We start from the raw sequence: 115,348 nt of genomic DNA, 5'->3' as shown, positions 1-115,348 counted from the left end.
ACCAAGCTAAGGTCAAATCCAGCCATGTGTTAAACGAATTTTGACCAGATGAAGAATGTCTACTTACTGAAACATCAGAAAACAGGAAGTCAAGACAAGTCACTGACTGGGGATAAGATATTGCTTGATCATATACCAAGAAATAATTCATACCATAACATGACAAGAGCACCTCTGGATTAAAAAAGTATAGGTAAACTTTCAGATATGGTTTTCATGTTATTTTATACACAAGACGCTTCACAATTTTAAAAGGTCACACAGGGTTTATTGTAACTGCAAAAAATTATTCAACATTAAACATCTGTCAACATAAGTTGCTGCATTTAAGGGACAAAGGGTGGAAAAACATCTCCTCAAGATAGAATTTGATGAAATACCTATTTTTGTATGAAAATCCTTAACAAATAAGAAATGGAAGACATTTCCTTAACTAGCAGAAGCATGCAATAAATATTATACTTAATAACAGCAATGAAAGCACTGGAAGAATTTCTAAGAAGTAAGGAATAAGACAAAGATGTCAGCTGTCACTGCATTGATCTGAAGGTTCTTAGTCAATGCAATAAGATAAGAAAAATAAATGAAGGGGATATAGATCGGGAACAGACAGCATTGTCATTTTGCACCTAATATGATTGACTGCTAGACTATCCAATAAACTGAACAGCTATTAGAAATAAAAATTTCCAGGGGCGCCTGGGTGGCGCAGTCGGTTAAGCGTCCGACTTCAGCCAGGTCACGATCTCGCGGTCCGTGAGTTCGAGCCCCGCGTCAGGCTCTGGGCTGATGGCTCAGAGCCTGGAGCCTGTTTCCGATTCTGTGTCTCCCTCTCTCTCTGCCCCTCCCCCGTTCATGCTCTGTCTCTCTCTGTCCCAAAAATAACGTTGAAAAAAGAAAAAAAAAAGAAATAAAAATTTCTATAAGGTTATCAATATTCGAAGATCAATAGCTGTTTTTGTACACCAGCACAATCAATGAGAAAATGTAACACAGGTAAGGATACTGAGAGTCTAGCTCAAGGTCAAAATGTGTGCCTCCTGCTGAATGACAACGAGACACTGAATCCCAAAGGACCCCCCACATGCTCCTCTCCCATATCACTGTCACCTGCCACTTGTCATGAGTCCTGGCCATCACAACATGTCTTTGGTCGCTGAAACATCTGGCAGTCAAAGTGTTTTCCTTCTTCTGCAAAGATGATAAACAGGTTGCCCCTCCTGGAAATCTGGACATGTGCTGCCCCTTGCCAGCCCTCGTCACTGTCTGGGTCCAGCCAGGATGGTTGTGGTGACGAGAAGCAGGAAGGTGGTCCGTATTCCTCTCCAACAGCCTTCTACCTCATTCAGCCTCCAGAACCTTCCATCCCTGCCACCTCTTGTGACATCACTGGCTGTCCCTGCCTCCCCACCCCACCCCCACTCCTGGAGGAGACTGCTGCTGGGGCAGGAGGATTGCTGTTCTCGTTTCACTCACTCATTGGTTTCGTGCGTGCACTATGTGCAGGTACCTCATTTCTGCAGTGGAATTTGTGGAATTGCTACAAAGCTACAAAGCCCAGCACTTACACTGTGCATCGTGTTAGATGCTGGGGGACACAAAGAGGACCAAAACCAGATGAAATCTGTTCAGGAAGACAGTTGGAAAACTAGAATGTGCAAATGAATGCAAACTTAACAATAATGCAGAGGACCCACAGAGTGCCAAGTGGTTTTGATGAGGAACCTGACATGGGGAGGTCAGGAGAGGTTCCCCAATGGAGACAGAAAGGATCCCGCCACTTTCTATTACAATGCCCTACATTATGGATCTTCAGTCAGCCTCCCCTTCTCTATGTCCGTTTCATCATTGCTGCTTCCCTGGGAGGGCACAGAGTAGCTGCTCAATACATAAAGATTTATCAACCAAATATCTGCCCTGCTGAGAAGAAGGGACAGGAGGCTTCCATTGTCTCCGGAGCCTTCTGGGTGGTTCAGGTCTGCAGCTGACCAGTGTTCACAGAGTACTGGGGCAGCTGTGGCTGGGAGAGCCAATGCCCACCAATATCCACTAGGCTGCTTCTTCTCCAGACCCCTGACCTAAAGGCTGTGTTTCCCAAGACCCTTGATGCATGTGGTCATCTGACTAAATCTTGACCCGTGGTATGTGGACAGAAGTGATGGAGGCCACTTTGGGGTCATGCCTTTAACGGACGGGACATGGCATTCATGGATAGGCAAGTTCGCAGGGACAGAAAGTAGAACAGAGGTTGCAAGGGGCTGGGGACAGGGGGGATGGGGAGTGACTGCTGATGGATAGAGTCTACCCTTGCAGTGATGGGAATGTCTTAGAACTGGCAGTGGTGGCTGCATAACATTGTGAATATACTAAATGCCACTGGGTTGTCCACTTTAAGCTGGTTAATGGCTCATCTCATGTGAATTTTTCCTCAATTAAAACTTTTTTAATGTTTATTTTTGAGAGAGAGAGAGCACAAGTTGGGGAGGAGCAGAGAGAGAGGGGGGGAGACACGGGATCCGAGGCAGGCTAGAACCCACGCGGAGCTCGGACCCACGAACCGTGAGATCATGACCTGAGCCAGTCAGACACTTAACCGACTGAGCCACCCAGGTGCCCCCCTCAATTAAAATTTTTTTTTAATTTTCTTTAACGTTTATTTATTTTTGAGACAGAGAGAGACAGAGCATGAACGGGGGAGGGTCACAGAGAGAGGGGGACACAGAATCCGAAACAGGCTCCAGGCTCCGAGCTGTCAGCACAGAGCCCGACGCGGGGCTCAAACCCACGGACCGTGAGATCATGACCTGAGCCGAAGTCGGACGCTTAACCGACCGAGCCACCCAGGCACCCCAAAATTTTTTTAATAAATAGGTTATTCTGACCCTGTGGCATGATTTATACTCAGAATGCACCCCATTAGAGCCACGAAAGGTCAGAGAGGCCAAGCCACTTGGCTGAGGTCACACAGGAAGCAAGTGGCAGGGGGACGCCAGTCCTGCCCAGCCCCGTAACTCTGCTCTGTCCCAGCTCTTCACAGAACATCTGGACTCTCAGAGAGTCTTTGAGTTGTGGTCCCCAGACCTGAGCAGCGCTTCCTTAATACGGCCTAGTAGCTGCACTGTGGTAGAACTGTCCCTGACTTTACTGATGGGAAATCAGAGAGGCTAAGTAATTTGCCCAGGGGCACACAGCCGGTCAGAGGCCAGGGCGTTTGAGGAATGCCAGTTCCAGACCCACATCACTTCTCTGAGCTTCGCTCTGTCCTGGCCGACATGGAAATTCTTCCTACGGGGTGTCTGGGCTCTCCTTCTGTCTGTGTCCTCCAGACAATTAGCAAGGACCTGACCCTGCACGTGCACAGCTCACAACCCTCTAGTCCTGGCCCTGTCGGATCCTGTCTGTATTGAAAACGTTGGCGGTTTGTTCATCGTGGATTTGGGGCATTCGCGTCGTTCTTTAACCTACTGTATTAAAGTGCTGTTCATCTTGGTGGCTGGTTGTTTGAGTGTTGCCTTGGTTTTGGTTTTGGTTTTGTTCTGGCTTCTCCTCAAGTTTTCTCCCCTCACCCCAGCCCTGCATCCTATTTATTAACCCAGTTCATGTCTGTGACTGGTTGTTCTGGGAGCTGAAGTGGACCTTAACCTCTCTTAATATGATGATGGTAGCAGACCGTACAGCCATTTCCAGCCCCAGAAAGGGTGGAAAAGCAAATCCCCTTTCCCAGACTCCTCCACAGCGGCAAGTGCTGCGTGACCATCTTGACCAATAAAACACAAGGGCAAGTCAGTCTCTGCCAACACATCTGCTTTAAAGGACAAGCAGGAGGGGCGCCTGGGTGGCTCAGTCGGTTAAGGTGTCCGACCTCGGCTCAGGTCATGACTTCACGGTTCATGGGTTGGAGCCCCGCGTGGGGCTCTGTGCTGAACTCTTGCTCAGAGCCTGGAGCCTGCTTCCGATTCTGTGTCTCCTCTCTCTGCCCCTCCTTGCTTGTGCTCTGTCTCACTCTGTCTCTCAAAAATAAATACATGTAAAAGAAAAAAAATTTTTTTAAGGACAAGCAGGAAAGGAAAGATCACTGAGGTTTCTCCCGCCATCTTTTCTTCTGGAACAGAGATGTACTGTATGGAGCCATGGCAGCCATTTTGCAATCATGAAGCGACAGTTAAGGGGCACAAGAAAGAAGCCAGCAGCTTAAGACATTAAGGTCCTGGGACCTTGATGGCAACAGTGAGTAGCTGAATCAATGCCAGCATCCATTTACATGTCGATTTCCCCTCTGGTGAGAAAAAAGTAACTCCAGTTTTTTAAAGGTTTTATTTTTAAATAATCCCAATGCCCAATGTGGGGTTTGAACTCATAACCCTGAGACCAAGAGTGGCGCAGGTGCCCCAAGCCCCTATTTTAAAACCTGCTTCGGGGCGCCTGGGTGGCGCAGTCGGTTAAGCGTCCGACTTCAGCCAGGTCACGATCTCGCGGTGCGTGAGTTCGAGCCCCGCGTCAGGCTCTGGGCTGATGGCTCAGAGCCTGGAGCCTGTTTCCGATTCTGTGTCTCCCTCTCTCTCTGCCCCTCCCCCATTCATGCTCTGTCTCTCTCTGTCCCAAAAATAAATAAACGTTGAAAAAAAAATTAAAAAAAAAAAAAACCTGCTTCGGTTAGATTTTCTTTTAGATGCAGGTCAAATGCTAACTGCTGTAATCTTCAAATGAGAGTTCTGGGCTGACTAGAAGTTAGCAGTTTATGATGGGCGTAAGTTATCTAGCTAAGTAATTAGCCCCAGTTTCTCAAGACAAAAGTCTGAACCTCATTCGTGAGGCCCACATACTGTTGGTAGCAATGCATCAGTACAACTCTGTTGAAGAAAAACTTGACTGTGTTTGTCAAAAATTGAAAACATATATCCTTTTCCCCCTGTCCCTGTATTGAGTCAATTTAGTATTGGGTGGGGGTGGGGGGGCTAACCCGTTACTTTTTTATATTTAAATTAATTCCTAGAGGCACCTGGGTGGCTCAGTCGGTTAAGCATCCGACTTCGTCTCAGGTCATGATCTCACAGTTCGTGAGTTCGAGCCCCGCGACGGGCTCCGTGCTGACAGCTCAGAGCCTGGAGTCTGCTTCGGATTCTGTGTCTCCCTCTCTCTGCCCCTCTCCCTCACACACACATTCTCTGTTTCTTTCTCTCTCTCGATCAAAATAAACAAATATATATTTAAAAAAAAAAAGGAAGTTGCTAAGAGAACAGATCTTAAAAGTTCTCACCCCAAGAAAAAAATTCTAAGTACCTACAATGATGGTAACAGGATTTGTGATCACTTTGCAATATATGCAGATAGAATTGTGTTGTACATCTGAAACTAATGTTATATGTCATTTATATCTCAATTTAAAAAAAAAACAGGATAAAATAACAAGGCAAAACAGAAACAAAGCCCGCAGGTAGAGGGCCGGATTTGGCCCACCGCGTGGCGGTTTGGCGTTCCCTGCTGTAGACCAGCCTTGGTGATTTTCAGTTTTACTTTTTCCAGACAAAAGTCGTTGCGTTTTGTCACAGCTCCCCCTGGTGGGAGCTTCCACATCTCTCTCTACCTTCCAGGCAGCCGAGACGGACTGTCCAGACGGGACTCCCCGCCGTGGTGGTTTTAATTTATACATTGTTTCCCTGTTGTTCCAGTATCAAAAAGATGAGAAAGGTTTATCCCGGAGTAACAGCCCCTTGTGCTGTCTCTGCTACTCAAATCCCTCCACTAGCAACCAACCCTTTTCAACACTGACTCTTTCCCCTGGTATTAACCTTACTTTCAGACATTGTCTTTTTGACTTCCTCTTACGGCCTTGCTCTCTGACGATTTCCTACGCGCTTTAATATTTTTTCCATTATGTTTGCCTTAGGCCTACCGGTAGGTTTGTTTTGTTTTGTCTTTTCGTTTTGCCGTGTGCTTGAACACACAGGACAAAGATTGGCAAACTGCGACCATTAGGCCAAGTCCGGCCTTCTGCCTGTTCTCATAAATCAAGTTTTATTGACACATAGTCATGCCTGTTCGTGTACTTCTTGTCTCTGGCTACTTTTCGTGCTGTAACAACAAAGATGCGTAGTTGCGACAGAGACCATAGGACCCCCAAAGCCAAAAATGTTGTTATCTGGCCCCGAGAGAAAAAGTTTGCCAACCCCTGATATCGGGCAATACATCAGTTCTTTCTTTTCCCTCCTGGGAATCTTGGACTCTGAGCCCACTCTCCACTCAGTTTCATTCTTCCTGTCTGTTCTTATGTGGGATGAGGTCATGCTGGATTTGGGTGAGTCCTAAATTCAATGACTAGTGTCCTTATGGGAGAGACGCACAAGGAGCCGGAGGGGGGCTCCCAGTAGAGACATCTCCCGGCAAAGGCCCCAGTCCCCATATAATGTCACTTTTCATAATTTGTGAATGGCTTGTAAAATAATTCCTATCACCTATCAACTATAATTTTACCTGTGGCACAACTTACAAAAGTTGTTTGTCATTTCTTTTTTTTTTTTTTTTTTTACTGTTTATTTATTTTGAGAGACAGCAAGAGAGGGTGAGAGGGGGAGGGGGAAGTGCAGAGAGAGAGAGAGAGAGAGAGAGAGAGAGAGAGAATCCCAAGCCCCAAGACGTGGGGCTCGATCCCGCAACCCTGGGATCATGACCTGAGCCTATATGATGAGTTGGACGCTTTAGCGACTGAGCCACCCAGGCGCCCCTGTTTGTCATTTCTTATCAACTGTGTTTGCATACAAAGTTTCTTGCCAGTTGTGCGTATCAAGAATTGGAGGACAGGGCACCTGGGTGGCTCATTTGGTTGGGCATCAGACTCCTGATTTCAGTTCAGGTCATGATCTCATGGGTCATGAGTTCGAGCTCTGCATCGGGCTCTGCACCGACAGTGTGGAGCCTGCTTTGGGATTCTCTTTCTCTCCTCTCTCTCTGCCCCTCCCCTGTTCTCTCTTTCTTTCTCTCTCAAATAAATAGATTCATTTAAGAAAAAAGAGTTGGAGGAAATTGGGACCCATCCAAATGCCCATCAACAGGGGAGTAGATAGCTAAATCCTGGTGTATTCATACAATGCAATACTACTCACCAGTAGTTTTTAGGGTGAATAAATGATGACTCAACAATAGGGGTGAATCTCACAGACATAATTTTACACAAAGAATCGGGCACAAGAGAGTCCATTCTGTGTACTCCCGTCACCGTGAAGTCAAGAGTAAGCAAAAGCCGTGTGGCGGCACAAGTCAGAATCGTGGGCGCAGAGGGTTTTACTGGGAAAGGACGTGAGGGAACCATCTAGAGGGCTGGGAGTGTTCCGGGGACAAAGGTCCACACACATGTAAAAGTTACACATAGGTAAAAAAATGAACAACTGTTCGCTTTGAGGTACATAAGTTATAGCCCAGGAAAAAAGAAAAGTGTAAAATGCTTTTTTTTTTTTTTTAATTTCGTAACATTCTCAAACAATTTGAAAAGACCATTAGCAAAATGTATCCATCGGAAACGGGAGTTAGTGATTACAAGCATGGAAGTTAATTTAAAAAGTTATTCACCCAAGGGGCACCTGGGTGGCTCAGTCGGACTCCTTGGATTCTGTCTCCCCCCCCACCCCCCGCCCCTCCCAGCTTGCGCACGCTCTCCTCAAAATAAATAAATAAATGTTTTTTAAAAAAGAATTTTGGGGGCACCTGGGTGGCTCAGTCGGTTGAGCATCCGACTTCGGCTCAGGTCATGATCTCACTCACAGTTTGTGAGTTCGAGCCCCGCATCGGGCTCTGTACTGACAGCTCGGAGCCTGGAGCCTGCTTCCGATTCTGTGTCTCCCTCTCTCTCTCTGCCCCTCCCCCACTCATACTCTCTCTGTGTCTCTCTCTCTCTCTCTCAAGATTAAATAAACATTTGGGGTGCCTGGGGGCTCAGTCGGTTGGGCGTCCGACTTCGGCTCAGGTCATGACCTCACTCACAGTTTGTGAGTTCGAGCCCCACATTGGGCTCTGTGCTGACAGCTCAGAGTCTGGAGCCTGCGTTGGATTCTCTGTCTCCCTCTCTGTCTGCCCCTCCCTCTCTCTCTCTCTCTCTCTCTCTCTCTCTCTCTGTCTCAAAAATAAATAAGCATTAAAAAATAAAAGTAAACCAAATGAAGAATTTTTGACAGCTTTTGTCACCGAATTGTTTCTCTTGCCCGCTTTCTAAAACCCTTCCGTGCCTCTTTTTATCTCTCTCCTCCCCTTTGCCCTGTCATTCTCAGGCAATATGGAACGTTGCACGGCCATTCTGTTCCCCTGCTTCCTGGTCTGCCTAGAAGTGGTTAAGACTGAAAAAAATGGGATTTAAGGGGAAAAAAATGTGCTTGACGTGGATTCAGCCAGCCCTTGCGAAGGCTGTCCGAGGTCACAGCAGTTTGCTATGGAAATGATTCAGTATCGCGGAGAAATGTGGCAGCCAGTGGCCAGAAAGCCATGAGAAAAATAAGGATCTTGGTGGCACACAGGTGTTTTCCACACAAAATCCACTATTCAGAAGCTGCATCATTATGGAAATTGTCCTTTTGTGCCACCCTTGAAAGGATCAGATGCTCAGGTCTGTGCCAAAAAAGTGGCCTTTAAAACCTTCCCCCCACCAATTCATAAATGGTCTTTAAAGTCCTAATAGCACTGGTTAATTAACAGCCATTAGTTAAATAAAAACAGTCAATTAGGAAGAAGCCCTTCTGGGAGGGAAAAAAAAAAAAAAGTTTTAACAACCACCGAGGGGAAATCCTTTCAAGGAGATTTGGAAAGCTCCCAGAGGGATGTATTTCATACCATTCTTGGACTCAAAACTCATTTTTGGTGGTCCTGTGGTTTTACTGGTTAATTCTTTTCTTGTAAACATGTGGTGAAACTTTTTTTAAACTTAATTTTTATTTGATCTTTCAGCCAAAGCTATCTTTTCATTTTATTCTGCTTTCAGGTTTGTTTTTTTTTTACACCCTCCCCCCTCCTCCCCCGCCAAAAAAACCCAAATCTGATTGGAATAGTAATGTTTGTGCTTGGAAATACAGACACACAGACATGCAGACAGCCTCAACAGTACGAAAGATCTATGGAGAAAAGCTCAGCCTTTCTCCTCGTGTGTATGTTCCCTGATTATGCTCACTCTCCTTCCAGGAATGTTCTCTCCATAAGCAAGCAGGCTGCAGAAGGGCCACGAGACGTCCTGAGTAGAGGCCGAGCACATGGGTACCCCCCCACCGGGCTCTGTGGTTTATTAGCTCCGTGAGCTTTCTCCAAGGAGCCTCTGGTGGCAGTCACCAAGGCCAGGGCTCAGCAAAGGGGAGCAGGGACTCGCTCTCAATATCAATCTGTTTGCAACCCGATTCCTGAGTTACGGCACCTGGAGTGTTCCCGGGGACCTGGACCTTTCAGGGTTTTAAAAAAAAAAAAAACATTTAAAAAATCATTGCTCAGATATAATCCACATAACTAAACGCCATCGTATTAAAGTGTGCAGCTGGTGGTTTTAGCATATTTGAAGTGTCACGTGCTCATTCCCATCGCTTAATTCCAGAACATTTTCACTACCCCGGAAGGAAACCCCCAACATCTGACCCCGTTACACAGGCCCTCAATTCCCCCTCTCCGGGTCCCTGCCAGCCGCTAATCCGATGTCTCCCGGGCACGGAATCCCACATCTCGTGGCCTCTTGTGTCTGGTTTCTCTCACTGAGCGTCGTGTGTCCCGTGTTCATCTACGTTGTGTCTACGCTTCATCGCCGCGTGTCACCGCTTCACTCGTTCTGGCTGTATACTAGTCCACCGTGTAACTACACCCCGTTTTGTTCATCCATTCAGCCGCCGGTGGCCATCTGGGTCCTTGCCACGTTTTGGTCTTGTGCGTAATCTGCCACAGACATTCGTGGACCAGTTTTGGTGTGGACGAATGTTCCCCATCCCTTTGGGCATTTACCTAGTAGGGTTGCTGGGTCATAGGAGAACTCGGTTGAGGTTTTCCGTTTAAACAGCGGGAAAGCCCCAGGGAAGCCAGGATGTGTTGGCCACAGCCTGTGAATGATGCCTCCTCGATGTCATTGGCCCTGGACCTTTCGTTGAGAGGACAAAGCAAGCAGGAATGTGTCCCATTCCCTCCACCGCCACCAGCTTTTCTGGTCCTGTGGCTTCCCATTCTGCAGACTCTGGTTCTGCCATTTTCCCTTTAAAACCGTGCCCTGCGTGGTCCTCGGGAGACCAGGTGTGGTCCGAGTGGCTTCTCTAAGCCGGCAACACTTTCTCTCGGGAACCGACTCTCCTCCATGGCTGTCCCCGATGCCCCGTGAGAGCAGGGACCTGGCGCTCCTTTGGTAAGGGATCACTTGGGCCTGCATAGGGATCCTGGGAAGCAAGGAGTGACGGAACAGAAGGTTAAGTCCTGAGCTGAAGTTGCCTGCAGGAAGTTCACACGTGCCCCCTGCCCGGACGCGATCCGTAACCACCGCTTGGGCCGCCACGGGTGGATCTGGGAGCAACTCCTGTGTGTGTTTCCCGGGTTGGAGTCAGAGGGTTCAAACCCTTCCCATCAGCACAGAATTGCATTCTCTTCCTCTGACGTTACGGCTCGTGGGAGAACCGCTTCACAGTCTCCGCCCATCTCACCTTAACAGATTCGAGCAACAAAAGAATGGAAAGCAGGGTCTCTGGAGAGGTTGGCGACCCCCGCTTCCTCAGCAGCTTGTTCACAGTAGCCAAGAAGTGGGGCGACCTGTGTGTCCATCCGTGGACGAAGGATGAAGGCAATGTGGTCTGTCCACACACTGGAATATGGTTCCGCCTCAGGCCATCCTGAAACCTGCTGCATCATAGACGGACCCTGAAGACATTACACTCAGAGAGAGAAGGCAGACACAGAAGGACACAAACCTGTGTGACCCCGCGCACAGCGGGTCCCTAGAGGAGTCGCGTCCACAAAGACAGAGAGTAGGTGGTGGGGCGGGGGTGGGGAGTCCGTGTTTCGGGGCGGAGTCTCAGGTTGGGGAGATGGCAAGTTCTGGAGACCGATGGTGGGGGTGGCTGCACGACAGTGTGAGTGTCCCGGATGCCACTGGAGCGTACATGAAAAACGGTTAAACTGGTAAATTTCATGTGTTTTTATCTCAAGTTTTAAAAACTCTTTAAAAACAAAGATTTGGACCAGATTCCTGCACATGTGCCGTCCTACCACCCGTTTATTCAGCAGCGATTTAGTAAAGGAACAGCTGTGCTCCGGGTTCGATTCTAGAGCAGGGCTCCTGAGCCTCAGCACTTGACATTGGTGCCGGATCATTCTCTGGACCGGGACCATCCCATGTGTGCCGGGTGTGGAGTGGCGTCCCCACCGTCGACCCGTCAGATGCTCGTAGCCTCCTCTTCCCCCTTCATGACCACGCCAGCTCTGCAGGGACACGGAGCAGGGGACTTAGCCATGCCGGGGAGGGTGCCCAGGGGGGCATCACACACACCAGCTCCCACCACGTGCCTGGCTGGCTGCGTCCAGTTCCGCACCGGGGCCCTGGCCCTGGGGAGTCTTACCACCTGGGAGAAGGCCTCCCCTCTGCCCCCCACCCCCACCCCCCGTGCTGTAGAGAGCAGCCAGGGCTGGAGTGATGTCACGAAAGAGAGGACCTGGGATGTGTGCTGGGACCTCACATTCATGGATTTCATGTCCGAACACATTTCAAGGCTTTAAGCAGGAAGATCGTTATGTTTTATTTTTTTATTTGGTTTTCTTTTAATGTTTATTTTTGACAGAGAAAGAGAGAGAGCGGGGGAGGGGCAGAGAGAGAGGGAGACACAGAATCCGAAGCAGGCTCCAGGCTCCGAGCTGTCAGCGCAGAGCCCGATGTGGGGCTCGAACCCGTGAACCGTGAGATCGTGGCCTGAGCCGAAGTCGGACGCTTAACCGACTGAGCCACCCAGGCGCCCCTCATTCCTATGTCTTTGCCCCTCCCCCACTTGCACTGTCTCTCAAAAATAAAACGTTAAAAAAAGAAATTAATTTCATTTTTTAAAATGTTTATTCACTTTTTGAGAGACAGAGCATGAGTGGGGGAGGGGCAGAGAGAAAGGGAGACACAGAATCCGAAGCAGGTTCCAGGCTCTGAGCTGTCAGCAGAGAGCCCGACGTGGGGCTTGAACTCACAGACTGTGAGATCATGACCTGAGCCAAAGTCAGAGGCTTAACGAGTGAGCCACCCAGGCTCCCCAAGAAATTTCATTTTCAGACTGTTCATTGCTAGTGTATAGAAAAACAATTGAGTTTTGTATATTGACCTTGTATTCTGCAACCTTGCTGAACTCATTGATTAGTTCTCAAAGAATGTTAGAATGGCCTCACAGAGTATTCTTTACTCTTCTGACTTTAATAATAGTCTGGGAAGGATTGACATTAATCTTTATTTTTTTAAGTTTATTCATTTATTTGAGAGAGAGAGTGCATGTGCTCGAGCAGAGGAGGGGCAGAGAGCAGGAGAGAGAGAATCCCAAGCAGCCTCCGCACCGTCAGCATGGAGACCATGTGGGGCTCGAACTCACAAACCTTGAGGTCACGACCTGAGCCAAAACCAAGAGCCAGATGCCCAACCAACTGAGCCGCCCCTAATTTTCCTTTAAATAGTTGGTAGAATTCACCAGAGACACCATTGGTCCTAGGCTTTTCTTTGTGGGAGGTTTTTGATTACTCATGCGATTTCTCTATTTGTCATAGGTCCACTCAGATTTTCTATTTCTTCTTGAGTCACTTTCTAGGAATTTGCCCATTGCATCTGGGATATCTAATTCGGTGGCATAGAGTCGTTGACAGTATTGCCTTACCATCTTTTCTGTTTACATAAAGTTTGTGGTGACGTCCCTCTTTGACTCCTGATGTGAGTAATTTGAGTCGTCTCTTTTTTTACCCTGATCTGTCGAGTTCAAGATTTGTCAGCTTTGGTGATCTCTCCAAAGGACTAACTTGTGATCTTTTTAATTCTCTGATTTTCGAATCTCTGTTCCATTCATTCCTACTCTAATCTTTATTATCTCCTTCCTTCCGCCAGCTTTGGGTTTAGTTTCCTTGTATTTGCCATCTTAAGGTGGAAGATTTGAAGTCTTTCTCTTTTTTGACACGTGACTATATTTATAAATAGTCCTGTACTTTAGCTGAATCCACAAATTTTGGTATGTTGTGTCATTTTCATTCATCTTGAAGTATTACCTAATTACTCTAGTTTCTAATTTTCTAATTCCTAATATTTCTGATTCCAAAGTACTTGCTAGTTTCTCCTCATTTTCTTTGAGATAGCTGAGTCTTACATGTGTCAAATGGTTAAGGGGCGCCTGGGTGGCTCGGGGTTAAGCGTCTGACTTCGGCTCAGGTCACGATCTCTCGGTCCGTGAGTTCGAGCCCGCGTCGGGCTCTGGGCTGATGGCTCAGAGCCTGGAGCCTGCTTCCAATTTTGTGTCTCCCTCTCTCTCTGCCCCTCCCCCCTTCATGCTCTGTCTCTCTCTGTCTCAAAAATAAATAAATGTTAAAAAAAATTTTTTAAAAAACGGTTAAGAAAAACATACACATTATTGTAAATACAGCATCAAGTTGGGACAAACTTGAATTTTCAAAACACAAGTTATATCGGAATGGGCTGTGCAACGTGGCTTATAAGACACCTCCCATCACGCCCTGAAACTTTACCACTCAGCTCCTCACATCCGGTCCATCAGATGTTCTCCAAAATGTACCTCCACACCGTCTATTATCTCCGTCTTCACTACCAGGTGCCTAATCCAAGCCACCATACTCATCAGTCCAGGAGAACTGTAACAGTCTCCTGAGAGCTCTTGCTCTGTCTTCTTGTGTCCTTCAATCTGCCCCCATGTGGTGAGCTTTTAAAATCACAGACCACAAATCTGGTTACATCTCCCTCCTGCTTAAAGCCCTCCCATGGCTTCCCGATCTGATGAGGAGCCCTTCCTATGGCCTGGCAGACCTTAAGTGAAATGACTCCCTCCAACCCTGACTCACCACCCCCCACCCACTTATGCCCTCCCCATTCCTTCAGCTCCAACCATACCCAGTGATCTGTTGTTTATTTAAAACGAGTTTCCACACCAGGGATTTTGAATTCTTGATAATTTCCTTTCCCTCTTCCTCATTATTCCAACATTGGCCCAAACATCACCCTCTCAGAGAGACCTAGGGTGACCAGCTCTTCCTGTGGGTCCAGGAACTTCCTCTATTTAGCACTGAAAATCTCACGTCCCGGGAAACCCCATAATCTCAAACCATCCAGGATGGTTGGTCACTCTTGAGAGGCCGTCCCTGGCTACTCTATCCAAAATAAGCCCCACCCACTCACCCCCAAGTTACTATCATATCCCTTTTCCTGTAAGCCTGGGAATTGTGTCCCTAGCACCTAGAATGGTGTCTGGCAAATAGTAGGCAAACAGTACATTTTGACTAAATTAATAATTGAAGGAAAGGAACTGATTCCTGCAGTCCTAAGCTTAAGGCCCCAATACAGGTTATTTGCAAGAAGAAACCCATTAGAAAGTGGCCAAATCAATTCAGCAGGTCACCATCAAGCATTTTCATTAAATGAAAAGAATAGAAAAGATCAAGCATTGCCTCAAGTATCATGCTTTGAAAATTTTGTTTAGTTATGATGTGTTTGTGTGGACTGGGCCTTTGAGTCAAATGTATTCCTGCTGTGATTCTGTGGTCAAAAACATTTGAAAACCACCCATCTAGTGGTCAAATGCATGGACTTTGGTACCAGACTGCTGGGATTTGAAGCCTTACAAGCTGTTTGGCATTGGGCAAATTCACTCATACTTTCCAGACCTCAGTTCCCTGATCTGTAATATGGGGGTAAATGCATATCACATTTCTTGGGAAATGAATGTGAGATTCAACCGAGTTAGCATACAAAAAATGTTTAGATCAGTTTCTGGCACCTAAGAACAATTTAATCAGCGCTCACTAATATGATTATTTGTTGAGTGAATGGATGAATGGATGAATGAACGGGGCTGAGGTCTAATACTTCCTTTAATTGCCCTGCTTGTTTCTTCCCCAACAAGTTTTCTCTCTTGGTTTCCAGCCCCTTCCCCCGAATAACTATATATGTTTACTTATTTAGTTTATTGTCAGCGTTCCCCCATTAGACCAAAGCTCTAGGAGAGGTGGATTGTTTGTGCAATGTGTAGTTGGATTTACGATCTAGGGATGAGGGGGGGATGTGAGAAGGGAAGGGGGTTGGCAAACATTTTCTTGTGAATGGCTGGGTGGTAAATATTCTAGGCTCTGCTTATGCCATTCCATTTTTGTGCAACGAATAAACTTTTCACTATGTAACTCTGTCCAGTAGTGTGAAAACAGCCTTCCACAGTTTCTTAAAGGATGGGCCTGGCTGTGTTCCAATAAAACTTATTTACAAACACAGAGACACAGTTTGCCAAAGACCACAGTTTGCCAACTCTTAAAGATCTTGAAATACTGGATTCAGTAACACAAGAGTTTCATATAGATAACACAAAATTCTTCCTTTGACTGTTTTAAACCACTTAAAAAATATTCTAAAACTCTCGGCTTGTGGTCCATGAAAAACAGGCGGCGCGTAGGATTTGGGCCGCAGGTCGGAGTTTGCTGATCCCAGACTCAGACTGTGTTCGCAGGTCCGGTAATCATTTGTGGAAGAAACTAAGGCCCCCATTAAAGTCACCGAAACTTAGCCTTCCCGGAGCAGCGCCACCACCGGGGGGCCACGAGCGCTTCCCGCTCGCCAACCCTCCGAGCGGTGCGCGCCTCCTGCCAAGCCCCGCCCCCCTCCGCGGCAATTGGTCGAGCCTCGCCCTCATCCTCTCCAGGGAACGCCCTCCTGACAGGCACTGTGGGCAGCCAATGGGTTGCCGGAGGGCCTTACGCCCCGCCCCCTCGTGCCCTTTGGAGGCGGGCGTGGGCGGGCGTTGAGGGGTGGGGCGTGGAGCCTGGTAACCGTTGCCGGTAACAACGCCCCGCCCCGTCGCGGCGGGCGGGCAGGCGGGCAGGCGCGCGAGGCTGGCGGGCGGGCGGCGAGAGCGGGAGGAGGAGCGGCTGCCGCCGCCACCGCCGCCGCCATAGAGACTGTAGCCGTGGAGACTGTTACTTACCAACGGGGACCAACACGCAGCAGCCGCTGCTGCCGCCGCGGGAGCTGCTGCCCGAACTCCCGGCCCGAACTCCAGGTGACCGATGCGACCGCCCCAGGCCCGGCCGGGCCGGGGGAGTGCGGGGGGCGGCGGGGGTCCGGCTTGGGGTGGGGGGGCGGCAGGCGGGCGGCGCGGCCCCCAGCCGCTCACCCCAAACGTCCGGGACGGCGCGCCCGCGGGACCCGCCTCCTTTGCCCAGTTCCCCAGGCGCGGCCGAGTTTGGGGGCGCCCGGGACCCCCCCCCCCCTTCTTTTAGCCAAACTCGGGGGCAAGTGGGAGCCCATCGCTTCGCTGTTCAAAAAACTTCCCGAGTCGCGGGCCCCCGAGACCCCACTCTCAACACTTACCCTCGAAGGCCACGAATTGGGTGCGCCCGAGGCCCCTCAAACTTTTACCTTCAAATTCCCAGAATTGGGGCTTCTGGGAACCTCCTGTTACTTTTATTCCCCAGATCCTTAAATTGAGGGCGCCCGGGCACCCCTCTCTCACTTTCTCTCAACTTCTTGAAACCATCTCAAGCCCTTACCTTAAACTCTCTGAATTGGGGGCTCCTGGGGACCCCTCTTCTCTTTTAGTCCCCAAATATCCGAAATTGGCGTTCCCGGGGCCCCCCTCTCTCACTACTCGCCCCAGACTCCTGAATCGGGGAGGGGGCCTGGAAGATTCGTTTTCACCTTTGCCCCAATTTCCTGGGTGTGGGGTGTCCCGGGGACTGGCTGTTCGTTAGCGAGTTTGAGGGCTCCCTTGGAATCCTTCTCAGCCTTTAGCCAGAAGTCGATGCGCTCGTCTTGGGGGAAACACCCCCCCTCACGTTTTCGCCCCAAACTCGCCGATAATCGGACTTCCCGGGGACCTGTTTCTCACTTCTTGAGGTCTTGAGCAAAGATCCTCGCGGCTAAGGCTCCTCGGACACTCCTCCCCTCTCTCCCTTTGAACCCCCATTCCTGAGTTTGGGCGGGGGGGGGGTCCTCCAGTGCTTCCACGCCCCTCGGGAAGCCCCTTCGCACACCCGCAGCTCCCCCATTTGGACTGATCTCCAAGCGAGAGAAGAGTTTCACCAAAAGTTTGTTGTTTTTTTTTTTAACGTATCAATTTATGATTTTGTTTTAAAGAGCCCAACTCGTGGCCCAAACTGCTCAGTGACACTTTCTCTTGAGATTGTGCGAGTGCGTGTGCGTTTGTGAATTTAAACCCCACCCCTGAACACCCCCTCCCAAACGCGCACTTGCACGCGCGCGCGCGCGCGCACACACACACACACACACACACACACACACCCACACCCAAACGCTCTAGTCCTCTCCCGGCCCCCTGGGACGAGCCACGGCGCTCCCTCCCGCTCAGTCCCCGCTGGCTGTTCTCGGCTGCTGCACCGGCAAAGTTGGGTTTCCCGATCCCAGTGGCTATTTCAGGGGCCCCTGAGGCCGAAGTTCCCCTGCCATTCCGGCGGAGGCGGGGATGGTTCATCATCCTAATTTTAACCTCCCGCTTGCCCCGCAGGAATGAGGGAGGGCGTCCAGGTCCGCTTCTGGATGCTTTCCTTACGCGGCCCCCCAACGCACAGAGCACGCACGCACGCACAACTACACAACTACCGTCTTGCTGGGCGCCGCGAACTGTCAGTGCAGAGCACCCCCCCCCCCCCCCCCCCAGCGGTTTCCCCTCCCGGCCTTGCCTCCGCCAATCCAAAATATCAACCTTATACAAGACTCTCGGTTTCCACTGAGATTCCACTAAATCATTCATTACGGTAATGGTAATAATGACGCAGAACAGCAACAACGAAAACTTTTTTTTCCTTGCACATATTGTCAGCATGTTCTTATCATTTGGCTACCTGTTGTTTCTCTCCCTCAAGTTTAAAAATAACCTTAGAGTTGGTTCCTCACCTGCTCTTGCCAGAGAAGTGAGGAGGAGAGTGTATGGTAAGCGCCTTCCCCTCTCCTCCCCCCCCCCCCCCACGTCTCAGCCTGGCCCAGCACCCCTGCCACTCCACCAGGAATCTGATTTCCTTAATCACTGATCACTGCTAATTTGGACCCGGACAGGCTTGATGAAGTATCAGAGGGGATTCGGTAGCTTTAAAAAAAAAAAAAAAAGACTTCCTACAACACGATGGACAAACGTAACTGCTCCTGTGGTCCTGTGATATTCCGGCTGATTTTGGCTGGGAATGAGCTCAGAAACCGTTGGCCTCCGCAGTAAAAGCGAAACTGAATTATTTAGCCCCTTAGGTACATTCCTCTCTTGTGCCAGATAAGCTGCAGAGACGCTCCAAAGGGGCATCTGGGAACAGGGCGGCAGAGTTATGAATTACACCGGGCAACAGAACAAGTCCTTTGAAACTCAGCTGATATTTGCATTCTGGGTGAAGGGCACGCATTGCCTCAATGTCCACCTTTTAGCCATGCTTACTTACCACCCAAGTGCTGCCGGGAGGGAGCCATTCTCCAGAGATACAGATCCTGGGAAATTGTTTATCTGGATCTCATTCCTTGGAGCTAATTTGTAGTTTCAGACTCGAGTTAAAATTAAGTTCATATTAAGGCAATATTTAATTAATTGAACTTTAACTAATGTTGTAACTGAGTCAAAGTTTTGAAGGTACTGGTGGGATTTTTTTAAATAATCACTCGCGATTGTTTTGCTCGTAAAATTCCAGGGCCCGTAGGAACCATATCTTACAATATATTTGGCCCTTTTTAATTACTTGCGAGTTGACCACTTATTTAAATAATGTACCTCCCCCACCCACCGCCCCACCCCAGACACCCTACTTACTTGTAAAATGTGGACTATTTAAAAGGCAAGGGAAGTTCACAGAGACATCATCTGGCTAGTTGGGACCCTCACTGAACTTGGGGACAGGAAAGTACAAGTCCTGATCCAGTGTCCGAAACCCCTGGCCCAATATGCAGGCAGCAAACACATCCATATTGTTTGAGTATTCCAACAAAATGGGTAGATAAGGACCATAAACAACCTCAAGCCAGTTCGGGTTAGAGTCTGCCAAATTTACCAAAAAACTTCCAGATTTCAGAGCTTTTTGGCTATCAGCACTGTTATAAGGGATTGTGGACTGGGGCGCCTGGGTGGCTCAGTCGGTTGAGCGTCCGACTTCGGCTCAGGTCACGATCTTGCGGTCCGTGAGTTCGAGCCCCGCGTCAGCCCAGAGCCTGGAGCCTGCTTCCGATTCATGTCTCCCTCTCTCTCTGCCCCTCCCCTGTTCATGCTCTGTCTCTCTCTGTCTCAAAATAAATAAATGTTAAAAAAAATTTAAAAAAAAATAAGGGATTGTGGACTTACATATTTAAAAAGACGTTTCCACTCCCTTTCTAGAATTTAAATGGTGAGCAGCTCTGCCACAGGTCATGTTCTCTAGACGAGTGCCTGGCACACTTAATTTGCCGAATGAGGGAGTGAGTGAATACGCACCGAAAATTAGAGAGAAAGCTGAGAACCACCTAGGTGCTTCTTGGAAGCCACAAGAGCCGCAAAGGAATTCTTACGGGGGGGGGGGCGGGGGGGGGGGGAGAAGAGGGAAGACTTTAGGAGAGGAAGACCCAGAATCAAGTGTGTGTGGGACAAGGAGTAGGTGAAGGAGGCTGGGAAGAAGAACCAGGGATCTGTGCCTGGGAAGCATGGTCTGCCTAAGGTGATGAGTGGGGGCACCGGACCCTCAGGCCTTCCGAGCAGAGAATCTGTCCAGCTACTCGCCGCGCACATCCAGGTGGATTCTGACAGGCAGCTTACACACAAGGTGGCCAACGGAGCTCCGAAAGGCCCCACAGTCTCCCCCAGGCTCCACGCCCGCTGGCTTCTTCCGCTGGCTTCTCCTGGTTGATTTGGAGTCGCCCCGTATTCTTTTTCTCGTAAGCCATCAGCAAATGCTCCGGCTCCACTGTCAATGGGGACCTAGAATCTGAGCACGCCTCACCACCCCCGCCGCCAGCCCCCGCTCCGGGCCACCAGCGCCTCTGGCCCAGATGATTCCAGCCCGCTAACCTGGCGGGGGCACGTTCCCTCCTGTTGCGTATCCCTCAACTCCAGACCCTCCCACGGCTCCCATCTCACTAGGAGCTGAGGCCAGCCTCCTCCCACCCTGGGCCTCTCCAACCCAGGACTCTTTGGCCTCATCGCTGACAGTGATGCCGTTCCTCAGGCCACTTCACCCCTGCAGGCCTCTTGGAAGCCCCTCGAGCCTTCTGTCTGGAAAGCTCTTCACGCATGGAATTGGGGGGTGGTGCTCTCCCACCTCCTCCAGGCCTTCTCTCAGACGTCACCCTCCCAGCCCACCCCTCCAAAGTGACACACTCTCAGCCCCCTTCCCTTTCTCGTTCCTTAGCATTTATCGCTCACGTGCCAGACATAATGCGCATTTATTTTCTTATCACCATTTCGTCAGAAGGTCAGCTCCTTAAGGGGAGGAAGCTGTGTGTTTAATTCACTTCTCTTTCCTCCGAGCTGAGCACAATTCTGGCACCGAGTAGGCACTCACGCACGTTTGTTAAATGAATCGTTTCCTGCATACCTACAGGGGGAGCCTATGTGGAAACTGAGAGTCGCTGCTCAACTGCCATATGTCGCCGCCCGTGTCTGTCCTTGCAACAGCTTGGGTGGGACGCGTGGGGGGCAGAGGGAAGAATCAAGGGGAAACCGTAGACCCGGGCCGGGACTCAGCAGAGAAGTGCTCGCGTGTGGTGTCTCCGCCGCTTAGCTCGGGGGCTCCAAGCAGGGTGTGGAATCCGTGAACATGACGATGGTGCTACGGTCACCATATTAGAAAGATTATCGCTATTTAGCACAGGGCCTGGCCCAGAGCAGGTGCTGCCCGGAGACTAGCTGTGAACTATTCTATCACAATGGTATTATTACGATTAGGGAGCGAAACGAGCAGCAGCGGCCTGGGATCACGTTCTTAGTTGGGTTTTTCCGACCAGTACAAGCGCAAGGAGGCCTTCGGGACGTGGGTTTCGCCCGATGGAGTGGATGAGCCTGCGCTGTCTGTCTGCGGGGCGGGAAGGCCCTCCGGTGAGTGTAGAGGCAGGCTGGTACAAATACATCATCCCGCAGCGTTAAGTGCGCGGCCAAAACACAAGCAACCAAAGCGACAGGAGCTCTTCCATTTTGGTTGTGGCGTGGGCCCGTCTCCGCTTAGTGCCCACACGTCATCGTCTCGGTGAGCTCTGGCAAGTGGCCAGCTCTGCACACGGACGTTTTAAAAGCCGGTTTCCCTTCTCTGTTACCGCTGGCCCTTGGGCGCCGTCCTGGCCGGAGTCCGGAAATCAGCCGCTCGGAGTGAGAAGCGGCCCGCCTTCGTGCCAGGACTCGAGTTAGGCCCTCAGGAGCAGACAGCCTGGCCTGGCTCCTTGCTGTGTTTCCTTCTCTTTTCCCGAAACGCATTCCTGCCTTATGATACACAGGGCTCGTGTGCCTGAAACACTGTTGGTATGCCCTGGCAGCTCCCAATTCTCATTTTAAACGTTCTGGAGTCTGTGGCTTCCTGGGAAATACAGTTGACCTCCCAAAGCTGTAAGTGGCACATACAGCAAGAGGGTATCAGACGCTGTGAGTCAGACCACACCTGCCGTAGTCTGCTTTAGGAAGGAAGGAAGGAAGGAAGGAAGGAAGGAAGGAAGGAAGGGAGAGAGAAAGAAAAAGAAAAGAAAGAAAGAAAGAAAGAAAGAAAGAAAGAAAGAAAGAAAGAAAGAAAGAGAGAGAAAGAGAAAGAAAGAAAAGGAAAAATCATACAGCCAATTAAAAATAGGTTGTCGTACTTAACGGAAGGCCCGAGACAGTGATCTTTGTCATGCACTCTGTAATGAAGCCAGACGTGCTATATGCAGTAAGCCTATTTCTACTAAGATCTCCACGGTTATTTTGAGCCTGTGTGTGTGTGTGTGTGTGTGTGTGTGTGTGTGTGTGTGTAAGAACTGGGCCACTGGGTCCCGGGGAGCTCTTCAGGAGGTGGACAGTTGAGCTGAGACTGAAATGCTGAAGGGGAGCAGCCCTGTGGAGTTCAGAGGAAAGAGCCTTTCCAGGCATGGGGTGGACTGTGGGGGTCAGGTGCAAAGGGCCCTGTGGTTGGAGGGACACAGCTGGGCCTGGGCAAGACAGAGAAAGGCAGCCATGTGGTTGATGCCAGGACATCTCTGTGGGGCAGGCATTTGGGTGGGGACAGTCCTGGCATGACCGTGTTTTCAGGAACCTGCGAGCAGCCCTGAGCAGCCGAGTACAGGGTACAAGGGAGATGACATTAGAGAGAGGAGCAGGTTGTCGGCAAACGACAGCCCTCAGGCCCATTCCAGCCTGCAGCCTGTTTTTGTGAGTGAGGTTTTATTGGAACGCAGCTACGCTCATCTACGTACTGTCTCTAGCTGCTTCTGCGAGGCAACGGCAGAGAGTCCAGTTTTTGCAAAAGAAGCAGAATGTGACCAGCAACACTGGAATATTTACCCCCTGGGCCTTTAGAGGAAAAGCGTGCCGAGCCCTGGCTGGACATGTGGGTCTTGTCTCTGGCGCTGGGCTGAGAGCCGCTTGTGGGGAAGCAGCTTTGTGGTCACGTGTGATTTTGGAGGGTGCGTTCGGAAGGCTTCGAGTCTGGAGGTAGGCAGGGGAGAGGAGGTTGTTGCCACGGTCCGCGCGTAAGGCGACAGGGGCCTGCCCGACAGCACCGGCCAGGGGGCTCTGGGGAAGGCTGAGCGGCCAGGTTCTCAGAGGCTCGGGGACTTCTGGACCTCTCTGGGCCGAGGCGCGGGGAGGGCGATTCTCAGCTGTCTGACGTTGGGGGGTTCTGGTAGAACGTGTCACTGCAGTGAGTCAGGGGCCACGGGAGAAGCTGGTGTTGGGCAGGGGAAGTAATGAGTGCCGTCGTGAGCGCGGCCAGCTTGAGGTGTCTTTGGGACATCCTGCTGGGGACGGCTTTGCAGCAGGCAGCCGATTGCAGGGTCTGGAGCCGACGGGGGTGGTCCAGGCCAGGGGTTAGCATGTAGAGCTGTCGGCACACAAATGGTCACTTCAGTCACGAGAACGCATGGGACCATGCAAGGAGAGGGTGCAGAGTGAGAACAGAAGGCCAGAGCCGTCAACATCCAAGAAGCAGGAGCCAAGAGTCAGCAGAGGAAAGTGGTTTTTTAAATTGTGGCAAAGTACATGGACCACATAAAATTCACCATCGTACCCATTGTTAAGTGTGCAATTCAGCGGTATTGAGTGCATTCGCAGTGGTGTGCAGCCATCCCCACTGTTTCCAAAACTTTTTTGTCACCCCAAATGGAAGCTCTATTCCTGGTAGCAGAAACTTTCAGTTCCTTTTCTTTCTTTCTTTCTTTCTTTCTTTCTTTCTTCTTCTTTCTTTCTTTCTTTCTTTCAAGTTTATCCGTCTGTTTTGAGAGAGAGAGAGAGAGAGATGTGGGAGGGGCAGAGAAAGAGGGAGAGACAAGCGAATCCCACGCAGGCTCCACACTGTCAGTTCAGAGCCCAGTGTGGGGCTCAGACTCACGAACCACAAGATCATGACCTGAGCCAAAACCAAGAGTCAGAAGCTTACCCGACAGAGCCACCCAGCCTCCCCTTTTAGTTCCCTTTCTACCCTCCCAGGCCCTTGGCAATCTTTAATCTACTTTCCGTCCCTATGAACTTACCCATCCTAGATGTTTTGCGGAAGTGGGATCACATAACAAACGTGTTCCTTTTGGTGTCTGGCTTATTGCACTAAGCACGGCGTCCTCCAGGTGCATCCACACAGTGGCAGGTGTCAGAATGGCCTTCCTTCCTGCGGCTGCCTGATACTGCAGCCGTGTGGGTGGGCCAGTCTGTGCCTACCACTCATCCGTCAGTGGACACTTGGGCCGTCGCCACCCTCTGGCTACGGTGGCTAAGGCCGGGCGGAGGAGAGTTTGAAGGGATCCTAGGTGGAAAGGGAGGCTGGGAAAGGACGCTGAAGGCCAAGGAGACGCAAGCCAGGGGCCGAGCCCCAGGCAGAGCGAGGCCCCGGTAGAGACAGGCGGATGAGACCTGGGCAGCCCGAGGAGGAGAAAAAGGAAAAGGGCCAGTCCCCACCGACAGAAGGCCCTGCTCGCATGGCCTGTCTCCGTGGAACACTGCTGAAACCATACTCGTGATACAGAAGTCCATTCCTAAGGTTGCAGCGACACTTAATACACTTACCCCTTTAAAATGCAAACTGTTTATCTTTTAGAACAGTGCTGTGTCCAGGATGCGTTTCTGTCTGAAAGGTGATCTGTGGGGTGAGGCCTTGGAAGCCGAGGCCCCCACCCCCAAATTACCAGCCCACAAATATGTGTTCTTGCTCCACCCCAGCCAGTGAGAACCCAAAGAAACCACCAGACAGCACTCTCCCACCTCTCCTGTCCTCAGAATACAGACAGACAGATGTAGCCTGCCTTGAGAAAAAAAATATATTTGGAATCCCAGACTCGCAGAAAATAGCTTGAAGGATGTGCTTCTGATTTTTTAAAATTCTTCATATTCTAGAAGAATCCACCTTCGTGGGGACGTCTTTGTGTGAGTTGCTCTCTGGGGTCTCTGTCCACTCGGCAAATATGCGTGGGCCCCAGACAGCAAGCATCTGAGGCGTTCATACTTGGCCGAGCACGTTCGTGTGTTAACATACCCTCCCGGGGGAAGTTGAGACCAGAGAAGGGGCTACAGCAATTTGGAATTGTCCGTGGCCATTGGCTGCTGCGCTGAGGTTAGAGCACGAAGGGGACATACTTCAGGAGCTCATCAGTGTGTGGTTATACTGGCAACTCTTCAAATGCCAGACAGGAGTGCATAGAAAGTATTTCTGGAAGCCCCGGTGGACCCAGTCCCTTGCAGTCTTACTTTGCAGCCGGGCGTCCCATCTGTCGGCTGGACGGTGGCCTTTGGGGAGCCTTGGTGGGGAAAAGACACTGTTCCTCAGTTGGGGGTTAAGGGAAATTGCAGGCGGTGGGGTTAGAAGGGCCGCGGGGCCGCGCCGTGGTGCCCCCGCCTCATTTCGGGCCGCGCATCCCCACCCTTCCTCCCAGCTGGGGGGTCCGCACGAGCCCAGCTTCCGTCCTCATTCTGGCTGCAGGGGCCACCACAGTCCTTTGGTCCCCTTGCGGCAGACAGCCCAGCCCTGCTCCCCTGCTCTGGAAGCAATATTGCCCCAGCGCCCAGGAGCGCAACTCCGCGGTCACCTCCGTTGCCCTTGCACAGGGCTGGTTCCTTCCCCTGGCACTCTGGTCTTGCCTCCCACCCACCTTGCTCGGCCCTTCTGGCTGTTTCGGGAGGGCCGACGGGCACATCCCCCGCCTACTGGCCGACCTGGTGGACTGGCCCCTGGCCTTTGGCGCAACCACATGGTGCTTACCTCAGCGTTCGAGGCTGTTTTCCGGCCTTGAAATGAAAAGGCTCCTTTCCATCACCTTGTCCCTTGGTCCCTGGAATGGACTTGCCATGCCTCACACATGCCTTCTGTCTGCCCTCCTCCCTGAAATGTCATTTCTGCTGATGGAAATCTTACTTTTCCCTCAGACCCGTGTCCGGGGCTCTCTTACCTGGGAACCTTGAGATGTGGCTTAGTGAGCGAGTGGGAAGATATTCAGACTCGAGCCAGATGTCTCCCTCTCGCCGCTGTCGCCTTTGCGCCTCGTAGGGCTCTGAGTCTCCACTGGCCTCCATCTGCCAGTAGCACTGCCCCCTGTCCCCCGGGTCGTGACAACAACCGTGTCTTCAGGTGTGTCTGAATGTCACCCCCTACTTAGGGACCGGTGGATTAATTGGCCAGAAGTGGCACTACTCCTGAACTGCCACGGCACAAGGCTCCTTGGACATGTGGTGTGATTTACGTGTCTTGTTTCCTGTTCTGGGTTGTAAGCTCCTGGAGGACAGGGGCAGCCGTGCCCGCCACACTTCCCCCAGGCTTCATAGTTAGCGTGTGAGTGAGCCAAACGCCGGAGCCCAAAGCGTTCTTCAGGGGCAAGGCCTCCATCAGGTAACGGCGGCCTTTGGTTTTAGCGAGAAGCAAAAGTCCTGAAACCCTTGCCTGAGATCCGATAGCCCTAAAGGTGCCCTGTTTTTGATTCAGTCTAGATTAACATTCCAGTCGTTTCGACGCGTGGTTTGCCTTTACCAAATCCCCCAAAGAAATTTGAATCAAAGGCCCCTTCCATTCGTGATGCCCCTTTTTGCTCAGCAAAGAGATTGCGCGTCAGGCAAGTCGGGTGCTTTTCCGGGAAGCGTGGGGTCTTCCTGGAGAAACGGGGCCTCAGAAGCCAGTGGCTGTACACAGTGGAGGGTACTAAATGCCTCGTTCTGCATCCAGGCCACTTGCCGTGTCTTGATTCGTATTTGGAACTTTTCAAAGATTGGACTTTGTTAAAAAGCTGGTTTGGAGCAAACCCAGTCACTGTGCCTGTTGGAACTGTTTCATCCACAAAACGTAGCGCCCAAAATTTGTTGAATGGATGCATTCTTCTTTTTGCACCTTGTCAGTACTTAGACCCTTAGCTCCTGTGTGGCTCTGGCACTTTGTGAGGGTTTGAAGCCTGCCGTGCTGTGCTGGAGGAAGGCGTCACAGAGGACCAACAGAACTGTGTAGAGTCGACTCACTTTGTAGGTAAATACTTCTAACCCTGGCTCCCTTCCTGAAAGATCCGTTTTCCCCCAGCTCAGGAGCGGTTCCCATAAGGAGACGCTGGTTCAAGGTCATGGCCCCTTGAGGTGGTGGACTTGGTGGACGTGTGTGGGGTGAGTGCCCAGGGAAGCTCATCTCACCGAAGGCACTTCCTCTCCTGCAGCCCCTTCCCCTGTCCTCTGTGAAAGTGTGAACGTTAGTCCCCGTAACCGCCGCAATGCCCAGGCTGGGGAGGGCCCCACGTCCGACGTTCCACCGCAAAGCTCCCAATTCTAGTTAGATCGTCATGATTCTTACTGGGAATAAGAATAACTGTGAATGCCACTCAAAATGGAAACCAGTTGGACAGGCTGAGATGCACTTCATGGAAACCAAAGCCCCGTATTGTTTGCCAGTAGAGACCCTGAGATATCTATCTGTACGGTCCCTTGTCCTGTTACCAAAGCTTGTAGCTAACATGACACGTGCCGGCATTTAGTGCGCCATTTTCCACCTTCTCAGGGCATATGAGACCTTCCAGTGCTGGAGGGATTCTTGTCCAAGGGAACTGGAGACATTTGGATGCAGGAACCTGTTCTCAAACGACCGTGATCCATGGGCTCCCGTGAAACATGCTCACGTGGATCCTGAGAGTTTCAGGCGGAGAGACTGCCTTTCTGCGGCCAGGGAGGGGACGGGCCCCGGCAGCCCAGCACTTCTGACAAGCGCTTGTTGAGTGGCCAGGCTCCCCCTTGTGCTTTAGACCAAGGAAAAGAAGGTTTTCGAGGAAAGGCAGAGAGTGGCAGATGGGGCGGGGAATAAAGAGCAGCTCTCAGGAGGGGGCAGCCACTTTAAAAGTCGTGACCGCGGGGGGCGCCTGGGTGGCGCAGTCGGTTAAGCGTCCGACTTCAGCCAGGTCACGATCTCGCGGTCGTGAGTTCGAGCCCCGCGTCAGGCTCTGGGCTGATTGGCTCGGAGCCTGGAGCCTGTTTCTGATTCTGTGTCTCCCTCTCTCTCTGCCCCTCCCCCGTTCATGCTCTGTCTCTCTCTGTCCCAAAAATAAATAAACGTTGAAAAAAAAAATTAAAAAAAATAAAATAAAAAAAAAAATAAAAGTCGTGACCGCGGGATCCCAAGGTTATGTTTTGAAAGTAAAGGGGTTGCCGTGACCTCACACCCTGAGCACCTACCATATGCCTGGTGCTTTACACACACGCCTTCTGACCCTGGTGCAGCCCTGCTGGGGTCAGTAGGGCCAGCAGGCCCCGACAGAGCTAGAAACGCCTCCTGTGCTTCCTGGTCCCTTGGGCAGGTAGCGGAGAAATCCTTCCTCCTGCAAAACCCAGCTCGACTTGCCTTTCGGCCGCAGCGTGAGCTCAGTCTAGACTCCTCTCTAGTTTTAGAGAGGACTGGGCCCAGGGCCAGGGAGGACGGCAAGGCGGTAAGTGAAGGAGAAATTATTATCCTGATGCCACAGTCTCGGTGGCCAGCCTTGAACGCTGGGCCCCGTGCCCCCCGCCTTCTTCCCCTGTCCTTCACCCCACTACCGCTGCCCACACGTCTCCATCCTGTCCATTCTGCTCCTGCTGTTCCAGTTCAGATGCTCTAGTGGAAGACTGCAGACTGCCCTTGCGAGGGCCGTGGCGCAGACCCACTGGTTCCGCCTTCTCCTTCCATGCTCAGCCGTGGCCTTAAGCTGCTGGCGGTGGCGGGATGGTGCCTGACGTGTTTGCGGGACACCGTGGAATATCAACGCCCTAATTCAAATCACGTGCACTCACAATGTTCTTATTAGCAAAACATGATTAAATTATAAAATACGATGCTGGTGCGCAAACGGCCGCTCGGAGCAAATGTCCTTTAAAACTCCTGCCGTCGAGTCAGACACAACGGGCTGACCCAGCATCTCCCAGTAACGCTGTACGTGTAGGGAGTTGGTTGCATTGCTTACTGCTGGTCACTAGCAGATGAGAGGAGACCTGTACCAGGGGTTTAAGAAATATCTAGGGCAAATTGTCCTTTAATTTGAGAAATATATCCCTTACGTATATTTCTGCAAAATCAGCAAAAGTACCATTACTTTATCTGAGCACATAAAGCCCGTAGAATCTTTTGGTATTCCAAGAAAGTGGAGGAGTCAGCAACCATTCTCTATAAAGGACCAGACAGGAAATATTTAGGCTTTGTGGGCCAGGACGGGGCTCTGCTGTTGACAACATGTAAATGAATGGGTGTGGCCATGTGCCAATAAAACTTTATTTATGGGCACTGAAATGTGGATTTCATGTAATTTTCATATGCCACAAAATATTTTGGCTCTGATTTTTTTTATAACCCTTTATGAATATAAGACCATTTTAGCTTACGGGCTATATACACACCAGGCGGTAGAGTGGGCGGGACTTGGCTGGGGCGTTGGGCAGGGTTTGCTGACCTCTGCCCTGTAGGATGGAGTCGGGCGGGGGGGGGGGGGGGGCGGCTCCACCTGGCATTCACAGCCTTTCTCCCGGGGTGGCCGAGCCTGTGCCCTCTGCTCCAACCAGCTCCAACCCATCACAGCCCCTGCTGTGCCCAGCTTCCCATCTTGAACTAGTCCCTCCTTCCTGTTTGCCCGACCCCCATAGGTCCTGCCCCTCCCTCGGGGTCCGGATGGGACCGTCCCAGATTCCCAGCTGGAGTCTGCACCTGTCCCCTTTGCCGCATAAGAGTTATTTGTGACTCTCCTTTTCTCTCTCCTGAGATGAGAGAATGGAGACCATGTCTCAATGCCTCTGTGGGACACCAAATAATTACACCAAGTAATCACTTGTTGAATTGACTCGAGTTCTTACCAGGTCAAAATCTTACCTAGCTCTAGCAGTCATTTTGCTTACTTTCTAGGAAAATAGGACCTCGTAAGGTATTTGCAAATTCACAGTTTTTTGACTTACTCTAGGATTGTTCTAGATCACAGTTGTCTAACAAACACAATGTGAGCTGCGTGTGCAATTTAAAATTTTCTAGTAGCCTCAGTTAAAAAGTAAACACAGACAGGTGAAGTTAATTTGAATAATGTGTTTCACTTACTCCAATATATCCAGAACATTGTTGTTTTAACATGGGGTCTGTATGAACACATCTTTGGTAGATGTTTCACGTTCTTCCTGTGTGCCGAGTCTTTGGAATCCAGTGTGCACTTTACACGCACAGCACATCTCGGTTTGGACCGGCCGCATTCCAGGTGCACCGTGACCACAGATGGCCTGCGGTGTCAAAATGAAAACAGGCACACCTCCTTGGTCACTGCCATTCTTTCTAAAAGGTGACCATTGTCTGAGCTACAAACCGGCGTTCAGATAGTTCACGGCCAGTTCAGTTTTAGGTCACTCACAAGGTGTGAGTAGCACCGGCCCACCTGACTCAAATGTTTTCCATTTCTCAAGTGGTCGTGGTTGGGCTTTGCGCACCAGTGTCCCTTCTGGGCCACTGAACAGTTTGATCCCAGAATTCCGTGGTGACCGGAATTCACGACTTGGGGACCCTTCTGGGCAGTTCCCAATACCTCTTGTTTCCTTCCTCTTTACGTCAGGGGAATCTTTTCATGGTGAAGCCTCCAGATAATACCCAAAAATACAAAGGGGGAAGAAGAGCCCCTGGCTTCCTCCGCCTCTCTTCCTCTGCCCGTCCCACTGCTAATAAAGTTTGGTGTGGATTCTTTCCGATATTTTGTATGCATATAAAAGACACATGCCATACGGTGTTATTTGAATTGAAATACATTCATATGCCATAAAACTCCCTCTTTGATGTAAGTGTATAGCGTATAATAGTTTGGTGGGTTTTTTGTATATTCACCAGGTTGTATAACCATCACCACTGTGTAGTTCCAGAACATTCCGTCACCCTATAAAGAAACCCTGTGCCCATCAGTAGTCCTCCTCCACCCCGCCTCCTCCCCGCTGGCCCCCACGAGCCCCCTTCCTGTCTGTGGATGAGCCTGTTCCGGACGTTTCGCACACATGGAATCACACACCGTGTGGCCCTTTGTATCTGGTTCCCTCTCTGAGCGTCATGTGTTCAGGGTCTGTCCACGGGGTAATGTGTGTTGGCGCCTTGCTCCTTTTATGGCTAGTCTAGTATTTTTTCTTTTTACAGAAAAAGGATCATATCATGCCCACTTTTCTGCACCTTCTCCCTCACCTAGTACTTTCCTCATCACTGTTTGCCTGTCATCTTCATTCTTTCTCCAAAACCGCGTGACTTTCCACAGTACCCGTGTGCCCTGAGGTACTTAACTAGCCCTTTATTGAGGGGTGTTTTGTTGATCATTTTTCACTTCACCAACAGTGCTGCGGTAAACATCCTTGTCCAAATGTATTTGTGCACAAGTGCGGGATGTGTGAAAATTCCCGGAAGGGGACTTGCTGGGTGGGAGGGACTTCCTTCCCCTTTGCATTAGATCTCTTTCACCCATGTTCATGCTGCAGCCCTGCAGAGATGGTTACTTTCCGCTGTGTCCTTGCCTGCACGACACCATCCACAGCACGTCCGCTCTGCCACGCCCTCCGCTCCCGCCCACGCCACGGGCACCCTGACAATATGCCCGTCCTTCCCTCCACTCCCCATCCCGTCCAGAGAACAGTGGGTCACAGGACTTTTGGCAATCCGGTGAAAACGTCCCCCCCACCCCCAATCACCTCTCTCCGGGCCAGCCCCTACTTCCGAAACTTGTTCCCTGTTGATTCTGCTCTGCCTAGTTTCCAGCCCACGGGGGCTGACTCAGCCCCGGTCCTGTCACCACGAGCTGCACCCATGCCCGCGTGTGCCTCTGGGGGAGGCCCAGCCACCCGGCCGGTTTGTGCCCACACAAGTTCACGCTTGTTGCCCTGGCTCTGAGCTGCCTCTCCCACAGCAACGGCATCTTCCCAGCCCTTTGAATTCCCTGCCGACACGTGGTTCCAACTCCTTGCCTCCTTGACACTCCAGCAAAGCGTTCATCCTGCTGCACCCCCAGCAGACCGGTCCCAGCAGGCCAGCAGGCCACCTCCGGGCCACCTCTGTTCATGACCCGTGCATGGGGTCCGAGCCCCGCTGCAGTGCCTGCTCTCGAACCTCTGTCTTTCCGCTGTAGTGTAGACTCTTTCTCGTTAACGCCACACAGTTTGAAACCAGAAATCCGACGCCCTGGTCACGGATAAGCCTATCCAGCCTTCGTCTGAGCTTTCTGCCCACCTTAAATTCGATGGATCTTATTTTTCTTCTTAACCTCCTTTAAGACTTCTGAGACACTAACCTATCTGGCTTTTCTTTGTTAGTGCTTCGTGAGCGTAGAGTCTTCCAGAAACTATCCGCTCTTTCTCCAGTGGTAATGTTCACGTAGGCCTTGGCCAGAAGGTCTATAATTCAACTCCAGAATTGAGCCCTATTCTCGTGTCGAGTCCTGATGGTGAAATGCCTGCCTGTCGCCTCTCATTTTTCGCTCGTTACCCACCGTTGGTTCTGTGTACACATTGAACAAATGTTTTGGCATTTCTAAAAGAGGCTTCCTTACACCTTTCACCAGTACCCACCCCCTCCCACCCCCACTGCTGCACCTGTCCCTGGGGGTCTTCAAACAGAGAGTCTCTCAGGGATTGTGTGCAAGGGCTGTTCTGCTTGTTAACGAAGTTTGTTTCTGAAATGTTAGGAAGGGTTTCGACCCGAGGCGCCTGGCTGGCTCAGTCTTGGTCCCAGGGTTGTGAGTTCAAGCTCCACATTGGGCGTAGAGATTACTTAAAAATAAAATCTTAAACAACAACAACAACAACAACAACAACAACAAAAGATTTGAACCTTCTTTGATTTGAACCCAGGCCTCACTTTCTTGTTGTTTCAAGCTGTATCATCTTGCTTCTCAAGTAGAGAATATAGGCACAATTTGGTTTATATGTTGTCGGTTCTCTTCTTGTCTGGCCTTTGCCAACACATTTGCTGGGTCACCTTTCTCTAAAAATTGAGATAAAATTCGCGTAACGTAAAATTGACCATTTTAAAGGGCAATTCGGTGGTTTTTAGGCTATCCGAAATGTTATGTGACCACTGCCATGCCACCATCTAATTCTAGAATGTTTCCAGCACTTCAAAAGAAGCCGCATTCCATTAAGAAGTCACTCCCCCACGCCCCCACACCCCGGCAGCCATGAGCCCCCTTCCTGTGTGCGGATTGTGCCTGTTGCAGACGTTCCACGTAAATAGAACCACGCGCCGTGTGGCCCTCTGTATCTGCTCCCTCACCGAGCGTCGTGTGTTCAGGGCAGCCGGCGTCGACGCCTCGCTCCTTTTCATGACCTAAATACATTCTGCCGTGTGAATGGACCACAGTCCTCTGCCGATGGACGTTCGGGTGGCTTCTGCTTTTTGGCTGTTACCAGAAATGCTGCTGTGAACATGTGTGGACGAGCTTTTGTGTGAACATGGGCTTTCATTTCCCTTGGGCAGACACGCTGGAGGGGGGCTGCTGGGTCACACGCTCACCCCGTATCCGACTCCTTGGGAAACTGCCAGGGTGTGGCACGGCGCTGTGCCGTTTTACGTTCCACCAGCCCCGCAGGAGAGCTCCGCTTCCTCCCGCCAACACGCTGCCTTCCCTTGTTCTTGTTATGGCCAACCTGGCAGGGCGTGTGGTGGTTTCGACCTTCGTTTCCACGTGACCAATGACATTGAGCATCTCGTCATGTGCTTACTGGCCATGCGTGTAGCTTCTTTGGAGAACTGTGTGTTCAAGAGCGTCACCTCTCACAATTTTCTCGCATCCACAAATTTCTCTTCTGTGAAATGCCCAAAGACCCTGAATCGTGAAGGGGTAGGGTAGACGCCGGAACTAGAGCGGGCAGGGGCGCCTGGGTGGCTTAGTCGGCTGAGCATCTGTTGATTTCAGCTCAGGTCCTGATCCCAGGTTTGTGGGATTGAGCCCTATGTCAGGCTCCGTGCTGAGCCTGGAGCCTCCTTAAAATGCTCGCTCTCTCTTTCTCTCTATTTCTTTCTCTCTCCCCCTTTCTCTGCCCCTCTCCTCCGCTTGTGCGCTCTCTCTCTCTCTCTCTTAAATAAAATAAATAGGGGCGCCTGGGGGCTCAGCCGGTTGGGCATCCAACTTCGGCTCAGGTCATGATCTCATGGTTCATGAGTTTGAGCCCCACATCGGGCTCTGTGCTGACAGCTCAGAGCCTGGAGCCTGCTTTCGGATTCTGTGTCTCTCTCTCTCTCTCTCTCTGCCCCTCCCCCGCTCATGCTCTGTCTTTCTCTCTCTCTCTCAGAAAGAATAAACATTAAAAAATTTTTTAATAAAATAAAATATAAAAATACTTAAAAAAAAAACCACAGCAGGCGGTTAGAGGCAAGAGAGGGTCAGAATCAGCAGGACATGAAGGCTGTCCTCTCTCTCCCTTGTGACACAGCTCCAGCTCCGGCCTGTGGGCGTGCCCATTTCAGAGACTTCCCACAATCCTACATCGTCATGCTTTAGGAGGAGGACGTGACAGATGTCGGCCTTTACCCTCAGAGGGTCCTTGACTGTCTGGGCACTGAGCTATCTGGAATGTTATTTGTAAATTACACTTGATCTTAGCCAAAAGGCCGAGAAGCGATGTTATTTGTAAATTAAATGTGCTATCTGATTCCTGTCCATTTGTCCAGAATTATTTAAGTCTCTCTTTTAGAGACACGAGTCCAAACATTGGAGTCTAGTACAGATTCAAAAAACCACCTCATGGGCTGACTCCAACCCACATCCGATTTGGGATGGACGAGAGCTAATAATGACTTTTTATGTTTCATGGTTGAAAAATAAACAGAAGAATAATATTTGGGAACACGTGAAGTTACATGAAATTCACATTTCAGTGCCCATAAATGAAGTTTGATGGGCAGGTGGCCATGCTCATTAGTGCACATATTGTTGCTGGTGGCCTTCGCCCTACAGTGGAGGGGTTGAGCAAGTCCCACCAGGGGCCGTTTGACCTGCAAAGCCTAAAATATTTGCTATGGGCCCTTCACAGAAAAGTTTGCTGACAGCTGGTCTAACAAAGAGTCCTGGTTACATCTGACTTGTAGTATAGCATAACATCACGCGTATATGGATATGATGTTGGTTTGGAGGTACATGAACGTCTTAGACTTTTTTTTTTATGTCAATGAGACTGTGCCTTTTTTCTTTCTCTCTTTCTTTTTTTAATTCCACAGCACCCTGGCCTTTCTCTCCGTGGCGTTCCTCCTTGTCTCCCAGGCCGCGGAGAGCCCGGGTCAGGTTCAGACTATCACCCCAGGGCGGTAAGGCGCTCTGCAGTTGGGAAGCATGCGTTTCTCTCCTTTCTGGTCTCCAGCTCTCCAACACTCAGCCTGCGTGGCTGTCACTTGAGGACTGCCACTCCCTTTTGGCAGGTGGCACCAGCTCTGGTATTTGGTGTGCAAATCCTGGCATCCAGGAGTGATTCTGGACACAAGTTACTGCTGCAGACCAGGGCCCAAGGAGGCAGGCTCCCGTGTGGGAGAAGCCGACGTCTGTGACCACATACCTTCGTACTGGAATATGCCGTTAACAGTGACTCCTAAGAAGTAAAAATGTGTGATGGCTAATCACTAAGGAAAAAAATCAGCGTTCAGAGATCAAAAAGCCATTTCCACATTTCAGCCATCTTATATTGCACTAAAATCCCACCTGAAATGAATTCTGCGCGACCTTGTAATCTTTCGTTGTGGCCGTGTTTTTTAGAATTAAGACGTTCTAGGGATCGCTGCTCGAAGCAGAACGGGTGTGGGCCTCTCTGGGGTAAGAGCAAGTGGGGCCTCGCCTTAACCTCCTTGCTGCAGGGCCGGTCAGTGTTGGCTACCAAAGATGGCAAATCAGTTATGTTTCCTCAGGTCGGCTGCTCCCTTCTCCTCTCAGTGCCCCGCTGGCAGAGGCTTCTCTCTCAAGTTTCAAATCCGTGGCACGCGTGGGCTTGGTGGCCTGTGGGTTGCTTATTGCCGAGGTGCTCATTGAAGGTGTAGCTACTTATCAGCACAATCCCTTCCTGGACTCTTTGAATTCCTAACTGTGGGCTGGTAGGAAAGGAGACCAGATGCCTTCACACTGTGGCTTCCTGCTAGAGATGGGGCGTGCGTCTCACCGTACTCCCGTGACAGTCACCTGGCCCCATGTCTCTGCCATATGTGATTGGGACCCACGGCCACCTTTACGACCTTCGTCCAAGAAGTGAATTGTGTGTCTTTCTTCTAAAGACCGCTGACCTGCCTGGATTATACAACAAGGCCCGTTTAAATTGGAGTCCTTGAATTTATAAACTTAACTTTAAAAAAAAGACAAACCCACATATCACGATAGCCCAGTGGTTCTTAACCCTTCTTCAGGCTGGACCTTTTTAGTAGTCTGCTGAAAGTTGGGAATTTCTCCCCAGAAATTACTCCCCAGGTGTAAGCACACATGCCCCCACTTAAATTTCACATTCAAGCTCAAGTTCATGGACTCCCTGAAGTGTGACCCTTGTGAATCTATTGACCCAAGGTATAGAATCCTGCTGTAGCTATTTGAGGGGGCATATTACAGAATTTAAGCCACTTCCAAATATTCTGTAGAAATTTTTAATGTTTACTTATTATTTTGAGGGAGAGACAGAGCATGAACAGGGGATGGTCAGAGAGAGGGGGAGACACAGAATCCGAAGCAGGTTCCAGGCTCCGAGCTGTCAGCACAGAGCCCGACGTGGGGCGCGAACTCACAAACCGAGAGATCATGACTCCCCTGAGCTGAAGTCGGCCACTTAACCGACTGAGCCACCCAGGCACCCCTAGATTTTTTTAATAAGAGGGCTGAAATGAGGTGGAAATCTAACACTTCGGTAGGAACCAGAAAAAGCAGGTCCTCACGAGACGTTTGTATCTCTGTAGAGTTGTGCGGGTCAGCTACGCACAAGTTCCATTTGAAAATGATCATGAGAAAGTCACCATGGAAAACAGAAATGAGAGGTGTGCACGGACCTATCCATCACCATTGAAGGGGAAAAGTAGAATTCACCTCATTTATGCCAGCTTCTTTCACAAATTCATATTGAGGGCGCCCTCTTGGCAAGACTGGATCTTCACATGTCACTTTAATTACTTCTTTATAATATCTTACTCCAGCAAGGGTGCCAGGACCATTCAATGGGGGAAATGACAGTCTTTTCAACAAATGATGTTGGGAAACTAGATATCCACCTGCAAAAGAATGAAGTTGGATCCTTACCTCACACCATATACAAGACTAGCTCAAAATGGATCAAAGACCTAAATGTCAGGGCTAATAGTACAACAGTCTTAGAAGAAGGCACGGGGGGAAAGCTGCGTGAGATTGGATTCAGCAGTGATTCCTTTGCTGTGACACCAAAGGCAAGGTCACAAAAGGGAAAAAGTAGATAAATGGGGATTCATGAAACTTAAAAACTTTTCTGTACATCAGAGCATACTAGAAACAGAGTGAAAAGGCAACCCACAGAATGGGAAAAAATATTTGCAGATCATGTATCTTAGAAGGGGTTAATATTTAGAATATATAAAGACCTCCTACAATTTTACAGCAACAAAGAAACAACCCAATTAGAAAGTGGGCAAAGGACTTGAATAGACATTTCTCCAGAGAAGGTATGAAGATGGCCAATAATCACAGGAAAAGGTGCTCAACATCACTTAGCATTAGGGAAACACAAATCAAAACCACAATGAGGCCACTTTGCACCATTAGGGTGGCTATCCTTAAAAAAACACCCAAACAAACAGAAAAGTACGAAGATTGTTGGCAAAGATTTGGAGAAATGGAAACCATTGTGAACTGCTAGTGGGAAAGTAAATTGTGCAGCTGCTATGGAGAACAGTAAGGCAGCTCCTTGGGAAAAAGAAAATTAAACATAGAACTACCATATGGTCCAGCAACTCCACTTCTGGGCATACACCCGAAGGACTGAAAGCAGGGGCTTGAACAGATATTTGCACACCCACGTTCACAGCAGCACGTCTCACAGTAGCCAAGAGGTGGAAACAGCCCATCGACGGGTGAACAGATAAACACGGTGTGGTGCCACCAACAGTCTTCAGCTTTAAAAAGGAAGGAAATCTGACACCTGCTACACCACGGATGGACCTTGAGGGTGTTATGCTCAGTGAAATAAGCCAGTTCCAAAAGGACCAAACGCGCTATGGTTCTACCTCTGTGAGGTCCCTAGAGAAGCCAGATTCATGACGGAAAGTAGATGGTGGGAGCCAGGGGCACGGAGAGTTACAGTTAAGAGGGACAGAGTCTCCGATTTTGCAAGATGGATGGTGGCGACGGCTGCACCTAATGCCACACTTGAAAACCGTGCACCTGATAAATTTATATATTTTATATATATATATATATGTATGTTTGTAATATATAAATAATATATGTGCATATATATATAATGTATAAATAATATATATAATCATATATTTTACCACAATTAAAAATAAGAATAATAGGGGCGCCCGGGTGGCTCAGTCGGTTAAGCATCTGATTTCCGTTCAGGTCATGATCTCATGGTCTGTGAATTTGAGCTCCGCATCGACCTCTCTGCTGTCAGCACAGAGCTCACTTCAGATCCTCTGTTCCCCTCTGTCTCTGCCCCTCCATGGTCATTCTCTCTCCCTCTCTCTCCCTCTCTCTCTCTCTCTCTCTCTCTCTCTCTCTCTCAAAAAATAAATAAATAATAAAAAATACTTTAAAAACTAAGAATAATAGACACTCCAGTTATATTTTCTAGTATTATATTAAAGGAGGCATACTCTTTCATCGTTTCCAGTTTCATAGTTTATAGTCCTTGGGAGTCCCATCCCTCCTGCTGCATCATGGGAATGGAGCTTCAGTAGAGACCCTGGGAATTTATCTTGTGGTTGTGTACCAGCTGGATGGTGTGTAGCTCACTCACTGAACTTGCATACCCCCACTTAGGAAAATTACACTTCTTTAAAAAATAGTTTATCTGAGAGAGAGAGAGAGCGCGTGAGCAGGGAAGGGAGAGAGAGAGAGGAGAGAGAATCCCAAGCAGGCCCCTCGCTGTCAGCACGGAGCCCGAGGCGGGGCTCAATCTCACGAACTGTGAGCTCATGACCTGAGCTGAAACCGACTGAACCCCCCCGGAGCCCGGCGCGCGCCCTGGGAAAACTACACTTCTGAGTCAGTGGTCCTTACTGGAAAGGAAAGCACGAGGCAGATGGGGGACACGGTCTACAGATGGCTGGCGTTCTGGGTCTGTGTGCTGGTGCCTTTGGGGGACCTTTGGGTGAGAAGAGAATGACAAGTAACCCAAGCAGGAAGCTCAGAAAGGTGAAAAGAGCACTTTTGTTCAGAGTCATCTGAGTGCCAACTTGCTACAAGTTGCTTTTCCAAGAATACAAGGAGGAACCAGACCTGCTTCACAAACGGCCACCCAAAACAGAGGTCAGCCAGCTACGCGCTGGGGGGCCACACGGGGCACCCGCCTGTTTTTTTGTAAGTCCTACAAGCTGAGAATATCTCCTGCATTTTCAAACGGTTGAAAAAAAATCAAGAGAATAATATTTTGTGCCACATGAAAACTATATGAAAATCAAGTTTCAGTGTCTGTAAATAAAGTTTTATTGAAACAGGTCCAGGGCCAGAAAACCTCAGGTATCAAGATAAGTCACATTTCACTTATGTAGCATTTTAAAAATCGAAACATGCCACCACACACACAAAATCCATCGAGCAAAATGTCAACATTTTAAAGACAGGATCAGTATTGCTGATTTATGTCCTTTGCCGCAGGTTCTGGTAGGGCTCTGAATGCAACCATACCCATTCCTTATGTAAGGTCACTGGCAGCTTTCTGGAAACAGTGAGAGTTGAGTAGTTTTGACATAGACCCTATGGTCTGCAAAGCCAAAAACATACTCTGGCCCTTTACAGAAGAAGTTTGCCAACCCCTGATTGAACTCAATTTACTATATTAATCCCTACCAGTGAGTAACTGTAACCAAACTACAGGTTCAAGGCCTTGTTCATTTCCTCTGTCTACTTTTTTATGTCCCTTTTTAAAACAAATAAGTATGCTTGTAAATTATTTAATTTTGGGATAATGGCATGTATAAGTCAATACGGACAGTTAACACTGAATTAATAAGCAAGCTGATGCTTGTGGGCTGTGATGACTTACTAAGAGTGCAATTACCTGCATGAAAGTCGTAGAGGCTTTCATTTACTTTCGTGGTGACTAAATACTTAATTAGTTAACCTTTCATTTACTGGGATCAATGTTACTTGACTTCTTTATAAAATGACAGATTTGCTATCCAGCCTCCATATATAGGTGTTAATAAGCTCAGTTAGGGACTTAAAAAGCATTAATTATTATTAAAATCTTTAAACAGTGTATGCCATGGGAGCTTCCTCCCTGGTTTTCCTGCCTTCACTCTTTCTCCCAATAGTCTAAGAAGAATATAGTTTAACCAGAATGTGTTGTGGCCCTGCTTGGAGTTTCCCTCAGGAACTGGAATAAGATTCAGACCTCTGGCCATGCCCTCGGGGTCTCTGCTGTTGTCTCCAGCCCCCTGCCCTCCCTTGCCACAGGGCCTTTGCACCTCCTGTTCCCTGTGCTGGGAGTGCTTGCTCCCATCTCCCTATGTCTGGCCAGGTCTCATGTCAGCACCGTCCTCCACAACACCCTTCACTGGCCTGGTGACAGCTTGGGAGCCCCTTTTCCACCACCCCTCCCCACCGGCTCTGTCCCTCTGCCTTCTCCCTTTGTCACGGCCCAGATCTCTATGAAATAACCTTGTATATCTGGTGACTGGTTTCTCGTCTGACTCTGCTGCATGAGGATGTCCGCATCTGGCTTGTTCGCTTTTGAATCCTCTGAGCCTGCGCCTGCTTTTTGGTAAATTCACTTTGTTCCTTTCTGTTTATTTATAGTTTAAGTTTACATACAGTCATGTTTACATTTTGGGGTGAGTTTTCTCACACACGCATAGGTTCTGGTAACCACCACCCACCAAGTGGGCAGAGAGCAGTTCCAACACTGGGGTGCGTTCTCTTGAGCTGCCCCTCTGCAGCCAGACCCTCACTCCACCCTTGACCCCTGGCCACCCGCTCTGCTCCCCTCCCCGTCGCTTGGCGTAACGCCTTCGAGACTCATCGTGCCGTCACGCGCGTCGATGGCTTGTTCTTTTCATTGCTGAGTTGTACTCCACTGTACGAATGCTCCACAGTCGGTTTGTCCAGCAAATTTCCTCTTGGTGTTTGATATTGAATTAATATTAAAGCCTCTGGCCGTGTAAGTGGCAGCATACCGTAGACCAAGTGGGTCGAATAGCAGTGGTGTTGCCTGTACGCTCTGCATTCACGACAGAGCGTGAGTGGGGGAAGGGCAGAGAGAGAGGGAGACCCAGAATCAGAAGCAGGCTCCAGGCTCCGAGCTGTCGGCACAGAGCCCGACGCGGGACTCGAACCCACGGACCGTGAGATCGTGACCTGAGCCGAGGTCGGACGCCCAACCGACTGAGCCCCCAGGTGCCCCGTGCTTCATTCTTTTTGATGGTGTCATGGCATCACACTAGGGATGTACCGTAATTTATTGAACGATTTTACTACTGATGAACATTTAAGTTGTTTGCAGTTTTTTTGTGACTTCGAGTAACTCCGCCAGGGCACTGTAGATCTTGTTTTCACAGCTGTATTGAGATATATTTTACTTACCACAGAGTTGGCCCATTTAGAGTGTGTAATTCAGTGGGTCTTTGTGTATCCTTGGGGCTTATGTAACCATCACCACTGTCTAACTCCAGAACATTTCCATCACTCCCAAAAGAAGTCCTGTCCGATTAGCAGTCACCCCAATGCCACCCCCCCCCACCGACCCCGGCACCCACTAACACACTCTCCGTGGGTGCGCCTGTTCTGAACATTTCACATAAATGGCTTTTGTGTCTGAGCGTTGTGTGTTCAAGGTCCATTCACACTGTGGCGTGAGTTAGAGCTTCACTCCTTCTTACGGCCGAGTAACATTCTCTTGCGTGGATAGACCACATTTTGCTTAATCAGCTGATGGACACGTGAGTTGTTTCTGCTTGGGAGCTGTTATGAATCCTGCTGCTACGAACACCAGGGTACAGCACTTGGCCCTTTGCCTCTTCGGACATGTGTGTTTCCATAGGATCAGTTCCGAGGGAGAAAGGAAATCGTGCTTCCGGCTAGCTCTGCGTCCCTGACAAGTAGGTTCAGACACGTCCCAGGCCTTGAGGGATGCTCAAAGGTCGTTTTCTGCGGGGGGCCGACCCTGCTCTCGGGCAGGAGCCCCTCGCTTTGTTGCGGGGCTTTGCGTCAGCCTTCATCAGTTTAACAACACAAAGCCTGGAAACTTGTAGCAAAGAAGAAAAGGCCAAGAGGGTCTCCTTATGGGGAATTGAAGAGACCCACCAGCTCCCGCTCCGTCTCCGCCAGGAACGACAGCACTGGACACATCTGCATCAGGCACCACTTGTCAAGCGATGTAAGAGATGCTCGGCCGTGGAAAATGTACCGTCTACGCTCTGAGGTCCCACGGAAGGACAGGTTGCCTGAGAAGGGAAAAGGAGGCAATGATAAAATGTAATTTTTATGACAGTAAGGCAGCAGGGTTACGTTGGAAGTTTGGCTGGATGCTGCGAGAGGCGTGAGTATTAAGTATTGGCCAAAATGACGAACCCGACAAATATGCCCTGGGATGGACGCAGCACACAGCGTGAGCCATCCCCCGAGGCGTTTAGCATGCTTGTTTGCCTGTGAGATCCCAAATAGCAAAGCGTCTCCCTGCTTTCAGAGTTTCAGATCAATGAACAGGCAAAACCCGGCAGGAGCTCTTGGCTACCTCGTAGCGGAGGGGATTCCGACCAGGACTTTAATGGATATTTACGGAGCGCTTCCCATGTGCAGCGCTGGTAATTAAACTCCACGATTGTCAGCCTCACCTTGTTTAGCACGGTGGCCCCCGGGGGGCAGACAGAAGGTATTTGCTCCATTTACCGGTAGAGAAATGGAAGCTCTGAAGGCCTTAGGTCACTGGCTGAAGGTCACCAGCTAGAAGGTGGAGGACACGGGACTTGGACGCAGCGCCTCCTCTCAGGAAGCATGTTCTGTTTACACGGCGTCATCGCTCTGCTTGGGCCGTGTGTCGAGGGGAAGACACGGGCCCTGGGCGCTCTCCCCTGTCGCGCACTCAAGGGTAGGAGGATGCTGGTCGGGGAGGAGAGCAGGAGTGAGGGGAAACGCTCAGGGAGGGCACTGGCGCCCCCCTGCTCCTCTCAGCAGGTGCCCCTGCCCTGGGTGCCTCCTACCCTGCCCCCAGCTCCACAGCGGCCCCCACCTGGGCCCGTCAGCCCGCTTGGGGTGGGACTGCCCCATTCCATCTTCTGTCTTCTTGAGTGTTGACCTTGACTGGGACACTTCCCAGAGCCCCTGAGGCCTGCACAGGCCTGTCTAGCGGCTACAAGAAGTCCCCGTGTGGTTAGCCGCGGTCACACACAAGTAAGGACCAAATGCACACGTCCTGTCCGCCAGAGAGAGAAGAATCCGGCAGCTTTCTGCTGGTCTCCTGCACCCTCACAGATGTCCTCCTCATCAACACGCGCTGAGTAGTAGCCCGGGGAGATGCCTTAGATCCCCAGAGAGGGGCACCGAGCCCACACCACTGAGGTCAGCCATCCACGCTTAATCTCCTCTTAAGCATGAAATTCGGGTGGCGCCTGGATGGCTCAGTCGCTTGATCGCCAGACTTCGGCTCAGGTCATGATCTCAAGTTCGTGGGTTCAAGCCCCGCGTCAGGCTCTGTGCTGTCAGATCGGAGCCTGGAGCCTGCTTCGGATTCTGTGTCTCCCTCTCTCTCTGCCCCTGCCCCGCTCGCACTCTCTCGCTCTCTCTCAAAAATAAATAAATGTTAAAAAAAAAAATTTAAGCATGAAATTCAGGTCGCAAAACAGATTTGACTTCTGCAGAAGGCAATCGCGTCTTCATTATCCCAGGCAGTAGTAAGCTTTAGAGGGCTTTTTATTGATTCGACCCGACTTTTTTCTTTACTCCAACAGTTTCAAATTTCATTTGGACAGAAGTGTCTCAACTGTTTATCTTTTTAAAAATCCGGCTGAAGTAGTAGTAAATGCTTTTCAAGAGTAGTGATGGTCCAGATCGCCCAGCAGCTAGGCGACATCAGCCCCGAGACTTCCAGAAGCAAGGAGAATTGGAACCAATATGGGGCCTGGGAGGACAGGGGTGGGGGAGAGGCGGCCAGCGGAGGCCGCTCACTGTTACTTGTGTTACGTTTCAGAGGACTCCTCTCTGTCGCTCTTACCACCTTTCAAGCAGAGCTAGAACATTCTATTCCAGTTTTTTCCAAAATTATCTTGTGCTCTGCTTTGGGAGCTGACTTAATACGGAGCCGGGAATGGAGACACCAAAAACAGAAGCGCACAAAGCCAGGCATTTGTGCCCGACAGAGCGAGCTGCCCCCTGGTCTCACGCCCCACGGTCCCGCCCCGCTGCGCGCCAGCCCAGAGCGCCTGCTGAGAAAGACGAGGGCCCACCTCAAACCTTTATGAAATAGGAAACCATTTAAAATATTTTCAAGGTTTCATGGCACCTTCTTAATTAAAAAATTAAAATGTCCCCCCAGCCTTTTGATTAGAATGCCTTCTGAAAATGGAATCTGTTTCAGTGTATCGTCTTAGAATTAATTAGGGTTCGTTAAAAAAAAAAAAAAAAAAAACCTAACATATCTCCAAGACTTCTCTCTTTGGATTTAATTAGAAAAATGAGTTTAACACTTTTGTAAAAGGCTGTTTTGCTCCGTTCTGTCAGAGCACACTGAGGTTTGCACTGGGGTTGAAACTTTCGCGGGGACAGACACAGAATGTGCTTTTGTTCTCGTAGGATTGGATGGCGGGGCCAGAGATGAGGTGGGAGGTGACGGGTTGGATAAACATTTCCAATTTTGCCTTTTGTTGCTTCATTTTCATTTCCTCAGAGACCCCTGGGTCCTGCCGAAGGGATGTCAGACTAGATTCTTGGTCCCGGGCCCCTAGAGGCGCAGCTCCCAGGCCACTTGAAGCAACGAGAGGTCCTCCCAGCAGGGGACAGCGTGCCAGCCCAGTGCCGAGTGCATTGGTGGCCCCAGCCGGAGGACTCTGCGTTTGAAACTCCCACAGCAAGATTCCTGGCCGTACTTGTTTATCTTACGCTAAATTTCTTGGTAATCTTGCATACTTCCAGCATGACTTAGCAAGAAATACACTTTTGTTTTTCAACGTGATGCTGAGACTTTTTCTTACTTAAGCTTGCATGTTTGTACGTTGACATGGCAGAAAAAGGAGCCGTATTAGAACTAGTCTCTAGCAATCGTTGGACCTGGAAAGATCAGACGTTTTGGTGGATCTGGAAAGAGGTGCATAGTCATCATAAAGAAAGCAATGAAAAGAGCAAATCGCGTGTGGGGCGAAACACGAAGGATGGGTTCTGTGAGGCTGTTGAGGGGGACCCACAGGGTGGGGGGCAAGCGTGGGGTTGGCTCAGTCCATCGTAACAATACCACGGACTGGCCGGCTTCTAAACCACAGAAATCCAGTGTTCCCAGTTCTGAGTTCGGGTGCTGGCATGACCGGTGAGGGCCCTCTTAGGGGCAGCAGACTTCTCGCTGTGTCCTCACAGCCTGGAAGGGCTGAGGGAGCTCCCTGGGGCCTCTTTCATAAGGGCGTTCAACCCCCTCCCCAAGACCCCACCGCCCAACACCTTGAGCATTAGGTGTTGCCACGTATGAATTTGGGGGGGACGCAAACTTTCAGACTCCTGCATGGGCGGATGGAGCCCTGAAGCCTTGGGGCCCAGGGAGGCCATGTGGGGGCTCATCCCTAGCTCCAGCTCACCCTTCTCAGCCCGGGCTCTGCCAAAGACTCTGGCGTGAGATCTGCAGACCTGAGTCATCTTGTGCGATGCCCAGCTCCCACCCCACGCTTCAAGCCTTCCACCTTGCTGAGGTTGGAGGCCTCCCAGCAGCCTTGCAGGGGCCAGCGCTCTGGCTGTCGGGGGCTTGAGTAGACTTGGAAGGGCCCTGGAATCGTCACACAGGGACCCCACAGCTGAGGGATGGCACTGGGGACTGGGAGCTCCTGAAGAGACTTGCGGATTTGGGATAACCCATTTATGACTTGGTGGTACCCCACCTCTCCCTGCGTCTGGGTGGAGGCCCTGTCCTGGGCTGGTGGACCAATGGCCACGTGCAAGTTCTGGCCAGCCCCTCCTCTCTTCCGCGGGATGTCTCCATCCCGTCTCACCTGTGTAACGGCACTCCGCCAGCAGTTCTCTCCACTCCCGCCCGCTGGGTCCTGCCCGTCCCTTCTTCCATTTCAGAAGCCCTCTCCCAAGCGGACTTCCCATTTCCATGGCTACCCTCTTCCTCTCCTTTCCTTTCCAGCAGAGATGCCTCAAGGGCTGCCTGTGCCTGGGGTCTCCAGTTCCACGACTCTTGGTTTCTCTTGAATCCCCCAATCTCTGTGGACTTTGCCCACAGGGTTCCCCTGGAACTGCTCTGTCACGTCACCATAATCCAGCGATCAGTTCTCAGCCCCCAATTCAACTAATGCTCAGGACGCTACTCGGTTTGCTGGATTTCCTCCTCTTTAGGATCGCTAAATGGTGGAGAGCCAAAGAGCCCAACCCTGGGCCTCTTCTCCGCCCTCTTTTGATGAGCTCAGCCAGGCTCCTGGCCTTAAGTAGGCATCTATACACTGCTGGCTCCAGTCCTTGTCAGCGATACACTGCTGGCTCCAGTCCACATCCTTAGACGCTACGCACATCTGTACATCTGTATACTAAAACTCTGGCCCAGGGCATCTGGACACTGGTGACTCCAGCCTACCACTTGCCCCTCCGGCCCTCACTTATATATCTGTTGACCTTCTCAGCATTCCAGCTTGGGTGTCTAAGAGCCTCTCACCCACCTCACACCTTTAAAACTCAACTTCTGAGTGCTCCCCAGTCCTCGTGCTTCTCCCTCGGTTTTCCTGATCTCATCCTTTTCCCTGCCAAAAATCTTTGACACAGTCTTAACTCCCTTCTCTCACACCCCACATCCAGCCCATCAGTAGATCCTATCGACTCCACCTCCCTTTATCCAGAGTCTGACTGCTTTGCACCCCTCCACTGCCATCACCCAGGCTCAGCCACGTCACCGTCTCTCACCTGGACCATCACACCACCCTCTTAGCTGCTCTGTCTCCTTGCATCCTTTTCCTTGTTTGCCTGTTCTCAACCCAGTAGCCAGAGGCACCTGGTTAAAGCCAAGTCAGATCAGATCATTCCCTGGGCTAAAACCCTCTGATCACTTCTATTTCATCCTGAGCAGAAGCCGAAGCCTGTATGATTGTCTCTGTGGGCCTTTCCCCCTCTTCTTGTCTCCTGGTTTGCCCAGCTCAAGTCACCAGCCAGGCATGGCCTCATCTCAAGGCCTTTGCACGGGCTATTCCCTCCACAGGAATGCTCTTGCCCTAGATGGCTCAGCCCCTCACTTTCCTTGTTTCCTTAATGAGTCTTCTGGGGGAGGCATTCGGCAATCCTTTAAAAATTGCAACCCCATCTCACCCCACTGCTCCCTGCCTCCACTCCATTCCCACCCCCCACCTCTGGCATCTATCGCCATCTGACATATTGTAGATTTTCTTATTTTGTCTACTGTCTCTATCCTTCCCCACCCACCCCCACTACCTGGGGACAGAATATAAGTTCCAGAAGGGAAGGGAACTTTGTCTGTTTTGATTAGTGGGAAATGCCTGGCCCATGCCAGGCACTCAATAAATAGTTTGTATTGAGATCAATGAATAATGTACAGAGGACCCCCATGTCAATCCTCTTTCCAGAGATGGGGTTCGGGACCCTCACAGCTGTGTGTCAGAGCCTCCCTTCAGATGCAGAGCGCAGGCAGAATTGGCAGTGTCCCCTAGGCCTTGGGAGCAGTGACTCCCACACTTTCAGCTGCTGGTGGTCTCACTTCCAGGCTAGAGATCAGCGTTACTGCTTTGCCATGCGTTAACGGCCCAAATATCTGGCTTCAAACTTCCCATCTCCCTAGAACCCAGGTTCAGATTTTAACAGTGTGGAGTCTGCCTCCCCTTACTCTCAAGGAAACACTTTCATTCTGACTTGTTTATTCAAAGAGCGCCTCCTGTATGCTCTCTTAGGAAAAGAAGGTTGCTTTGCGTCAGTCATGTCTATCTCAAAGGCCAGGTTTCGCTTGGAGGCCAAACCTCAGCTGGGAGCTGAAAGTGTATACCTTAATCACGCACAAATCTATCAGTGCCGGGTGCCTTTATAACCTAAAATGTGGACCCACTGTGGCTACGGCCACATACTTCCTGTTCTGTCAGCATGTTTTAAGACTCTTGGCCATGCTCCCCCCCTTAGAATAAGACCATCCCCTTAGAACTGTGCCCTCCCCTTGTAAGATGGGGTGCCATCCCCTTCCCTTCCAAGTTCCAAAGCCCAAATTCCTCTGGACAGAGCCAAGGCTGGATTGGCTTTGAGGTTAGCTTGGGTTTTTTTTCTCGGTGGGTCAAGATTGGCCAAAGCTAGACACCTCCCTATCACTGCTCTCCGAGACTGTGTGTCCCTGTGCTTCCCAGGCCTGGCTTCCTCTTCCTCTTCGTCTTCCTCTTCCTGTTGCTGAGTGGGGCAGGAAGAGCAGGCACAGGGACACCAGATGCTGTCGGTTCCTTCCCGCAGAGTCCCAGGAGGCACTTCTAATGCTGAGTCAACAATTTGGTTTGCACTTATTTGTCTGTACATGACATTTTCAAAAGTCTTTTAAATTAGGTATCTACTCCTCTGTTCTTACATCTTTTTCAAATAGCTCAATCCCCAGTTAGTTTTAGTTTGTATAATCCCTGCCCAGAAAACCCATGTGCAGCTATGAATATCCCACATTGTTTGCTTGATGATAAATAAATTCTTTCCTCTTGGAGAAAAAGGCACTTTCTCCTCCCAGCACTGGGAAGGCTTGTAGACGTCTCTGCTCTGATGCTGACCGCGGGGAGATTGGTCCTTCTTGGGTTTTGTTATTTCAGAACAAATATGGTAAACTGTTTCCCCCTTGGTTACCATAGAGAAGAGATTATTTGCCTTTCTCTTAGGGCTTCTGAAAATAATAGATTACATATTTGGGAGGGTTTTTTTTTTAGATCTGGTTAATGTGAGATAGAGGGGATTGCTCCAGGGATGACATTGTTTGGTTTGGGAAGTATTCTTGCGGTTGCCCAGCAACAGGCTCTTAGAGACGGGAGTGGACTGCGTTGTCCCTGGCAACCGTTGTTACTCAGCAAACAATGAGGGCCAGCAAACAGCGCCAGGACTGCGGACTCCAGGTTTTAATTGAACATCTGCATATATTTTTCTCTGATGAAATTATGTTTGAGTTTGATTTGCCACAACAGGTAGACCTGGGTCCCCCTGGGGTCTCCGTGGAAGAAAACGTGCTCTCATTGTGACAGCTCATCCGAGGGGAAGAACCTTTAGCCATTTGAACATATCCTAGACTGCTCTCCACTGGAGACTTGTTTCAGTCCCGAGTGGAATTTCTTTTTTGATCTAATTCCCCGTGTTTGTAAAATTATTGCCTGGCCAACCTACTTTTCAAGTGCTTTCCAGCCTGATGTTTTCCTTGCGGCTGCTGGAGAATATCAGAAAAGCCGGGACCTGAACCCAGTGGGTCACATGTGACAACATTCACATATAAGATCGGCTGGTGACGGACACTGGACCCAGAGCCTTCTGGTTCTTTACTCTCCCTCGCTCTTCCCGTTGAGAAGTTGGATACTCGGGTGACCCTCAGGCGAACGCGTATATTGCGCATATTGGGGAAGCAGATGTGTTCCCTCTAACTGGAGCGGAAAACCCTCACCCCGTGGAGGGGCACTTTGCAGCCACCCCGTGGATTTTGATCAAAACAGTGTCACTCCCTACCTCCTCCTCAGTGAGCCAGAGATAGCGACTGTTTACCAGGGCTGGTTGCTTGGGTAAACATGCCCCTGCGCTTCATTCGCTTCATTCAAAGCCGGTGACACATTTCTTTCCCCCACTCTCGGCCCCGCCCTCCCCGCCCCGCCCCGCCCCGCCCACCAGCCAGGGCTATAAATTGGGAACTGTCAGTCAGCGCAGGCTCTTGGTGGGGGCTCGGTCCTGCCTTGTTCATCTCGAGCGCAGCCTGTCTAAGGCAGCAGCAACCGCAGAAGTGCAGCCTGTATCAGAGCACAGCGCCCGCGGTCAGTCAGACAGCTCCGTGGTGAGATTCGCTTTAGTTGTACGGATCGGTTGGTTTACGGGCAGCTCGCTCTGTAGCTGAATGCCCGGAGAAGTGTCCCTTGCACTTTTCCCCAGCACCCCGGCTAGTGTCTCGGGACAATGGGAAGTATGTGAACAAGCTTCCGACTTAGTCTTGCAGCCAAAACTTACAATGGGATGTCATTTGCGTTCTAGAACAAATAAAAGCAAGCTGTGAGTATCTATAAAAGGCAAGCTTGTTAGCCACCAGCCCTGTTAGATGCAATAATTAAGATTCCAGTGACAGCAAGCGTTACTGGAATCAAAATGAGTAAGTTCTGACTTACACTAAGATGCCCCAAAAGATTAATCAGAATACAAGATTCTTCCTGTAACCTGTTAACAGCAGGATCGCGGGAGAGGAGTTTGTGCTGAGGAGGTCAGTCCTTCCACAGAAATGCTACTATGCATTCCAGAAAATTGGCAAGTGCTTTTCAGGAATTGTCGCCTCGCTTAAAAACTTCCTATTAAATGGAGCATTTAAAAAACTTCCCCACGGAGATACCTCCCCCCACGTGAGGACTTGCAGCTTGGGCAAAGCGCTTAACATCTTCGCGCCCCTTCATCCTGCGGGCAGAGGAGCGGGGCTGGCTGATTCGTACGGGCCCCTCCAGTGCTGGCCTGTTACGGGGGAAGTTCCTGATGTTCAGCTCGGCCGTTTGTCTGCTTTCGAAACTCCGGAGTGAGGGGTGACTCCCGAGAGGAGTCGGGGTCACTTGGAAAGGTCCCGGGTGTGATGCTGGCAGCAGGAGAAAAGCCAGCCTCTCCTTTGCCTGAGTCAGTCGTGGAGGTACCGCCCGACGCTCGGGCCTATTGGCCATTTCCAGGAACAGGAAGTGCCCCTGTCACTGGGCAGCACCGTCCTGTGCGGGGTGGGGTCAGTCGGGCTAATGTCCTGGAGCAGGGAGCCCCCGGCCAGCCCCCGGTCGGCCTGCCTTGCTCCTCCTCTCCCAGGCTGTCGGGGGCGCTCTAAAAGCCTTGTTCTCTTGAGGACGGCCTCGTCCGGGAACCAAACATGCACAACTGGGAGACAGAAAGCAGAACCGAGGGCAGTGAGCATAGAGAATGGCTTGGTTGGTCTAGAAGTACCAGGTTCAGCGAGGCCGTGGCGTCAGACCAGTGGTTCTCAAAGGGGGCCGCGCTGACCTTCAGGGAACACCACCGGGTGGTGTCATTTGGGGTTGTGATGAGGAGGGGAGGCCCCTGGCATGGAGTGCGTGGGGCCGGGGATGCTGTCCCACCCCCCGCAGTGCCTGGGCTGCCCCACAGAGAACAACGTGGCCCCAAACGTCTGCAGTGGGGAGGGGGGAAATGGTGGTTCAGAGAAGCGCCCCTCAAACTTTCATGCATGTACAAATCTCCCGGGAATTGGGTTGAAATGCAGGTTATAGTTTATGAGCAGTTCCAGAAAAGGCAGAGCAGTGCCTCTCACCCCCTGCTGACTAGTCCCCTAGGGGACACTTGGTTTCCACGGCTGGGGGTGCTCCTGGTTTGGAGTGGGTGGCAGCCAGGGTGCTGCTCAGCCTACCCCCCTCCCCGCCCCCACACACAGGGCCCCGGACAGCCCCCCCCCCCCGCAGCCAAAACCGATCCAGCCCCAGTGGCCACGGCACCGAGGCCAGGGAGCCCTGCTCTAGACCGGGGTGGGGGGGGGAGGCGGGTGACGGACGGCGGGTGTTCATCGCTGTGCATGGTGCTGCTTGGGTCCGTTCGGAAGCTGCCGATGGCGGCTCCCTGTGACCCAGCAGTCCTGTTCTAGCGGTCACGGGTGGGTGGACTTTGAGGGCTGCGGCGCTCTCTAGCCTCAGCCCTGCTTTCCGGGGCCACATCAGTCCCATCCTGGCAGGTGTCATCGCCCCTGTCCTCACAATCGCTGTGCTGCTCACGGGGACGCCAGTCCCAGCCTCCAGTGGACCCTCACACCAGAATGGCCCCCACCCACCTCGTCCCTGCCAGTCGGGACCTCTGCAGCCACACTGGCCACCTGCAGAGCCGTATATTTGGTGGAGGCAGCACAGTGGCCCGCACCCGGGCCCACGGGCTCGGAACCTGGCACACTGAATGCCGTTGGGATTGAACTGGGGGTGCCGAGGGGTCGGGTAACCGTCCCATTCAGACCATAGAGGAGGCCTCGCTTTCTCCAGAGAGCGCCAGCCAAAGTGGGTACAAAGCAGAGGGCAGGACGGGGAGGGCTGCAGAAGACGAAGCCCAAGTGGATAGGCCGTAGCGTCCAGATGAACGAACCCGTGAGGCTGGGAGAGGGCCGAGGGGGGCGCGGAAAACAAGGTGGCAGCGGGGCCACGGGGCATGGGATGTGCCCAGCTGGGCAGGGGCCCCCGGCGTGCTCCCCACTACGATACCACTCTGCTTTCTGGTTGCTTTGTGGGAAAAGACGGAGGGGACGGTGGCATCGGAGTCATTATTGACAAGTCCCTCCCAGGGACTGAGTGGCAGGAAGAGCCGCTTCTTGACTGGAGCCAGACAGAAAGGGCCAAACGTACATGTCCAGCTTGGACCCGTGTCGTTCGTCCGCATGAATCATTTCAGCTGATCCACAACTCCAGCCAGTGACATAAGCTCAAGTACGTAGACACCTGTAGAGCAGGAAACTGAGCTCATGATATCATCCCGAGTGCTCTCTGCCGCGGGGCGGAGGAACGATTTACACGGGAAGGAGACGGCCTCTGCAGCACAGACAGTGGGAGCCTCGGGGGCCTTTACAGACCAAGTGCGCCTCCTTTGCCGAAAGGAGGAAGACCCGGTTCGAACCCGGCTCTGCCTCTTCAGGCTGTGTGGCCTCGAGCTCTCGCTTGACCTCTCTGAGCCTCCGTTTGTCCCTTGTTGTTTCTAAAACGAGGATGATAATGGAGTAGCTTCCCGAAGAGTTAAGTAGGATCACACTTGGCCCAGAGTCTGGGGTACGGTTAGGCCGAACCGCATTGCTGGCCGCTGCCGATGCAGGTGTCTTTGGGGTTCTCACCCTTCTCCCTTTCCACTAGGTTGTATTCTATTTATCAGGCACCGGCTGGGGGCCAAGCTCGGGACGGGCACGCCTCATGCATCATTGCACCTCATCCGCCCGACCCTTCCTCAGATAAAGAAACTGAGGCCACAGCGAATGACGGAACTAAGATCCGAACTCATCCGTGGGAGTCCACACGGCGGGTCAGCCACCTCAGTGTTTGCTCAGAAGTTGTGCCTGCCTTACGTCTGCGATGACGGCTGCTGGGTCTTTTCCGTGACAGAGCTGAGACCCCGTGGCGGGCTGGGAAGCGGGAAGCGAGCCAGGTGTCTGTTCCCGGGACGCGCTCACGGAGCGGGGCTCTCGGACCAGCTCTGAGCAGACTGTGAACCGCGCCTGGAACCACGTGACGCTCGATGCTCAACCTTCTCGAGGACCACAGACCCTTGGCATCGGAACGTGACAGACGCCGCCCCACCCCTCAGTGGTCAGACTCCTAGCAGCCCTTGGTTCCGGACCGGCAGTGTTGCCCTGGAGGCAGACCCAGAACTTCCAGCGTGCAAGGAGGAGGAGGCCGGGATTGCACCAGGTCCCTGGGAGGCGGGCGGTCCGGTCCGCGCCGGAGACATCGTTCGACGTGGCCCCGAGGCCTGGGGACATGCCTGCTGACCTGAACTAGTCCAGTGGCTTAGGAGGCAGAGAGGAGGCGGCAAGTCTGAGGAAAAGAGGTGGTTGGAAACCAAGTCTGGTGGCGTTCAAGGGATTACGAACGAGCGGCGGAATTGGGCTGCCTCCCAGAAGCGTATTTCCTGGGTGAAGATGCCCGTGAGGGCTGGGTGGTTTTTAATTCACGCGCCCCCTAAACCCATGACGTTGTAAACGGCAACCAAAATCAGACTGCGTGTGAGTTGACGTAACCATACCTTAGTTTGGACAATTTGTTCTTTTGAGAGAGAGAGTGAGTGGGGGAGGGACAGAGAGAGAGGGAGACAGAGGATCCGAAACGGGTTCCGTGCCAACAGCAGCAAGCCCGAGGTGGGGCTCGAACTTGTGAACTGCGAGATCATGGCCTGAGCCGAAGTCGGACACAACCAACTGAGCCACCCAGGCGCCCCAAAAATTTTAAACTAATTGCCAAATCGTGTCCTTTAGGGAGGAACGTAAGCGGGTGTTGCCCCGTTGCGACGGGGGGCGGGGGGGGAAAGGCCGCTGTCCTTTGTGACGAGAGTAGCCTGTCCCACCCGTTGCGTCCTGCCTGGAGCCCTTCAGACGGCCAACTTGCACGGCTCGGGCCCGCTCCTCTGCTGGACGGCGAGGGAACGTTTGGCTGCTGTGAAGAAAACAGGAACAGAAGCCCAGTTCTTACCAACAGAAAAAGGAATTTGAATTCTGTCGAGACTTCATTCCAGAGAAACTCGGAGCCAGCTCCGACCCTTCAGAGTCGGCTGCTGCAGAAGAAAAAAATGAAAAATTGAGGAACGACGGGGCGTCCGAAGGGTTTAGGCAAAGAAGGAATAATGGGGCACCCTTGCTGGCAGTTGAGACTGGATACCCCCCAGAAACGGGGGAAGCCTCCGCAGGGCCCACGTTTCTGCCTCCAGTTCTGCCTCCCGTTGGGCAGAATTGCGGTTACTTTGTGTCCGGTCACTGCAGCGTCCTCCTCTGTTGTCCTTCCTGTTGGTCACCTGTCTACACGTGCCTTCTACCCAAGGGCCGTCTGTCCAACTCCTTTCTCGGACACTGCACTTCACTTAGAGCGGTGGCTCTCCTTCGGCCGCCATCCTTCCCCCAGGGGACGGTTGCCAGTGTCTGGAGACTCAGGGCCGAGGGAGGGTGTTCCCCGGTGTGTGGTGGGAGGGGCCGGGGGTGCTGATCAGCACCCCACAGAGCCCGGGACAACCCCCCACGGAGAAACGGGCTGATGTCTGCAGTGCCCAGGCTGGGAGCCCTGCTTTAGTGCCCACTGGGTGGGTGCCTCGGCGGGGATCCGAGAGCGAGAAAGGATGTGTTAACGAGTACACTTCTCAGCAAGGAGATGGACATTTAGATCTCCAAGTGCACGAGCCTTTTCCGGGTGCCTGGAGCTGAGCAGGGCTATCCCGACGCCGGCAAGGATAGTTGGGACAGAATCTAAAGTGGGCGTCGCTGGCTCCTTAGACCTCGCGCCCACACTGAAGGAGGTCCAAGAGAAGCAAATGGACATGGTTTTTCTGGCCACCGAGATGACACTCGGAATGTCAAACGGGCATCAGGGCAGAAGCCGGGCCGGAAACAACGGTACTCTCTGAGGGCGTTCTGGACTTGTTGCTTCTTGTTCACGGGAAAATAGGAATTGCTTTCTCGGGGGCAAGGGGACCCTGGTGCCACCAGTACCAGGGACCAGGAGAGCATGAACTGAGAGCTTTGAGGAGGCCACGGGTCTCTCCCCACAGGAAGAGGGAAAGGCCCTGTGTCTCCCCAGAGCCGAAGTTAACTGGCCAATCAGAACGAAGGTGGCTAAAAGCGCCATTCTTGCTCCCCCCCCCCCCCCCCGTTCCTGCAGAGATGACAAGATGTTTTCTAAATACCGATCCGACCTATGTAAGGCAGGCGACCCCTCCGCTCCGCACACGGAGGAACAGGAATAGAAAGGAGATTGCTTCAGGTTGTGGTGAGTCAGCGCCCGCCCGGCCAGGAGCAGGGCCCAGAACTGCCCTCAGCTTTTTCTGCGTTTCCTTTCCTGTCATTACTGGTTACTAGGTAACCGGAGTATTTTCCTGTAAACAGAAGCCTCTTCCCTTTGTGCCCAGGGCAGATCCATTCATCGGGCGGGCGTGATCCAGGCTGCTGCCCGCCGGTCCCCCCGCTGCCCCTCACTTACACTCGGGAAACCCGGGCAGAGGCTCCCCCTGCCGAGTGTCGCCGGCAGGGCCCCCAGGTCGGATGAGCCTTCTCAGGCCTGAGCCGCAGAGGGGGGCAGTCGCACCAAGGAGGCTGTTCTTGCCCACTTCCTTCCCCAAGTGCGTCTTCATCAGGGACCAGGTGGCCAACGAAACCTGCTTGGCTTACAAACAACACACTGGGCGCGATTCTGAGCCAACCTCACGGGCTGGGCAATGGCTCGCATTCGAGGCCTCTCTCCTCTTGACTGACCATCTTGAGGCCCCCAGAGCCCAGTCGAAAGTGGCCACAGATGAAGGGAGTCAGAGGAAGAATGCTCAGGCCCCCGCCTTGGGCAGGGTTCTCCTGTTTAGGGGAGCAGGCAAACGAAGCTGAGGGAGCAAGCGGGGAGTCAGACAGACTGATTCCCAGTTCCCGTTGCAAGTTCAAGTTCAGAGCAGAAGCACAGACCCACACTCTTCCCTACCAGAGCGTGTCCAGGGGTCCAGGGTGACTGCCATCACTCAGGAGCCTGACCAGCTGAGCAGAGAAGGCGAAAAGCAGAACTTAGGGATTCCCCGACCTCACATCCTATGTGGTTGGTGCCCTTGTCCCTGGGGCCAGCCCTCCCCCTTCCCCTGCTGGTCCCTGTTCTGCCGGGTGGAGGGGTCACTCACATCCAGCCTCACACCTTCTAGAAGGACTCCCCGATCCCCTGCCCTCATCTCATGCAGAGAGAGGCGGTGACAGCATGTGCCTGCACATACCCATTTGGACTGACGGCTAATTGCCGGGTGGGTTTTTATTTAACCTTTTATCCCGGAAAACTCAAACATCTACAAATCAGCAGACGGTATAATGAGCCCAGTGCAGCTATCACGGGGCTGTACAGGTATCATCATTCTGCCACTCTCATGCCACTTATTCCTGCCCACCCCCAACCTCCACTCCGTTACTATATTCTTACAGGGTTTTCTGGGTTAAAATTTACATACTGTAAATGCACGAATCTTGACTGTCACCTCTTGACAAATGAGTGTTCCATGTGATGCATACCCTGTTTTCATGGAAAATGTGTCCATCCACCTCCCCGGAAAGTTCCTGCCTGTCCCTTGCCCATCAGTTCCTGCCCCCTACACTCATCTGATTTTGTTGTTTTTTTAATATTTATGTATTTTTGGGGCGCCTGGGTGGCGCAGTCGGTTAAGCGTCCGACTTCAGCCAGGTCACGATCTCACAGTCCGTGAGTTCGAGCCCCACGTCAGGCTCTGGGCTGACGGCTCAGAGCCTGGAGCCTGTTTCCGATTCTGTGTCTCCCTCTCTCTCTGCCCCTCCCCCGTTCATGCTCTGTCTCTCTCTGTCCCAAAAATAAAAAAAATTTAAAAAAAAATAAAATAAAAAAATAAAAAAAATATTTATGTATTTTTGAGAGACAGAGCGTGAACGGGGGAGGGGCAGAGAGAGAGGGAGACACAGAATCCGAAGCAGGCTCCAGGCTCCGAGCTGTCAGCACAGAGCCTGACGCGGGGCCCGAACCCACGGACCGCGAGATCGTGACCTGAGCCGAAGTCAGATGCTTAACCATCTGAGCCCCCCAGGGATCCCTGAGTTTTTTTGTTTTTTAAAAAACCTTAGATTAGTTTTGTCTGTCCTACATCATGTACTCTTGGGTACGGCTTCCTTCGCTCAGCGTAATGACTTTGAAATTCACCCAGGGGTTGTATATTTCAGAGTTCATCCTCTTAGATTAATCAGTAATATCTCAGCAGTGTTCCCCTGTTAGCTTTTAGCTGCATCTTTTGTATTTTTTTTTAAGTAGTTGCTTTAGGGATTACAATCTGCATCTTTAATCTAGCACAGCCTACAGTTTCTCATCCATTCTCCCGATGATGGACATTTGGGTTATTTCACTTTGGGGCTGTTGTGAATAAAATTGCTGTGAGCCTGTGTATACGGGGTTTCGTGTAGGCACGTTTCCATATTTCCTGGATGAACACCTCGGAGATGCATTCTGGGCTAAAGGGTGGGTTTAACTTTCTAGAAAACTGTCAAAGCTTTTTTCCAACATGGTTGTATCATTTTACATTTCCACACGTGTGTGAGAGTTACGATTACTCCCTGTGGTCACAACATTGGTTGTTGTCAGATTTTATTTTAGCCATTCTAGTGAGTGTTTAGTGGTATCTCATTGTGGTTCTAATCTGCATTTCCCTGGTGACTAACAATGTTGAGCATTATTTCGTATACTTGTTGGGGATCTGGATATCTTTGTCAAGTGCCTGTTAAAGTCTTTTGCCCATTAGATTGTCTTCTTATTATTGAATTATTGGAGCTTTTTACATATCATAAATAAAAGCCCTTTGTCAGATACTTGTTTTGCAGATATTTTCTCCCAGACTGTGGCTTACTGATTTGTGTTGTTGAAGTCTTTTAATGAACAGAAGTTTTAAAATTTTCACAAATCAAATTTATTGAGTTTTTCAGTCATACTTACTACTTTCTGCATTCTGTCTAAAAAATTTTTGCCTATGCCCTTATGTTTTCTCTCAGAAGTTGTATAGTTTTGACTTCTTTGTGTAAGTCTGTGATCTAATTTAAAATCACTTTTGTGTGAGGTATTGGACAGGGATCGAAGTTCGCTTGTTTTATTCTTCCCATATGGATATATAATTTGCTTAAACAATTTTCCTTTCTCTGTTGAATTGCTTTGTCACCTTTGTCAAAAATCATTTGAGGAGGGAAGGAGCTGGGGCTTCATTAGGGGGAAAAAATTGAAAATGTAAGTATGGGTTGTTAGTTTCATATTGCTGGATTTGATTTATAATATTTTGTATGATTTTTCTGTATGTGTTCATGAGAGATATTGATCTAAATACTTCTCTTATAATGTCTTTATCAAGTTTTGGTATCAGGGTTTTTTTTTATTTTATTTAAATTCATGTTAGTTAACATAGTGTAGTATCGGTTCCAGGAATAGAATTTAGTGATTGTCACTTACATATAACGATGAGTGCTCATCACGACAAGTGTCCTCCTTAACGTCCATCTCCCATTTATCACATTCCCCCACCCACCTCGCCAGTATCAGGGTTTTGATGACCTCCTAAAATGAGTGAAGTATCCCTTTCTGTATTTTCTGATGGAATTGATGTATTAATTTTTGTTTCAGTGTTTTATAGCATTTAACAGTGAAAGTCTCTGGGCCTGAAGTGTTCTCTGTAAGGAGGATTTCAATAACATATTCAATTTCTTTGTTAGATATTCCGTCCACAGTTTCTATTTCATCTTGTGTCAGTTTTGGTATGTTGTGTTTTTTAAAAAACGTGTTCATTTGATCTAAGTTGGTGAATTTATTGGCTAAAGTTCATAATAGTTCCTTATCATTTTGGTTTCTATAAGATTTATGATATATCTCATTTTGCTTTTGATATTGGCAATTTGGGGTTTTTTTTTTTCTTTCTTTTCTCTTATCAATCTTTTATAGGGGGTTGGCAATCTTTTCTCTAAGACTTTATCTTTTTTAGGGCAGTTTTAGGTTCACAGCAAAATTGAGAGGAAGATACAGAGATCTCCCGTGTCGTCTCTGTCCTCACACATGCACAGCCTCCCCCTTCGTCAACATCCCCCCACCCCACCCCCCCGCCCCAGAGTGGTGCATTTGTAGAGGAAATCTGCACTGACACATCGTTATCACCCAACGTGCATAGTTAACATTAAGGTCCACCCCTGATATGGTACATTCTGTGGGTTTGGACAGATATATGATGACATGTGTCCACCACGGTAACGTAGCATCACACAGGGTAGTTTCTCTGCCCAAAAAAATCCTCTGTGCTCCACCTATGATCCCTCCTTCCCCTTAAACCTCTGGCAGTCACTGATCTTTTTACCATCTCCATAGTTGTTCCTTTTCCAGAATTGTCATATAGTTGGAATCGTACAGCATGTATGCATTTACCTAATAGTATAAATTAGTATAAATAGTATAAAATAGTATAAATTTACTTTTACCTAATAGTATAAATTTATGTTTCCTCCAGGTCTTTTCATAGCTTTATAGCTCATTTCTTTTTGGAAGAAATTTCACTTTTGGAGAAATTTGGGTTCTGTTGGTTTTTTCTCCATGGTTTGTGGAGTTTTCTTTCATTATTTTTTGACTTTATTATTTCCTTTTTTCTACTAAAGTTGGTTTGCTTGTCTTTTTGTAGTTTTCTAAGGCTGAAAACTTGAATGGCTGATTTTTAAGCCATCCTTTTGAACTTAAGTTTATAAAGCTAAACATTTCTCTCTAAGCACTGCTTTATATGCATCCCACAAATTTTGATATGTGATGTTTTCGTTATCAGTCAGTTCAAAATATTTTCTAGTTTTTCTTATGGTTTATTCTTTGACCTGTGGGTTATTTGACCTGTGGGTGTGTTTAAAAATTTCAAAATATTTAGCGTATTTCTAGATATCTTACTGACTTCTAATTTATTCCGTTGTTGTCAAAATACATATATTTACTTTATGGCCCAGAATATGACCCACCTCAGCGAATATTCCTTGCACATTTGAAAAGAATGTTCAGGTTTGGTTTGTTGTGTTATATAAATGTCAGTTAGGTCCCTGTGGTTGATTGTGTCATCCAGATACTCTGTATCCTGACTGCTGTTTTTGTTTGGTTTCTATCAAAAGGGAAGAGTGTTTCCACTCCAAATCTCCACTGTGACTATTTATCTATTTTTTCCTTTAAGTCCGTTAATTTCTTCTTTGTGGTAATTTGAAGCTGTACTACTAGCTGCATGTACCTTTGTCATGATTAGGTCATCCTGATGAGTTAATTGATAATTTTATCAGGATGAAATGTCCCTCATTATCTCTAGTAATATTCCTTGTCTTGAAGTTGCTTTTGTCTCCTCATTACAGCCACTCCAGCTTTCTTAAGATTAGAGTTTGCATGGTATGTCTTTTTCCATTCGATTACTTTCCACCTTTGTGTGCCTTTGTATTTAAAGAGGATTTCTTTGGGGGCTCCTGGGTGGCTCAGTCGGTTAAGTGTACTGCTTTTGGTTCAGCTCAGGTCATGATCTCACAATTCGTGGGTCTGAGCCCCACATCGGGCTCCATGCTGACAGTGTGGAGGCTGCTTGGAATTCTCTCTCTCTCCCTTTCTCTGCACCCCCCTCTCAAAATAAATAAATCAACTTTAAAGAGGATTTGTTTTGGGGTGCCTGGGTGGCTCAGTCGGTTGGGCATCTGACTTCGGCTCAGGTCATGATCTCAATGGTTTGTGACTTCGAGCCCCGCGTCAGGCTCTGTGCGACAGCTCAGAGCCTGGAGCCTGCTTCGGATTCTGTGTCTCCCTCTCTCTTGGCCCCACCCCAGCTCATGCTCTGTCTCTCTGTCTGTCTGTCTGTCTCTCTCTCTCTCAAAAATAAACATCAAAAAAAATTAAAGAGGATTTCTTTTAAAAAGGCAACTTACCATTGGATCTTGTTTTTTTTTTTTTTATCTAGGCTGACCATTTCTGTCTTTTCATTCAAGTGTTTCATATATTTACACTTAATGTAATTATTAATATACCTCAATTTAGGAAAGCCATTTTGCTATTTGTTTCATCTTTTTTGTTGTTCCTGTGTTCTTCATTTTCTGCCTTCTTTGAGGACAACCAAATATGTTTAGAATTTCATTTGCTTCTTCATTAGTTTTTAAGCTATATATTTTTCTAATTTTTTCAGAGATTACATTAGGGATTACATGATGCATCTTTAATTTATCACAAACGAGATTACTACATGATGTAAAATGCAAGAACCTTGCATGCCTAATTCCATTTACCCCTCCCCTTCCTTTGTGCTATTGTTGTATAGATTACCTCTACATATGTCATAAAAACACACAGTAGAGTGTTATAATATTTTTTTGTTAAATAGATGTATTTTAAAGAAATTAAGAGGAGAAGGGGTGCCTGGGTGACTCACTGAGTTAAGCATTGGACTTCGGCTCAGGTCATCATCTCACAGTTCATGAGTTCGAGCCCCATGCCAGGCTCTGCTGACAGCTCAGAGCCTGCTGGAGCCTGCTTCGGATTCTGTGTCTTCCTCTCTCTCTGCCCCTCCCCAGCTCATGCTCTGCCTCTCTCTCTCTCTCCCTCTCTCTCTCTCTCTCTCTCTCTCAAAGATAAATAAACATTAAAAAATTTAAAAAAAAAGAAATTAAGAGAAGAAAAGGAAAAAATACAGTTTTGCTGGATATAGAATTCTAGATTGGCAGGTTTTCCGCAGCGCCATAAATATGTCATCCCATTATCTTCTGGTCACCGTTATTATTGATGGGAAGTTGGTTACTATCCATACTATTGTTCCCTTACAGATCATGTGTAGTTTTTCTCTGACTGCCTTCAAGATTTTCTTTTTCTTTTTTTATTTTAGCAGTTCAACCGTAACACATCTAAGTCAGTTTTCTTTGTATTTGTCATTCTTGGGCTTTGTTGAGCTTCTTGGATCTATAAGTTGATGACTTTTTAAAAATTTTTTAATGTTTATTTATTTTTGAAAGAGAGACAGAGAGAGAGAGAGAGAGAGAGCAAGTGGGGGAGGGGCAGAGAGAGAGGGAGACACAGAATCCAAAGCTGGCTCCAGGCTCTGAGCTGTCAGCACAGACCCCGATGTGGGGCTCGAATCCACGAATCGTGAGATCGTGACCTGAGCCAAAGTCAGTTGCTTAACTGACTGAGCCACCCAGGCGCCTCTCTATAAGTTGGTATCTTTTACCAAATTTAAGAGATGTTTGGCCATTCTTCAAATACACGTTTTTCCTCTCCCATTCTCTCCTTTTCTTCTGGGACTTCAGTCACATATATGTCAGACCGCATGTTCTGTTCATTTTTCTTCAGCTTTTCTCTCTCTCAGTTCTTTAGATTGGGTTCCATTGATCTATTTTCCAGTTCACTGATTCTTCTTTCTGCCATCTCCAATCAGCTATTAGGTTTATTCAGGGACATTTCCATTTTAGTTATTGTACTTTTCAACTCCAGAATTTCTACTTGTGTTTGTTTGTTTTGTTTTTTTTATAGTTGGTCTTTCTCCATGGAGATTCCTGTATGTTCCTTTATTGTGCATATAACTTCCTTCAAGTTCTTGGCCATATTTTTAGTAGCTGCTTTGTCTGTATCACCTGGATTCTCTTGGTTTGGCTATCGACTCTTCCCCTTTTTTCTTGGGTATGGGTCACAATTTCTTATTTCTTCTCGTAGCTCATGATCTTTATTGGGTCCTGGACATCATGAATGCTATGTTGTAGAATTTCTGGATCCTGCTGTGTTCCCCTTGTTAGTGTTTAACTTGGCTGGACCTGAACCCTGCCCCTCATGCAAATAGATCTTTTTCAGCAGCTGAACTCTCCTCTTAGCTTGTCCATCTTTGAGCTGCTGGTTTTTCTCTAAAACCCCTGGTGTCTTTCCCACACAAGTGTGGCTTAGTCAGCTCATCAAAGATTTGGGTGGACTCCAGGCAGATCTGGGGGCTCGCCCCCTCTGTGGCTCTGTATCTTCCAGGATTCCCCCTAGCATACTGAACTCTCTTCTCTGACACTTCAAGACAACCAGACTGCTGCTTTCTGCCACCCAAACACTCATGGAGCGTGCCCCTGGCAAAACTCCAGAATCATCAGTCTGACTGGCAGAAATCTTTCAAGGGTGGGCTCGCTGGCAGTGTCTGCCTGCTTTGGTCGCCCCCCAGTGTCTTTAAATAGGTGTGTGCCCTTGAATAATGGACCTGAATTTTTTTTAAAAATTCAGGAAACTGGATCAGCTTATATGCAATGTACCACCTCTTAGATGGGTAAGGGAGGATTTCATGCCCTCTGCAGACAGGCATATTGTGTGTCAATGTATTGGGGCAGCCAGGCTGACCTACATGGTGTCTGTGAGTCTGTCTGTCCGATACTAACATGAAGGGATGTGTCCACAGAGAGCAGAATGGTCAGTCGCCAAAGGTGATTACATTTCCCAGAATAGTCCTATTTATCCTTAAAGTAACCAGGTAGATTGTAGGGGCGCCTGGGTGGCTCAGTCAGTTGAATGTCTGACTTTGGCTCAGGTCACGATCTCACGGTTCGTGGGTTTGAGCCCCGCATCAGGCTCTGTGCTGACAGCTCAGAGCCTGGAGTCTGTTCCAGATTCTGTGTGTGCCTCTCTCTCTGCCCCTCCCCGACTCGTGCTCTGCCTCTCTGTCTCTCTCAAAAAATGAAGAAACATTAAAAAAAAATTTTAATAAAATAAAATAACCAGGTAGATTGTAAATGTTCTGAAGCTTTATGTGGATGCTCAGTATATATAATTTCCTACAATTCAGTATGGGCTGTAATCCTAAAGAGGCACTAAGGTATTTATTTAGTTGGTAAATATCAGCTGCCTGGGTTGTGTGTGGCACCGCGTACTACACAGAAGCCATCTCGTAGGATGCTTTTGTCCCAACTGTACGGGACTGTCCCAGCTGTCCCAACTTGTCCCAACTGTCTTCATCGTACGGATCCCTGCATGAGTTTCCTGGGGTCGCCATGCTAACTACCACAGACCGGGTGGCTTGAAACACGTGAAATTTACTCTCGCAGTTCTGGAGACCAGAAGGTGTCAGAGGACTGCGCTCCCTCCAGACAAGGACGCTTCCTGCCTCCTCTGGTTTCTGGGGGCCCCAGCCATCCTTGGCTTCCTAGGCTTGTCGCTGTATCCATCTGTCTCCTCCTCTGTCGTCACACAGCCTTCCTCCCTGTGTGTCCTATCCTGTCTGTTGTAAGAACACTGTCCCTGGATTTAGGGCCCGTCCTAATCCAATATGACCTCATTTTGATCCTTTACCTTGATTATATCTGCAAAGACACTCTTTCCAAATAAGGTCACATTCAGAGATCCTGAGTGGACATGAGTTTTGGGGGTCACTATTCAATGCAGTACAACTTCCCAAAGTGATCTGCCCCTTATGCCCAAACTCCTGTCTTTTTTTTTTTTAATGTTTATTTATTTTTGAGAGACACAGAGAGACAGAGCATGACCTAGGGAGGGGCAGAGAGCGAGGGAGACACAGAATCTGAAGCAGGCTCCAGGCCCTGAGTTGTCAGCACAGAGCCCGACACGGGGCTCGAACCCACAAACAGCAAGATGATGACCTGGGCTGAAGTCGGATGCTTAACCAGCTGAGCCACCCAGGCGCCCGTCCTGTCTTAAGTTTTAAAGGCTGTGACTGGCTTCTGAGATTCCGGGACTTGGTGATTTTATTTGTAACCTTATAAACTTCAGGAGCACCGTTGTCAGTTCAGGCCAGATGATATTTCCGTTCGTCTTTAAATGCTGGCAGCTTCATCCTCCTAACAATTTGGATCATCCCCTATGGCCCCCCCAGTTCTCTCATGCTGGTGAGATGTGGCCACAGGACCTTTGCAGTGGTTCCAGGGCCTGGGCCCTCAAGACTTTGACCCCAGACAGTGTAATTTTTCGACCCACCTTCCAAAACCACATCACTTCATCAAACCTAAATTATATGAGCCAAGGACCAACAACTATAGTCTATAGGACATTTTGTAATGGCCTTTTTTTTTTTTTTTAAGAAATGAAGTCTTATTAGTGCTCAACCAGCATCACTCGTGCGTGTTAGCAGTGGCCGCTCCTGTGCCAGCACAGCAAAGTGTAGTAGTTGCAAGAAAAGCCTCTTGTCCTTTGCGGAAAAAATTTTGTGACCCTGGGCCTACACACCATACGCTGAGCAGGGTGACAGACAGCACATGGTAAATAGTGCAGTAAACCAGGAAGCACGTCAGAGTGAAAACTTGGCGTGGTGTCGGATGACCTGCATTCTGGAAGTCGCATTCCGGCCGCGGTGAGCCGAGCATGGGCTCGCTGTCTACCTCACACTCTCACGGGCTCCCCGGGTTTTCATAAGACTTAGACTGTGGAGCACAGTTATTTCCTGCCCGTGAGCAAGGAGCCGGCCTCTGACTCAGCTCGCTGGCTTCATCACTGGTGGATTCTTTCCACCAAGAGCCCAGGTCCAATGCTTTCCTGCTCCTACCACTGGAGTTACCCACTTCCTGGCTTCAGATTGGAACAAAGGGGCGCATGGTGTGCAGATGACTGATTCGGATGTTGGAGGAACTGTGCATAAGACCTCGACTGCGCAACTTCCTGCAGAATAATTCCGAAGGTCAGTTCTGTCAGGAAGGCAGAGAGTTGGAGACCCAGGAAATACACACTGGAAATTCTCACGTCTCCTCCTCTTGTGGAAGAGGAAAAGAAAAGTAGGGGGTGCCACTCATCACATGGCTCTGGGGACATCTAGTGGTAAGGACCGAGTCAGGGAAACAGGGAAGCGCCACAGGCACAGGCCACAGATCCGTGGATCCAGCCAGCAGCTCTCGTGGTGCCAAAGTCTTTGGGAGGGGGATGGGCCACGTCATAGAATACTCCTCATCAACAAAGATGGGGTCAAACCAACACTCAACAGATTTAAAACACTCACAACGCTGCCTTCCGCTTTCTTTAGGCAAATTATATTCATCTGTTAGCAGTTTTTCTTTGCATTAAAAGAAAAAAAAAAAAGAAGTTTTCAACAAATTCTTCACTCGTCCTCAGAGGTGGGAGCCCTCGCGGTGATAGAAGCATATGGAAAGTTCTGGCAGGTGCCTCCTGAGCAGCATGCTGTGTACCTGCTGCTCAGGCCCCGCATGAGGCAGAAGTGGGGAGACCCCACCTGTGGCTTGGGGGGACGTGCTCAGGACAGGGCTGTACCTGCCCACAAAGCCACCTCCTCTCTGCAGTTTGCATATTTAACAGCTTCTCAAGTGCCGAAGGTAGCCGGTTCTCACAAAGTGCAGACCGTCTGACCTTGAGCATGTTGATGGAATGATTTTTTTGTACCATCTGCCACTTTGTTCTGGTATTAAATGAGTCTTTTTGTATGGAATTTAAAAAAAAAATTTTTTTAACGTTTTATTTATTTTTGAGAGAGAGACAGAGACAGAGTACAAGCAGGGGAGGGGCGGAGAGAGGAGACAGAATCCAAAGAGGGCTCCAGGCTCTGAGCCGTCAGCACAGAGCCCAACGTGGGGCTTCAACTCACGAACCGCGAGGTCATGACCTGAGCCGAAGTCAGACGCTTAACCGACTGAGCCACCCAGGCCCCCTCTGTATGGAATGTTTAAACTACCTACTTGAAAGATGTATGCATCTGGCTGCAAAGAAATACACTTTTATGCCCTTCTCGTGGGCGAGGATCTCCAGGAACAGAAGGCAGGACTTCTAGCCAGCCCAAGAGAAAATGCTTCTCTCCTCCCACTGTGTATCTCCTATCTTGGACAACGTCTGAAGATATTTTGGGTTGTCATGACTGGTGGGGGGTGGGAAGGGGAGAGGCGCTCCTGGCATCTAACGAGCGGAGGTCAGGGATGCCGAGGTCGGCCTGAAGGACAATCCGGCCCCGGTGTCCCCAGTGCTGAGGGGCAGAAACCCCGCCTTAGGAGGATGCACTTGTAGTTTGGGGTACCGTAGCCCGCCAGATGGCAAGCATGCATTAGGAGCTTGTGATTCACTGGATGGATGAGTAAACAATTGTAGGAGCCCTGGAAAGGACTGTCTGCAGAGCTAACGTTTGGTTTTATATTGGGAAAAACGTTTCCTGCCACCCCTCCCCACCCCCGCTGCTCTTCCTATGAGGCATTTGTGCCACTGGGTTCCCTTTCTTCCTTCCCCAGTGTGGCCAGCCGACTTGCACGTGAAGTTTGAAGACCGTAGGTAGTCACCACTTGGACCTCCGTGGCTGCAGTCCCGCCCCACTCAACCTCTCTCCGCCTTTCTTTAGAGCTGAGCATGCAGAATTCAGAGGGTGGATCCGATTCGCCGGCTTCTGTGGCTCTGTGTCCGTCGGCAGCAGCCCAGGCCCCCGTGGCTCAGCCTGTGCCAGCCTCCCCGCAGGTAACAGACCAGCCTGCCCGCTGCTCGGGGCTCAGGCTGTTCCGAGAAAGCCAGTGTGGCCTGGGTGGGGGGGGGACGCCCCCACTTAGGTTTGGGAAAACACTTGAGGCAGCAGAGAAAGGAATCTATATTTTCCTGAACTGACATTACGGTCCCAACGCTGCTCCTGTCAAAATAGCCACCCCTCTGTTCTGTTCCCCCTGCCCCTCCATGTCACACTGGCTTTTTCGCTATTTGTTGCAAAGGCCCCACCAAGGACCCAGCGCTACAAACTCAAAAAGAAACTTGGCTTGGTATATTCCTATCTTTTAATGGACATTTTCTTATGCCTTGGAAGTACCCCTATTACACGGGGAAACCTTATGGATAAGGCAAAAGATTGGTTAAAATTCTACCATCCAAACGGATACGTTCTTTACAATTTGCAAGGAGAGAACGTCCACGTTAAGGCTCTTGCCTTCTGGATTTCTACCACGGCTGGAAACACACCATAGACTTAAACATAAAGTTAGCGATGTAGGACCACACCAAGCTGAAGGCCACGGAACAGACTGGAAACCTGGAGACATGCACGGAGGCCCCCTGTGGCCATGTGACCACCTACGAGTACGAATGCAAAAGTCAGAAGCATGACAGAATTGACAAAGGTAGAAAAGCCCCATCATTCAGCCCAAACCAGAGGGCAGACTGAAAGCGGCTTGTTCATTTCAGAACAGATAAGCAGACGTGTTTAAGCTCTCATTTCTTGCAAACACGCAGCCCCGGTGTGGGCCTTGGAAGCCCGTCTCAGGGCACCAAGGGGATGTGATCAGACCGAGTTGTAGCTAATTGACTTGTTTCCCTGCCCACTTGAACCTGACACGCCGGCCCTCCGCCCCCGGCCGCCTTGGCTCCTTCTCGCCACACCGCAGTCTCGGGCCTGAGTGGCCCAGCCTTTCTCGGTAGCAGCCACGGGCTGGCTGGGGCCCAGGCCCTGCCTCCAGGGTCCTGCCATGGCCACCGCGTGCCTCCCAAGTTCCAAGGCTTCGTCCCTGCCAGCAATGCATCCGGTCCCCGCAGCCACCCACGCGCCGTCCCTGGCCTCACCTCCCCCCGCCCCCAGGGTGCATTGTCCGCTCCCCGTGCAGACTCCCTGCCGCTGACATGGGGTGCTCTCTTTCTGGAAAGTTCCAAGCACTCCTGCTGGTGGGCTTCCCTGCCTCCCCGCAACAGTGGGTGCCTCTCTCCTTGCCAGAGAGAAGAGTTCCTGCTGCCTCAGTTCCCCCAACGGGCTCTTCACGCTTCGCCTTCCAGCTTGCCCCGTCCAGCATAGCTTCCCACCGCGCTGGACACGTGCGGCCACCAGCCCCAGCTTGGTGCCAGCGATGGGAAAGGTGGTGTGGACAGCTGTCTGCAGGGTTCTTCTTATCACCCAGCCTCTCAGCCTGATGTCAGGGACAACCCAGGCCACCTCGCAGACAGACCCGAGGGAGGGAGAGCTGCTGGGGGCAGGTGGAGGCGCATGTGCTCCTGCGTGAGAATGAGAGTGTGTGTGTGTGTGTGTGTGTGTGTGTGTGTGTGCGCGCGCGCGCGCGCGCGCACTCCTCTCCTGCCAATCTCGCTTATGTTTCTGGAAGGTGATGGTGGAGTAGATGGCGGTAGCCCTGGTTATAACCTGTATTTGCTTTAAGGACTTACCTCTGACAAGTCTAAATGTCCTTTTCTCCTTCTATTTTAGAGGGTGTTGGTCCAGACAGCGGGCTCGGCTCCCAAAGGGGCCCAGATGCAGCCAATCTCCCTCCCCAGGGTCCAGCAGGTGCCACAGCAGGTAACTATAGCCCAGGTGAAACGGGACACATCAGCACTGAGTGATCTGGTGCCCTCTCTGGACAATGCACCCTTTTCTGTTGTTGCTATTGCTTTGTCTTTGATATCTTCAGCTCTGTACCAGAAGGTTCTTTTGAAGGCTATGTTTAAAAAAATTTTTTTAATGTTTATTGATTTTTGAGAGAGAGAGAGAGAGTGCGAGCAAGGGAGGAGAGGCAGAGAGAGGGAGTCACAGAATCCGAAGCAGGCTCCAGGCTCTGAGCTGTCAGCACGGAGCCTGACGCGGGGCTCGAACCCACAGACTGTGGACTGTGAGATCATGACCTGAGCCGAAGTTGGATGCTTAACCGACTGAGCCACCCCTTGAAAGCTATGCCCCTTGAAAGGCTCAGCCTTTCTCAAGGCTCAGCCCCTTGAAAGCTATGTTTAAAAAAATTCTTTTACTGCAGATAGTTTGCAACAAGCCAAGAAAGCTGATGATCTTTCATTCATTCAGAGATTCAGCATTTGGGGGGCAACCCAGCACCCCGACGGAGCACTGGGGTGCTGAGGTAGACACGCAGACAGAGAGCCAAGTTTCAGGTTTGGAGGAACATGGAACCTCTTGGGGAGGCAATTGTCGTGCCCTCAGACAAGTGCACAACCCAGGAAGCACTTCTTGTGACATGAGGTTATCTGGCAACCGAGCTTCAGGGCCTGGGTGCACCAGCCACACAGAGTCGGCATGATCCGGGACAGCGGAGGGCAGAACTTTTCCAGAAAAAGCCAAATAGTGTATTTTTTGGCTTAGCAGGCCAGCTGCTGGACTCTGCCACTGTCCCACAAAAGCAGCTGTAGATGTACCCGAAGGGGCGTGGCCGTGTCCCAGGGAAACTTAATGTACAAAAAGAGACGGGCCAGATTTGGCTGGAGTTGGCGGACTTGTGCCCTGTCACATACAGAATTAAAATTAGTGCACATTCCTGCCTGAAAGGACCCCTGAGCGTGATTGTGGTGACAGCTGAGACCAGAGAGCACACCTCTCTCCCCCGGCAGCTCCGGCTTAAATCTAAGCTGGTGAGTTTAGAGGCGCTTGTCCGGTAACTGCGTCAGTGAAAACGGGAGCAGGTTTTCGGGTCGTGGGCGAGAAGCGAAGGCTTCGGCAGGCCCGGCAGGGAGCCAGTGGCTCTGTCTCAGCTCCTTGGGGGACAGGAGAACAAGACCAGTGTCGTGATTCTAGAAGCTTCCTCTCTGTGGGGCCTTTGTCCCTGAGCAACTTGCACTGGCAGAGTGACTTCTGTGTTTCACCCAGTCCCCTAAGGCACAGCCCGCCCAGCATGTTAATCCCTAGAAGCTTCTCACGATCCATCCATTGTTAATTCCAGCACCACACTGGCCTGGCCTGGCCTGGCCTGGGAGGTGGGAGTCAGTCCCATCATCCTGCCAACCCCACACGAAGGCTTAGCGGTCACGATGACACCCAGCCCCAGATTTTTTCACCCCAAAAGGAAGCTGGATTAGGCATCCATTAAGGTTCCCTCCGTGGTGAGGTTTTCAAGGTCTGTGCGCAGAGCTCTGGGTCTCCACCACCAGGGCCAGCGTCCCTGTCCGCGGAGGTGCGCCACGGCCACTGCCACAGACGAGGCTTCCCGGTGCCCCCTCTCCATCTCCCACTCCAGGCACGTTTCTCCTTCCAAGGACCCCGGCCCCTCTGGGGAGGGGTGCCAGGGCCGCCCGGCCATGTAGAGTATAACCGGCTTGCGCCCCCTGCCCTGTAGGGCGAGGGGTGTCTGACGCCCCAGATCGGAAACATAGGAGTCAATGTCCACAAAAGGCCACAGAAGACACAGACAGGCTGAACAGCAAGGGGACTGGTGTGTGTGACACGAGGTATCTGATGTTCATGTTCCAGGTCCAGCCCGTGCAGCACGTGTACCCCCCGCAGGTGCAGTACGTGGAAGGCGGAGACACGGTCTACACCAATGGAGCCTTGTACGTGGGTTTCCTCTCCCCTCGGAAGGGCCCGCCTGTCAGAGAAGCGTGGGCCACGTCCGGAACCTTCTCTCACGACTACCCCACCTTTTTCCATTTGGGGCCTGTACTCGCAAACTTCTCCTCCTCCCCCTTTGGGTGGTGTGGGAACCATTAGGACCGTCTGAGGGCATCAGAGCCCTGTGGAGATTTCAGAAATCACAGGCCTTTGTAGTTTTTACTGCCAGAAAAGGCAGTCTTTCAACAAAATGAAACGAAACGAAAACCTAATCCAGCTTTTAAGTCTGAAGGTTCAGTCTTCACAACCCAGAGACCATTTTTATCTCTGCCTTCTCATCCTTGCCTGTGTTCACCTCTGGCTCTTTATGAGGTTGCTAAAACTTGATTTTCCATTTGTCAAGGACCTCTAGAATGTTCTGCCTTCCAACTATGTGGCGCTCGGGGCAGAAAATGATACATTTCCCATGAAGCTCATTGCGCTTAAGACACGAGCCCCTTTGCCCATTTGCTTTCCATCACCCCCTTTCGGAAGTTGAGGGGTGGGCATGAGGGCTGGCGGCCGTGACGGCTGGAGCTGTGTGAGCTTCTGCAGCACAGCGCCGAAGCTTCCGAAATATGCACAGACCCACGCACTCAAGACGTGAACAGGGCATGAACAGCCCGTGAAAGCTGAGCGAGGTCCGCAGGTCGCCCTGTGCCCCTGGGCTCGATCCTGCGCTGCAGTTAGATAAGCTGTCGCCCTGGGGTGGGGTCGGGACAGGAAGGAGAGCACACTTCTGGGAGGCGGTCACAGGGGCCTCACTGCCACGCGGAGGGGCCAGCTCACGACACATCGCTACGCTTTAGTCTTTTACTGGGGTCAGCTCGACAGGAGCGAGCGGAACTTAAAACTGTGAGTCTCAGGCCGCATGGTTAATCATTTAATCCAGATGGTAAAGGAACATCAGGCAAATTCTTGGTATCGTTAGAAGTTCTTTTAAGTATGAAATTTCATTTTGCAAACCTTTTCGTTCTGAAAGAATCAGAGACTCTAAAGAAGTTGCACAATTAGCACACAGCCTCCCCCGGGGGGGCATCTTCCGTGACCGCAGCACGATACCAGGAAATTGGCTTGGGGATACACCGCCAGCTAGCCTGCGGGCCTCAGTCCCGTCTATCGTCCTACACGCGTGCGCGCTCTGCGCCATTTTACCCCACGGGTAGATTTCGTGTAACCATAAGACACAGAATTGTTCCATCGGTTTCGATGGGTCATCCCGCGATCCTTAATATTTTCAGAAACGATCGCTTTGAACTTTGCACTGCCCTGACCCCTCGTGTCTGAGTGACCCCGTAGGCGCGGTCTCCTGGGGCTCCGCCTTAACGTGGAGTCCTCCCGGACCCCGGTGAGACTCAGGAGGCACCTCCTCTCTTCCTGACAGACGGACGGCCTACGCCTACAACCCTGAGCCTCAGATGTACGCCCCGAGCAGCACAGCGTCTTACTTCGAGGCCCCGGGCGGCGCCCAGGTGACCGTGGCAGGCTCCTCCCCGCCGGCGGTCCCCTCCCACAGCATGGTGGGCATCACCATGGATGTCGGGGGGAGCCCTATTGTCTCCAGCGCGGGAGCCTATCTCATCCACGGGGGGATGGATGGCACGAGACACTCCCTGGCCCACACTTCCCGGTCATCGCCGGCTACGGTACGTACAAGGCTCTCCGGGGCAGCGGGGTAGACCCAGAATAGACTCTCCTCGGCAGCGGGGATGGTGAGTGAAAGGCAGCCTGGGGCACCGGAGCCGGAGCTCTGCGGCCAGGAAGGGCGTGTGGTCCGAGGCAAGCGTCCACCCCTTAGAACCAGGTACCCCGTGGTAAACAGAGAGGGTAAAAGGCCCCTCCCGGGCTGCTGTGGAAATTGCATCCGGGGCCAGTGTCGCCGTGCTGGTGGGACCGCCACCCTTGGCGTCGCCCTCCGAGAGCCCCAGGCCCGTCTATCCCCATGACCGCTGGACCGACCTCGGCACGGAGCAGTCTCCCTCGGGAACTGCACCCCCTTGTTGCCACCAGGGTCCTGCCCCAGACTCTGCTCCTGACCTGCTTTAAAAACATGTCTGCTCTCAAAGCCTAGTTTCCACGCTTACTTTTATTTTAGTTCATTTGGAAAACTAACACAGAGTAAAACTGACCCTTCTTGGCACTCACAGTGGTGCCTTTGAGACCCATTCACGTTATCACACGAATCCGTACTTGCTGCTTCTTTGCTACTGGGAAGGATTCCATTATACCGCAGCTCACCTATCCATTCACCCTTTGAGGGTCATTTGGGCAATTTCCAGTTTTTTGGTGATTATGAATAAAGCTTCTGTAAGTCCTCACGTACAGGTTCTTGTATGGACATACGTTTTCCTTTCTTCTGGGTAAATACTTACAAGCAAGATTGCTGGTTCACGTGGTAAGTGTCTGTTGAATGTGATCAGAAACCACCAACAGTTTTCCCAAGTGGCTGTACCATTTTGCGTCCCCCCCACCCCACCCCCGGCGTATGAGTCCCCATGCTCCACTTCGTCACCAGCACTTGATGTTGTCAACCATTTTTCATTTTCGACGTTCTCATAAGGTGTGTAGTGATATCTCACTGTGGTTGTGGTTTGTGTTTTCTTAATCGCTAATGATGGTGAGCAGCTTTCTATGCGATTGCTTGCCTTTCGTTATATGCTCTTTGGTGACCTATCAGTTCACGTCATTTGCCTGTTTTTTAACTGGGTGGTTTGTTTTCATACTGTGGAGTGTTGAGAGTTTTTTATATATCCTGGATACGAGTCCCCTGTCAGAGATGTGATTTGCAAATATGTTCTCCCAGTCTTTAGAGTGTCTTTCCATTCCAGATTGGGTAGAGTGTTTCCTCTCACTTCACTATTATGCTGGCTGTTTACATAAATTTAGAATTTTCTATATAAGTTTTAGGTCAGTCTGTCTATATCTACAAAAAATTCGTAGTGAGATTTTGATTAAACAATATTAGACCTGTAGATCAATTTGGGGAGAACTGACATCTTTACTGTGTTGGGTCTTCCCATCCATGAACATAGTATGTTTTTTCCATTTATTTAGATCTTTGATGTCTTACGTCAGCATTTTGTGGCATATAAATTCTGTACATATTTTGTTAGATTTATGCCTAAATATGTTTTTGGAGCTATTATAAATGGTATTGATTTTTAATTTCAGTTTCCAACTGCTCATTTTTGGCTGTTGGCCTCGCATCCTGCAGCCTCCCTGGACTCACTTATAAGAGCTGCAAGAGTTTTTTGTTGTCTGCGAGTGGGAACAATTTTACTTCTCCCTTTCCAATCTGGATAACTTTTATTCCTTTTCCTTGTCTTTTTGCACTAGCTAGGACTTCCAGTACAGTGTTGAACAGGAGTGGCAAGAGTGGACATCCTTGCTTTGTCCCCAGTCTTAGGGGAAAATCTTCAGTCTTTCACCACTAAGTGTCATATTGGCTCTGGGTTTTCATAGATGCCCTTTTTCAGATTGAGGAAATTCCCCTCCATCCCTAGTTTTCTGCAAGTCCTTATCATCAATGAATATTACTTTTGCCAAATGCTTTTTCTTCGTTGATATGACCATGAGTGTTTCTTCTATAGACTGTTCCTGTGACAGATTACATTGACCGATCATCAATTAGGAAGTAACTTCCTCTTTTGGTGTGGGGCTAACCTCCCAAAATAGAAGGTGATGTTCCTGCCTCATCCCTGTCCTTTTGGTCCTGATGTGCTTTGGGGTCACTGACATCAGAGAGCACCCCCTCCCGGGTTTTGCTGCCCTCTGTGTCCAGAGTGCTCTCCAGGACCCAGTTCTGTGGACAGGGTGGAGAAAAGTCACTTGTTCTCTAGAGGCAGTAGCATGTGGGGTGGGGTTGGTCCTGGCTCACCAGCTCGCACCTCGCCTCGCTCAGTCCCTTCCACCCGGCAGGGCCTGGGTGGCCACTTGCAACCACACGTATACTCCCTCGGAGGACTGGCTGCAGGGATGTGAGTTTAGAGCGGATACTGATGAGAAACATTCCTCACAGACCACGTTAACTGTCATGAGCCTGACAGGCTGGATGTTAGTAAATTGCATCAGTACGTAATAGCAGCACATACTAGGGTCGCGGGTCACAGATTTACTGAGAAACTACAGCGTTCTCTATGGTCCACGCTATCCTGTTGCAAGCATATGTGCTGCCCAGAGCCTAGGCCACCCGGCCACTGTGGTTTGTCGTCCGGTCGCTTCAGAAGAATCGTGTTTTTAAACCAATTGGGAATCCAGGAATGGGCTGTGTTTTGACACCCCTCTCCATGCAAGCCCCGGAGAGTGATCGTTCCAGAAGACGATCTGGTTCCCGACCCTGCCTGCTCGCTTGTTTATCGACCTGTTTTGGCACAGGAACACGTCGCACGTTTGCAGCAGGGATCTGTGGGACTTTCCAGGAACCACAGAATTAACCCGAGGCTCCTGCCCCCGGCACTTGACGCCTGCCAGCTTTGCCCGTCAGAGTTTTGGGACTTCGAGTTGATTCCGAGAACAGAGGCGGAGGCTGGAGGGAATCACCCTGCGGCCTTGAGAAGAGGTTTCCGACTTCCGTGGTAGATTTTCTTGAGTCTCAGTTATTTCATCGGTATCTTGTAAAACTGAAAAGTGAGTTGCCCGAATGGTGCGTTTTCGATAAAGCCGCTCAGCGCTGCACTTTCTTCAACCACACCCGACAGAGGTTCTCCCCCGAGAGGCCTGCCCCTGCCACTCCAGCCCAGGATTGGCCCTTTGGGTCGTGTCGGGGTCGGGGGAGCCGGGGGCCCTCGGGCCGCCCAGGGTGGAGACCCTGCCGCTCCCTCCACCCGCGGGGCTCTCGGGCTGCAGGCAGTCATGCCACGCAGTCGGGCGGCCCCCGTGGGCCACACCGTGGGGACTGAGGAAGGGAAACGGTCCGGCCAGTTTTCACAGTAATAACACAGCACTCCTGTCCGTGCGGGAACCTGCCATCGCGGTGTTTCATCGGGGCCTAGGTCCGGCCTACTGAAGGGTAAGCCGACCCGGTGGCCAAGTCCCACTTGACCCCTCTGGGTGGTGTCTTCGTGAACTCTTAGCTTCCAGGAAAGCGGGGTCCTGGCTCACAGGTAGCGGCGGAGATCGTCAGAGATCGGGATGGTGTCTGCCCGGGCCACGCGGCTGGCCTTCCAGCACGTGCCGCGCCGAAGCCAGAAGGGTGAGAAGTGACGTCTCCTCTGAGAACGGTGTCAGGCGGGCTCTGAGCTTGCTCTGGTCGCGTTCCGGCCCCGGAAAGAACTGGCATCAGCTTTGTGGCGCCTGCTGTGATTTTCAAATGTGCCTAAGACTTGAGATCTGCCTAAGACTGCCATGATTGCTTCCTCCTCCAGAGGAAGAAAACCCTCGTGCGCTGGGTTTGAGAAGCCGGTGGGGATCGGCAGCCCAGTCCCTTGGGACACTGAGTCGTCTTCGAAAACCCTGAGATCTCCTTTGCAACATGAGAAATGGCGATATTTAGGGCCCCGGACCGACGGCTCCAAGTTCCACAACGCACACCCCGGAGACACGTCACTTGAAATCATAGGAATTTCTCTACCGGTGTCATCAGAGACTCAGCTCCCGCTTTCAACACGCAAGCGAGCCTCTCGGCCCCGAGCACCGGCACACGTGAGTTCAGAAAAGCCGAATCCCGTGTACTCCATCCAGCTCATCTGCGCTGGGTCAAGGCCGGGGGAGACCGTGAATGGAGCGTCCGTGGCTCCCGCTGTGTGGCCTGGCCTCCCGGCCTCACGGTGACCCTTCCAGGTGGCCCGTGGGGCCGGTGTGCCACCCACACAGGTCACAGCTCACGATGGATCATCAACCACGAAAACGTCTTCTCTATAGCCTGCCAGTGAAGATGCGGAACACCTTAACTGCACAGCGACCTCACACGCATCGCAAGCATTTGCTAGAAGCTGCCTCATCCTCTGCACATCAGAGCTTTTGCCCAACGGCCAGAGCAAACCCTTTGGGAGCAAGCGCACGTTGTTTGATGAAGGAATTTTGCCGATAGCGCATCCACTTTTTTCTCTGACTGAAAAAATATTTATCATCACTTTTTTTCTTTAATAGACTCCTTTTTTTAATAATTTTTTAACTTTTTTTTGGGGGGGGGAGAGAGAGATTCAGAGCATGAGCAGGGGAGGGACAGAGAGCAAAACTGACACAGAACCTGAAGCAGGTTCCAGGCTCTGAGCTGTCAGCACAGAGCCCAACACGACACGGGGCTCGAACCCACGAACGCAGGATCATGACCTGAGCTGAAGTCCGATGCTCACGGACTGAGCCACCCAGGCGCCCCGACTCCTTTTTTTTTTTTTTTTTTTTTTTTTAAGCGCAGTCTTAGGCTTACAGAAAAATTGAGCAGGAAGTATGAGAATCCCCGTAGCCCCCCTGCCACCAACACACACACAGTTTCCCTTATTAGCATTTTGGGTAAGTTTGGTAGGTTTGTTACCCCAGTGAGCCAATCTTGACACACTGTTATTATTAACTAAAGCCCCTCGTTGACATCAGGGTTCATGCCTGGTGCTGTGCCTTCTGTGGGTTTGGACAAACATTCAATGACATCATCACCCTTTTTTAAAATTTTTTGTTATTGTTTTTAATGTTTATTTTTGAGAGAGTGAGAGACAGAGTGTGAGCGGGCAAGGGGCAGAGAGAGAGGGAGACACAGAATCCGAAGCAGGCTCCGGGCTCTGAGCTGTTCAGCACAGAGCCCGACGCGGGGCTCGAACCCACAAGCCGTGAGATCATGACCTGAGCCAAAGTTGGACGCCTAACCGACTGAGCACCCCCCCACCCCAGGCGCCCCCGACATCATCACTTCGGAATCTGGTTTTGCGCATTTCTCCGTAAAGGCGGGGAACACTACCTGCGTTTGCTCAGGAGCACCGCTTTGAGACGGATCTGAGGTTTTCGTCTCTGGTCTCCTCTAGTGACAAAAGTAAACAATGTGAATGTCCTCCTGGAAAACATTCTCCTGTGCTTATTCTGAAAAGCCTCAATTAATTTACCGGAGAAGCCGTTGTTCCTGTGCAGAGCGACACAAACCCACGTGGGAGGTCAAGGGCGACTGTGGACAAGTGGGTCGTTTATCTAATAAAAGCTTCTTCCACTCCCCGCCCATTTCTCATTTTTCTGGTTTCTCTCACGGCTGTGTATGCAAAATGACCACAGCGTGTGACTCTGGACTGGATCCCGGGCCAGAAAAAGGACAGGAGTGCAAGGACCGTCACATTCTAATGAGCCCTTTCGGTTGGCTGAGCGTGGTGAGTGGGGGTTGATTTCTGGGTCTTGGTCCTTGTGCTGAGGTCACGTGAGACCTGGTTCCGTGGTCACGGGAGATGCTAACATTTCAGGGAGGCTGGTGGAAAGGGTCTGCGGGAATTCTTGGCACCAATTTTAGAGTGTTTTTGTACGTCCGGAATTATTTCCAAAGGAAAAGTTTAAAATTTTGAAAATTGATTAAGAAGTAGGACTCTATTGTTAAAAGTTCTAGGAATTATAAGAACTAAACACGCTAGCTGCTAAAAATGATTACCAGTAGAAAGACTGTTTCTGTGACAGGAAGGACAAGAGAAGAGGGAGGCTTGCTGTTTTAGGTACCTTTTCCTTCTAGTGAATTCTTTTTTTTTTTTAATGTTTATTTATTTTTGACAGAGACAGAGACAGAATGCAAGTGGGTTAGGGGCGAGAGAGGGAGACACAGAAGCAGAAGCAGGCTCCAGGCCCCGAGCCGTCAGCACAGAGCCCGACGCGGGGCTCGAACTCACGAGCCGTGAGATCATGACCCGAGCCGAAGTCGGACGCTCAACTGAATGAGCCACCCAGGTGCCCCAAGTGAATTCTTAACCACATGCATATGTTACCTTATAAGTTTTCTTAAGTTTTTTAAGTTTTTTAATCTTTTAATTTTGTTAATATTTATTTTTGAGCAAGAAAGAGAGAGCGTGCGCATTTGAGTGAGGGAGGGGCAGAGAGAGAAGGAGACAGAATCCGAAGCAAGCTCTGTGCTGTCAGCGCAAAGCCCGACGCGGGGCTCGAACCCACGAACCGTGCGATCATGACTTGAGCCGAAGTCGGTCACTCAACCGACTGAGCCACCCAGGCGCCCCTAAAGTTCATTTATTTTTGAGAGAGAGTGAGGAGGAGAGTGCCAGCAGGGCAGGGCAGGGAGAGGGAGGGAGAGAGAGACTCCCAAGCAGGCTCCGCACTGTGAGTGCAGAGCCGGAAGCAGGGCTCGAACCACGAACCGTGAGATCATGACCTGAGCAGAAATCAAGAGTGGGATGCTTACCCAACTAAGCCATCCAGGTGCCCCTATCTTATTTATTTTTATTTTTTAATTTTTTCTTAAGGCAAAATTTCTGTCACATAAGATTAACCACTTTGGAATATGGAATCACTCACAATACCACACCACCATCACCTCTATACCCATGTCGTTCACAAAAAAACAGTTTAACAATAGTCTAAAACACCCATAATGTGTAATTCTTGGTAGAATTATGGGGCAGGGGGAGCGGCAGACCACAGCTCCAAAGCCAAATCCAGCCAGCTGCCTGGTTTTCTAAACAAAGTTTTATTGGCACACAGCCACGCCCATTCCTTCACTGGTCTGTGGCTGCTTTCCAGCTCCTAGGACAGAGTTGAGTAGTTGCGGACAGAGACTGGCCCACAAAACCCAGAACAGTCACTATCTGGCCCTTTATAGAAAAAGCTTGCCGGCCCTTGATGTATAACAACTGCCTCAGAGAGGTAATCACAAAAGATTAAGTGGTAAATGCAGATAAGCAGAGCTGAATACCTAACACAACCCCAACTAACACAACCCCCACCCAAAAAAAAAAAAACATTAAATGAAATGTGAGTCCGATATAATGCACCTGAAAGGACCCACACCAGGCTATTGGTAAAGGCCTCTCCTCCCACGTAGGGAAGTCGGGTGCCGGGGAGAAGTTGAGGCAGGGCTAGAATGGGATGGGCCAGGCCAGGTGCCCAGGGCACCAAATTTAAGGAGGCGCTCACCCCCACGTGCCAACCTTGCCCCGACAGGATCTTGAGAATGAGCGCCTCCTTAAGGTTGGTGCCCGGGGCACCTTGTGGCCCCACCGCCGTCCTGGCCCTAAGTGGAGACCATCTCTGGCATAATCAGATTTTTGTACGGCAAGCATGTTAATATTACTTACATGTTTTTAACATATTTAATGAGCAAAATAAAAATGGACAAACAGATTTAAAATGCCCTGTTTCCCCCCAGGCCAGCCTCCTCCTTCCCCAGCGGTGAGCCCCAAATTCTCTCCACGTTCCCACCTGGCCCTTCGCTGTGGGCCCCGTATCCTTTCTGCAGGCAGAATTCTGGGCTTTATATCCTTGCCCTCAAGAGTCCAACGGTGTCTCTTCCTTTTAAACGACTCTCCATTTTCTTTAGAGATTTCATTCAAAAGGGTTGCTCCTAAAGCATTTAAACTTTGATCTCCTCCGTTCATGGTCACATAACTGGGCTACATTTGAGGATGCAGGGTTAACACCTTCCTGTCCCGTCCCCACTCCTCCCTGGCCTTTCCAGGGAACCCCCCGGAGGCATGGTCCTGATGTCAGATTTTGGCAGACCCGTCTGGAGATGCCGGGGCCACTTCAACGCTGGTCATTGCTGGCCCTTGGTAGGGGTGACCCCTATCCCGGCAGGTCCTTTTAATGAGATTATTTTGTTATAAGTGGAATGGCCACGTGGGCATACACTCACGAACCTCCACTCATGCCTCCTTAGGAGGCACCAGTACAGTCTTTGAATCAGGAAGAATCTTGCTAGGATTACACATGAAAGGAGAGGAACTTTCTAAATAATTGGCTTATTTTAATATACTCGGGAACTGTTAAAACTTGACCGCTACCTGCTGTTATGTCAGGTTCTTTTATCTTTGATCGCGAATCCTTATGTATTTTTTCTGCCCTCCTTCTGAACAAGCCCTTAAAGCATGTGTCCTTTTCCCCTGGCATTCTGTTAATAATTCATGTAGCAGAAAAAATGATGTTTAGGGGGCCAGTCAAAAGGAGTATGTGCTGCATTACGCCGAACCAAAAATAAAAATTAAGCTCCTGAGGAGTCAAGAAATGGACGCATCAGCATATGCACAATACCAAGATGGAAGGAAAGTGCTGGGAGTTCAAAAAACAGATGATTTTAGGGAAAGCTGCCTGGGCCCCGGGCGGGGTGGGGCTCCACGGAGGCCACCCTTGGCCCCTCCTTACTGAAGATTAAACTCCAGGCAAACATAAAATCAGCCTCTATGTTAAGCGTATTCAGAGAGTAGACACTAACTTCGCCAGCCACTGAGCGGACCGGATAAGGCGTTTGTACTTGTGCAGCGAGAGTCGCCCCGGCAGGTGTGCGAGGAAGTCTCGGGCCGCGACAGCGAGATGCTCCTTTTCCGCAGATGCCGGTAGTGCCGCCCGCGCGGGGCTGGGAGGTGGCGCCGCAGCGCCCTCTGCTGGACCGGCGTGCGCACTGCGCCTCCAGTGCTGCCTGCCGGGCGTTAACCTCCCCCTCTGGCCTTGGGGGTGGGGGGGTGTTCCTTACCTTCTTTATCGCCTTCTGATGTTTACCCGACGTCTTAATTTTATTTTAATGTTTGTTTATTTATTTATTTTGAGAGAGAGAGCACGAGCAGGGGAGGGGCAGAGACTGAGGGAGAAAGAGAGAATCTCGAGCAGCCTCCGAGCTCAGCGCGGTGCCTGATGTAGGGCTCCATTCCACGAGCCTCCGATCGTGACCTGAGCCGAAATCAAGAGTCAGATGCTCAACGGGCTGAGCCATCCAGACACCCCAACTGTCGTTTTGATTTCAAAATACAACGAACACCTGGGGGAGGTTCCACTGTGCATTAAGTTAATTCTCTGCACCCGTGGGCTTGAGCGGACCCTATTTAATAGCTATGGGTTCTTCAGGATGGTCTTCTGCAGCAAGCCTTAATTTGTGTGCTTTTCCACGATACTCGATACTCACTCGTAGCTCTACAGTTTTTAGCAGGCAGTCCTCAAGACGTCTGGCACTCTTCTGGGTGTCCCCAAGACCGGCCCCGGGGGCCCACCGGGTCACAACGGTTTTCATAATAATACTAAGCTATCAGGCTGTCGCCAGCTTTCCCTGTGCTGAGGTTTGCACTGATTGTGCAAAATCAACATCGATGCGCCCCCGGGGCACAAACGCAGGCGCGGAGCAAGGCGGAGGCGTCAGACTCTCCCAGAAGCCACCGGCTTCTGCACCACCCAGCGCTCACAGTGAAAAAGAGAAGAGAAGCAGCGAATTCCGAATTCCGTAGTGCAACTTGCTGTTACGGTTCACCTAAGGTCCTTGGTGAAGCAGTAAACAGTCATTGTATGAAACCCCAGTCCTTTCTAATATTCTGGGTGACAAAAGGCACTTCTGCTGCCAAAGTGTGATGACTGTGCTAAGGAAGAGCCGCCGGGCGGATGACTGTGAGCTGCAGCAGCCACTTCTGTCACGAAACACAGTGTCTGCTTGAAGGAATAACAGACAAATGATGAGTTTTCGGACTTGAGGGTGTGGCAGGCATTTTTCTCAAAAAGGAGAGCACGAAGCGGATGGGTCCCGGGGTGGGGGGGGGGAATTAATTTGGTTGCCAGTAAATTTTCAACCAAAAAAAGAAAACTTTGAATTTTGAAAACCTGGTAGCCTCCTGATGAGCTTGGTCAATAATAGCAAATGCGATTTTCAATAGCGTTTAGTGAAGTGCGTCATCATTTGGAACATCCGGAAACTCGGTGAGCCAATATTTTCCACGTGACCAGTGTGTGATGTTACAAAAACCATACACGTGGGCAAAAGATCCATTCAAATCGCAAGAGAACAATAGGTTTTTTAATTGGTTGTATATTTTTTTTTAAATCAAGGTAAAACTCACGTAACATAAAATGCATCTTTTTAACCATTTAAAAGTATACAATGCAGGGGCGCCGGGGGGGGGGGGGGGGGCTCAGTCCGTTAAGCTTCCGACTTTGGCTCAGGTCATGATCTCACGGTTCGTGGGCTCCAGCCTCGCGCCAGACTCTGCTGACAGCCCGGAGCCTGGAAGGAGCCTGCTTCCGATTCCGTGTCTCCCTCTCTCTCTGCCTCTCCCCCACTCACGCTTTGCCTGTCTCTCTCTCAAAAGTAAATAAACGTTAAAAACAATTTTTTTTGAGCGTACGATTCAATGGCATTTAGTACAGTCACAATGCCGTACAACCATTAACTTTATCTAGTAGTTCTAGAACATTCTCCTCACCCTAGAAGGAAACACGCTGTCAACTGGTAACCCTGACCAATCGGCAGTCACCTCCCCCGCCCCCCACTCCCTCCTCCTCCAGCCTATGGCAGCTAGTCTGCTTTCTGTCCCGGACATTTCACATAAATGGAATCATACGCTACCTGGGCTTTCGTGACCGGCTTCTCTCTCTGAGCATCACGCATTTGAGGCCCATCCGCGTTGTAAACGTGTATCACTACCTCATTCCTTTTTGTGGACGAGGAGCATTCCGTTGTATAGATATACCACGTTGGATGCACATATGCAGTCGTCTGTGACCGACACTCGGATTTTTCCTTTTTTTTTTTTTTTGCCATTATGAATGATGCCGCTACAGACATTTGTGTACCCAGGAGTGGGATTGCTGAGCCGTAATAGTTCAACTGAGTTTCCGTGTAACTTTTTGAGGAACTACCGGCCTGTTTTCCACAGCAGCTGTACCGTTTTACATTCCACCGGCCACGTGTGAGGGTCCTTTCTCTTTTCTTTCTTTCTTTTCTAGTAGCCGTACCAGTGCGTGTGGAAGTGCCGTGTCACCGTGGTTTGGGCTTGTGTTTCCCTAGTGACTAACGATGCTCGGTATCTTCCCATGTGCCTCCTGCAGACAGGTCTGTTCGAGTCCTTTGCCCATGTCTTAATTGAGTCATTTGCCATTTTGTTGTTGGGTTGTGACAGTCCTTTATACGTTCTGAATACGAGACCCTTATCAGAAATATGGTTTGCAAATACGTTCTCCCATCCTGTGGGATAAAGTCCCATTTATCTTTGTAAAGAATTTTTTTTTTAATCTTTTGTCTGTGCTTTTAGCATCGTATCTAAAACTCCATTGCCAGGGGTGCCTGGGTGGCTCAGTCAGTTAAGCGTCTCGCAGGTCATGATCTCACAGTCCGTGAGTTCAAGCCCCGCGTCGGGCTCTGTGCTGACAGCTCAGAGCCTGGAGTCTGCTTCGGATTCTGTGTCTCCCTCTCTGTCTGCACCCCCCCCCCCCGCTCATGCTCTGTCTCTCTCTGTCTCAAAAATAAATAAATAAATAAAAATTTTAAAAATCCATTGCCAAATCCAAGGTCATGAAGATAAACTTATTGTACGTGACTACGTTATATTTTCCTCTGAGAGTTTTACAGTTGTGTCTCTTACATTTAGCTCTTTGATTCATTTTTGAGTTGTTTTTGTATATATTGTGAGGTGGGGGGCCAACTTCATTCATTTGCCTGTGGAAACCCACTTGTTCGGAAGTTTACTCTCTCTATTCAATGCTCTTGACGCCCTCGTCAAAACTCAGTTGACCACAGATATATGGGACTCTTCCTGGAAGTTTGATTCCACCCCACTGGTCTATATGCGTCTACCTAGATGTCTCTCCTTATCCCCGTACTGCACTGTTCTGGTTACTGTAACTTTGTAGTAGGTTTTGAAACTGGGAAACGTGAACCTTCCAACTTTGTCCTTCTTTTTCAAGATTGTTTTGGCTATCCGGGGTCCCTTGCAATGCCATACGAATTTTACGATCATCTTGTCTGTTTCTGAAAAAGCAGTCAGAAGTTTAATAGAGGATTTTCATAAGGATTGCTTGGAGTCTATAGATCAACCTGGAGAGTATTGCCATCTAAATATTAAGTCTTCCAGCCCGTGAATATAGGATGTCTTCTGCTTATTTAGGTCTTTAATTTCATTCAACAACGTTTTATAGTTTAACGTACAAATGCTTTACCTTGTTGGTTAAATTCATCCCTAGGTATTGGATTTTCTTTGACGTTACTGCAAACGGGATTGTTTCTTTATTTCGTTCGCCTGTTGTTCATTGTTGAGACAGAACCGATTTGTGGGCATTGATCTTGTAACCTGCAACTCTGCTGGGTTGCTTATCAGCATTAACAGTGCTTTGGTGGGTCCCTCAGGATTTTCGGTATTTAAGATCATGTTATCCGCACGTTACTTCTTCCTTTCCAATACGGATGCCTTTGGTTCCTCACTGTTGCCTGACCCCCCGGCTAGAACGTCCGGCACAGTGTTGGGTAACAGTGAGGACAGCGGACACACACACACAGCGGTCAAAAGAGGTGATGGGCAAAGCAGTAACCCTCTTGCTCCCGCACTCAGCCCCAGGAGCCCCGTCCAGCTGCGCTTTCCGAAATACGTGTTCCCCCTGCTCTCTGCACAAGCATCACTGAGGTCTGCCTTCCGTGCGTGTTTGAGGAAAGTCAGCGCATTAGGTTTACTTCCTTCCATTGCAGTCCTCGGCCTGCGTGGTGGCCTCCGGCAGATTTTCAGTTTCCGTTTGACGTGCACAAGTCACATTCAGCACGGACAGATGTGGTGGGAGCCGCCCACACCCGGCTGTTTCCTCCTGTGCGTCGACCCACTGCACCACCTCAGCTCCTTGCCTCCAGGAAGTCCTCGGGACCCAACTCAGAAGCCCCTTCCCCCAGGAAGGCGCACTGTTAGCTTCACGTGACGTCCCCCTGCGACTCGCTCTCCTTCCTGTGTAACCCTCTTTGCCCGGCCCACGCTTCATTCAACATTCAGGAGCTTATCTCTGTGACATGCCCGGTGGCCCCTACGCCTCCCGATGGCAGGGCCAGGGTCTCCGGCCTCGTTGCTATTTTGCTCTGTGACAGGACAGGCTGGCCAGGAAGTCAGCGCCGCTGGCCGCCCTTGGGTAGACAGCTGATTCTCCCTGGCAACCGACGACGATGACGGGTCCAGGGGAGCAGCGGGCAATTATGGTGCTGGCTTTGCTTATACGTGAACTTAGGCCTCGGCTCAGCGTTCGTGCTCTGCGTGTGCACATGTTGTGTTACAACGCAATCGCCAGCATTCACAGCACAACTCATGCTGCTGCCTGTGCTCCCCGCCCCCCGGCTCGCCTGCACGGCAGGAATAACACTCCCGGCCGCAGCTTGAACTCACAACTTAACCGTCCCCCCGCCTGCGTCCAGCCTGGTTTTTATTTTGTAGGCGCTTAAATCATTATTTGGATATTAATAAAAACAAATCTTGGCTGATGCTAACCATCTGATTTCCTTTTTTTTTTTTTCCATTTTGTTTTGTTTTGTTTGTTTCTGCACACATTTTCTTTAGCTTGAAATGGCGATTGAAAACCTCCAAAAAAGCGAAGGGATCACCTCACACAAAAGCGGTTTACTCAACAGCCATGTAAGTGTGTGTCGATGTGGCAGTCTGCCCTGCCGCGCTCGTGACCTTCACAGACAGTTTAAAAGCCAGCGAAGACGGTGACGTGACACGAGAGATAGGGGGGCCACCAATCTAGGGTTCCACATCCGGCCAGAATGCCTTTCACCCGCGTGAGGGAGAGGAGTCTCCACTTGCCAAGGTGGCTGGTGACAGCACCCACCCCTTCTGGCGGGCGGTGGGACTAACGTGTGTGCTACGCGTGCCGCAACTCCCCGAGTGCCTGGCAGGGAAGAGGCAGAACCAGTAAAGTGACACGAAGAGAAGCGGTGGCCACAACAGGAGAAGCGGGTGCCACCGTGACTCTTAGCTGCATTTTCTGCGATCAGCTTTTTGGGGGAAAAAAAAAAACAAACCAACAGGCAATTTGAGAAAAGTGCAAACCAGCAAACGTCTGCCTGTTCTAACTGCGTAGGGTCTTCCTCCCTCGCCTGCGTCCGGGGAAACCAAGATGGCAGGTTGTTCGCCAGGAGACGGCCAGTGTCCCTGTCCTTGGGCAGCTGCGCGGGGCGGGACAGGACTGGCAGAGGTGACCGGCTAAGAGTCTTTATTGCCTAACTACGACCCCATCAAGACTCTGGTCGTGGCCGACATTCACACAGGGCACGAGAAAGGGCAGTGATTGTGGGGCGGAAACCGCGCTCGGGGAAGGTGCAGACACTTCCAGGTTGGTGGCTCGGCACGGGTGCGCTGTGCTGCCCCAGGGACGCGTGACGAGGGCCTCAGAGGGCCGGTCACGGGAAGGAGGAGCAGCCTCACGCCCGCTGTCTTGAAGCCGTAAGTGAATCGAAGCGTCAGGACCCTGCTGAGTGTCCCCCACCCCCAGAGCAGGTGGCTCCTGCCCTCCCCGTCGCCCGTTCCTGCTGGATGACGTCAGCCCTGCGGGCAGACCTGGCGAGGGGAGCATCTGCAGACGAGCTGGGGGAGAAGACCCCTCGGTCTGCAACTCGGAAGGCACCACGTGGCCAAGGCTGCGCAACGGCGGCCCTGTTCAGCAGGGCCCCGACGCGAACACGCGTGGCCGTGACTCGGCCTGCCGGCCCAGCGCCGGGTCGGCCCCACGGAAGGCAGCGTACGGGGCGCGAGCCCCGGGCAGCCGGGGTTCGCGGGGGGATTTGAAGTGTTGGGGGGACACGCGTGAGCCGCTTGTCTCTGGCCGCAGGGGTGCTTCCGGCTTCTGACACTTCCTTTGGAAGGAGGCTGCTTTGACTGCCTCCCTGCCCGTCGGTTTCCCAGCAGGAAACCCGCCCCGCGTCCGTGCCTCCCTGGCCGTGTGTCGTTGAGTCTCGTTCGGGCATCAGGCGCTGCGAGACGCAGGGTGTGGGCTTGGCGGCCTAGAATCAGAGACTAGAAATAAGATCTTTCTGAAGATTCAGCCACACACATCGGAGTGAGAGACCCACCTAGAGCTCGTCCCGGGAAATGTGAGAGCCGAGAGGGAGGGAGGGAGGGAGGGAGGGAGGGAACGTGTCCCGGCCGATAGGTCCGATAGGTGGGGCCCGTGGGGCCCACGCTCGCTCACGATGGTTGTCACCGCCGCCGCCTGCGGCCCACGGCGCTCTTGTGTTGGGCGACGCTGGCTGAGTCCCGCTCCTTTGCCAGCCCAGCCCCGGCACATAGGAGTCTGGTTGAGGGCTGGGCCCCACGGACCCGCTCTCCTGGCGGCCTCCCAGCCGACCCCTGTCGGAAAGCCTGGGTCGTGCCGTCCCACCCCCACCAGACCCGTGCTTGAGTAGGAAGCAGAAGGAACAAGGGAATCTCACTCCAGGGAGCACAGTGGCCAAGCGTGTGTGAGAACGTGCGCCCAGGTGACACGTGAGCGTGCCCACAGTCCCGCCGTGGGAGTCCTCAGCCGGAACTGGTTGTCACGCTCCGCAGAGTTGGCTTCTCGAAGCGCCGTCGTAGGCTGGGCGGGGCGGGCGAGGTGCCCCGAGCCTGGGAGGCTGGACAGCGCCTTCCACACGCAGCCAGTGCCGCGGTCCCTGGAGCTCCCCAAGATGCCCTGAAGGGGCCGCGACCAGGGGGTGTGCAGGTGGAAGGAACTTTCCAGCCTGGGGTTGAAAGGCCCACGGGAGGAGGGGGGCCTCAAGCGGTCTCTGAGCTGAGGAAACGTGGGAGAGCTGTTTCCAAGGACGTGAAGCGGGGCCCTGGGAGCGGAAACGCCTTCCCCACCCGCAGCCACCGCTTGGAGGCAGCACCCCCCGCCCCCCGCCCCGTGCGCCTGGCCCCGGGAGAGGAACTTGGGGTCGAGGTCCCCCTCCTTGAGCAGGGGAGGGGCCTGGGCTCCTCCCAGGGCTGCCCCTCAGCCAGATCCCCACACAGAACAACGCCCCCCACTCAGGGACCCCTCCCCCCACCGATGGCTCAGTCACTGTCCCTTGGGGACAGCAGTGGTCCACTGCAGTGAACTGTTATTTTCCAACCCTGGGAGGAGGACCTGTTGTTAGATTGAGTGTATTCAGATTATATGACTTTTTTTTTTTTTTTTAATGGAGAAACAGATCGTCAAAGGGCGCTTGGCCGTCAGCTGGTGGCCGACTGGAGGCCCGTGTGACGACCAGGCTTACCCTGCAGGCCAGGCTTGGGGCTTGGCTAGAATCGGCGGCTCCGTGGGATGGTCACCGGCTTGCTGACCCCACCCTGGCTCCCTGGGGGAAAGGCTGTTTCCCAGCGGGCACCCCCCACCCCCCGGCCTCTCCCGAAGCTCCCCCTCCAGGACCCGCCTGCGGCTTGGGGCCCAGCACCGTGTGTCCCAAGCGGAGCCCTGACCGCCCCGACCCCTGTGCCCCCCACCCTCTGCTGCGGGGCACCCTTGCTTCCCACCCTCCTCCCCAACCCCCCCCCCCGCCAGATGCTCTTGACCTCACCTTCGGAAAGATCCAGAATCAGACCCCTTCCCCCTCCCCCCCCACCACGGCCCCCCCCCCCCCCCCCCCCCCCCCCGCCACCACCGTCTCTCCCGTGGAGTGTCGCGGCCACCACCTAGCCAGCCCTCGGCCGCTGCCCTCGCCCAGCTTCCGGGCCCTTCTCGCAGCAGCCGTGAGGGTGGTCCTACTGGAACCAGAGTCAGATCGCGGCACTTCTCTGTTCAGAAGCCTCCGGGTCCCCCCGTCACATTCCCAAGTAGAAGCCTGCGTCATCGAAACAGCCTCTGGGGCCCTGGCCGACCTGCCCTGTTCCCTCCCTCCCCTCCTCCTTCTGTCTCCAGCCACACAGGCCCCTCACTGTTCCTCCACTGCACCAGGCCCGGTGCCGCCCCAGAGCCTTTGCACAGGCTGTTCCCTCGCTAGAATGCTTCCCCATGGCGCCCTCTCTCAGCTCCCTCATGACTCGAGTCATCGGTCGCTTGAAACGGCTTCCCTCAGGGTACCTCCTCAGCGCAAAAGAGAGAGAGGGTGTAACTGACCGTTCTTTGGGGGGGCTGCTAGTGGGGTCCGTTCTCTCCGGGGTTACGTCGACCTGGGAAGAACTTGTGGTCGAGATACCGATGCGTCGTGGATGTCAACGTCCCCATACCAACCCAAGTAAAAGATCCACTTCCAACGTCAACGACACAGGGCCGGGGGCAGTGATGAGGTGAAGCGAGCATCCTTCCCGACACTTCCTCATACGTGTGAGCCAGTCCTGTGTCCTCACACACGTGAGCCGGTGCCCCGTCCTGCCCACCCCCCAGAGTCTGGCCTCACCCCCTCTCCGGCCCCAGAGGACCCCTCAGACGCGGCACCGTGTGCCCCCCACCCCCCTGCCCGGGGTGGCAGAGAGACAAGTCTTCGGCCTCCTCGCCCTCGGCTTCCCGCACACGGGGGGGCCCCCCTCTGTGCCTCCGTGTCTCTTGAGGCGTCGTCAGGATCCTGGGGTGCAGATGTGGACGGAGCCGCTTCCGTCTCTACCCGCCCGGGGTTCTCAATCCCGCGGGGCGGACGCGCATTAGATAAAGTGTGCCCGTCAGCTCCAGAGGGGGGACGTCTTCTGAAGACAAGCTCAGGGTTCAAAGGACCCCCTCAAACGCCAGCCCCTCGTCACCTGGCTCCGCGTCCAGAGCCCCGGCGGCAGGGGTGCTCAGGGCGGGGAGGAGGGTGCACCCTGGGGTCAGAGGGCACTGCCACGCTGGCGAACTACTCACTGACTTTGCAGCTAAGCCTTCGGCCCGTGGCACCAAGGGGAGAGGGGTCGGGGCGAGGGGGGACCAAGGAGGCGGCTCCGCTGGGACCTGACTTTCTGTGTGGCCGGCTCCCGCCCTTCTGACCCGAGGCTGAGCTCTGGGGGGGCAGCGACTCGCTGTGGATTCGCTCACCCTGCCCTTTGGCCTGGGCGCAAAACCTCGCACGTAAGCCTTTTCGGTATCGCGTCCCGTTTGCATTTGCAGTCTCTCAGTCGGGGACGCGAGGATATATCAGTCCGTCTGTCTGTCGTCCCGTGTCTTGTTTTGTTTTTGTTTTCTCAGAAAGAAAGAAAGAAAGCTTTACTAAGAGAAAATACACAACAAATTCCAGAGTGCCTGGTCTTCAGGCCACTCCATCCCCCCCCTTCCCCCCCCACCCCGGCAATAGGAACACAGACCATTCTGTCCGCACACATCCCCTACCTCGGGGAGGAAGTGTAGCCGCTGACATCTGGCCTGAGAGCCCTAAGGAAAGGGGCAGGGCAGGAGATGCCATGGGCCCCGCCCTTGGGGAGGGCCCTGGCTTGGAGCAGACTCGCGGCCAGTGAAGTCACTTCAGTGGCTGCAGTGAGGTACCTTCCGTGGGGGCTTCACAGCCCAATTAAGAAAAGGGGCAGGAGGAAGGAGTGTCTTGGGAAATCACCCCCTCCTTCTTGGCCTGTTCTAGTACAATCTGACCGCCCCAGGACGCGGAAGTCCTGGTTGGGGGCAAAGAAATAGCAGCCCAAGCAATAAGGCAAGAATTCAACTAGGACTTTTATATTCGGTGACCAGCGGATGAGACAGGTGGCCAAGCCCCAGCCACCTTCACCCTTAGATTAATGATTTGTCCCTCAAGGGCAAGGTGCCAAGAGGTGGACAAGCCATAAAGGCCGAGGTTGCCCTGTTTAACGCCGGGTGCAGTGCTGATGGGTCCGTCAAGCTCTTTTCAATCCTCTTTGTCCTGACATTCCTGAAAGTATAGGAGACACTTGGTGTCCAAATGACTATGAAGACCCAACCCAAAAGGTCTCAGTCACACGCAGGCTTTTAAAAATCAAATCAAGGAATCTGAAGACGAGGCTGGAAATTGAAGGAACAAATACAGGCGTGGAGAGAAGCTATTAATTCCTGCGCCCAGAATCTCTTGAACCCAAATCCGTGACTGGGGATGTGAATTTCTTCACCACATCAATGGGGAGAACGTATGTGATTCTCTTAATGAGTCCATGTTAGCATTTGGGGGGATCCTGACGAACGTGAGCGTGTCTTTCTTTATCCAGCTCCAGTGGCTGTTAGATAATTACGAAACCGCGGAAGGCGTGAGTCTCCCCAGAAGCTCCCTCTACAACCATTACCTCCGGCACTGCCAGGAGCACAAGCTGGACCCTGTGAATGCTGCCTCTTTCGGGAAGCTGATCCGCTCGGTTTTCATGGGGCTGCGGACACGGCGGCTGGGCACCAGGTGGGTGCACGCACGGGGGTGCCTGGGGGTCCCACGCCTGCCCATCCTCTGCATCCCCTGTACAGATATTGAGCTTTGGGAGAACGTGGGCTCCCTCCTGCCCGTGTGTCCTGACCTGCGTGCCCCTGGGTGAACTTGGATTTGTTCTGAATTGGCGGCACGGGACTGGCCGGCCCAAGGTGTTGGCAGTGGGCCATGTCTCTCCCGGTGACACGGGCTTTGCTCCAGCACTCTCTCGTTGCTTAACAGTTTCCACGATAACAGGCTTTCGCCCCTGGCTGACCCAGTAGAGTTGGATTTTTCATCTCTTGGTGCTTCTGCCATGCCTGGACCCATCCCCCAGGGCCTGCCCTTGGCCTGCAGCAGCCAGGGACCGTCATGCGCCATAAGCTTTTCCCAGGCACGAATCCAACACTCCCCCCCCTAGAAAACAAAAAGTGGGTGGCCCAGAGCACACAGAAGGCTGGTTCCTGCATGGCCGCTGTCTGTGAAGTCATTCATGGGGTCGGGGTCATGTGTACACCCTCCGAAGCTGGTGTCTGGCCAAGAGAAGGTCCTCGGCCACCCTCTGATCCATAACAGAACATCCTTACGCAACATCGCTGGACGGAGGAGGGTAGGAAGGGGGAGAAGGAGAGCGAGGCCCTGGTCTCTGGGGACACAGCCTCCACTGTCTTTGGGTCCTCTCCAGAAGGCTCGTGCCCGGCCTCCACCGTCAGAACGTCCCGGATGCTTGGCCTCGGGCCAGGACCGGGGCTTTTCTCCCCACTGCTTTCCCTCCCCTGCCACCAGCTAAGCTCTTACCTCTTCTAGAAAGGACCCGCGCTCCTCCCGCTTGTCCCCGTTGCCAGACACCTGTCTGTCCTTCGGTGCTTCTCTCCTACGGAGCCCCTCTGACCTGTTTTCTTAACCAAAATGTCTAAAGCCCTTGGGTCATCGTGCCTCCCATAATAAGCTATGACAGTGTTTCCCACAAAGGTGCCATTTTCCAAACCATGTTGTTAGATGATGTGGGGCGGGGATGGGGGTGATGATGACGGTGGTGGGGGTGATGATGACGGTGGTGGTGGTGATGATGGGGATGATGGGGGTGACGGTGATAATGAAGGCGGTGTCGATGATGTTGATAATGATGGTGTTGACGGTGGTGACGGTGAGGATGGTCGAGAGGCCATGCTGGGTCACACAACGCCGGACTGCGTTTCCCATTGCGAGACTTCTCAGAGCTACTATGATGCTTAAGTGCAAGAAGGCAATCTCCAAGAGAGGGGCGAGTATAGAATTTCCTAAACCCCTCGGATTGTGGAATAGCCTGTGAACATTTCCCATATGGTCCAGGGGACACTGAACCCCAGAACCCGAAACAAAGGGCCAAGACCCGGCACCTGTCTTATCGTTCAGGACATCTGCAAAGAGAGCTGACCCTGAGATGCTTGGTTTCTAGGGGCAACTCCAAGTATCATTACTATGGGATCCGTCTAAAGCCGGACTCGCCCCTGAACCGGCTGCAGGAGGACACCCAGTACATGGCCATGCGGCAGCAGCCCCTGCACCAAAAGCCCAGGTGAGTGACCTGGCCCAAAGCCAGCCCGCGGGCCGACTTCCCTGCCCGAGGTGGGGGTCAGGTCTGAGCTTCGCTTGGGAGAACATACAGAGAAGTGTTTCTCAAACGTTAAATATACAGGTGGGGGGGGCTCCCCAAACTATGATGGAAAAAATAAATTCACATTAGCCTCTGGTTCCAGTGTCCTGGGAGAGCCAAGGCACAGGAGGCTGGAGTCGCAACCTCGTCCAGCTAACAGAGCCTTCGGCCTTTCTCCTTCTAAAAAAAAAAAAAGATGGGCGTTATTTTTTAGAACAGTTTTAGGTTCACGGCAAACTTGGGCAGAAAGTACAATGCTCCCTGTCCTCCCGCGCACGCCCCCCCCCCCATCAACATGGCACCAGAGCTGTGCGTGGGCACCTTGTTACCACCTAAGTCCATGCTCCACGCTCGGGTTCTCTCTTGGGGCTCCATTCAAATGGGTTAGGACGGGGGCACCTGGGTGGCTCAGTCGGTTAAGCGTCCGACTTCGGCTCAGGTCACGATCTCCCGGTTTGTGAATTCAAGCCCCGCATCAGGCTCTGTGCGGACAGCTCGGAGCCTGGAGCCCGCTTCCGATTCTGTGTCTCCCTCTCTCTCTGCTCCTTCCCCGCTTGCGCTCTGTCTCTCTCAAAAATAAAACATTAAAAAAACAAACAAACAAAAACAAATGGGTTTGGACGCAAGCGTACCCAGCATCACAGGGTAGTTTCACAGCCCTCGCAATCCCCTGTGCCCCACCTCCTCACCCCTCCCTCCCCTCAACCTCTGGCAGCCACCGAGGTTGCCATAGTTTGGCCTTTTCCAGAAGATCACAGAGCTGAAATCACAGATCTTTAATTTTCAACAATAGGGGGAAAAGAGAATGTTGAAAAGAACCCAAGAAACCTGGAGAAAGAAGCTTATATACTTAAATGGCTGCCTCTTCCTGACATTTTGATCCAATGGCTAGAAAGGCCCGGTCATTTTCTGGAATGTTCTCTACCCATCACATACCTGCTCATCTTTTAAGGCAGGGGTCAGCACACTTTGCTGTGAAGGGCCGGGGAGCATCTCTCTTAGGCTCTGCAGGCCAGACACCCTGCTGACTGTTCAGCTCTGCCGTCGTAGAATGAAAGCCACCACATGATCCCTAGACAAGCGGGCATCATGGCTGTGTGCCAGTAAAACTTTATTCACAGGCACCTCTTTCTGCCCACAGGTCCTGGGCTCTAATAAAATCACCTTGTTTACACCCCCCCCCCCAAAAAAAAACTTTATTCACAAAACAAGGAGCACAATTGGCTCTCCACAGCTGTGATCTGCAGACCCCTGGTTCAGGGCCCCACTCGAGTGTCACCTCCCTGGCAGCCTCGCAGTCACCTCTCCTTCCCTGCTTCCCTCTGCCCCTGGCTCCTCTCCGCAGAACCCAGACTGCTCCGGGGCAGGGACCGTGCCCCACTCACCTCCGCGTGGCATCATCATACCTTGGCCAAGCCGTATGTGGCTAAAAGCCGATTTTAGCCGCTCTAAGGCCATCCCAGTGACTCCAAACCATATGTTCAATCGTGGGAGCCGGAGGCCACGGAAGAGAATCTCTAGAACGTTCTCCGGGAGCCAACAGGTGGAAGAGTGGACCCAGCAGTCCTTCCTGTACCTGTCTGGGCACAGTGTGGCCTCTGTAGCTTCTTCTTGTTGTTTGGTCCGGGCCCTGCAGACACCTGTGACTCATGATGCCAGGCGGCGTGTTATCTTAGGACCAGCCCTGCACCTCGTGCCGTTGACTCTTGGAACCGCCACGCATCCAGGAGGCATTTCTCCGTCCTCACGGGAAGCCCGCCCCCACTCTCCACAAGGAGAGGAGCCCTCCGCTGGAGCTGGACACCCCCCACCCCGGTTCTTGCCGCCACACGCTGTCACCGCCCCCACAGCGTCCTGCTGGGCTCAAGGGACACGGGGCCCCGGGGAGCGCAGTTCGCTGCCGGGACGGGCTGGTCATGCGTTCTGGCTCGAGGCGAAATGAAAGTCCCGGAATTTCCTTTGAGACTATGTAATAGTCAGATACTTGTGACTCTGTAGAAAGAAATTCACTTATCTTCTAAGAGAGAAGTATTAGGGGGGAAACACACACACACACACACACACACACACACACACACACACACAATCTGAGGACTCATCAGCAGATGAATGGATAAGCAGATGTGCCCTCCAGACCCTGGAATGTCATTCAGCACTAAAAAAGGACATCCTGACGCCTGCTACAACGTGGATGGACCATGAGGACATTATGTTCAGTGAAATAGCCAGACACAAAAGGACAGATACTGGAGGGTTCCACACACAGGGGGTCCCTAGAGGAGTCCCATCCACAGAGACAGAGGGTAGATGGTGGGAGCCAAGGGGGGGGCGGGGGGGGCGGAGTCAGTGCTTCATGGGGACAGAGTCTCAGTTTGGGGAGATGGGAAGTTCTGGAGACAGTGGGGGCGGCTGCACGACAGCGTGACTGTGCCTGAGGCCGCTGAGCTGTGTGCTTGGAGACGGTGAAGGTGATACGTTTTACGCTGTGTGTATTTTAGCAGGAGGCTTTTAAAATTACACAGACACACACCCCAAACTGAATCCTGCTCAGCTCTCTGCTCCCCGGGCCCCCGCGGGCAGTACTGCTGGGGCCTCACGGTGGCACTGTGTCCCCCGTCCAGGTACCGGCCGGCCCAGAAGACAGACAGCCTTGGGGACAGTGGCTCGCACAGCAGCTTGCACAGCACACCGGAGCAGGCCATGGCCGCCCAGAGCCAGCACCACCAGCAGTTCATCAGTGAGCCCCCCCCCCCGCCTCCCCCCCCCCCCACCAGGCACAGGGCCTTCTGGAAGAGCTCCGGCTTCCTTGAGTTGCTCACGGGGTTCACCTACAGGGGGCTTTAGGCTGCTTTCTTGTATAATACCTTGTAAATTACATAAAGGTGTTCTATGGTGTCCCCAAGATTTCAGAATAATCAGCAGATGCCCCCCAAATTAACGTGCAAGGTGACCGTCGGGAAAATAAATACGTAACGTGAAATGCCCATCAGAAGGAAGGCCAGATTATTTTAAAACCTGTTGGCTCAGGACTTGGCCGCCCTCCTCAGTTCTCCCCCTTGCTGCCCCAGAGCCTTTAGAATGCTCGGGACTCCCTGAAACTGTCTCTCCCCTCTGGGGGCCCTGCCACCAGGCTGCCTGGCCCTCCCCTGGAAGACCCCCTTCCCCACTGGCGCCACCCCTGCCCCGGGGGAGCGTCTAACTCCCAGACTACACTGTGCGACAGGCCCGGGGCGGGGGGCTTGCTGAGGTCACTGACCATAGGCTCACACGCTGAAGACAGCAGTGGCCTTCGACTATCTTTAGTGTATTTTTGGAGCCCAGGCAGGACCCTTCTGGGAAGTCACCAGGGACAGCCACGGCTGGCCCCCTCCCCGGATTCGCTGCCCTGGGTGCACGCTGGGGTGATGGGAGCGCTCGCTGAGTGCCGGGCCCTGGGCTGGGCGCCCACCTGTGTCAGCGTATTCTCTGTCGCCGGGAGAGGACAGTCCTGTCCCATTCTGTCCCTGAGAAAACCAAAGCTTAAAAGTTGTGAGACCCGGGGCTGTGGAGCCGTCACTGGCACGTCGGCTGGCACTGGCAGGCCTCCTAGCGACTCCTGCGTGCGGACCTCCTGCAGCTCCGTGAACCCCCGCTTTCCTCCCCCAGATGTCTCCCACGTCTTCCCGGAGTTCCCTGCGCCTGACCTGGGCAGCGTCCTGCCGCAGGACAGCATCACGCTGCACGACATCAAGGCCCTGCAGCTGGTCTACCGGCGGCACTGCGAGGTGACCGTCCCCGTCCCCCCCCCCCCCCACCGGAGACAGACGGCCTGGGCCGCGGGGGGGGCCCCTAGAATGTGGGCGGAGAGCAGGGCGTGCCTCCCCCAGGTGAGGCGCTCAGCCTCTCATGTCACCAGGTGTCTCTGGGTGACCCGGAGGAGACAGGAGTGCCCCCCACCCCGCCTGCTTTGGCTGAGAAGTAGATAGGGTTTCCACTCTCTCTTTTTTTTCTTTTTAATATTCATTATGAGAGAGAGAACAAAAAAAAAACCCCAAAAGATCGAGCAGGGGATGGGCAGAGGGAGAGAGAATCCCAAGCAGGCTCCATGCTGTCAGCGCAGAGCCCGATGCAGAGCTTGATCCCCTGAACCGTGAGATCACGGCCTGAGCTGAAATGAAGAGTCGGACAGTGAAGCAACTGAGCCGCCCGGGGGCCCCAGAATCTCCAGTCCCTGAACCGTGGCCCATCCGTTCACTCTGTCCCTTCTTGGGGTCTCTCTCTGCACTTCAGGGGACCCCACTGCGGCTCCTATCACGCCCGCCCGCCCCGACAACGGTGCCAGGCGTGCTTTCCAATGCACAGCTGTGTCTGACCGGCCGTGTTTATTCGCAGGCAACCTTGGATGTCGTGGTGCACCTGCAGTTTCACTACATGGAGAAGCTGTGGCTTTCCTTCTGGAACTCCAAAGCGCCCTCGGGTGACGGCCCCGCCCCTCTCCCTGCCAGGTAACTCACCGCCCCTGCCCCTGCCCCCGCCGAGACTGGCCGCTCATTTCCCAGGACCCCAGGCTTAACCTGCAGGCTGCGCCCCCCCCCCCACACACACACACACACTGTGACCCAGAGACCAACGTGTCACCTTTCCGGGAACTGGTGCTCAGGGCCCCCTTCTGGGTGTGTATGCTTTTCACACCCTGACCGTGGCCTGTGGCTGGTGTTGCCCCTCCGTCAGTTCAGCAGGAGGGACCGTAGGGGACCCCAAGAGTCCCAAATAGAGGACGTGTCATTGCCTGGCCACAGGCAGGGGAGGGGCGGCGCGGGCCCGCCGGGGACTCGGACGCGGGGCTCGGTGCGGTCCTGTGGCCCTCCTGCCACCCCACAGGCCGCGGCTCACCCCATCTCCCCCTTCCCCACAGCGACGGAGAGCCCGAAGGTGCCGTCCTCCCGAAGGACAAGCTGGTGTCTCTGTGCAAGTGTGAGCCCATCCTCAAGTGGATGAGGAACTGCGACCACATCCTGTATCAGGCCCTGGTGGAGATCCTCATCCCCGACGTGCTGCGGCCGGTGCCCAGTAAGCTGCTCGCAGGCGGCCGCTCTCCCCCGTTGGCCCCCTGTGCTTTCCCTGCCCCCAGAACGAGGCCCAGGAGAGGGCCAGCTCGTGGCTCCGTGAGGCCCGCCACCCTCGGGCCACCGCCTGTCTGGGGCTTTGGAGGGTGCGTGTGAGGCTGAGGTGTGCTCAGTGCTGTGGGGGGGGGGCAGGGGGGGGCGCCCAGGTGACACTGCAGCTGGGAGGAGATCCCCAGAGGGTGGGGCTGAGGTCACAGGACAGACCCACCCCAGTCTGCAGGTTTGCTAAAACCCCAGGGGGCCCCTGCCCGGATGCCTCCAGGATGCAGGTCGGGGGTCCCTACAGGCTCTCCCTCTGGGCCTCCTGAGGGCAGAAGGAGGAGGAAGCTGGGCCCTGAGGCCTCGCTCTTAATGAGCGACTGCAGGGGGCGCCAGGGGTTGCTCCGGGGCGGGCGGGGACCTATCGATGTCTGTGCCTCTCGCCTCTGGGCCCAGCCGAAGCTTTGCTCTTTCTCTGTGGGCCGGTCTGCTTCCTTCGTGCCAGAAAATGGGAAACGGCAAAACCATCACGTTTCTCCTCTGGGCTCAGCCTGCCCGAAAACTGCTGGTTGTAGCGTGCAGTTAGAGCCTCCGTATGAAGGTTTGGGTTGGGGTAGATTTCCTTTTACGTTTTTGTAGGGTTTTCTGTTAACAGCCTTAGTGGTTTTGTATTGCCAGCCATCTCTCAATGCACTCGGAAGCCAGTAGAATATACGCACGTGGGTGTGTCTGAGGGCTTCCCCTCAGCACTGTGTGGACCGTTCCGTCATCGGGGCTGTCCTGGGCACTACGGGGGGCGGGGCCTGGCCCCCACCCACTCGGTGCCCGGAGCTCCCCCAGGTGCACCGACCACAGAGGTCTGCACACATCCCCCGGTGTCCCCTGGGGGCAGAGTCGCCCTCAGTGAGAGCCACTGGCCAGACAGGCAGGTGAACAGAGCTGAAGGCCCTGGGCGGCCCTCATCCTTACCCAGCGCCCCCCCTGCACTGCGCGCCCGGCCCTCTGCCTGGCCCCTCGTCCGTCCTCGTCCTCGTGAGCCCGCCGCCTCTTTTCCTGCACCGCTTGCTCTTCCGGGTTCTCTGCGCGCGCGTGCGTGCGTGTGTGTGTGTGTGTCTTGCACTGATGCTGTTCCTGATGGGCGAGACTGCCTTTCTCACGGTGTCTCGCTTTATCTCCCAGGCACCTTGACGCAGGCCATCCGTAATTTTGCCAAGAGCTTGGAAGGCTGGTTGACGAATGCCATGAGAGACTTCCCACAGCAGGCCATCCAGACCAAGGTAGCCGCTCCGCTGCGAAGGGAGCAGCTGGGAGGGGCCCCTGTCCTCTGCCCCGGGGAAAGCAGGCGGCTCCTGTGCCTCCTGGACCCCTAGTCCTCCCAGGAAGCCCCGAGGCTGCTGGCGAGGCGGGCCGGCACTGGCAGGGAGGGGCACGACCGAAGGTGTCATTTGCTCTGAGGCACTTGGGTCGATTCAGAACAGGTAGAATGATTCCATGTCCGTCATAGGGGGGAGGGTTTAATCTCCCTGCTGCCAGCCTCACTGCGACGGTCTTGGCCACGAATCAGAACCTGAAATGAGCCCACTTGGCCTCCATGCACAGAGGACAGTGACTGCCGGATGCTCTCACAAGCGTCTCTTAGAGACCTGCAGACCGGCGAGGCCAGGTTCCCAGCATCTGGCCTCCCTGACCACCTTCGGGAACTCTCTGTTAGACCAGTGACTCTCAGACTTAGGGTGCCTACGAGTAGCCGAGGTAGCGGTTACGGTCACAGATTCCCAGGCCCCACCCCACACAGCCTGATCCCGTGGCACCCAGGAATCTGCATTTCCCCTGGCCACTCCTGAGAGCCAGAGGCTTCTGGGGGGATAAGCACACCGTCCTGAATGCTACCTCCCCGATACCGATACCGTGGCATCTGCTGGAGATGCCAAGGTGCCTTGGGGAGGTTTGTGTCCTTCATTTATTCTCACTCTTCAGGTCCTTGAGACTGTCCGAAGCTGGGGGGGCGGGGAGGGGCTCTTCCCTGCTCCCTCCCCCTGCGCTGTCCCTGAGCCCAGCACCCGCCCAGGAGAACAGAGAACAGCCGCTGGGGCTCACTGTCTGCGGGTCTCCCTCGCCACAGGTGGGCGTGGTCAGTGCCTTCGCACAGACTCTTCGCAGATACACGTCTCTCAACCACCTCGCTCAGGCAGCCCGGGCCGTGCTCCAGAACACTTCCCAGATCAACCAGATGCTCAGTGACCTCAACCGCGTGGACTTTGCCAACGTGCAGGTGACTCTCCCGTGCGATCCCCCGCGTGGCCTGGGTTGGGGCACGGAGACCGGGCCGCAGATCGGCGACGCCGCGCGTGGACCCCCCCCCCCACCCCCCACCCCGCCGGCCTAGCCTTCCAGCCTCGAGAAAGATGCACAAAACCACAAGATTCAACCCACAGCAAAACCGGCATGCGTGAGAACAGGTTCAGGGTGGAGGCCCCCCCTGCAGCCCACCCAAGTCCCCCCCCCCAACCATGATCCTGCAGGCCCCCCAGCGTCCGGGCGCCTGGACCCACACCTCCGTTCACACTCCTTAAGAATCTACTTTCCAGGGGCGCCTGGGTGGCGCAGTCGGTTAAGCGTCCGACTTCAGCCAGGTCACGATCTCGCGGTCCGTGAGTTCGAGCCCCGCGTCAGGCTCTGGGCTGATGGCTCGGAGCCTGGAGCCTGTTTCCGATTCTGTGTCTCCCTCTCTCTCTGCCCCTCCCCCGTTCATGCTCTGTCTCTCTCTGTCCCAAAAATAAATAAACGTTGAAAAAAAAAATTTAAAAAAAAAAAAAAAAAAAAAGAATCTACTTTCCATTGCCATTTTCGTGGCTGTCTCCTCCGGGCTCAGGCTGTGCGCGTGTGGCTCCTGCCGCGAGGACGCTCACACCGAGTTCGTCCAGTAAATACACGAGACACACATTTGGGAAAGTGACCACTTGAAAGTAAAACGCCACAAAGACCCGGTGTGTCCTCTGAGCCTCCGACCCGCGAAGCGCGGATTCGAGCGCTCAGAAGCCCGGGGGGTTCCCTCTCTGGGTGTTGTCTGTCCATCCGCGTCCGCCCCTGGGCTCGGCGGCAGCAGGGAAAGGCCCGGAGCTGGCCGGGGGGGGGGGGGGGGGGGGGGGGGGGGGGCTGTCCTGACCGCCGCCCCCGCCCCGCAGGAGCAGGCCTCGTGGGTGTGCCAGTGCGAGGAGAGCGTGGTGCAGCGGCTGGAGCAGGACTTCAAGCTGACCCTGCAGCAGCAGAGCTCCCTGGACCAGTGGGCCACCTGGCTGGACAACGTGGTCACCCAGGTCCTGAAGCAGCACGCCGGCAGCCCCAGCTTCCCCAAGGCCGCCCGGCAGTTCCTTCTGAAGTGGTCCTTTTACAGGTGAGTCCGGCTTGACTTCCGCCAGAACTCGGGCCGGCGGGGCTGGGGGCCCCAGGGCCGGAGCTGCCTGCTCGGCGGCGGGGACCGGGGACGGCGAGTTGATAGAGTTGACAGCTTCCGAGGGGAGCCAGCGGCCTGTGACCCTCCTTTCGGGACCCGTGCCCCTCCCCCTCCGCCCCGTCCCCGTGATTGGTGGTTGACGGGAGGCCTGGGGGAGAAGGGGGCGGGCGCAACGTCAGCAGCTCGTGTGGGGGGGGGGGGGGGGGGCCCCGCCAGGGACCCAGAACGCGAGCTCGCCCGGTCACCTGCGGGGGGCTCGGGCACTCGGGGCCGGTCTGGGCGGCTGGCAGGCCCCTCGCGGGTCCACGGGGCCCCCAGGAGGCCTGGCTCGACGGCCTGGCCGCACTCCCTGCTCCCCGGAAGGTTCCCAGCCCCCGTCCGCCCATCCCCCAGCTCCATGGTGATCCGCGACCTGACGCTGCGCAGCGCGGCCAGCTTTGGCTCCTTCCACCTGATCCGCCTGCTCTATGACGAGTACATGTTCTACCTGGTGGAGCACCGCGTGGCAGAGGCGACTGGAGAGACACCGATCGCCGTGATGGGAGAGGTGAGGGCCCCCTCCCCCCGGCCTCGGGGACCGCGGGGCGCAGGGGCAGGTGTGGGCGCCGCGGACGCCCCAACAGAACAGCCTGCAGGAGGCCCGCAGGTGGGAAAGAGCGCCCGGGCTGGACCCGACAGAGCTGGGTTCAGACCTGGCTCCAGAGTCCCCGCCTCCGAATCACGACCTTGAACATCCACCCCACCACCCCCCCCCCCCGTGGCGTTTACTGTAAACGACATTTACAATTTACCATTCTAGCCATTTTTTTTTTTAATTTTTTTTTCAACATTTATTTATTTTTGGGACAGAGAGAGACAGAGCATGAACGGGGGAGGGGCAGAGAGAGAGGGAGACACAGAATCGGAAACAGGCTCCAGGCTCCGAGCCATCAGCCCAGAGCCCGACGCGGGGCTCGAACTCACGGACCTCGAGATCGTGACCTGGCTGAAGTCGGACGCCCAACCGACTGCGCCACCCAGGCGCCCCTCTAGCCATTTTTTAAGTTTATTTATTTATTTTGAGAGAGAGAGCACGTGCGAACAGGGGAGGGGCAGAGAGAGAGGGGGAGAGAGAGAATCTCAAGCAGGCTTTGCGCCACGAGCGCAAAGCACGACGTGGGGCTTGAACCCACGAACTGTGAGATCATGACATGAGCCGTGCAGGTGCCCCTGACATCCCAGCCATTTTTAAGCGAACGCTTCAGTGGCATTTAGTACATTAAGACTTGTGCAGGGGCGCCTGGGTGGCTCAGTCGGTTAAGCGTCCGACTTCGGCTCAGGTCACGATCTCGCGGTCCGTGAGTTCGAGCCCCGTGTCGGGCTCTGGGCTGATGGCTCAGAGCCTGGAGCCTGTTTCCGATTCTGTGTCTCCCTCTCTCTCTGCCCCTCCCCCGTTCATGCTCTGTCTCTCTCTGTCTCAAAAATAAATAAAAAATATTTAAAAAATTAAAAAAAAAAAAGACTTGTGCAAACAGCACTCCTATGTGATTCCAGAAAGCTCCATCACCCCAAAGGCAAACCCCGTCCTTGGCAGCAGTCTCTCTCCCCCCGTCCCTCTCCCCAGACGCTGGCAGCCACCGCCCCGCTTTCTGCCGGGATTTGCCCGTTGTGGACACTTGACTCGCACAGACTCACACGTGACGTGGCCTTTTGTGTCGGGCATCTGTCACTCGACATAATCTTTCCATGTCATAGCGGGTGTCCTTGCCTCACTGCTTCTGTGGCCAAACAGCATCCACCGCGTGGCTGTTCAACACTGTGCGTCACCTGTCCCCGCACCGACGAACATACGGCTCGTTTACACTTTTGGGCTGCTGTGAACCCTGGGGGCACCTTCTGGTTGGAATCCCTGTTTTTGCCTCATTCGGGCACACTCCTGGGAGTGGAATGGTGTGTCACATGGGGTTGTTCTGAGGAACATATGAGGTGATGCTTACAGAGCTCTTAACACATAGTAAGCCTGTTACCACTCAGAGGCCACAGTCCCTGTCCCCTTGGTGGCCTGAGCAGTCAGCACCCCCTCAGCTCTCCAGCGGCTGCCAGGCAAGGCCCAGAAGGTGCCAGAGGGGACACACCCAGCCTCAGTGCCTCCTCTCGCGTGGGGACCGCTACCATTTCTAAGCGAAGGCCTGTTTGAACTGTGGATAGGGGACGGTGGCTGACATTCACCGGGACCAGGCCCCTCTGCGAGGCCCCTGACCCCCGGGCTTCTCTCTTTCAGTTCAATGATCTCGCCTCCCTGTCGCTGACACTGCTCGATAAAGGTGGGTGTGTCCCTGGCTTTTCTGTGTGGCTCTCCCGGGGGTTCCTCCTCCCACTCCTGTGCTAGTGGAAATCGAGGCAGCTCCCGGGGTGGGCTGGGGACCTTTAGGAGCTGCCTCCAGACAGGCCAGGATGGGCCAGGGCTCCAAGGAGAAGCCCTGCACCTGCCCCTCGGGTGGGCGCCTCGGGGCGATGTCTAATTCCTCTCCCCAAGCACCTCCACCCCGGGCCCAGGAGCAGGGCCACAGCCCCAGGCCTCCGGCATCCACTTCTCCCCACCCCAGCCCATTCCCTGCCCCACGGGGCGGGGGCACCAGTGCCAAGGGGGACCCTGCCAGAAATGTGACCGGGCAATTGGACCCTGGTCAAGGGAGGTCTCCGGTCACAAGGCCTCCTGGGGCACTGCGGTGGGGTGGGGGGGCGGAGACCCTGGCCTGGCCATGCCTGTGCACCTCTCAGAACGTGCTTCTCTCTCCCTCCCTGCCGCACCCCCTGCCCGCACCCCTCATCCCCAATGCTAACCCTGCAGATGACCTCGGCGAGGACCGCAGCGGCGAGGCTGACCCGGACGCCCACAGCCTGGGTGAGCCGCTGGTGAAGCGGGAACGTGGTGACCCAAACCACTCCCTGCAGGGCATCTAGCTGGACGGTGCCTTCCCTGGGCTCCGGACCGGGCCCCTCGAGCTCCGCCGCAGCAGTCCCTCTTAGGTGACGTGACCTGACTCGCGAGGCACTGGCGCACCCTCACAGGACACGCTATTCCTCAAGAAAACCATTGGTAAACACGGCAGAAGGTCACATCGGGCTCCCGAGCGCCCAAGCTGCTCTCCTGGTGCCTCCTGGGTCATCTTCTTCCGAACGTTCTCGCTCTCTCCTCTGCTGGGCTGTGAACTTCGGTCTGAGATTACGCACCCCCACCTAAGGGCCAGACGGGTCGGCGCCCCCACACTGGGCTCCTTCGCTGTTCCGCTGGTCCCAGTTTCCACCCTTGTGTCTTAAAACTCAGATCCCAGGAGGGACGGGATGTTCTGCAGCTGTTGGGCAGCGCTGGGCTGACCGGTGCCCACGGGGCCCCCTGGCCTGGTGCCCTGTGGTGGGAAGGGACCATCTCAGCACCGTGCCCGAGGCCTCCCGCCCTGCCCGCTGTGCCGAGGTGCAGAGGCCGGCCCGCCGGAGCCCCACGCGCAGACGCCAAAGGTCTCCGGAAGCCGCTGCCGATTGCCGAGTCCCTGGACCACGCACAGCCCACAGCCCACGTGCCTCAAAGAACATGTCACGGAAGTGGCCTGCTCATGCCAAGATACAGTGGTGTCTTTAAGAATCAAAACCATAAGTTTCATCAGCAACTAGAAGGATTTGGGTTCTGTCCGAGTTCGTGGCCAACATCAGGCCAAACTGCTGGGTCTGGAATGAGTTTTTCCGAGGGGGCTGGGTGGTCGGTGTTTCAGTGGCACTTTGAGAGGGCAGCCATCGGGCCACGTCTGCCTGGCTCCCACTCCACAGAATCTTCTGGAACGCCTGCCTTTGAACCAGCAATCCTGGAGCACTTTGACCCCCGGCAAGTCCCATCTTGAACTGCTCAAAGTTGAAACTCTTCTTTGAGTTAAATGAATCCCGAGGACTGGCACAGCCTCGAACTTCGAACACTCCGGGTCTGCATCCGTCATAACACGTTGCACTTGGTTAGTTCCGTGCGAGAGTTCTGCCCCCAAACCAGCTGCAAAGAAGAAAGACAAACCTCCGGTCTAAGAAGCGACATCTTATGAAATGCAATAGTTTCTCCTTTTGGAAATATGTTTATATCAATAGTTTTGTGCTCAACGCGTTATTAGAACGTTTCTTATGAACATGTATATTGCAGTATATTCAGTCCCCGATGTTTTTTCTCATTCACACAGAAGGTACCGATGTAAACTCACGTGGCCTTTAAAAACCTTCCTTCCTCAGCCCACTCCAGGTGTGCGGAGAGGCGTGGAGGGAAGGACGAGAAAGACAGGCGCTTACTTTAGAAGCCAGAAGTCCATGATAATCACAATGTCTGCCTGCTTTTACAGATGGAACCAGACAGAAAGAATGTCTTTAAAATATATATCTCCTCTCCTGGGAGACATTTAAGCTCACAGTTGACGGACTGGGATGGCCTGCCTTTTCTTCCACATGCGCTAAGCAGTACAAACGGGGTTTCTGCCTCACGCTCCCGCCTTTGCAGGTTCCACGAGGGACGGTAGAAACGACGGTAAAGACACGAGCCTTCCAAGCCCGTTCTTGTTTCGCGCTGCAGTGAACACACTGAACACACTGAGTGTACCCACTCCAGGGACCACGATCCACACCCCAGCCCCTCCTACACACACACACACACACACACACACACACACACGCGGTGGTCCTGAAGGATGCGGCCCTCCCTCCAGGCCAGTCCCCTGCCTTAGACTGCCAGCCCGGCCAGGCTCACCCCAGGCGAGGCTCAGAGGAGAAGCAGAGGCCTCTGGCACCTTCTTCTTGGCTCTCTGGGGAGTGTTCCAGAAGGAGCAGGTTCCCTGAGCTTCATTTAGCAGGGCCAGCCCTGGGCCAAAGGTAGCAAGAAAAGAATTCTCAGCCCAGGATGATGCAGACTATTTGTAGGCAGATGAGACTCGTTCACATCCTGCTCCAGCCACTGACGAGACCGCCAGTTGTCCTCAGGGCTTGTCGGGTAGAGCGGTGGGGGCCGAACTTGGGGATCCCCTAAAAATCACTGCAGGAACTTACTCTAAGGTGGCCGATTCTTGGGCCCCAGCCACAGCGGAGCTGCCTGGGGCGGGGCGGGGGGGTGCTGTGGGGGGCCGGAAAGCAGCACTGTTCGGACCGCCCCTCTCGGGGGGCGCTGACGCAGGGGGTGGTAGGACTTGGAACAATCCTTGCGGAGGAGACCAACAGGCTCCGAAGCCGGGATGGGAAGACGTTCCAGAAACACGGACTTGGCTCCCGGCCGGCCCCTAAAGTTGCCCCTCCGTGCCACGCCAGTGCCCCACGTGCCCCGGAGATGCTCAGCCCTGGCCCCAGCCCAGGCCCCTCTGTCCCTCTGCCCTGAAGCCCCTAGGTGACACTGAAATCGTCTACTACGTCCCGGGGCTGGGACCTCCACGGCCTGCAGGTGGCTTGGTGCCCTGCTGTCACCATCTTGAAATTCTCAATGATTTTTTGAACAAAGGGCCCACGCTTTCATTTTGCACTGGGCCCTGATGCAGATTTTGTGGCCAGCCTCGGGAAACTCCCAGGACGCAACCACACAGCCTCTGCTTCGGCTGGGCAGCCGGGGCCCGTCTCTGTCGCGACTCCCTGCCAGGCTCCGGGAACCCAGCAGAGCCCAGACTCACCCCATCTCGTGGTTCACGGTCTCAGGCCCTCTCCAGCCTGAGACCCCCGAGCAGTGCCAGCCCCGGCACCGAGCAGGAGCCAACCCCACCCCCCACCGCCCTGCCTCCCCGTCTAGACCCAGGCCCAGTGCCCGGGTGGCAGGGTCCCTGGAGGAGGAGAGCCAGGCCCGGCTCTTGGGCCTGAGTGGCTGGTGACAGAGCGAGCACAGGTAATGCCCCCATGACAGCTGCCTCGGGAGCCCAAGCGGAGACGAGCAGGGGAGACCGCTGAAGGTCCACAGGCTGTCGAGTCCCTGTGGAGGCCCACCGGCTAGGAAGCCAGGCACGGGGGGTGAACAAGGGGAACCTCATCTTACCAAGAGCCTCTGGGGGTTCTGAGTAATCACGCCAGATGCTTCTGCCCGAGCTCCACTTTTTGACAGTAGGTGTTACCCACATTGTACACACCCGGGGAAATTTGAAGCTGCTGGCTGGAATGCAGGCATGATGGCTGGAGCATCCACAGACATTTGAGACCTCGAGGTGGACATCATATAATGAGGATGGCAAAGTGATGAGACAAAGGATCCTGGATCCCTGATGATCACGGCGCTGCATTATAATCCCGATGACCCCCAATCAGAGTTCGATAAGCCGGGGCGGGGGGGGGGGGGGGGGGGATGCAGGGCAACCCACAGATGTTCGTGCCTCTGGGAATTCTCTAGAAGCAAGAACTCCAAAACAAGACGTGAGGTACACCCCACACAGACCTACACATGCCCCCCAGCTGTGGGCATGCTAAGAAGGGAGAGATCCCTGGCTGACGGTGTCACCCCTCCCCCACTCTTCCTCCCACAGCTCTGGCTGGTGCCCACCCGCTCCTGGGTCCTCCAGAACCTTCCACACTGTGCCCTTGCACGCGCTGCGGACTTGCTCCCCAGCGCCGCCCTCCCCCCCCCCCCCCCCCCCCCCCCCCCCCCCCACCGCTCAGAGGTTTGCGGGTGCTTCTCCCTCCACACAGCAAAGCAGGAGCTCAGCATCTGGCCTCGCGGACCTCCTCCTCATGTCCGTACAGCACTGCCCCACCGTCCATCCCACTGTCCAGACCAGAAACCCAGGGCCACCTCCCACTCCCCAAAATGCCCACAACGCAGCCACTCTCTCCTTCCTCCTTGCCACTCCCCAACTCCTCCTGGCCGGGGAAGGCAGCACGACAGGGAAAATAGGACTAGACTGCGCACGTGTGAGCGCCAACTCCACGCTGGCTGTCCCTGGCTGTGCCCTCATCTCAATGACAACTGACCCTTGGACAAGGTGGGGGTTAGGGGCGCCAACCCTCCTTGCAGCCAGAAATCCACGCAGAGCTTCTGACCCCTCGAAATCTTAATAGCCTACTGTTGACCGGAGGCCTTACCAATAAACAGTCAACACGCGTTTTGTGTGTTGTATCATATACCGTGTCCGTAAAGCAAGCTGGAGAAAAGAAAATGTAGTTAAGGTGATCATGAGGAAGAGACACTCCGTCTACAGAACTGTCCTGCATTTACTGATGTAAAGCTGCATCTAAGTGGACCCGTGCAGCCCAAACCCACGTCGTTCAAGGGCCAACTGTACTTACATTAGTTGCCCCCCCCCCACCTCACGGCGTTTAAATAAGTGGACACTGAGAAAGAAAGTGCCGGAGTAAACGTTCAACAATTGTTTCTCAGCCTTGGCACCGTGCACACTTGGGACCAGAGCTTTCTCACTGGTGGGGCGTCCTGGGCTCTGCGGCATGTGGCACAGCACCCCTGGCCTCTCCCGCTCCGTGCCAGGGCCACCTTCCCTCCCCGAGTTGTGACAACCACGGACGTCTCCAGACATCGCCCGGTGTCCCCTGAGGGTAGGATCGACCCCCCCCCCCAGCTGAGGGCCACTGGGTGACAGCATGATCTTTATGGCCCGTTCTTGCATCTTTTAAACGTTTACGGCCACGTCACTGATCACTTGTCTTGCCCGCCCTCTGCCTCACACACACCCTTACCCACTCGATGCTCTGATTTCTTGCTCCTGGAGCTGAGCCCACGGCCTCATTTGGGGCTCTGAGCTTCACCGCACCTCCCATCTAACCTCCATGCCTCCACACACACGCATCTGCCTCGGACGTATTTGACACCTCCTCCAGGAAGTCTTCCTGGAAGCTCTCCCGCTAGATTAGGATCCTGTATACCCCACATTTCCCATTAACACTGGGGAGTAGCTCTTGTCTGCCTCGTTCAATACTGCATTTTCCAAATCTAGCATAGGCTATACACATGCTCAGCAAACATTTAGCGAGTGAGTGAGTGAAGGAGGCTTCTGGGAGAAGGTGCTATTCATGGTAACCATGGGAAGGGAGGGGGAAGGAGGAGGGAAAACACGTGGAAGAACACTGAGGAGTGACCAAAGGAAAGAAAATGCAGGCACACCTTGTGCTCTGCGAGTGTTCCGCAAGACGAGCAAACGTTTCTAACACAGTTTAACTTGATAAACGAGCGATGTCCTGCAATAACGAGTAGTACGTGATGCCGAACGTCACGTGATCACGACTGAGCCAGTGAGTCCTCTCTCTCTCTATCTCTGTGGGATTGTGGGTGATCGTCTCCCACACTCGGATGCTCGGTGTGAGGCCGTGGCGTTGGGCAGAAATCAGTGGTTTTTCAGAACGTTGGAAGGTGCCCGCAAGTGGCCCTCATGTGTTTTTTGTCCCTTCAGAGCACGCGTGGACAGTCCTTTGCTCTTCCAGACAAGAGTGAGCTTAGGGATGCTTCGCTTCCTTCTAGGCCAGGCTGCCCGCAGATAGAGACCCTTTCCTCTGCTGCCTTATTGCCAGCTACATTCAACACAGTCTGTGACAAGAGTTTAATACTGTACTGGAGCCCACATCCATTAGCGGCAGTGAAAGTCGTCTTACACAGCAACCCTCCTGTCCCTTGACCCCCTCACACCAGCCTCAAAGGTTTTCCAAGGTGCGTGCAGGCTAATTTATGTTTCTTTATTTTTTATTTTCTTTATTATTTTGTGTTATATTGCCGTACTGTAATCCTTTTTATATGAAGATTTGGGGCCTATGGAATGAATCATCTGAGTTTCCATGATTTCTTGCGGGGAAATTTGCTTTGGTATACAAGCACTTTGGATTAAAGCACGTTCCTGGAACAAATTAATGCTCGCAAGCCAAGGTTGTACTGTAAATCCATTCAAGAGGCCACCACCAGAATTATTTCATATAATCAGAGATGAGCTTTAGGAAGATTTATTCTGGCACGGTGGATTGTACATAAACGGGAAGCAAGGACGCCAGTTAGGTGCCTGTTCGGATGGTACAAGCAAGGGGTGGGGACACAATTGCAGTGTGGCAGTGGAGAGAGCGCCAGGGAGGGGAGTGGGCAGAAGCGAGAGGTCCTCACAGCAGACCAAGTGAGTTATGAAATCAAGCGGGAGGGTTATGACCAGGTTTGGTTTTTTTATAATGGAGCAGGATAAAAGCAGAAACCATGTGAAGTGCTGATGCAATCAAGACACACACACTTGGTAAAAACCTTGTTTCAGTATATTGTGTGTACATACAGAGACGGTATCAGGCTGCCATATAATGCCGTGTAAAGTGTACAACGTATCAGATAAAGGAAATGTATCGCATATACGTATGTCTCAAAGGCCACCAGTACTAACCAGTGATTCTCAACCTATTTTGAGGTCACGGGTCCCTCCTAAAACCCTCTGTGATAGACGTTTGTGGGGTTTTGCCAGCCAGCATCCATTCCACATCCCTTGGCAATAACACCCCGATTCCCTTTGGAGGAACAACATCTCTGCCATGGATTTAAATGCCACCTCTGTGTGCGCGCTGGAGAGAAAGGGCTTGGCGTATGTGGGGAGCAGTGAGGAGGCCAGAATGGCTTGGCACAGGGTGAGGGGGCGGGAGGGAGACAAGGAGGAAAACCTGGAGGGCTTCCTAGACCCTAGCCGGGACTTAGGGGTTCATTCCAGGAGTGAGGACCCAGGACCGCACAATAGATTGACAGCCCCCCTCCTTCAGCTCTCAGACGTATGGCTTCCCACTGGCTGCCTCCACTTGGACATCTCAAATGGCAGGTGGCATCTCAGACCAGCCGCTGGGCACCTAAAGGCATTGGCTCAATAAATGTTTGATGGAGGCATGAACTGGATAGCTGGGGAAAGCAGGAGGGGGGCAGGGACTAAGTGCCCTGCCATGCTGGACCCATCCAGCACTTTCTGTTGGGAGTCTGAATCGTGAGCTGAATGTAAGCCTGAAAGCAACAGAAGTCTGGGAATTCTCCTAGAGGTGCCCCTCCCATTCTGCTAAACTGTTCCGGCTGCCAAGACCCACTGGAGTTACAGTTTCTTCTCTTCTCCTTTTGATCTTCTGAGCATCTTCAAAGCTTCCCAGCAAATTCTTCCTTTGCTTACATTTGCCAGAAGTGTCTTCGCGGTTTGCAACCAGTCTCCAAAACGACACACCTTCGGTACCCACGAATTTCGCAGTCAGGTTCAGAAGGGATTCTCAGACCTCCCGGAAGTCCTTCCGGGATGGAGAGCCCCTCGGTCAGAGGTGGCGCATGCGCTGTGCTGAGAGCGTGATCCACAGAGCAGCAAGCTCGGTGCAACGAGAAGTGCTCCGCCTTTATTGGAGCAGCCGGCGCCTTCCCGACCTGGTTCGGGGAGATGCCCGACCCCAGCTGATGCATACGCAGCCTTTGAGTCCCCTCAAGTTTAGCTACTTAGGAGCTGAATGGCTTCCCAATCCTCTGCCGCCCCCCAGTGGTCACTGTGTGACACGGCCTCTTTCTTTTCCCCTGGGGACACACAGAGCTCGGATTTTTGCCTAGAATGGAGGCAGTTTCATTTACTAAATTGCAACAATGCATGCTAGGAAAGACCACAACAGACTGAATGAGCGAGCTTCCTTCTTGCCCTCCTCTGCCTCCCCCCCTTCTCTTTCTCAAATATTCTCTGCTTATTTACATAGACTCAGTATCTCCCCACGAGATAGTAATTACAACGGGAAAAGTAGTAACCCGGCAGACGCTATCTAAACCAAGTGATCTCAGTTATCATCACTAATGGTACAACTGACATCACGTGCCTCCTGATAGGGCGCTCTGAGATGGACACATCGCTCCTGCCAAAAAATTAGCAACCTGAGTTTAATCATGAGGAAAACATGAATCAAACCCAAAATTAAGGGGCATTCTTCCAAATAACTGGGAGTACTCATTACCAGTGACATAGTCAAGAAAAAATAAGACCGAAGAACTGATCCAGACTGAAGGAGGCGAAGGAGAAATGACATCTAAGTGGGATCCCGGACTGGATCCTGGGACGGGGAAAACAATTATCAGCGATGAACAATCGAAATTTGGATAAGGTGTGTATGTTAATGAACAGTATTGAATCAATGTCAATTTCCAAGTTTTGATCGTTGTACTGTGGCTGTGTAAGATGTTAATATCTGGGGAAGCTTGGTGAAGACTATACGAAATTCTTTGTGCTATTTTTGCCACTTTTTTAAGTCTGAATTTATCTTAATACTTGTTTAAAACTACAAGTAAAAAAAAAATTCTTCCCAATTCCATACTATATTTAGCTGTTGCCGAATATAGGAACAAGGGAAGCTGATGCACCCAGCTGGAGTCAGCTCCCCCCCGCCGGCCCCCATCAGCATCAGCATCAGCCACACTGGATGTCCTGCTGTCAGGAACCCCACCTGTGGACTGAGGGAGGCCAGGCAAGGGTGCGGGGCGGAGGAGGCAACCCAGGACGACTTCCCTTGCCCTCACCTGACTCTGAGCAAATTGAGGGTGGGAACTGCAGCTGATTAATCATTAGGTCCTTGGTCTCAGCGTGGGGCTGGGCGCAGAGCAAATATCTCACACGCCGGCTTCCTGCCCATGACAGGAAGATGAAAACCTAATCACAGCTGTGAAAACCCTTTCAACGGAACCCGAAGTACAGAGGCCATTTACAACTCGGCTGCGGAGAAGGCAAGTGCACAGTTCTCAGGGCACAGCCAGGGCTCAGGGGGTCCTCAGACCTGTCTCCTGGTAAACCAAGGAGGAAGCAGGCAGCCGAGAAGCCAATCAGCGCTTTAGGGCAAACCATTTGGATCCTTCCATTTCCCACTCCTGACCCTTGTATTAAAAACCTCCAAACTCGTTGCTGTGACCTACAGGGTCCTGACATCTAAGTGGGATCCCGGACTGGATCTGCCCTGGCCACACTGAACTCCTCACTGCCCCTCCAGCTCCCCAAGCTGGCTCCTGGCTCAGGACCATTGCACCCACTGTCCTCTCCAGAATGCTTCTCCTACAGATCTTTTTATTAAGCGTCACCTCTTCAGAGGGGACACTTTCCTGACCAGCCTATCTTAAGTATTCCCTTTTTCTGCCACTCTGTCACAATATGCTGGCTTATCTTCTTTGTAGCACTAGTCGCCATCTCCTGTTTGTTCACCTATTTTAAGTCTCCCACAAAAGAATGCAAAGCTCCGTGAAGCCAGGGTCTGTCTTTTCCATCCTGGGCCCCAACATGCGGAGCAGTGCCCGATGCATAGTAGTGTGGTGGGTATATACTGCTGTATAACACCTGTCTCCCAGACTTAATGGCTTGTAATAGCAGCCATCATTTAACGGCCCTCTCGT

The 115,348-nt window shown here is 52.4% G+C and overlaps 1 protein-coding gene across 5 annotated transcripts; it reads left to right on the top strand.

The window, feature by feature from the left end:
• Positions 1 to 16,040: 16,040 nt before the first annotated feature.
• On the top strand, positions 16,041 to 107,449 carry RFX2 (regulatory factor X2). 5 transcript variants are annotated; one of them, XM_030292768.1, is made up of 18 exons: positions 16,041 to 16,220; positions 67,796 to 67,908; positions 69,626 to 69,715; positions 71,606 to 71,685; positions 73,107 to 73,368; positions 87,130 to 87,204; positions 92,665 to 92,846; positions 94,291 to 94,410; positions 97,110 to 97,225; positions 98,134 to 98,252; positions 98,860 to 98,972; positions 99,383 to 99,537; positions 100,752 to 100,849; positions 101,695 to 101,844; positions 102,758 to 102,966; positions 103,420 to 103,573; positions 105,287 to 105,329; positions 105,857 to 107,449. In XM_030292768.1, the coding sequence occupies exons 2-18, from the start codon at positions 67,804 to 67,806 to the stop codon at positions 105,967 to 105,969; spliced, it is 2,184 nt and encodes a 727-aa protein (XP_030148628.1). In that variant the 5' UTR covers positions 16,041 to 16,220; positions 67,796 to 67,803; the 3' UTR covers positions 105,970 to 107,449. The 5 variants fall into 5 exon arrangements, with proteins under 5 accessions (XP_030148628.1, XP_030148636.1, XP_030148645.1 ...); XM_030292776.1 differs by lacking the exon at positions 16,041 to 16,220 and adding an exon at positions 43,690 to 50,105; XM_030292752.1 differs by lacking the exon at positions 16,041 to 16,220 and adding an exon at positions 54,432 to 55,755.
• Positions 107,450 to 115,348: the final 7,899 nt, after the last annotated feature.

The sequence above is a fragment of the Lynx canadensis genome, chromosome A2 (genome assembly GCF_007474595.2).
Source record: "Lynx canadensis isolate LIC74 chromosome A2, mLynCan4.pri.v2, whole genome shotgun sequence".
Lineage (NCBI taxonomy): Eukaryota > Metazoa > Chordata > Mammalia > Carnivora > Felidae > Lynx > Lynx canadensis.
Note: the sequence above shows the minus strand (reverse complement) of the source record. Positions and strands in the feature narration are given on the sequence as shown.

What these genes read in the sequence shown, in the direction of transcription:
- RFX2 (XM_030292752.1), top strand. Translation starts at nt 55,650, where the DNA reads ATGACAAGATGTTTTCTAAATACCGATCCGACCTATGTAAGGCAGGCG. An exon ending in ACACGGCGGCTGGGCACCAG is followed by an intron (nt 92,847 to 94,290) that starts GTGGGTGCACGC and finishes CTTGGTTTCTAG; the next exon opens with GGGCAACTCCAAGTATCATT. An exon ending in CCCGCCCCTCTCCCTGCCAG is followed by an intron (nt 98,973 to 99,382) that starts GTAACTCACCGC and finishes CCTTCCCCACAG; the next exon opens with CGACGGAGAGCCCGAAGGTG.